The 143,428-nt window shown below is 48.4% G+C and overlaps 1 protein-coding gene and 1 pseudogene across 1 annotated transcript; one reads left to right on the top strand and one right to left on the bottom strand.

The window, feature by feature from the left end:
- Positions 1-33,119: 33,119 nt before the first annotated feature.
- On the bottom strand, positions 33,120-98,812 carry LOC131094995 (uncharacterized). The gene is made up of 22 exons (XM_058042588.1): positions 98,743-98,812; positions 84,648-84,851; positions 61,874-61,912; positions 60,208-60,516; positions 58,909-59,205; positions 57,558-57,875; positions 55,591-55,899; positions 54,491-54,787; positions 53,155-53,472; positions 51,187-51,495; positions 50,087-50,383; positions 48,751-49,068; positions 46,786-47,094; positions 45,686-45,982; positions 44,335-44,652; positions 42,372-42,680; positions 41,272-41,568; positions 39,920-40,237; positions 37,955-38,263; positions 36,656-36,952; positions 35,320-35,637; positions 33,120-33,325 (listed from the first exon to the last, which is right to left on the bottom strand). The coding sequence occupies exons 1-22, from the start codon at positions 98,810-98,812 to the stop codon at positions 33,165-33,167; spliced, it is 6,018 nt and encodes a 2,005-aa protein (XP_057898571.1). The 3' UTR covers positions 33,120-33,164.
- Positions 98,813-112,932: 14,120 nt separating this feature from the next.
- LOC131094994 (zinc finger protein 239-like) lies at positions 112,933-125,292 on the top strand (annotated as a pseudogene).
- The last annotated feature ends 18,136 nt before the right edge of the window (positions 125,293-143,428 follow it).

Here is a 143,428-nt window from a genome sequence, read left to right as displayed (position 1 = left end):
AGCATGTGCAAGGACCTCCTGGGGTTCTGAAAATGCCCATAGTGCATCCCACCTGGGACCACAATAGCACTGGGGAGAGGCAAGACATGGAGGAATATAGAACATTGATTATAAGAATCACAGAATCACAGAATCACAGAATTTCAAGACTGGAAGAGACCTATAAGATCATCTAGTCCAGCCGATGTTCTAACTGTTCAACTAGATCATGGCAGCAAGTGCCACATCCAGTCTTTTTTTGAATTCTTCAAGGGATGATGCCTCCACCACCTCACTGGGTAAATGATTCCAGTTTCTGACCACTCTTTCTGTGAAGTATTTCCTTCTTACTTCTAACTTACATCTACCTTGACGCAACTTGAGACTGTGTCCTCTTGTTCTATCCGTTGTCGCCCGGAGAAAGAGGCCGACCCCCAGCTCACTACAGCCACCCTTCAGGAAGTTGTAGAGAGTGATGAGGTCACCCCTTAGTCTCCTTTTCTCCAGGCTGAACAACCTCAGCTCCCTCAGTCGCTCTTCATATGGCTTGTGTTCCAAGCCCTTTATTAGTTTCGTTGCTCTCCTCTGGACACGCTCAAGTAACTCGACGTCCCTCCTAAAGTGAGGGGCCCAGAACTGGATGCAATACTCCAAGTGAGGCCTCACCAGTGCCGAGTACAGGGGAAGAATGACCTCTCTGTTCCTGCTGGCCACTCAATTTCTGATACTGGCCAGGATGGCATTGGCCCTCTTGGCTACCTGGGCACACTGCTGGCTCATATTCAATCGACTGTCAACCAGCACCCCCAGGTCCCTTTCCACCTGGGCACTATCCAGCCACTCCATCTCCAGCTTGTATCGGTACAGGGGATTATTATGGCCGAAGTGCAATCCTCGGCACTTGGACTTATTGAAGCTCATCCCGTTTGATTCTGTCCATATGTCCAGCCTTTCCAAGTCTCTCTGAAGAACCCTACACCCCTCTAGTTGATCTACACTCATTCCCAATTTGGTATCATCAGCAAAACTACTAATAAAAGACTAAGCCCTCATTCATATCGTCAATAAAAATATTGAACAAAGCTGGTCCCAACACAGACCCCTGAGGGACACCACTGGTGACTGGTTGCCAGCTAGATGTGACACCATTCACCAGCACTCTCTGGGCCCGGCCATCCAGCCAGTTCTGAACCCAGCAAACGGTATTCCTATCCAGACCATGGCCAGCTAGCTTGTGTAGGAGTATGCTATGGGATACAGTGTCGAAGGCCTTGCTGAAATCCAGAAAAACAACATCTACAGCCTTCCCTGCATCCACTAGCCGGGTTACCTGGTCATAAAAGGTGATCAGGTTAGTTAGACATGATCTACCCCTCCTAAATCCATGCTGGCTGGGTCTGATACCCTGGCCATCCTGCAAATTTTGCATGATGGCACGTAATATGAACTGTTCCATTATTTTGCCAGGTATAGATGTTAGACTGACTGGTCTATAATTGCCAGGATCATCCTTTGCGCCCTTTTTGTGAATGGGTATCACACTGGCCAGCTTCCAGTCATCCGGAACCTCACGATACCTCAAGAGGTATCAAAGAGGCAGTTCCATGTAATTAAAATGCTCATAAAGCTTTTGATGAGCAGCAAAGGAAGGAAGAAACCCCAACAGAGAGGCTAGAAAAATTGAGAAGGAATATGAGGCAATATTCAGGAGTTGACCCTGATGAAGTTGCTGAACAGATCTTACTAAAGATAAATTTCATCACTCATGCTTGGCCAGATATACGGAGAAAGTTAGAAAAGTTAGATGGTTGGCAAGAAAGGAGGTTTAGAGAATCTTTTAAGGAAAGCAAAGAAGGTGTATGTAAGGAGGGACAAAGAGAAGGCCAGGGCAAAAGCCAAGGTAATGGCAACTGCCATTAGGGAAGGAAACCAACATGTAAAGAACAACCCATGTAAGGGAGGGGGATCCCAAATCAGAGAAGATAGATGGAGGGGGGGATGCCAGAGCCTTGGGACAGGACACAGAAAGGAGTTTGGGAAACGGGGGAACCTAGGACAAGTTTGCTTTTACTGTAAAGTGAGTGGGCATATCAGAAAGAATTGCCCACAGTAGAAAAAGGAGCTGAGGGTCTGTGAGACTGAGCAAAAAGGAGAAGTGGAAGACTAGGGGTGTCAGGAGCTCAACCTCCAGGAGACAGAATACCATTGGGAGCCCTTGATAACTTTAAAAATAGACCTCCAGGAGGAAGAATTTGAATTCTTAGTAGGCACAGGGGCCTGTGGTGGTGTTCGCAGGGGTCTCAGGATGAGGGAAGAGACGAGAATGTTGAATCCATGTTTCAGAATGCTTGATTTATTATTTTATGATATATATTATATTAAAACTATACTAAAAGAATAGAAGAAAGGATTTCATCAGAAAGCTAGCTAAGAATAGAAAAGGAATGATAACAAAGGCTTATGACTGATCGAAACAGTCCAGACAGCTGGCCTATGATTGGCCATTAATTAGAAACAACCACATGAGACCAATTACAGATCCACCACACCAGCAGATAACCATTGTTTACATTTTGTTCCTGAAGCCTCTCGGCTTCTCAGGAGAAAAAATCCTAAGGAAAGGATTTTTATAAAACATGTCTGTGACAGGAGCTGAAAGAACCTGTTTGTAGAATCCCTAAGGGATGCAAAAAGGGTCAAGATACTGTGCAAGTAGTGGGTGCTAAAGAGGAAGGGTTCAAAGCCTTGGTTATAAAGCAAATAAAGTTTGAAGGAATAAATGAAATAGGAATTGGGGATATTGTATTAGTTCCAGAAGCAGGGTGAAATTTCTTGGGACAGGATTTAGAAGTGCAGTTTGACAATGGAGTGCTTACAGAGAAAGGGAAACTGGTAGTTAGGCTTCTCCAATTAAGGGAAGAAAATGAGGAGAAAATTAATGAGATTAATTTAGGGCAAAACCAAAAAACTAAGGTAAATTGAACATGAAACTATAGTAATAAAAATAGTTAATGAGAGGCATCCAGTCTGGGTACGACAACATTCACTCTCCCTGGAAGGGAAACAAGGACTGCAGCATGATCCAGGACCTCCTTGAGGACTGGACCTTAGAACCATGTATGTCCCCCCACAATACACCCATATTACCAGTAAAGAAGTCAGATGGGACTTACAGCCTTGTCAAAGATTTGAGAGAAGTGAACAAAAGAACTGTGAATCGGTACCCAGTAGTGCCTAACCCCTATACACTACTGACTAATATCCCCCCAGCACAACAGCGGTTTAGCGTGATAGACCTAAAAGATGCTTTTTGGGTGTGTCCACTGGCAGAGGAAAGTGGGATATATTTACCTTTGAATGGGAGGACCCTGATTCTGGGAGGAAGTAGCAGCTTTGGTGGACTGGGTTACCCCAGGGGTTTTCTGAATCCCCAAACCTGTTTGGTCAAGCCCTAGGAGAAGTAACACAACTCTTCTCCATTAAATCTGAGATAAAGCTCATCCAATATGTAAATAATTTTCTTCTCTCAGGACAGGAAGAAAAAGAAGTTTGGGAATCCACCATAGTGTTGTTAAATTTTCTGGGGGACCAAGGACTTCAGGTATCAAAAGGGAAATTCGACTTTGTAGAGTAGGAAGTAAAATTCCCTAGGACATGTGATTTGTCAAGGGCGCTGGTGGTTGAACCCTGAGAGAATTACGGAGATAGTCTCACTCCCACACCAAGAGGGAAATCAGAAGGTTTTTAGACCTGTTGGGATATTGTAGGCTATGGATTGAAGGATACACACAGGCCATCCGGTTCTTGTATGAAAAGTTAGTTGAAGAAGAGATTAGATGGGAAAAAGACAATGAACAAAGTTTGAAGCTTTTAAAGCAAAAGTTAGTCAGTGCACCAGCACTGAGTCTTCCAGCCTTAGACAAACCCTTCTATCTGTTTGTGGATATAGAAAAAGGGGTAGCACATGGAGTATTAGCCCAGGACTGGGGAGGAACCAGGCAAGCAGTGGCCTATTTATCAAAATTACTAGAGCCTGTCAGCCAGGGGTGGCCAACCTGCATTCAGGCTGTGGCAGTGACTGCCCTACTCATAGCAGAAAGCAAAAAATTAACCTTTGGGGGAAAACTGAAGAAATATATCCCTATCTCAGTAAAGAGCATCCTGAGCCAAAAGAGTGAGAAATGGCTGACTGATTCCTGAATGCTTAAGTATGAAGCCATCTTAAGTGATAATGGTTTAGAGCTGATCGTGAGTAACCAACTCAATCCTGCCCAGTTTTTGTATGGAGAACCAGATGAGGAACTAATACATAATTGCCTAGAGGTTATAAACTATCAAACTAAAGGAAGAAAGGACCTAACAGATCAACCACTCCAAGGTGGAAAATGATTGCGCATTGATGGATCTTCAGAGATAAAAAGGGGCACAGGGTATGGGGATACGCTATAGTGCATGAAGGGTTGGCAGCCATAGAAAAGAGAAAGTTACCTTCCAACTTGTCAGCCCAAGCATATGAGTTGTATGCCCTAAAACGAGCTCTGGAAGTATTAGCACAGAAAAGGGGAACAATAGATACAGACTAAAAATATGCTTTTGGAGTAGAGCATACCTTTGGAAAAATTTGGGAAGAGAGGGGGCTATTAAATTCAAAGGGAAAGGGACTGATTCATGAAAAAACTTATTTTAGAAGAGTTATAAACCTTACAATTACCAGAGGATGTAGTGCTGGTAGGATGTTGATGTTGATGTTTGAAGGACATCAAAAAGGGGCAGAAGGGAACAATTTAGCTGATTTAGAAGCTAAAAATACAACTGAATCAGAGACAGAAAATCTAATAATAGTATTAACATCCATGAGAGAAATGCAAAAAGTCCCTGTATTCAGAGGGAAAGAAAAGAAAGAACTCTTTAAAATAGGAGCCAAGCACTCCTTAAAATAGGAGCCAAGAACAATGGGAAATGGAGATTAGCAGATGGGAGGCCATTGTTTAATAAACCCCTGGCCAAGAAAATGCTAGAAGGCATACATGGAACAACAAACTGGGGTACACAAGTGCTAAGTGATCAATTTCTAAGGGATTGGGGATGCATAGGAATTTTCGGAATAGCTAAGCAAGTAACTGAATGTTATATGATATGTCAACAAGTGAACAAGAAAATCATGAGGAAAACACCCAGAGGAGGGTGAGAACTAGCCTTAAAGCCCTTTCAAAACATCCAAGCAAACTTTACTGAGCTTCCCCAGGTACAATGGTGGAAGTTTTTGCCAGTGATAGCAGATCACATAAATCATTGGTAGAGGTGGTACCCACAGTGAAAATCAATACCAGTGTTGTGAGGAAAACACTTCTAGAATCAATCACTCCCCGATATGGGATGGCAAAAAGGATTGATTTAGACCTGGGAACTCAGTTCACATTGAAAATATTGCAGAAAGTTGTTCCGGCCCTGGGAGTAAAATGGGAAATACACACTCCAAGGCATCCACAGAGTTCTGCTCGGGTTAAGAGAATGAATCAAACTCCCTAAAGAGCTCAAGTTAAGCTAATGATTGAAACCCAAATGTTATGGATAAAATGTCTCCCTGTGGCCTTATTAAGAATTAGAACCCAACCCCAGTCAGATCTGGGGGTGTCACCCTATGAAATTATGTTTGGGTTACCCTTCCTGACCTCACCCCAGAAAGTTACCACCTATGAGGAAGGGGAAACCAATGTTAAGAAATAAGTTATGTCAATAGCACAAACCTTAAAAGGGCTAAGACATAAAAGGGGCAGTTCCTCAAACTGCCACCCTGGATTTCAGAATCCATAATATTAATCCTGGGGATTGGGTGATGATCAAGCCATGGAGAGATCAGCCTCTAACTCCTCAGTGGGAAGGTCCCTTTCAGGTACTGCTCACCACCGAATCGGCCGTGTGAACTGCAGAGTGGGGATGGACTCATGCCAACAGAGTCGAAGGCCCAGTAGAAGAACCCAAAGAGTGGAGTACAACATCCAGGCTGGGTGAAACAAGATTGACTCTCAAGTAGAGACTGAGAAACAACCAGAAAAACACCAAGATACCCAAAAAGTAGAGTCAAGCTTCCACCAATCAGCTTGAGAACTGTCTTCCTGTTTCAATGGGTGAGAATTACTAGCATCTGTTGAGGGGAAGTACACAAGGGACTGTAAAAGGTAATAGGACAGCTTCTTTAAGAAAATAAGACAAAGGAAGGAGGGCAAGACTGGGTTGGCCCCTTTGTTTGCTACCAAGAAGGCTCCATAGCACTGCTGTTGGTAGCAACCCCGTAGGCATGGTAAGGTGGGGACAAAAGGCCATACTGGACCTCTATCATTCCTCAGCTGTCTTTAATACAACAGGGACTGGAGGGCAAGACTGAGTTGGCCTCTGTACTCATCCCTAAGATACACTGACTATGGGTAGCAGCCACATAGGCATGGTAGATGGGAGTCAAAGCCATACTGGACCTCTGTGATGTCATTTTGTCCATTCCAAATAAGTGTGTCCAAGGAAAACCTGAGATTTTTTTCTCCTGTTCCCACTGTCCTTGCCCACATCAACAGATGCTGGTATGACTCATTCAAAAGTGAGAGAAAATGTTTGAATAAATTGTTTGAAAAAAATGATTTCTAGAAAAAGAAAAGGGAGGTTTATTATAGATGAGTAATCCTGTGGTTGACACTCACAATTAAGGAGGGAACAATAAATATATGTTAAGAGAAATTTTTTAGGTGTATAGTTATCCTTGCCCTCCCCCTTGCATTGTTATCACAGAATGGCCTCAGTAGTTGGGGCATTTGGGAGGGTCGGCTTGTTACTATGGCAGCACCTGACCTCCAATCAAGGTGTAAGACAGCGATCTCCACCGCTGGACAGTGAAGAAGGAGTCGGTTGAATAGACTTTGGGAGGGTCTAGAGGTATAAAAGACAGAACATCCATTTTGTAGATAAGCACACAGTGACTGAATCCTTTGCTCCCGGCGCTGTGTTATTTTCTTTATTCAGTCTTCTGTTGTATTTTGATAAGATCTTAATAATTTACATTTTTGAAAGTGAAAATCATTTCTCACATAAGGTTGGGGCATGTGGGGCAAGCTGTCCTCACTTGGTCAGCTCTAAGCTAGAACTTCCCTGACCTGATCAGAGTTCCTTAGGAGTGGCCCGACATCAATATAAATCACTGAATGCTGCAATCAGCTGTTCTCTAAAGAGAACATTAATAAAATACACTCTTCAGAATAGGATTACATATTACTTAAAAGGTCTTTGAAATATTTTTCCACAACTTTAAAAGGAAATCTGCCTAATGAACGGCTCTAGAGCCAAGAGAAATCAAGGCAGAGCCATGGTTTGTCAGGACTTGCTTGATCCTAATGAGCCCTGTGGTGCATTTGGAGCTGAGCCCTGGAACTTCAGGGCCTGAGAGGAGATTGCACAAACCTTTCCAGGTGGCAAAGTCAGAAGAAAACCCCAAAGTGTCTCAAAGCATGAATGGGTTTCACTGAGGTCCATCTCAAACACAGGCTCCTCATGGACTCCTTGGTGGGCAGAATTGGAGGCCAGAATTGGAAAAAACACCTCTCAGAAGTTCAGAGTGGAAAGGAACATCCAAAGTACCTTCAACACCTTGAGTATCTCAAAGCATTAATAAGCCCCACTGAGTGTCAGTAGAAAGTTCTCAAGGGACTCGTTAAAGCAGATAATTGGGGCCATGATTCCACAAACCTCTCACAGAGTCTCTACAAAAGGGAAACAACCAAGTACCTTAAAATGACTGAAGTAGCTTGAAGCATTAATGAGCCCACTGAGTGCTGTTACTGACAAAGCCTCTCCAGGGACAGCAGATAATTGGAGACCGTGATTGCACAAACCTCTAAGACTCCAAGGCAAAAGCCAAAACCAAAGTCCTTTGAAAAACCTGCAGTCCCTGCAGGGAGCATGAAGGAGTCCCCAGGGCCATTGCTGAGCAAGGCTCCCCAGGGACTCCTTCCAGCAGAACCTTGAGGCCACTGGGATGTGGGCTGAGGGAGGTGCTGAGGGCAGGACAAGGGCAGGACAGCGTCCAGCCTGGCTGGGGCTGTGCCAGGAGGCCCCAGTGCCTCAGGGCAAGGTGTCTCCTCACAGCCCTTGGTGGCACAGCCCTGCTGTTGCCCAGGGCACCAAGACTTGGCTTCTCTTTGTGCCCACCTGTCATCCCTGCCTCCAGTTCTCTGCTCTGCCTGGGGCCTGGGGACACTTTCTCAGTCGTGTTCCTCAATGGGACCCAATAAAAGTCCAAGAAACTTTGGGGTTGGATTCTGACTTGCAGTTCTGGAGAGGTTTCTTCAGCTCCCTCTCAGGGAGTGATGTTCAGGGCCTGAGCACAAAGCCCCAGAGGCTCATTAAATTTCTTGTGCTGTGTCTGTGCTGCTGAGCTGGGCTGGGCTCCTGGCACAGAGGCAGCTCCTGGTAACCAGAAGAGCATCAAAAGCACATTTCTCTTGAGAAGCTCATCTGCCAGCCCAGCAGAGCTGGGGCACTGCCTGCAGCCACCCCGAGCACAGCCCAGAGGCACAGTGAGCTTCAATCAGTCAGGGCTGGGAAGGTGCTGAGAAGTGCCTGGGGCAGAATCACTGCCAGCCCTTGGCACAGGAACCTCTGGCTACAGGACAATGCAGCTGCAGCTCCTAGAACCATTTCCTAAAGCTGGAACATCCCAATGCCTACAGACCCTGTGAGTACATTCTTTGACTGTCTCTTGTGCAGAGCAGCCAGGGGTGCCAAGGGCTGTCCTGCAGAGCAGGGTCCTGCAGCCCAGGGTGCTGTGCTGGGGCAGGGACGCTTCTGCCTGCCAGGGACAGCTCTCAGCCATCCCTGGCAGCTGCTGCCAGCCCTGGGGGACAAGATCTGGGTGGGAGGGGACAGCTGGTAAGGCTTGGAAGTGTTCTTCTTGTGTGGTGAAGATGCTGCATCATTGTTCAGGTCTGCCCCCAGCATGGCCTTTAACTGCAGAACATTTCCAAGTAGATTATACACAGAGCACAGCAAGGCAGGGGCTGCATGAAAGGGAAAATTTTGCTTTAACAATCTACTTGTCTCTGATACTTGGATCTGAAATTGCACATAGATATTATTCTCTCAGTTCAGGTTTAGAATAAAAAATAAAAATACCACAGATCGAATAAACCAGGCAGTGACAGAGATCAACACAGGGCCTCTTACAGTCAGCATTACTGTCACTTTTCCAGCCTCCTCAGGGTTGTGCTGATGTTTCCATAACAGCCTGCAGAGCCAGAGCTGCCCCTGGGCAGTGCCAGAGCTGGGAGGTGTCTGCCGGGCAGAGCTGAGCCCCCACGGCTGGACTGGGCTCTGGCAGCACTGGCAGGGCCTAGGCCTGGGCACAGGGAAGCAGCCGCTGGCAGGGACAGCTCCAGGCAGCAGAGCCCTGGGCAGGCAGTGGGGGGAAAGTGCCCCCAGGCTGTGCTGGGATATTTAAAGTCCTCTCCAAACCAAACTATTCCGTGATAACCTTTTTTACTGATCCCCATGCCAAGGCACCTCAAATGTCCAACAGCAGCTCCATCAGGCTCTTCCTCCTGCTGGCATTGGCAGACACGTGGCAGCTGCATCTCCTGCACTTCTGCCTCTTGCTGGGCATCTCCCTGGCTGCCCTCCTGGGCAACAGCCTCATCATCAGTGCCGTAGCCTGCGACCACCATCTGCACACGCCCATGTTCTTCTTCCTGCTCAATCTGGCTCTCAGCGACCTGGGCTCCATCTGCACCACTGTCCCCAAAGCCGTGCACAATTCCCTCTGGGACACAAGGGACATCTCCTACACAGGATGTGCTGTACAGGCCTTTTTCTTTTTGTTCTTCATCTCAGCAGAGTTTTATCTGCTGACCATCATGTGCTATGACCGCTATGTGTCCATCTGCAAACCCCTGCACTATGGGACCCTCCTGGGCGGCAGAGCTTGTGCCCACATGGCAGCAGCTGCCTCGGCCAGTGGCATTCTCACTGCTCTCGTGCACACAGCCAATACATTTTCCCTGCCTCTGTGCCATGGCAATGCCCTGGGCCAGCTCTTCTGTGAAATTCCACACATCCTCAAGCTCTCCTGCTCCAACCTTTGTTAGGGATTTTGGGCTCATTGTGTTTTCCATATGTATAGCATTAGGCTGTTTTTTGTTCATTGTTTTCTCCTATGTGCAGATCTTCAGGGCTGTGCTGAGGATCCCCTCTGAGCAGGGACAACACAAAGCCTTTTCCACCTGCCTCCCTCACCTGGCTGTGCTCTCCCTTTTTATCAGCAATGCAGTGTTTGCATACCTGAACTCCCTCTCCAGCTCCTCCCCATCCCTGGATCTGTCACTATAAGTTCTGTACTCTGTGGTGACTCCAGCCCTGAACCTCCTCATGTACAGCCTCAGGAACTAGGAGCTCCAAGCTGCCCTGAGGAAAGCGAGGACTGCATGCTTTTCAGAAGTTAAAATCTTTCTAGTCTATGCTGCAGTGTTCACTGTGTAATAGATTTCATGCCCAGCCTGTCTTCTAAAGCTTTTAAAAGTGCTGGGAGTGGGGGTACAGGCTTTTCTACTTTTTCCTTGTAAGCATTTTCCCACTGAAAATTTAGTCGTCTTCCTATATTGAGTTCACTGTCTACCTCTTGAACTTGACTCACAGAATGTGTATATTAGAAATCATGCTCTGTGTGTGTTTAAAGTAAATGTTAAATATAGTAAATGTTCCTGCTGAGTCTTATTTGTCAAAAATCCTCCCTCTGTTACATCTCCTTCTGCAGGGGTAGCTCCTGTGTGCAGCTGTAGAGAGGAAAACAGTCCCAGCCCAGCAGCACTGCCAGGGAGCAGCAGCACCTGCTCTTTTGAGTGCTGCTCTTTTTCCACTTCCAGCCTCTCCTTTATTGTCCTTGTCCAAAGCTGAGTGCTCTGGCAGATCAGTCCCTGTCCTGCTGTGTGTCCATGCTGTGCCCGCAGGTAGGGTCAGGCCATGGGCACTGGGCATGAAATCTATTACACAGTGAACACTGCAGCATAGACTAGAAAGATTTTAACTTCTGAAAAACATGCAGTCCTCGCTTTCCTCAGGGCAGCTTTGAGCTCCTAGTTCCTGAGGCTGTACATGAGGAGGTTCAGGGCTGGAGTCACCACAGAGTACAGAACTTATAGTGAAATAATAATAATAATAATAATAATAATAATAATAGTATATAACTTGCACAAATGAACCTGAGCTCAAGATTTAAACCTTTTGTCACCTTTTGTGACAACTCTGTGTGGGAGTATTTCAACAACAGTTTTTTCTTCTGTTGGTGCTGTTTCCAATGTGCTGTTAATAAAATTTACCCTTGCCTTCCCAAATCCACAAGTTCTTTTCCTTTTCCATGTGCAATTTTTGGATGCATTTTAAGCCATCCAGGGGTTCAGCCTCTTTTACCCGACTGCCCACTGCTCCCACGGGGCTCCGACCTCAGCCCACTCCAGAGCCAGGGAACTCCAGAGAAGGGCTTCCCAGCTGGGAATTTCTGATGGGACTGATTCCTCCCATTGACATTGAACAAGTGACATTTTGTTGTCACCTGGCCAGACTGTGCCAATTTTGTTTTACCAGTGGGCATGGTCAGCACCAAAGACACAGACACCAACTGAAGGAATCAGTGTCATTTACTGCAGTTCGGAGCAGCAAAGAATCACAAAAGGAGCAGCTCAGCAATGCACCCAACCATCACCACCAAAGATTGCCTGCAGTGATTAAGAAAGATCCAGCCCCAGTTACCCTCAGGCTTTACCATCCCCTAGATCCACACAGCAGCTGGGGAAGCTGTCACAGCCAAGGGCTGCAGAGCCACTCCTGGGCACTGGGAATTCCTGCAGGTGCCTCCAGCCCCAGGTGAGGCTCCAACCCTGCTGGGAGAGGGCCAAGCTCTAACAGTGCTGAATGAACAAACTGTCAGCACTGCTAGTGTAGCAACATCTGGTTTCATGCTCCTCTTGGGTCCCTCCCAAAGCCTGGCCAGGGCTCAAGGAGGAACCAAGGGAGCTGACTTTGATCCTTTAGCCCCAAACAAAGCCAGATGTCAGATTACATGGCCTTGTCTGGCTTCTAAATACAGAAAGGTCAATACATGTTTCAGTAATGAGTGGCTACATCTATCACAGTGCTAATGACCATGCATATTTCATTAGGGAGCAGATACAAAGATAACCTTTGCTTGGAAGGTTCATCCAGAGGCCACCTTTGGCTCAGGGCCTGCTGTTCAGGCCTCACTCAGGGCTCTTGTCCAGGCCTTGGCACTTCAGAGACGTGGTTTAGTGCTGGGCTTGGCACTGCTGGGTGACCGGCTGCATTGGGTGAGCTCAGAGGTCTTTTCCAACAGAAAGGATTCTGTGATTCCATGATTATATCCACTGCATTCAGCTGGGTCTATTTTAGCAGCATTACTTTGCTCAGAAGGTGTCCTCTTGCCCAGCTCCAGTGGCCTGAGGCTTCAGCTCCTTCAGCTCCTGGTGCTGAGCTGCTCATGCTGAACGAGATGTCTCGGAGGGAAGAACACAGTCCATGCAATTCCTTCTGGGACACAGAGAGGGGAGGCTGTGCAAACAGGAGCATTGTTGGGGGGGCGCTCCTCTCTGCTCTTCATGCCTTTCAGAACTTTGAACCAGCCAAGAGCTTTCTCCAAGAGTGCAATGGAGCAGCTGTTCCTGCTCCTGGCTCTGGCTCTCTGACCTTGCCTGGTTCTGTCCCTCTTGCTGTGCCCTCTGTTCCGCCAGGGCTCACTGGCTGCTGCCCAGGACTGTGGCCCTGGCACAGATCCAGTGCTCCAGAGCCTCCTTTCTGTGCCCTTGGAGCTGCCTGGGCACAGCAGCCTTTTCCATCTGGAAGCTCCCCATAGACAGGGAGTGACCAGCTCTGTTCCTTGCCCAGCCTCCAGTAGCCCAGGGCTGCCATCTCCAGTCCCTGCTGGCACTGGGGGTTCCCAGGTGCCTCAGGCTGCTGTGACACCGCTGCAAACGGGAGGGAAGAGGGGCAGGGGCTGTGCTGAAAGTCAGCTCCATGTGCTGCTGTGCTGCTGCAGCTGCTGCTGCAGCTGCTGCTGTGGGGTCATTTGTGCAGCCCTGGCCCAGAGTCAGGGATCAGATCCTGCCAGTCTCTTCCAGCCCTGGCTGCTCAGAGTTTGGGCCTTGGAGCCTCAGGTGGCCAAAGGCAGCTGCTCCTGGTCCCTCTGTGTGCTCGTGTTCAGCAGTGCTGCTCCATCAGTCTGTGCCCAGCAACGGGGAAGAGCTTCAGCCCTGCAGGGCCAGGAGCTGCCAGGCTCTGCCTGAGCAGCTCAGCCAGCAGGAAGGGAGCTGCTCCACACGGGAACCAGGAGCAAAGAACATTCCTTTTATAGGACACGTTTTCTATTTAAAGGAAAAAAAAGGAAAAAGGAAAAAAATAGGTAAATTGTAGAAGATAAGAATAAAATCCAAGTGTTGGTGAAAAAACATAACATAATGTTAGTGAAAAAAACAAAACATGAAGGCAAAATTAAGTTCTTTGCATTAAGAGGTAAATGATCTTTTAAAAAAGAGAACTCAGTTAATTACATTGTAAATGTGCTGATGGCATGGATCCATCTTACTAACCTCAGCAGCCTTTTAAAAGATTTTGGGCTTTGTTTCCAACATTGGTATTTGAAATTGTGGTTGAAGCAAGAGGAAATTGCTTTGTGCCCTTCCAGCTCCAAGCAGGACTGGGAATGGAAACTCTGTCAAAGCCCAAATCCTTTAGAAGATGACCTTCCTTCTCAGCCTGGAAATGAGCTGCACATTCCCTTTGAAACTGTCAGGGATTTCTTAGAGACACAAAGTCCCACTTACAGCTTTTTGCTCTTGTTTGGCAGTGCAGTAAGGCAATTCTCCATCCATCCACTCCAGACTGCACTGCCTCAGGAGCACGGCCCACTCGCCAGCTTTGGCCCACTCGTGGCACTTCTAGAGGCAGAAGAAAGTGCAATTGCACAATTCCAGCCAATCAAGAAGGAATAATGGGACAGACAAAACACCCTGTACAGATCCAGGCGTTCAGCTGGGACTGTGGAGAGTTCAGGTCCTTGCCAATTGGATGTGTGTCCCCAGCTGCAATCTCTGGGCCTGCAGCAGAGTCTCACTCACCTGCCAAAGCAGAAAGCTCAGGCGCTGTGCTCGCAACGGGCTCGTCTGATGCAAAGCTGTCAGAGCAATGTGAGGGCAGAGCCAGCCCAGCCGGGCCCAGGGCTGAGCCCAGCAGAGCCCTGGCAGAGCCCAGAGCAACCTCAGCACCCACAGAGCCCGCCTGCAAGGAGAGAAAGCAGAAACTGCCCGTCAGCTGAGGGCTCCTGTGCCCTTGTGCCAAGGCCTGCGGTGCCCAGGCCATGCTGGCTGTGCCCAGAGCTGTGCCCAGAGCTGCCCATCCCTGCTGCCTTTGGGAGCAGAGCAGGAGGGCAGCACATGTGCCCAGCCTGCAGCCAGCCACGGCACATCCAGCCCTCAGCAGCTGCCCAGAGCAGGATGCTCCTGTGCTCGCTGCCATCTCCCAGAAGCTCTGATCCCACCCTGCCAAGCACACAGGGACCCACCTCACTCCATCCACAGCTGGAAGAAAAGCTGCTCCCAAACCATGGCCTCAGCCTTCTCCAAGGGCATGGCCCATCCACACCACAGCTGCTCCCAAGCACTTCCCCATCCAGACTGGACCACCTAGAACATTTCCTCTGGAAAAGAAGCAACATATTCTGGAAAAGAGATTAGATGCAAAAAGGGAAAACAAGAAAAATGGTAAAAACTCTTATTTCTGTCAGGGCCTTGAGGAAGGCCCAACTCCTACATGGTAGGGAAAAACCCAGCCATGGGTGAGGAAAGCCCACACTTTCTCTCTTCCCCCCTGCACTGCCCCCAAAATCACGGTGATCCCAAAGCAAACAAGGGCAGTGGAGCAGCCCAAGCCCTTCCTTGCCTGCACAGCAAAGCAGCTCTGCACAGGTTCTGCAGTCCCACCTCTGCTCCCACCATGGGGCTTTGTTTGTGTCGGGCTGGCTGCCCCAGCCCCAGCTGCAGCCCGGGGCACGGTGGGTGCTGGGGGCTGTTGTCAGGGCCAGGAGCCCACTCCCATTTCGTACCCACCCCAGCCCATCCCCCAGCCCAGCCAAAAAGCAGCTGGGCAGCCACTGAAGAATGAGTTGCATCTGCCCCAGCAAAGGGGGAGCCTTTGGTTCCCAGCCAGGCTGGGCCATGCCCAAATCTGGCAGAATTTCCCCAGGTGGGGACTCATCTGCAAATTCCCTGTGGAGTTTGGCTTTGAAGAAGGTGCCAGAATCAAAGTCCATCACCTTCAGCCTCCAGTGGCCAGGCTAAGGAAGAGCTTGTCATCCTTGATGACATCCTCGCTGTCTCCAGCAGCAGCAGCAGAAGCAGCAGCAGCAGCATCCCCACCCAGAACAGCTTCTCCAGGGGCTCCTTCTCCTTCCCTGGGGGGAGACCAGGCTCTCAGATCTCTGCCCAGGGCACCAGCTGTCAGGGAACCAGGACAAGCAAAACCAGATGGGATGGATACTCCGGGGACCTGGAGAACCATTCCCAGCAATTGGCAAAATCCTAGGTGGTCCATCCACCCATAGATGAGGTCTCCAAATTTGCCCCAAAACTTGGTCCAGCTTTTAGAGGCCAAAAAGAGCAAATCCAAGTGACTTGATGACATTATTTTTTAGCACAGAAAGCCCTGCAGCTGATGGCACATTTCACAATCAGCAGGGGACACAGCTAGGCCAAAGCCCAGACCTCTGCTGGGAGGCTTTCCATTCAAACACCCTTCAAACAAACCTCCATGCAAGTCAGTTGGGAAAGTTTCTTCAAATGATCCATTTCTGGAACCTAACTACACAGAGTTATGTGAAAGATTCTAAAGCAGCTGCTCTGGAGTCAAAGAGGCAGCACTAAGGGTCTTTGTCATCTATTTGTAGCTAAATCACACTTTGGGGGAGTTGAAGGAGTTTGGAACGAGCTAGAGAGTGGACCTCTGAGTTTTTTACATGATGCCATTGCTTTTTCTCCTCTTCTACATAGACAGGAAGGTTGAGTTTGGCTCACATCTCCACCGCATGGCTCACAGGGCCGCAAGACTTGTAGTTACAAGAGCTCTGAAGGATTTCCTGGCCAAGAAGACACTGTAAACAAGGATATTTGTGGTTTGGAGCCAACCCTTCAATCTTTCGTCTTATGGACTCATGCTACAGTGTAAGCTTCCTTAGCCAATCATGCTATGACACACAAACCTACAGCACTGCATCCTAAACTTCTTGTTTAGCATTGTAACTACTGTTATGTTTTCTAGATCTTGGACTCTAAAACTCTAAACTTTCCTCCACTTCAAATTTCCTCCCCGTGTCGCTGCTATAGACTAGAAATCCGCATTCTCGCTTCTAGCACCTAAGTCTGGGAGCCCTTTCCTAGGTCTCAGATCAAATCCTGTGTTTAATTCTAAGCTTTGCTGACAAGACCAAAGGTCTGAGATTTCTCTGCATTTGGGTTTCCAACAACACTGATGCTGTTAGTTGCAGAGTGCCCAGGATGCGTCTTGCAAGTCAACTCTGGCAGGAACAAGGCGGCTACTTGTGGCCTCTGACAGCCCATTGCCCGGGGCTTGCCAGCGCCCCAGGCCCTCAGGGGCTGCCCCAGCCCGGCCAAGCCGCCCGGCAGCAGCGCCGCAGCCCCACAGCAGCTCCAGAGCAGCCCCATCCAGAGGCACCTGGGAGCCCTCAGCAAGGCAGCCAGCAGCACACGGGCAGAAGGACACGGCTGGCGCTTCCTGCCTGGCACAGGGCTTGTGGCCATCTCCCGGCACCGCTCTGGCAGGGATCCCCGCAGCTCCGGCCCCTGCCCAGCCGATCTGTGGGCAGTACAAAGGCTTCAGCAGAACCACCAAAGGCCAAGGGGCTTCTGGCCATTTCCCCTTGCCTGCTGTACACCTGGGCAGCTGGCTGAGCACAAGCACCCTTTTCCCCCTGCAGGGCCTCAGGACCCTTCAGCCAGCTGTGCTGCTGAGCACAAGCATCCTTTTCCCCCTTTCCTGCCTCTTGCCCTGCAGACCCTGGGCAGCAAAGAAAAGCTCCTGGCAGTCTGTGTATCATAATACATTCTATTATTATTTACAGTAATCTATAATCTATAATAATATATATAATGATATATACTCTATAATTTATTTATTTTCAATATAGATAAAACAATGAAAAGAAGAAAAGAAAAATCTTGAAGAAAAGGAAAATTACCCCTGGCTCAGGTTGCCCCAGCAAAGACAGCCTCCAGGATCAGCTCTCCTTGTAAGTCATCTGGCAGCGCAGCCAGCCGAGCCCCGACAGACGAGGCCGTGTCCTCCATGCCCTGGACAGCTGATCTTGCAGCCTCTGGATGGTGGAATATCGCCCCTGCTGTATTGCCCGCAAGACATGCAGTGTTTCAATGCCAGCTGTGACACGACACTGCTCATGTCCACCCTCAGGCGTTCCAGGGCTGCGAAAGAGAGGAACAGAGCCACGGTCAGAGCCAGATCTGCGGGGAGCCAAGGAGACCCCCCTGCAAGGCCCATCCCAGCCCGCTCTTGCCATGGCCAGGAGGGAGCAAAGGGAGCAAGGGGATCAGCCCGAAGCTGCTGGCCACGAATGGCCCGCGTGGCCCTGAAAGCTCCGCGTGCTCTGCCCACGGGAGCGGAGCCCTCGGCAGCTGGGGCAGGGCTTGCAGCTCCCCCCGGCAGCCCCCGCTGTCAGCCCGCTGCCCTCACTCACCGGTGCAGATCCGCTGCAGCTCTTGCTGCTGCCCCGTCAGGTGCCGCCCGGCCATGCCTGTGAACACAGAGCCTGTCACGGCCCCAGCCGCACAGCTCCCTGCCAGCAGCGCTGCCGGCGCTGTGGCCACACGGGCTGCTGGCCCGGCAGGGCTCAGCCCGGGCCCTTGCTGCTCGCTGCCGCACCAGGGCAAGGCTGCCAGAAGGCGGCAGCAGCAATGCCCAGGCCAGGCGGAGCTCCACAGCGCTGGGCCTGGCTGGCGCTGCTGGGGCAGCAGGCGGGGCTGGGGCCGAGCTGTGGCGGACTGGGGAGGGGAAGGGCAGCCCGGGCTTGTGACTCACCCGTGAACCTGATGGCCGCCTCTCGCAGGGGCTCCTGTGGGCTCTCCAGGTAGCGCAGGGCCCGGCGCAGGTGCTTGGCTGCTCTGCTCCTGTCCTCTGCCAGCTGCAGAGAGCGGCAGGAGGGAAAGGTTAGCTCGGGCTCAGCCCCTGGGCTGGGCGCTGCCTGTGTCCAGCCCCGGCCTCCCCTGCCCGCACAGCCCTGAGGCGCGGCCAGCAGCCGCTGGCGCCGGGCTCCCAAGGGGAGGGGGCCGGCTGCTGCCCGGGGAGCCGCGGTGCCGGCCCTGCCCCGCAGCCCCGCTGGGCCGGGGTTCCATGGGCACCCGGCTCGGGCCCACGGGAGCCTGGAGAAGAGCCCGCGCGGCCTCTGGCTGCAGCAGCGGGCAGGGACACAGCTGCCCGCCTCGCACACTGAGCACCGCCCTCAGGGCGCTTCTCCAGGGTGAGGCTGGGGCATGCAGGCCCTCCTTACCAGGAACTCAGTGAACTTTAAGTGTTTCTCTTTCTTCACAGTTTTTTCAAGATCTTTCCTTTTCAGGAACTTGACTGCACAAAGCAGCATTTGCCGAGAAGTCTGGAGAGCAGCAGAGACATGGAGATGGCCCCACAGCCCAGGGCACAGGAGCCGCAGCCTGGAGGAGGCTGTGGTCCAGCAAGTGCAGGGCAGGAGGCAGCTGAGCCCCTGCCAGGGGGACAGCAGCAGCCCACGAGTCCTCACCTGGGGCACACACCGATTCTCATCATTACAGTGGAAGAAGAGTGGGAGCAGGCTCTGCCACACTTGTGTCATCAGGGACTTTTTCCCTTCTTCTTCTACAGCAGACATCAAGGTGTGAAAGACAATCATGGAGAGCTGCTGCACCTGGCTCTCACCCTGTAGAACAGGAAGGCAGCAAGAGCTCAGCATCAGCTGATTCTGTCTCACATTGGCGCAGGCCTGCATCTGCACAGGGCACCAAGTGTCCGGGCAGGAGCCAGTGGCCGTGGCTGGGGGCACAGAGCCTTACGTAGTCAAAGAGTGGCAGGAACACATTAGCCAAATGCAGGGCAATGGGGCTGGGTATGCGGGCACCATTATCCAGGAACAGATAGCCCAGCAGCATGATGGTCATCCTGAGCCACAGGAGCTCCACGAGCCTTTCAGTCAGGCTTCGTATTCTTTTGGCCTGTGCGGAAGGCAAGTTTGTGAAAGGCCACCCTGCTGCCACAGGGCCCAGAGGCCAAAGGCCTGTCCTGAAGCACTGGGGCAGCTGAAGCGGGAGGCAGGAGAGCTGGGAGCAGCTGCCCCAGCGCCTGAACCCCAGGCAAGGCCAAGCGACTGCGTTGCCCAGCCCCATGCTGCCTGCAGGGCTTCAGCCACTGCCCCCTTCTCACCAGCAGGCAATGGTCCCTGAGCAGGAGGAGGGCCCTGAGCAGCTGGCTGCCAATGTCTGCGCGGTCCCTCTGCAGGTGCCATGACAAGACCAGATCCATGATGCTGTCCCTGCATTCCCTCAAGTCCAGGCACTCGAGGACCTGGAAGGCACAGGGCAGTGACGGGGGAGCCGACCGGCAGGAGCCCACAGCCGCACAGGGCTGGGCCCAGGCAGCAGCACAGGGCATGGGCACCGTCCCAGGCGGCTGGGGCGACGAGAGGGCAGAGAGCTGGGAAGAAGCACAGCCAGGTCATGCTGGCCTTCAGGCTCACCTCTGCAAGGAATGCCAGGGCAGGGAAATCCCAGTATGGCATCTCTGTGCTGAGCATCTCAAGGAGGCAGCATAAGATCCTTTTACACAAGGGCCTGAATGCACGGCACATCTCCCTGGAAGGTGGAAAATGTCACTAAGACCTTGAGCCGGGGGGTGAAGCCTCTCCCAGCACTGACTCACACAGTTCTTGTATTTCCCCACCAGCCCCTGCCAGGGGACCTGGTCCCTTTGAGACGTGGCCGGTCCTGGGAACCCTCCTTTCCCAGCCTTTTCCAGTCTGCTTGGCTGTCCCTCGTCTCTTTGGCCCACAGCCACGGGGACTGTGTGGGACAGCCTAGGCACAGGGCACAAATGCCGGGAGCAATGGGGAGAAAGAGAGTCTCACCTGGCCAGCAGAGCCACGGCAGAGTGGTGGGTATCAATGCAGAGCAGCGTGTCCCAGCCACGCTTGCCTTCCATTGACACCACCACATGTGCACACTGGACAAGGCAGAGCAGGGACTTCACAGTCTGCACTGCAAGCCTGTGTGCACAGCAAACCCCAGGTCACACTGGCAGCACTGGCTCCTTTGCAGGCCACGTGGCAGGGACAGGAGGAGTGGGATGGAGCACCTGTTGGGGCTGGTGGCAAGGCCATGCTCTTCCTGGCATTGCTTCCAGAAGGTATCGACCTCCTCTGGCATCTCTTCTGTGCTGAAGAACACTTGGAAGAGCAAATGCAAAAATAGGTGAGGGAAATAAGGCCTCACTACATGTGGGACAGAGGACTCCTGAAGAATCTTCCACATCACCATGGTTGCCTGCAAAGGACAAAGCCCCCCGAGACAGCGCTCCGTGCCGAGGTGTCCATGTGGCAGGGCCCGAGCGTGGCAGGGAGAGGCCCGGAGAGAGGCAGGGGGAGCGTGGGGCCTGGTGGGCCTGATGCTGCCTCTGGGCCAGGTTTCTGTCCAGCGCCTGAGGCAGGCAGATGCAGTGGGGGAAGGAGGATGGAGAGCTGCTGGAGAGGCGGCCTTGGGGCCAGCAAAGGCCAGTTGCGGAAACTCACAGCCAGGGCAAAGACAGCCGTTTTGTCCCCATCCGAGGTGCACGTGCTGTACTCTGGCCAGCTCTCCAGCACATCCAGGAGGATCAGCTGCACTGGCTTGGCCGTCCTGGACGAGCACATGATGGTCTTCCACATGGAGATGGCAGCTCTGCGGGGTTAGAGCTCTGTCTCATGGGGGGTCTCAGACACAGCATCGTGGCCTGGGCATCCCTAGGGGCCCGGGCTGACCACCGGCTCTTCCTCTGCCCACTGGCCCTTGCTGGCAGCAGCCAGGCAGCCCAGTTCTGTGAGGACAGGCCCTGAGGGGCAGCAAAGCAGCATGGCAGCAGGCTCAGGGGCTGATGTGCCAGGGCTGGGAAAGGCAGCAGCCAGAGGGTTCTGGAACTCTCTGTTGCTCAGACAGCTGGGCCAGGCGGTACAGGGTGATGGGCTGGGGAGGCCTGAGCCCTCTGGGCAGGTGGGCCCCATACCTGTCACAGGACGGGGCCACAGGCAGGAGCGTCACGAATGCGTCAGCTGGGTGTGCTTTTGTGAGATTCAGCAGGGCCTTGTCCAGCCTGTGCTCGGCAGAATCATTGGCCATGAGCCATCGGTGAATGTACCTCACCATGGCAGGCACCCGGAGAAGGCATGGGGAGACTTGGAAAGCTGCCAGAGGGAGCAATGTCCCCAGGCTCCCCAGAGAAGTGCTTCCCTTGCCAGTGCACTGCCATGGCCTCAAATGCTCCCAGGGACCAGCAGGCGTGGCTGGGGAAGGCACGGGACTCATGGGGGAATTGAAGCCTGGCCCCAGGCTGCTTACTTGTTCTGGCCTGGCAACTATCTTCTCCAGGAGCAAATCCAGCAGGGCGGCACGGGTCTCATGCTTGAGGAGCTCGGAGTGAGCTCTGAGCCCAGTGGCCATGGTGCGGGTCTCTTCCTGCTGAATGCTCCTGATGAAGTCGCAAACAAGCTGTAGGAGAAGGGCAAGAAGCCGGGGATGTTGCATGGAGTGCTGCACACACGGTGCTGGGCTGAGCAGGGACAGCAGGCCCAGGCCAGGTGGGAGTCGCTGCAGGTATCTGCACTGTTCTGTGGAAGCAGCCACAGCTGGATTCCTGCTCTTGTGTGCGCTCCAGGGCTGCATCTGGCAAAGAGGGAGCGCAGCCAGAGCTGAGGGGCTGCGGGAGAGGCCAGAGAACACAGCCCAGCCCTGTGCTCCCGGGATGCTCTAGGGGATGGAGCATGGCCACTGTGGGATGTCTGCCCTCCCCCTCTTTCGTTCTGTCCATGGGCATTTCCCCAGGGGAGGGCTGGGATGGGACGGGACGGGACAGGACGGGACGGGACGAGACAGGACAGGACGGGACGAGATGGGATGGGATGGCATGGCATGGCATGGGGCCAAGTTGGCTGCAGGCTCCAGCCCTGCAGCCCAGCTCTGCCACTCACCCTCCTGCGGTGGATGGAACGGCACCGCCTCTTCATTCTCCTGTGCTAGAGCAGTTCCAAGGCCTTCTTCCTCCTCCTCCTCCACAGTGTCCAGCTTGGGCACTCTCGAGGCTCTCTGGTGCCCCAGCAGTGAACGCACCCGGTGCGGCTGCTGCAGGGCCTTCTGCACCTTCCCTGCGGGCGGGACGCGGCTGTCAGCGCTTGGCCCGGGGCCAGCAACGGCCCCCGAACGCCCCTCACCCGCCCCAGGCTGGCCATGCCCAGGCGTTCGCTCCCAGGAACGTGACACGGGAGGCTCGGGGCCGGCAGCCGCGCTGCCGAGCGGCGGAGCTCGGGCCGGGGAAGCCGCAGCGGAGGCGTAGGGAGCAGCTGCGGCACGTGTGTCCTCCGCGGGCCCCGGGAGGAGCCGGGGCCAGGGCAGGGGCCGGGGCCGGGGTCGGGACTGGACCCTGCGTCGGGGCCGCGACCAGGCTCAGGCCAGGCGCAGCCGAAGGGCGGCGATGCCGCTCTCGCACCAGGCACTGATGCCCGCCCAGCAGCGCCACCGCCAGTACGGCCAGAGCCGGGCAGAGGCGAGACCGCAGCGGGACGGCCGGGGCCGGGCACGGGGCAGCCCCGCCCGGGGCCGGGGGCGGGCCGTGTGCATGGCATGGCCCGGCAGGGGAGAGGGAGGCGGGTAGAGGAGAGGGACGCCGGGCAAGGGACCCCGAGAGAAGGGTGCCCGACAGCGGGAAAGGGAGAGAAAGAGAAATAAAGGTACAAAGAGAAAGAAAAAGAGAACAAAAAATAGAAGGAGAAAGCGTGTTTTAGACTATCTGTTTTGCTGCTCCTGCTGCTGCCGCCGCTGCCGCTGCTGCAGCTGAGGCACCGGGGCCGTTCCTACCTGTGTCCGTTCCCCGCTCGCCCCACCAGCCGCCCCCCGCATCCTGGGGACAGCCCTTCCTCTGCCCAAACACAGGAACTTTGCAGCCTTGAGCCCAGATGCAGAGCCCTGACTCCTGCACACTGGCACAGCAATCCCCTCTCCTGCTGCTGTGCATTGTCCTTGCTGAGGGTCAAACACTGTCGGGGAGCCTTCCTTTGGGGTAGGATTCCTACCTGACCCAAGCACTGTAGTTATATCTCCAGTGTTGCCTTCCAGTAAAAATATGGGAACGAAAACTGTGTGTGGCTCATGGTATTTAAGAGTGTCTAAAAATCACTAAGTCACCGATCTTAGAGGGGAGGTGCATCTGGAATTAATGGGATGGAGAAGTAGTGTAACATGGAACAGGGAAGCATAAAAATAAATAGAGGAAAATGTTATAGATTGCGGTAGGGAATCAATCACCGACTAGTGAGTCCAAATGAAATGTAATTTGTTAATTGATAGAGCAAGTGATTATAAGCAAAGTCAGCGTTGGGTGAAACCAACAAAAGGCTTGCACCCACCCAGGAGCGCTGGGTGTGGCCAGGGAGTCACCGCTCCACCAACGGCCCACGCCCTTCTGGTGTTTCTGTGGGGTTTATATACAGTCCTATTTTTGGTTGACGTGGCTTCAGGGTAGTACTCTGCGTATGCTCCTCCTGTTGCTAGGTGGTCGTAGTCCGCCTCCTGGTGGTCTGAAGATGAAAGCCGGTAGTTTTCCTTATTTGGTATGGTTTGTCTGATTCCTGGAACTTTAAGCTTAATCTACTGAGTTCCTGGAATTTTAAGTTTACTGAGCAGATAAGCTAATACTGTTCTATCAATCATAGCAGGCCCACCACCCATGTCAACAGTTCACTAAGCAGATAAACAAATGTTGTGAAACCCATTGTCTTTGGTTTCACCTTCCTTATTAGGTCTGGAGATTTACTAGGCAAACAAATGGATGTGGTGCAACAGTCTTAGTGGAATAACTTTGTCAGCTTTGATGAACAAACTTAAGGTTTTAACCCATTACAGAAAAGATCTTGGATTGTTTCTTTCATTTTCATTTCACTTCTGGAAAGCTGTTTCAGTTTTCCAGGAATCTTGTCCTGTCTACTCTTCACAATAATCTCTCATGGAGAACAAGGTCAAGCTTCTATCACAAGATTTGCCACCAGGAAATTGTGCCACTGGTGAAATTTTCATGATGACTGTTTGTGCTGGCTTAGGGTAAATTTTGGGAGGAAACCTCCTCAATGGGTCCATCTAGAAAGCAAGTTCAAGCAGCCCCTCCCCCTACTAGTTCAGGAAAAGACTTCCCTTGAGAAAAGTGAAAAAAACCCCCAGTTTATTTAACAAGTAAAGTATTCACAAGCATTAGAAATTAGTAATATTAAATAAAACCTCTGACAGTGCTGAAGAGATGGCAAATTCAGAAAGTCCTTTTTGTGGGTTGTAGTTGTCTCACTCGGTCTCTTCTAAGTCCCTCTGGTGCTGGAATGCAGCGTCCCAGAGCTCGGTGGGCCATAGGTGAGCTGCCGGTGTTTGTCTGGGTTTTCAGTCCAGAGCAGGTTTAAACAGTTCCAAGAAAAGGAAAGTCACAGTCCGAGGAACTTATCTTCCTAAGCTAGCTAAAACCAAATTGCTAGACCTGGGCTGTGAAGGCATCAGGAAATTTCCAAATCTGGGCACTGGCAGTCCCAGCGAACACCAGATCTGGATGGTGCTGGACCTAGAACCTACAGATTTCCAAATTTTGGCTTTCTGTGCCAGCATATCCCTGGACTTGGGCTGTGCCAGTACCAGGAAGTTTTCAGATCTGGGCGCTAGCACTGCCAGCAAACACCAGATCTGGGTGGTGTCCTTGCCAGCAACAAAAATCTGCCGGATTTGGGCTCTGCTGGCATGGGGAAATTTCCAAATCTGGGTACCGGTGCAGCAAACACAAGATGTGGGCAGTGCCAGACCCAGTAGCAGAAAGTTGCCAGGTTTTGGATTTCTGTGCCAGTAAATTGCTGCACTTGGACTGTGCCAGAATAGGGAAATTTCCAGATCTGGGCACTGGCAGTGCCAGGAAACACCAGTAAAACCTTCTGGCCCTTGTCTGGATCATTGACCAGTGGTTTCCCTGAGAGCGGTCTCTGGCCACTTTACAGACAGAGACTGCTTTCATCTGGTTGTGTGGAAACAGAACTTTATTGAAGGCAAACACAACAAAGAGGACAGCGTGCACAGTACAGAGTGCAAAGCAGAAAAAAGCCAGGGTCTAGCAGGGATATTTATACATTTATTTATGGGGAGGGGTTAAGGTGGGATCTGAGGGAAGGATCCAAGAGGAAGGAAGGATTAAGAATATTACATTTTTTTCAGTATAAAGTAACCAATGGAAGCAAAGAGAACTCAGAACTTTCTAATAACAATCTGCATAAATGAACAAGAGGATTATGGGCAGGAGCTCCTTCTGACCCCAACTAAAGAGGGTTTTCCCATGGCCTTAAGCCAAGGTCTCCCTCTTCTTTTAAACCAATCCCAACACATCAGATCTGGATGGTGCCGGGTTTTGGCTTTCTTTGCCAGACAATTGCTGCATTTGTGTTGTGCTGGCACAGGGAAATTGCCAGATCTGGGCACTGGTGGTGCCAGATAACCGCAGATCTGGGTGGTATCGGTGCTATCACCAGAAAATTGCTGGGTTTTGTCTTTCTCTGCCAGTAAACTGCTGGACTTAGGCTGTGTTGCCACTTGGAAACTGCTGGATCTGAGCACTGGCAGTGCCAGCAAACACCAGATCTGGGTGGGGCCAGCACCAGGTATTTGCAAGGTCTTGGCTTTCTTTGCCAGAAAATTACTAGACTTGGGCTGTGCTGGCACTGGGAAATTCCCACATCTGGGCACTGGTGGTGCCAGCAAACATTGGATCTTGGCATTGCCAATGACGGTAGCAGGGAATTGCCAGATTTTGGCTTTCTTTGCCAGAAGATTGCTGGACTTGGCTCTGCCAGAACAGGGAAATATCCAGATCTGAGCACTGGCAGTGGCAGCAAACACCAGGTCTGGGCGCCTGTATTGGCATCAGGAAATTGCTGGATTTTGGCTTTCTGTGCCAGCAAATTGCTGGGCTTGGGCTGTGCCAGCCCCGGGAAATTTCTGGATCTGGGCACTTGCACAGCAAACACCAGATCTGGGTGGTGCTGGTGGCAGCACGGGGAAGCTGCCAAGTTCTGGCTTTCTTTGCCAGAAAATTGCGGCATTTGGGTTGTGCTGGCACTGAGAAATTACCAGATGTTAATTTTCTGTGCCAGCAGATTGCTAGAATTATGCTGTGGAGGCGTCTGAAAAATTCCAGATCTGGGCATTTGTGGTGTCAGCAAACACAAGATCAGGTTACTTTAGGTACGAGGTATTTGCCTGGTTTTGGCTTTCTTTGCCAGCAAATTGCTGGAATTGGGCTGTGTCAGCACCAGGAAATTGCCAGGTCTGGACACTGGCAGTGCTGGAAAACATCAGATCTGGGTGGTGCTGGCCCCAGGTATTTGCCAGGTTTTAGATTTCTGTGCCAGTAAATTGCTGCATTTGGGCTTTGCCAGCACTGGGAAATTTCTGCATCTGGGCAATGGCAGTGCAGGGAAACTCCAGATCAGGCCACGACAGAGCCGCCAATGGAAAATTGCCAGATTTTGGGGTTTTTTGCCTGCAAATTGCTGCACTTGGGCTGCACCAGCACCAGGAAATTTCTGGATCTGGGCACTGACAGTTCTGGGAAACACCAGTCTGTGAGAGCCGAAATGAGGGATGTGGGACTCCAGGCGGCTCTTCAAAATGCAGTTTATTCCATCCAAGATTTTACTGCAGTCCAGGGTCATGGACAACAGAGCCTGTGCCTACATCTCTCAGCTCCAGCTTCAGACAAGCCTGGTGATGCAAATCCCTCATTCAGGCTCTTACTGATGGTGCATCACGTTGGGTGCCACTGTAAGTGCCAAAATGAGGGATGCAGGACTCCAGGTGGTTCTCCAAAATTCAGTTTATTAAATCCAAGATGTTACAGCAGTCCAGGGTCATGGAACACAGAGCCTGTGCCTGCAGCTGTCAGCTCCAGCTTCAGACAAGCCTGGAGACCCTTTAGTTTAAGTTACAAATGCATTATATATACTTTTCTTTTGGTTACAATGCATTATATACTTTTCTTTGCTGAGCATCTTAATACAGAAGAACCAATCTATACTTTAACTTTTACTTATAGATTATCATAACTACTATAATTACCATATTCATGTTACTATTCTCCAATCACTAAAAGTTAGTACATTAAAATTTAAGCTAGAAGTTGTTTTTCAGTTTTCTTGCAGTGGAAAATTCTGAGACCTTTTTTCTACTTGCCACATCTGCTGATTTGTTTTCCTGTGCTGTCTTTCTGCTTGGTAAAAACATCTTCTTGTTTGAGGTGAGTTTATCCTTTGCTCTAAGTCATAAAACCCCCTTCTAACATACACTTTGTTTTCTTAGTTATCCAGTAAAACTGGCTCAGAAATTCTTTTCTTTTATATCAAAACTTGCTTTCATTTATATTCCTTCTTCAGATTCCACATTTAAAAGCCTTTCTGCCAAGCATACAAATCTGTGAGACTTCCCTGTCAAAATTTCACCCTTTCCACAGGATCCGTGCTCCAGCAGAACCTCACCTGCCACTCCAGGAGTTCTGCAGCCAAAATTCCAGGTGGAATGAAACAATTCCAACAGCCCAAGCAATGGGGTGTCAGGTTGTGTTCTGGCTCTGTCAGTGGTTTTTATTTTGGAATGTTAAATATATTTTGGTTTTATTTTCCCTTTTACTAATAAATTTCTGACTTGGAGTCTCTCACTGGTTTTGCATTCAAACCACATCGATCTGCCTGTGGAGAAAAAATTGGAGTTTTGTAGTTGGCTGTGAAAATTTGGAGTTTTTGGAAGGGGTTGATGGGGTGTCTTTAAAAATTTCAGGGTTTTGTGAGAGGTCGATAGGGTGGTTGCAAAAATTCAGAGGTTTTGTGATTGGCTGGGAAAATTTTGGGGTTTTGTGATTGGCTGGGAAAATTTGGGAGTTTTGTGAGGGATGGATGGGGTGTCTGGGAAAATTTTGGGATTTTGTGATTGGCTCTGAAAATTTGGGGGTTTCGTGATGAATTGATTGGGTGGCTGTGAAAATTTGGGGGTTTTGTGATTGACTGACAAAATGTGGGAGTTTGGTCAATGGTGTCACTGCAAAAATTTTGGGCTTTTGTGATTTGTTGTGAAAATGTGGAGGTTTTGTGAGGGATTGATGGGGCCCTGTGAAAATCTGGGGTTTTTCTGAAGGGTCAATGGGGTGGCTGGGACATTTTTGATTTTTTATGATTGACTGGCAAAAATTTGTGGATTTTGTGAGGGGTCAGTGGTGTTGCTGTGAAAATTTTGGGATTTTGTGATTGGCTGCGGAAATTTGGGTGCTTTGCAAGGGGTTGATGGGGGCCCTGTGAAAATTTGGGGTTTTTCTGAAGGGTCAATGGGGTGGCAGGGAAAATGTAGAGTTTTTGTGATTGTGAAAATGCTGGAATTTTGTAATTGGCTGAGAAAATTTGAGGGTTTGGTGAGGGGTTGCTGGCAGTGGGTGAGAAAATTTTGGGAGTTTGTGACTGACTGAAAATTTGGAGTTTTGATGAGGGGTTGATGAGATCTCTCCAAAAATTTGGGGTTTTTCTGAAAGGCCAGTGGGGTGGCTGTGAAATTTTTAATTTTTTATGATTGACTGGCAAAAATTTGGGGGTTTTGAGAGGGATTGATGGGATGACTTTGAAAATTTGGGGTTTTTGTGATTGGCTGTGAAAATTTGTGGTTTTGTGAGGGGTCAATGGTGTCACTGCAAAAATGTTGAGGTTTTTATGATTGGTTGTGAAAATTTGGAGTTTTTGCGAGGGGTTGATGTGGTCTCTGTGAAAATTCAGGGTTTTTCTGAAGGGCCAATGGGGTGGCTGGAAAATTTTTGACTTTTTATGATTGGCAAAAATTTGGGGGTTTTGTGACGGATCAGTGGTGTTGCTGTGAAAATTTTGGGATTTTGTGATTGGCTGTGAAAATTTGGGTGTTTTGTGTGGGTCTTTGGGATGGCAGCAAAGATTTGGGGGTTTTGTGAGGGGTTGATGGGATGTCTGGAAAAATGTGGAGTTTTTGTGATTGCCTGCAAAATTTGGAGTTTTTGCGAGGAGTTGATGGGGTCTCTGTGAAAAGTTGGGCTTTTTCTGAAGGGTCAATGGGGTGACTGAGAAAATTTAGAGTTTTTGTGATTGTGAAAATTTGGGTGTTTTGTGATTGGCTGAGAATATTTGGGAGTTTGGTGAGGGGTTGATGGGGTAGCTGCAAGCATTTGCGGGTTTTGTCTGGGGTCAGTGGTGCCGCTGCTTAAATTTGGGGGTTTTGTGATTGACTATGAAAATTTGGGGTTTTTGTGAGGGGTTGATGGAGTGACTGCAAAGATTTGGAGTTTTTCAGAAGGGTCAATGGGGTGCCAGCAAAAATTTTGATTTTTTTATGATTGACTGGCAAAAACTTGCGGTTTTGTGATTGGCTGCCAAAAATTTGGGATTTTTGAGATTGGTTGTCAAAACTTTGGAGTTTTTGTGTGGGGTTGATGGGGTGGCTGGGAAAATTTTGGGGTTTTTGTGATTGGTTACTAAAACTCTGGGGTTTTTGTGAGGGGTCAACAGTGTCACTATGAAAATTTTGGGATTTTTTTAAATGGTTGTGAAAATTTTGGGTTTTCGTGATGGGTTATCAAAAGTTTGGGGTTTTTGTAAGAGGTCAGTTGTGTCACTGTGAAAATTTTAGGGTTTTTGTGATTGTCTGCAACAATTTGGGGGTTTTGTGAGGGGTTGATGGAGTGGCTGGGAAAATTTGGGGGGGTTGTGTTTGGCTGTAAAAATCTGGGGTTTTTGTAATTGGTTGTCAAAACTTTGTGAGGGGTCAATGGTTTCACTGTGAAAATTAGGGGGTTTTGGGATTGGCTGTCAAAAATTTGGGGTTTTGGTGAGGGGTTGATGTGGTGGCTGTGAAGATTCATCTTCCAGCAAATCCCAGCACCTGTGGATCCCAGGGCCAGCAGATCTCAGATCCGGTGGGACCCAGAAGATCCCAGCCTCAGCCCATCCCAGTCCCACCTGTCCCAACCTCAGCAGATCCTAGATCCAGTGGATCTCAGTCCCAGCAGATCCCAGCAGATCCCAGATCCCAGTAGGTTCCAACCCCGGTGGCCCCCAGCCCCAGTGGAACCCAGCCTGGCACTTCCCGGCCGCAGGAGATACCAGATCAAAACAAGATCCTGATCCCGGAAGATCCCAGAGATCCCAGTTTGGAATCATCCCTGCAGCCACTGAGCCTGGATCCAGCATATCCCAGTCCCAGTGGATCCCATTGGATCCCACTGGATCCCATTGATGTCATTGGTCGATGTCATCCCCTCAGTCCTGGTCCAAGCCTCACTCCGACCAATCCCCTCATTAGCATCTCATTTGCATAAGAACACCTTGATTTCCTCCCCCAAACACACACAAACACATCTCCCCCCCAACCCTGCCTGCGCCCCTGATATGAATCTCATTTGCATAAATACAGCCAAAAATACCTCCAGGACCTCTCAAGTAACTGTTGTGTGGCCCTGATTAGCATCTCATTGGCATAAGAACATAATAATGTCCTCCCCCCAAACAACCCCACAGGGATCCTGCCTGCAGCCCAAATTTGCATCTCATTTGCATAAACAGCTCCCAAATCCAAACCGACTGATCAGGACACAGCACCATCGGATCCACCAATCCCCATTGCCTGCCTCGGCCTGGCCCCACCCACTGTCGCCATTTTAGGGGTGGGGCCTCAACATCTGCAGCCATCTTGGAGGTGTGGCCTGTGAGCTGTTTGCCATCTTGAGGGTGTGGTCTGGAAGCCATTTTAGGCCCGTGACCCACACATTGTCGGCCATCTTGGGGGCGTGGTCTCAGAATCTTTTGGGGCAGGCCCTTGCGAGTTGTTGGCCATCTTGGGGGCGTGGTCTCAGCATCAATTATGGGGCAGGCTGCACATTGTCAGATATCTTTGAGGCTTGGTCTCAGAAGCATTTTGGGGGTGTGGTCTCCATGTTGTCAGCCATCTTGTGGGCATGATCTGAGCGCACTGGCAGCCATACTGGTAGGCGTGGCCCAGGTCAGGCGCCAGCCTCGAGGTACCCCATGCAGAGGGTCCTGGTGTCATCACCAGGGCCCAGCCCCCGGCAGCAGTAACCCCCTAGATAGGGGTGAAAATCCAACATATTGGGAAAAAGAAGCCATTTTGGGAGTAAAAAGGGCATTTTGGGGAAAACCAACATTTTGGGGCAGTAAAGTGGATTTGGAGAGAATTGAGGATTTTTTTGGGATGATAAAGGAGATTTAATGAGATAAATTAGGAATTTTTGAGGTGGTTTGGAGACAAAATTGGATAATTTATGGAAAAATGAGGAATTTGGAAGAGAAATGGTGATTTTGGGGGTAAAATCTGAAGTTTTGGGGTAAAATGAGAATTTTTGTAGCAAAACTCAAAGTTTTGGGTTTAAAATTAAAAATTTGGGGTGAAAATGGGGTATTTGAGGGGTAAAATGTGGAATTTTGGGGTTAAAATGGGAATTTGGGGGGAATATGGGGAAATTTTTGGTGAAATGTGGGAATTTTGGGGAAAATGGGGATTTGGGGGGAAATGGGGAATTTTGAGGTCAAAATGTGGGGATTTTAGGGGAATATGTGAAAATTTGGGCTGAAATGTGGGAATTATGGGGGAAAATGGGTATTGGCGGGAAAATGTAGGAATTTGGGGGGGAAATGGGGATTTTGGGATTAAAATGAGCAATTTTAGGGCAGAAATGCCAAGTTTGGGGGGAAACCTGGGAATTTGAGTCAAAAATGGGAAATCTGGGGTGAGAAGAGTCTGATTTTGGGGTTCAAAAGGGTTTTTGGTGAGAAATTTGGTGATTTTGGGGAATTTGGGGAGAAATTCAAAGTTTTGGGAGAGAATGGGAAATCTGGAGTCAAATTGGGGCAAAATTTTTGGAGCAAAGAGGAAAATTGGAAGGGGAAAATGGGCAATTTTGGGGAGAAATATATTACATTTTAAACTAAAATGGAAAATTGTGGGTCAAAACAGGAAAATTTGGTCAAAATGGGCAATTTGGAGGAGAAAAATGTTAATTTTTGGACTTAAGTGGGGAATCAGGGTCAAAATGGGGAAATTTTAGGGGAAAATATTAAATTTTGGATGCAAATAGGGAAGTTTAAGCCTAAATGAGGCCAACATGGCCAACTTGGGCTGAAAATGGCAGATTTTGGGGTAAAGTTGAAACATTTGGGTTAAAAATAGAGATTTCAGGGAAATTTGGGCATCAAAATGGGCAATTTTGAGGCAAAATGTTAATTTTTTTATAAAAATGGGAAAATTTTTGGTCAGATGCAGCCAAAATGGCCAAGTTGGGCTCAAAATGGCTGATTTTGGGGTAAAAAGGTCAATTTTTGGTTAAAAAGGGACAATTTTGGTGTCAAAACGAGGATTTTGGCAGTCAAAATGGGTCATTCTGAGGTAAAATGGAGGAATTGGGTTTAGATGAAAGATTTGGGGATGATTTGGGATCAAAATGGGCAATTTGAGGGCAGAAGGGTCAATTTTTGCCCAAAACTGAAGAAATTTTGGTCCAACTGGGCAATTTGGGAACAGTTTGGAGGTCAAAATGAGGATTTTTGGGGCAAAAGAGTCACTTTTCTAGTAAAATGTGGGAATTTGAGTCAAAATTACCTCTTTGGGGACAAAAAGGTCTTTTTTTTACTCTAATGGGGAAATTTGGGGTAATTTTGGGATACGAGTGAGGAATTTGGGGTCAAAATGGCCAAATTTGGGACTAAAATAGAGAAATTTGGGGTGAAATGTTCCCTTTTTGGCCTGACAAGGGAAATTTTGGGATTAAAATAGGCGATCTGGGGACATTTTGGGGTCCAAATCCTCCCCTCCCGCCCACTGACTCCTCCTCCTCCGGCCTAGCCAAGCAGCCAATAGGATCACCAGAAGCGTCAAGGCTACGCCCACCACGCCGCCGATGACCAATGGGGGGAACTCGAACTCGGCTGGGGACGAGAAACCCCCTCAAAAAAAAAAAAAAGCTGGGTCAGCAAATATCCCAAACCCCCCAACACTGACCCAAAATAAACCCTGGGTCAGCAAATACCCCGAAAACCCCCAAAACACCCCCAAAAAAATCTCAGGGTTATGAAATACCCCAAAATTCCAAAAATTACCCCAACATAAACCACCCCAAGGTCAGTGAATAACAAAAATCCCCAAAATCACCCCAAAAAACCCTGAGTCAACAAATACCCCCAAATCCAAAACCCACCCTCAAAAAGAGCCCTAGGGTCAGCAAATGCTGCAAAAAAACCCCAAAACTGCCCCAAAATATCCCCATTGTCAGCAAATATCCAAAAAACCTGCTGTGGACATCAAATGCCCCAAAAACCCCAAAACTCACCCCAAAAAAACAAACCCACAGTCATGAAATACTCCAAAAACCACCCCAAAAGAACCCAGGGGTCAGCAAATATCCCAAAAACCCAAAAAATCACCCAAAAAAAAGGACCCTGTGCTCAACTGGGTGTGATCAGTTGGTGGGTGTGGTAATTGGAGTGGGCATGATCACTTTGTGCGTGTGGTCAATTGAGGATGGGTGTGGTAAGTAGGGAGGGTGGGTGTGGTCAGTGGGATGGGCGTGGTCATTGGGGTGTGTGTGGAAATTTTTGGAAGTGGTCATTGGGGTGTTGGAAGCCATTTTGATGGGTGTGGTCATTGCTTGTGGTCATCGGAGTGGGTGTGCCCGTTTGGGGATGTGGTCAACCCTGTGGGTGTGGCCTTTTTTGGATGTGATCATAGGAGTGGGTGCGGCCAATTTGATACGCGCGGTCAATTGGGAGCAGTAAATAAGTGGGTGTGGCCAATTGGCAGGGTGTGGACATTGCACTGGGTGGGACCATTTTGGGGTAAGGTCATCGAGGTGGGTGTCGCCATTTAAGGTTGTGGTCATTTGGGCGGGTGTGGCCATTGTGATACGCATGGCAATTTTGGGGATGTGGTCATTGGTGCGAGTGTAGCAATTTTGATAGGTATTGTAAACTTTAGTGAGGAAGATGACTGGGCCTGGCCATTTAGGGGTGTAGGCATTGGGGGAGTGTGGCCATCCTTGGGTGTGGTTAACCCAGGGGGTGCAGCCATTTTTGGGTCTGGTCATGGGAGAGGCAGTGGACACGTTAATGACTGTGGTCAATTTGAGAGTGGCCGTTGGGGTGGGTGTGGCCATTTTGCGGTATGGTAAATGGGGTGAGTGGAGCCATTTAACTGTGGGGCCATCGGGGTGGGTGTGGTCTATTGCGGTGTGGTCTTGGGGTAGGTGTGGTCATTGGGGGTGTGGTCATTACGGTGTGGTCGTTGGGGTAGGTTTGGGTATTTTTCAGAGTGGTCATTGGGGTGGTGAGACCCATTTTGATGGGTGTGGCCATTACTTGTGATCATTGGAGTGGGTTTGGCCGATGGGGGAGTGGTCAAAACAATGGGTGTGGCTTTTTGGGCATCATTATTGAAGTGGGTATGGCCAATTGGATGGGCAACTTCATTGGGTGTGGTCAATAGGTAGGTGTGGCCAATGGTTGGGTGTGGCAATTTTGGGGATGTGGTCATAGAGATGGGTGTGGCTATTTTGATAGGTGTGGTCAATTTCAGTGAGGCAACTGAGTGGGTGAGGCCATTTGGGGGTGTGGTCATTGGTGTGGTCATGGCCGTTTTAGGAGTGGTCATTGGTGTGGCCAGTTAGAGTTAAGCCATTTTGATGGCCGTGGTCAACTGGGGTGTGGTAATTGGGTGGGCGTGGTCACTGATGAGTGGTCACAGGCATGTGGTCACACAGCTGGGTGTGGACAACTGATTAGGTGTGATCATTGTAGTCAGCATGGCCAATCAGCCAGGACTGACCATTCCTGTGGGGGTTGCCAACCCCAATAAATCCCAATATGCCTCCTCCCCCTCCACTTTTTCCCCAAATGCCCCATTTTCCCCCCAAAACCCCCTCACCTACCCATGACCACCACGGCCACGCCTTCACTGGGCGGAGCCTCCACCCAGGCCCCGCCCACCTCCTCCTCCAGCAGGCAGCTGAAATTCCCAGAAAATTCTGGCGAAATCCGCAGGAACACCAGCTGGGACCCATCACCAGTGACGTCACTGATGACGTCATCGATGAGGTCACCCAGAGTCAGCTCGACGCCATTGCGGAAGAAGCGGAAGCGGCGCCGGAAGTGACGTCGGCTCGCGGAACAGGTCAGGCGCAGCCGCTGACCAGCGGTGACCACGCCAGACGGAGGCTCCACTAAAAGCACGGGGGGCGGACACGGGTCTGGGAAAAAATTAGGAGAAAATCAGTCTTATCGGTGATTTTAAAGTTCGGATTGGAAAAGGGTGAAAAAGGCTCAAAATTCGATTTTTGGGAGGGAAAAAAAGCCTAAAGTTCAATTTTTTGGGTGGGAATGGAGAAGATGGAGAAGAACCACCCAGTTTTTCCCAAAATCCTGATTTTTATTGGTTATAGGAAGTCCCACCATGACCCTGTTTGGATAGGGCTTGGATTCGGTCAAAAAGCCCAAAAATGGCCCCAAATTCAGTATTTTGGAGGTGGGAATGGAGAACGTGGAGACAATGGAGAAGATGGAGAAGAACCACCCAATTTTTCCCCAAGTCCTGATTTTACCCAAAACTCTGACTTTTCTTTGATGGAAGAGGTCCCACCATGGCCCTGGTTGGGTTGGGCTTAGACTGGGTGAAAAAAGGCTAAAAATGGTCCAAAATTTTGATGTTTTGGAGGTGGGAATGGAGAAGATGAAGAAGAAGCTCCCAAATTTTCCCAGAATTCTGATTTTTGATGACTTTAGGAATTTGGGGACCCCCTGGATGGTCCTGGAGGTGCCACCAAACAGGGGGAGATCCTGGGGTTGGGATTGGGTCAAAAAGCCTAAAGGTGGCTCCTGATAATTTCAGTATTTTGGAAAAAATGGGGGAAAAAAAGGAAATTGTCAATTTTGGATCTTCAGGTGGAGATTTGGGATCATGATGTGACCAAACTCAACCACACCAAACCAAACCCAGCCAAACCCAACCACGAACCAACAATGACTAAACCACACACAACCAAGGTCCAACCAAACCCAACCAAACCAAACCCAACCCAACCTTGACCCAACCCAATCAAACCCAATTCAACCTTGACCCAACCAAACCAAATCCAACCCAAACAAACCAAACCCAACCTTGACCTAACCAAACTCAACCAACCTTCCCTCTCCTCACCTTGCTATCTCCTCACCTTTCCCCACACCCCTCCCCATACCCAAACCCTGCCGCTTGCCCCTCAAAATCACCTTCCACCACCACTGCCACGGCCTCGCTGGGGTAGGAGGCAATCCAGCGCCCCTCGGTCATCTCCTCATAGCTGCAGCTGAAGTTCCCGGTCTGGTTCTGGCCGCTCCTCTCCACCCTCAGCCGGGCGCTTCCAGAACCTTCCACGATGCCCTCGGAGACCTCGAGCTCATCCCGGAGGAAGCGGAAGTGGCGCTGAGGGGCTTTGCTGGGCGGGGCCATGCAGAGGAAGAGGAGGGGCTGCCCTTGCACCGTGAGGCCCGAGGGTGTCACCGTCAGGTTGGGTTGGGTCGGGCGGTCTGGTGGGAGGAAAAGCGTCAGAGGTCAAGGTTGGAGGTCAAAAGGGGAGGGATTTTGGGGTAAAAATGGTGCTGTTGGGTCAAAAGGGGATTTTTGGTGAATGGGGGTGGATTTTGGGGTGAAAATGGTCAAATTTGGTGGAAAAGTCAAGGTTTGACCTCACTGGGGATGAATTTTGGGATGAAATTTCACCGTTGCATCTAAAGGCAATGTTTTGGTCAATGGGATGGATTTGGAGGTAAAAATGGCCCAAATTGGCTGGAAAAGTCAATGTCGGGTGGAAAACTCACGGTTGGACCGCAATGAAGACAAATTTTGCGATAAAAATTCCAAATTGGGTGGAAAAGTCAAGGTTGGACCTCAACATGGACAGATTATGGGATCAAAATGCCCCTGATGGACCAAAATCCAAGATTTTGGTCAATGGGGATAAATTTTAGGATAAAAATGCCCAATTGGGTGGAAAAGTCAACACTTAGCCTCAATGATATGAACTTGGGACAAAATGATGGAGTTGGGTAGAAAACGCAACATTGGGTGGAAAAGTCAAGGTTGGACCTCAATGGGGACGGATTTTGGGATAAAAATGCCCAATTGGACACAAAAGTCAAGGTTGGATCTCAATGGGGATAGATTTTGGGATTAAAACCCCCAACTGAGTAGAAAAGTAGTAGAAAAGTCAACATTGAGTGGAAAATCCAACCCTGAACCTCAGCAGGACCAAATTTTGGCCTTAAATCCCCAATTGGACACAGAAGTCAAGGTTCGACATCAACGAGAATGAATTTTGGGATAAAAATGCCCAGTTGGGTGGAAAAGTCAAGGTTTAGTGGAAAAGTCAAGGTTGGACCCCAATGGGTATGAATTTTGGGATTAAAACCCCCAGTTGAGTAGAAAAGTCAACATTCGGTGGAAAACCCAACCCTGAACCTCAGTGGGACCAAATTTTGACCCCACAACCCCCCCAAAACCCCCCACTCCAGGAGTTTCCACCACAAAACCTCGGACATTGATGACCACAGCCCGGCTGGGTGGCGAGTGGAGGACGCGGCCACCGCGCCGGACGACGCTGTAGGAGCAGGTGTGGAAGCCGCCGTCGTGGGGCCCGGTGACTGTGAAGGTGTGGACAGACGTCCGGCGGGACGTACGGACGTCGCTGGCCCAGCCTGAGGTGCCGTTGAAGCGGAAGACCTGGATGCGGTCGGTGCTGGGCGGCGCCGGCGCGGCGCAGGAGATGGACACGGCATCGCCCACCAGGAAACGCGCCTTGGCCGGCATCACCGAGATGCTGGGGGCGGGAGGGGAGAGGTCTGGGGAGAAAAAAGGGGGAAATGAGAAAAAAGTCAATATTTTGGAAGTGGGAATGGAGAAGATGGAGAAGAACCTCCCATTTTTTCCCCAAAATCCTGACTCTTCCCAAAATTCTGATTTTGTTTTGGGTGGAGGAGGTTCCTCCATGACCCGCTTGGGTTGGGCTCAGATTGAGTTGAAAAAGCCCAAAAATGTCCCAAAAATTCCATTTTCTGGAGGTGAAAATGGGGAAGATGGAGAAGATAGAGAACCTCCTAATTTTTACCCAAAATTCTGATTTTTTTCCTAAATATCCGATTTTGTTTTGTGGAGGAGGTGTCACCATGTCCTTGGTTGGGTTGGACTTGGATTAGGTCCAAAAGGCCTAAAAATGACCCAAAAATTCAGAGTTTTTGAGGTGAAAATGGAGAAGATTTTGGAGATGGAGAACCACCAGCAGGTTTTTCTCAAAATCTTGATTTTTGTTGGTCATGGGAGGTACCACCATGACCCTGCTGGGGTTGGGCTTGGATTTGTCCAAAAAAGCCCAAAATAGGCCCAAAAATCAATTTTTGAAGGTGAAAACGGAGAAGAGGAGAAGATTGAAAAGAACCTCACAATTTTCCCCAAAACTCCTGAGTTTTTGTTGTTGTAAGAGGTTCCACCATGACCCACTTGGGTTGGGCTTGGACTGGGTCAAAGAAGGCCAAAAACAGTACCAAAATTGGAATGTTTTGGCATGGGAATGAAGAAGATGGAGAAGGTAGAGAAGAACATCCCAATTTTCCAAAAACCCTGATTTTTTTCCTCAAACTCTGATTTGTTTTTTTTTTTTTTGGATGAAGGAGGTCCCACCTTGACTCTTCTTGGGTTGGGCTAAGTTTGGGTCCAAAAAAGCCCAAAAGTGACCCAAAAATTCAAGTTTTGGAGGTGAGAATGGGGAAGATGGGGAAGATGGAGAAAAGGGGGAAGAAATACGTAGTTTTTCACAAAATCCTGACTTTTTTTCCTAAATTTTTGAAATTTTTTTGGATGGAGGAGGTGCCACCATGACCCTGCTTCAGTTGGGCTCAGACTGGGTCAAAAAAGTAAAAAAAAAAAAAAAACCAAAAAATCTAAAACCACCCCAAAAGAAACCCCAGGGTCAGCAAATACCCTAAAACCACCGCAGAAAACCCCCATGGCTATCATAAACCCCCTAAACACCCAAAAGTTACCCCATAACCCCCCTGGGTGATCAAATACGCAAAAAAACCCCAAAACCATGCCCAAAATAAACTCCAGGGGCAGCAAATACCCCCAAAAACACAAAACCATCCCCAAAATATCCCCAGGGTTAGGAAATACCACAAAAAAATCCCAAACCATGCCAAAAAACCCCCATGTGTCGGCAAATAACCCAAAACCTCAAAACTCACCCCAAAATAAACCCCAGGGCCAGAAAATACCCCCAAAACAACCCAAAAAACTCCCGTGGACATGAAAAAACCCAAAAATGCTAAAAAACAGCCCTAAAGAAACATGGTTCAGCAAATACCCCAAAAACCCCCAAAACTCACCCCAAAACCAATCCCACGGTCATCAAATACTCCAAAACCAATAAATCCCAATATGTCTCCTCCCCCTCCACTTTTTCCCCAAATGCCCCATTTTCCCCCCAAAACCCCCTCACCTACCCATGACCACCACGGCCACGCCTTCACTGGGCGGAGCCTCCACCCAGGCCCCGCCCACCTCCTCCTCCAGCAGGCAGCTGAAATTCCCAGAAAATTCTGGCGAAATCCGCAGGAACACCAGCTGGGACCCATCACCAGTGACGTCACTGATGACGTCATCGATGAGGTCACCCAGAGTCAGCTCGACGCCATCGTGGAAGAAGCGGAAGCGGCGCCGGAAGTGACGTCGGCTCGCGGAACAGGTCAGGCGCAGCCGCTGACCCGCAGTGACCACGCCAGACGGAGGCTCCACCCAAAGCACGGGGGGCGGACACGGGTCTGGGAAAAAATTGGGGGAAAATCAGTCTTATCGGTGATTTTAAAATTCGGATTGGAAAAGGGTGAAAGTGGCTCAAAATTCGATTTTTGGGAGGAAAAAAAGCCTAAAGTTCAATTTTTTGGGTGGGAATGGAGAAGATGGAGAAGAACCACCCAGTTTTTCCCAAAATCCTGATTTTTATTGGTTACAGGAAGTCCCACCATGACCCTGTTTGGATAGGGCTTGGATTTGGTCAAAAAGCCCAAAAATGGCCCCAAATTCAGTATTTTGGAGGTGGGAATGGAGAACGTGGAGACAATGGAGAAGATGGAGAAGAACCACCCAATTTTTCCCCAAGTCCTGATTTTACCCAAAACTCTGACTTTTCTTTGATGGAAGAGGTCCCACCATGGCCCTGGTTGGGTTGGGCTTAGACTGGGTGAAAAAAGGCTAAAAATGGTCCAAAATTTTGATGTTTTGGAGGTGGGAATGGAGAAGATGAAGAAGAAGCTCCCAAATTTTCCCAGAATTCTGATTTTTGATGACTTTAGGAATTTGGGGACCCCCTGGATGGTCCTGGAGGTGCCACCAAACAGGGGGAGATCCTGGGGTTGGGATTGGGTCAAAAAGCCTAAAGGTGGCTCCTGATAATTTCAGTATTTTGGAAAAAATGGGGGAAAAAAAGGAAATTGTCAATTTTGGATCTTCAGGTGGAGATTTGGGATCACGATGTGACCAAACTCAACCACACCAAACCAAACCCAGCCAAACCCAACCACGAACCAACAATGACTAAACCACACACAACCAAGGTCCAACCAAACCCAACCCAACCTTGACCCAACCCAACCTTGACCCAACCCAACCTTGACCCAACCCAACCAAACCCAATTCAACCTTGACCCAACCAAACCAAATCCAACCCAACCAAACCAAACCCAACCTTGACCTAACCAAACTCAACCAACCTTCCCTCTCCTCACCTTGCTATCTCCTCACCTTTCCCCACACCCCTCCCCATACCCAAACCCTGCCGATTGCCCCTCAAAATCACCTTCCACCACCACTGCCACGGCCTCGCTGGGGTAGGAGGCAATCCAGCGCCCCTCAGTCATCTCCTCATAGCTGCAGCTGAAGTTCCCGGTCTGGTTCTGGCCGCTCCTCTCCACCCTCAGCCGGGCGCTTCCAGAACCTTCCACGATGCCCTCGGAGACCTCGAGCTCATCCCGGAGGAAGCGGAAGTGGCGCCGAGGGGCTTTGCTGGGCGGGGCCATGCAGAGGAAGAGGAGGGGCTGCCCTTGCACCGTGAGGCCCGAGGGTGTCACCGTCAGGTTGGGTTGGGTCGGGCGGTCTGGTGGGAGGAAAAGCGTCAGAGGTCAAGGTTGGAGGTCAAAAGGGGAGGGATTTTGGGGTAAAAATGGTGCTGTTGGGTCAAAAGGGGATTTTTGGTGAATGGGGGTGGATTTTGGGGTGAAAATGGTCAAATTTGGTGGAAAAGTCAAGGTTTGACCTCACTGGGGATGAATTTTGGGATGAAATTTCACCGTTGCATCTAAAGGCAATGTTTTGGTCAATGGGATGGATTTGGAGGTAAAAATGGCCCAAATTGGCTGGAAAAGTCAATGTCGGGTGGAAAACTCACGGTTGGACCGCAATGAAGACAAATTTTGCGATAAAAATTCCAAATTGGGTGGAAAAGTCAAGGTTGGACCTCAATGGGGACGGATTTTGGGATAAAAATGCCCAATTGGACACAAAAGTCAAGGTTGGATCTCAATGGGGATAGATTTTGGGATTAAAACCCCCAACTGAGTAGAAAAGTAGTAGAAAAGTCAACATTGAGTGGAAAACCCAACCCTGAACCTCAGCAGGACCAAATTTTGGCCTTAAATCCCCAATTGGACACAGAAGTCAAGGTTCGACATCAACGAGAATGAATTTTGGGATAAAAATGCCCAGTTGGGTGGAAAAGTCAAGGTTTAGTGGAAAAGTCAAGGTTGGACCCCAATGGGTATGAATTTTGGGATTAAAACCCCCAGTTGAGTAGAAAAGTCAACATTCGGTGGAAAACCCAACCCTGAACCTCAGTGGGACCAAATTTTGACCCCACAACCCCCCCAAAACCCCCCACTCCAGGAGTTTCCACCACAAAACCTCGGACATTGATGACCACAGCCCGGCTGGGTGGCGAGTGGAGGACGCGGCCACCGCGCCGGACGACGCTGTAGGAGCAGGTGTGGAAGCCGCCGTCGTGGGGCCCGGTGACTGTGAAGGTGTGGACAGACGTCCGGCGGGACGTACGGACGTCGCTGGCCCAGCCTGAGGTGCCGTTGAAGCGGAAGGCCTGGATGCGGTCGGTGCTGGGCGGCGCCGGCGCGGCGCAGGAGATGGACACGGCATCGCCCACCAGGAAACGCGCCTTGGCCGGCATCACCGAGATGCTGGGGGCGGGAGGGGAGAGGTCTGGGGAGAAAAAAGGGGGAAATGAGAAAAAAGTCAATATTTTGGAAGTGGGAATGGAGAAGATGGAGAAGAACCTCCCATTTTTTCCCCAAAATCCTGACTCTTCCCAAAATTCTGATTTTGTTTTGGGTGGAGGAGGTTCCTCCATGACCCGCTTGGGTTGGGCTCAGATTGAGTTGAAAAAGCCCAAAAATGTCCCAAAAATTCCATTTTCTGGAGGTGAAAATGGGGAAGATGGAGAAGATAGAGAACCTCCTAATTTTTACCCAAAATTCTGATTTTTTTCCTAAATATCCGATTTTGTTTTGTGGAGGAGGTGTCACCATGTCCTTGGTTGGGTTGGACTTGGATTAGGTCCAAAAGGCCTAAAAATGACCCAAAAATTCAGAGTTTTTGAGGTGAAAATGGAGAAGATTTTGGAGATGGAGAACCACCAGCAGGTTTTTCTCAAAATCTTGATTTTTGTTGGTCATGGGAGGTACCACCATGACCCTGCTGGGGTTGGGCTTGGATTTGTCCAAAAAAGCCCAAAATAGGCCCAAAAATCAATTTTTGAAGGTGAAAACGGAGAAGAGGAGAAGATTGAAAAGAACCTCACAATTTTCCCCAAAACTCCTGAGTTTTTGTTGTTGTAAGAGGTTCCACCATGACCCACTTGGGTTGGGCTTGGACTGGGTCAAAGAAGGCCAAAAACAGTACCAAAATTGGAATGTTTTGGCATGGGAATGAAGAAGATGGAGAAGGTGGAGAAGAACATCCCAATTTTCCCAAAACCCTGATTTTTTTCCTCAAACTCTGATTTGTTTTTTTTTTTTTTGGATGAAGGAGGTCCCACCTTGACTCTTCTTGGGTTGGGCTAAGTTTGGGTCCAAAAAAGCCCAAAAGTGACCCAAAAATTCAAGTTTTGGAGGTGAGAATGGGGAAGATGGGGAAGATGGAGAAAAGGGGGAAGAAATACGTAGTTTTTCACAAAATCCTGACTTTTTTTCCTAAATTTTTGAAATTTTTTTGGATGGAGGAGGTGCCACCATGACCCTGCTTCAGTTGGGCTCAGACTGGGTCAAAAAAGTCAAAAAAAAAAAAACCAAAAAATCTAAAACCACCCCAAAAGAAACCCCAGGGTCAGCAAATACCCTAAAACCACCGCAGAAAACCCCCATGGCTATCATAAACCCCCCAAACACCCAAAAGTTACCCCATAATCCCCCTGGGTGATCAAATACGCAAAAAAACCCCAAAACCATGCCCAAAATAAACTCCAGGGGCAGCAAATACCCCCAAAAACACAAAACCATCCCCAAAATATTCCCAGGGTTAGGAAATACCACAAAAAAACCCCAAACCATGCCGAAAAATCCCCATGTGTCGGCAAATAACCCAAAACCTCAAAACTCACCCCAAAATAAACCCCAGGGCCAGAAAATACCCCCAAAACAACCCAAAAAACTCCCGTGGACATGAAAAAACCCAAAAATGCTAAAAAACAGCCCTAAAGAAACATGGTTCAGCAAATACCCCAAAAACCCCCAAAACTCACCCCAAAACCAATCCCACGGTCATCAAATACTCCAAAACCAATAAATCCCCATATGTCTCCTCCCCCTCCACTTTTTCCCCAAATGCCCCATTTTCCCCCCAAAACCCCCTCACCTACCCATGACCACCACGGCCACGCCTTCACTGGGCGGAGCCTCCACCCAGGCCCCGCCCACCTCCTCCTCCAGCAGGCAGCTGAAATTCCCAGAAAATTCTGGCGAAATCCGCAGGAACACCAGCTGGGACCTATCACCAGTGACGTCACTGATGACGTCATCGATGAGGTCACCCGGAGTCAGCTCGACGCCATCGCGGAAGAAGCGGAAGCGGCGCCGGAAGTGACGTCGGCTCGCGGAACAGGTCAGGCGCAGCCGCTGACCCGCAGTGACCACGCCAGACGGAGGCTCCACCCAAAGCACAGGGGGCGGACACGGGTCTGGGAAAAAATTGGGGGAAAATCAGTCTTATCGGTGATTTTAAAATTCGGATTGGAAAAGGGTGAAAGTGGCTCAAAATTCGATTTTTGGGAGGAAAAAAAGCCTAAAGTTCAATTTTTTGGGTGGGAATGGAGAAGATGGAGAAGAACCACCCAGTTTTTCCCAAAATTCTGATTTTTATTGGTTACAGGAAGTCCCACCATGACCCTGTTTGGATAGGGCTTGGATTTGGTCAAAAAGCCCAAAAATGGCCCCAAATTCAGTATTTTGGAGGTGGGAATGGAGAACGTGGAGACAATGGAGAAGATGGAGAAGAACCACCCAATTTTTCCCCAAGTCCTGATTTTACCCAAAACTCTGACTTTTCTTTGATGGAAGAGGTCCCACCATGGCCCTGGTTGGGTTGGGCTTAGACTGGGTGAAAAAAGGCTAAAAATGGTCCAAAATTTTGATGTTTTGGAGGTGGGAATGGAGAAGATGAAGAAGAAGCTCCCAAATTTTCCCAGAATTCTGATTTTTGATGACTTTAGGAATTTGGGGACCCCCTGGATGGTCCTGGAGGTGCCACCAAACAGGGGGAGATCCTGGGGTTGGGATTGGGTCAAAAAGCCTAAAGGTGGCTCCTGATAATTTCAGTATTTTGGAAAAAATGGGGGAAAAAAAGGAAATTGTCAATTTTGGATCTTCAGGTGGAGATTTGGGATCATGATGTGACCAAACTCAACCACACCAAACCAAACCCAGCCAAACCCAACCACGAACCAACAATGACTAAACCACACACAACCAAGGTCCAACCAAACCCAACCAAACCAAACCCAACCCAACCTTGACCCAACCCAACCTTGACCCAACCCAACCAAACCCAATTCAACCTTGACCCAACCAAACCAAATCCAACCCAACCAAACCAAACCCAACCTTGACCTAACCAAACTCAACCAACCTTCCCTCTCCTCACCTTGCTATCTCCTCACCTTTCCCCACACCCCTCCCCATACCCAAACCCTGCCGATTGCCCCTCAAAATCACCTTCCACCACCACTGCCACGGCCTCGCTGGGGTAGGAGGCAATCCAGCGCCCCTCGGTCATCTCCTCATAGCTGCAGCTGAAGTTCCCGGTCTGGTTCTGGCCGCTCCTCTCCACCCTCAGCCGGGCGCTTCCAGAACCTTCCACGATGCCCTCGGAGACCTCGAGCTCATCCCGGAGGAAGCGGAAGTGGCGCCGAGGGGCTTTGCTGGGCGGGGCCATGCAGAGGAAGAGGAGGGGCTGCCCTTGCACCGTGAGGCCCGAGGGTGTCACCGTCAGGTTGGGTTGGGTCGGGCGGTCTGGTGGGAGGAAAAGCGTCAGAGGTCAAGGTTGGAGGTCAAAAGGGGAGGGATTTTGGGGTAAAAATGGTGCTGTTGGGTCAAAAGGGGATTTTTGGTGAATGGGGGTGGATTTTGGGGTGAAAATGGTCAAATTTGGTGGAAAAGTCAAGGTTTGACCTCACTGGGGATGAATTTTGGGATAAAATTTCACCGTTGCATCTAAAGGCAATGTTTTGGTCAATGGGATGGATTTGGAGGTAAAAATGGCCCAAATTGGCTGGAAAAGTCAATGTCGGGTGGAAAACTCACGGTTGGACCGCAATGAAGACAAATTTTGCGATAAAAATTCCAAATTGGGTGGAAAAGTCAAGGTTGGACCTCAATGGGGACGGATTTTGGGATAAAAATGCCCAATTGGACACAAAAGTCAAGGTTGGATCTCAATGGGGATAGATTTTGGGATTAAAACCCCCAACTGGGTAGAAAAGTAGTAGAAAAGTCAACATTGAGTGGAAAACCCAACCCTGAACCTCAGCAGGACCAAATTTTGGCCTTAAATCCCCAATTGGACACAGAAGTCAAGGTTCGACATCAACGAGAATGAATTTTGGGATAAAAATGCCCAGTTGGGTGGAAAAGTCAAGGTTTAGTGGAAAAGTCAAGGTTGGACCCCAATGGGTATGAATTTTGGGATTAAAACCCCCAGTTGAGTAGAAAAGTCAACATTCGGTGGAAAACCCAACCCTGAACCTCAGTGGGACCAAATTTTGACCCCACAACCCCCCCAAAACCCCCCACTCCAGGAGTTTCCACCACAAAACCTCGGACATTGATGACCACAGCCCGGCTGGGTGGCGAGTGGAGGACGCGGCCACCGCGCCGGACGACGCTGTAGGAGCAGGTGTGGAAGCCGCCGTCGTGGGGCCCGGTGACTGTGAAGGTGTGGACAGACGTCCGGCGGGACGTACGGACGTCGCTGGCCCAGCCTGAGGTGCCGTTGAAGCGGAAGGCCTGGATGCGGTCGGTGCTGGGCGGCGCCGGTGCGGCGCAGGAGATGGACACGGCATCGCCCACCAGGAAACGCGCCTTGGCCGGCATCACCGAGATGCTGGGGGCGGGAGGGGAGAGGTCTGGGGAGAAAAAAGGGGGAAATGAGAAAAAAGTCAATATTTTGGAAGTGGGAATGGAGAAGATGGAGAAGAACCTCCCATTTTTTCCCCAAAATCCTGACTCTTCCCAAAATTCTGATTTTGTTTTGGGTGGAGGAGGTTCCTCCATGACCCGCTTGGGTTGGGCTCAGATTGAGTTGAAAAAGCCCAAAAATGTCCCAAAAATTCCATTTTCTGGAGGTGAAAATGGGGAAGATGGAGAAGATAGAGAACCTCCTAATTTTTACCCAAAATTCTGATTTTTTTCCTAAATATCCGATTTTGTTTTGTGGAGGAGGTGTCACCATGTCCTTGGTTGGGTTGGACTTGGATTAGGTCCAAAAGGCCTAAAAATGACCCAAAAATTCAGAGTTTTTGAGGTGAAAATGGAGAAGATTTTGGAGATGGAGAACCACCAGCAGGTTTTTCTCAAAATCTTGATTTTTGTTGGTCATGGGAGGTACCACCATGACCCTGCTGGGGTTGGGCTTGGATTTGTCCAAAAAAGCCCAAAATAGGCCCAAAAATCAATTTTTGAAGGTGAAAACGGAGAAGAGGAGAAGATTGAAAAGAACCTCACAATTTTCCCCAAAACTCCTGAGTTTTTGTTGTTGTAAGAGGTTCCACCATGACCCACTTGGGTTGGGCTTGGACTGGGTCAAAGAAGGCCAAAAACAGTACCAAAATTGGAATGTTTTGGCATGGGAATGAAGAAGATGGAGAAGGTGGAGAAGAACATCCCAATTTTCCCAAAACCCTGATTTTTTTCCTCAAACTCTGATTTGTTTTTTTTTTTTTTTTGGATGAAGGAGGTCCCACCTTGACTCTTCTTGGGTTGGGCTAAGTTTGGGTCCAAAAAAGCCCAAAAGTGACCCAAAAATTCAAGTTTTGGAGGTGAGAATGGGGAAGATGGGGAAGATGGAGAAAAGGGGGAAGAAATACGTAGTTTTTCACAAAATCCTGACTTTTTTTCCTAAATTTTTGAAATTTTTTTGGATGGAGGAGGTGCCACCATGACCCTGCTTCAGTTGGGCTCAGACTGGGTCAAAAAAGTAAAAAAAAAAAAAACCAAAAAATCTAAAACCACCCCAAAAGAAACCCCAGGGTCAGCAAATACCCTAAAACCACCGCAGAAAACCCCCATGGCTATCATAAACCCCCCAAACACCCAAAAGTTACCCCATAATCCCCCTGGGTGATCAAATACGCAAAAAAACCCCAAAACCATGCCCAAAATAAACTCCAGGGGCAGCAAATACCCCCAAAAACACAAAACCATCCCCAAAATATTCCCAGGGTTAGGAAATACCACAAAAAAACCCCAAACCATGCCGAAAAATCCCCATGTGTCGGCAAATAACCCAAAACCTCAAAACTCACCCCAAAATAAACCCCAGGGCCAGAAAATACCCCCAAAACAACCCAAAAAACTCCCGTGGACATGAAAAAACCCAAAAATGCTAAAAAACAGCTCTAAAGAAACATGGTTCAGCAAATACCCCAAAAACCCCCAAAACTCACCCCAAAACCAATCCCACGGTCATCAAATACTCCAAAACCAATAAATCCCCATATGTCTCCTCCCCCTCCACTTTTTCCCCAAATGCCCCATTTTCCCCCCAAAACCCCCTCACCTACCCATGACCACCACGGCCACGCCTTCACTGGGCGGAGCCTCCACCCAGGCCCCGCCCACCTCCTCCTCCAGCAGGCAGCTGAAATTCCCAGAAAATTCTGGCGAAATCCGCAGGAACACCAGCTGGGACCCATCACCAGTGACGTCACTGATGACGTCATCGATGAGGTCACCCGGAGTCAGCTCGACGCCATCGCGGAAGAAGCGGAAGCGGCGCCGGAAGTGACGTCGGCTCGCGGAACAGGTCAGGCGCAGCCGCTGACCCGCAGTGACCACGCCAGACGGAGGCTCCACCCAAAGCACGGGGGGCGGACACGGGTCTGGGAAAAAATTGGGGGAAAATCAGTCTTATCGGTGATTTTAAAATTCGGATTGGAAAAGGGTGAAAGTGGCTCAAAATTCGATTTTTGGGAGGAAAAAAAGCCTAAAGTTCAATTTTTTGGGTGGGAATGGAGAAGATGGAGAAGAACCACCCAGTTTTTCCCAAAATCCTGATTTTTATTGGTTATAGAAAGTCCCACCATGACCCTGTTTGGATAGGGCTTGGATTCGGTCAAAAAGCCCAAAAATGGCCCCAAATTCAGTATTTTGGAGGTGGGAATGGAGAACGTGGAGACAATGGAGAAGATGGAGAAGAACCACCCAATTTTTCCCCAAGTCCTGATTTTACCCAAAACTCTGACTTTTCTTTGATGGAAGAGGTCCCACCATGGCCCTGGTTGGGTTGGGCTTAGACTGGGTGAAAAAAGGCTAAAAATGGTCCAAAATTTTGATGTTTTGGAGGTGGGAATGGAGAAGATGAAGAAGAAGCTCCCAAATTTTCCCAGAATTCTGATTTTTGATGACTTTAGGAATTTGGGGACCCCCTGGATGGTCCTGGAGGTGCCACCAAACAGGGGGAGATCCTGGGGTTGGGATTGGGTCAAAAAGCCTAAAGGTGGCTCCTGATAATTTCAGTATTTTGGAAAAAATGGGGGAAAAAAAGGAAATTGTCAATTTTGGATCTTCAGGTGGAGATTTGGGATCACGATGTGACCAAACTCAACCACACCAAACCAAACCCAGCCAAACCCAACCACGAACCAACAATGACTAAACCACACACAACCAAGGTCCAACCAAACCCAACCCAACCTTGACCCAACCCAACCTTGACCCAACCCAACCAAACCCAATTCAACCTTGACCCAACCAAACCAAATCCAACCCAACCAAACCAAACCCAACCTTGACCTAACCAAACTCAACCAACCTTCCCTCTCCTCACCTTGCTATCTCCTCACCTTTCCCCACACCCCTCCCCATACCCAAACCCTGCCGATTGCCCCTCAAAATCACCTTCCACCACCACTGCCACGGCCTCGCTGGGGTAGGAGGCAATCCAGCGCCCCTCGGTCATCTCCTCATAGCTGCAGCTGAAGTTCCCGGTCTGGTTCTGGCCGCTCCTCTCCACCCTCAGCCGGGCGCTTCCAGAACCTTCCACGATGCCCTCGGAGACCTCGAGCTCATCCCGGAGGAAGCGGAAGTGGCGCCGAGGGGCTTTGCTGGGCGGGGCCATGCAGAGGAAGAGGAGGGGCTGCCCTTGCACCGTGAGGCCCGAGGGTGTCACCGTCAGGTTGGGTTGGGTCGGGCGGTCTGGTGGGAGGAAAAGCGTCAGAGGTCAAGGTTGGAGGTCAAAAGGGGAGGGATTTTGGGGTAAAAATGGTGCTGTTGGGTCAAAAGGGGATTTTTGGTGAATGGGGGTGGATTTTGGGGTGAAAATGGTCAAATTTGGTGGAAAAGTCAAGGTTTGACCTCACTGGGGATGAATTTTGGGATGAAATTTCACCGTTGCATCTAAAGGCAATGTTTTGGTCAATGGGATGGATTTGGAGGTAAAAATGGCCCAAATTGGCTGGAAAAGTCAATGTCGGGTGGAAAACTCACGGTTGGACCGCAATGAAGACAAATTTTGCGATAAAAATTCCAAATTGGGTGGAAAAGTCAAGGTTGGACCTCAATGGGGACGGATTTTGGGATAAAAATGCCCAATTGGACACAAAAGTCAAGGTTGGATCTCAATGGGGATAGATTTTGGGATTAAAACCCCCAACTGAGTAGAAAAGTAGTAGAAAAGTCAACATTGAGTGGAAAACCCAACCCTGAACCTCAGCAGGACCAAATTTTGGCCTTAAATCCCCAATTGGACACAGAAGTCAAGGTTCGACATCAACGAGAATGAATTTTGGGATAAAAATGCCCAGTTGGGTGGAAAAGTCAAGGTTTAGTGGAAAAGTCAAGGTTGGACCCCAATGGGTATGAATTTTGGGATTAAAACCCCCAGTTGAGTAGAAAAGTCAACATTCGGTGGAAAACCCAACCCTGAACCTCAGTGGGACCAAATTTTGACCCCACAACCCCCCCAAAACCCCCCACTCCAGGAGTTTCCACCACAAAACCTCGGACATTGATGACCACAGCCCGGCTGGGTGGCGAGTGGAGGACGCGGCCACCGCGCCGGACGACACTGTAGGAGCAGGTGTGGAAGCCGCCGTCGTGGGGCCCGGTGACTGTGAAGGTGTGGACAGACGTCCGGCGGGACGTACGGACGTCGCTGGCCCAGCCTGAGGTGCCGTTGAAGCGGAAGGCCTGGATGCGGTCGGTGCTGGGCGGCGCCGGCGCGGCGCAGGAGATGGACACGGCATCGCCCACCAGGAAACGCGCCTTGGTCGGCATCACCGAGATGCTGGGGGCGGGAGGGGAGAGGTCTGGGGAGAAAAAAGGGGGAAATGAGAAAAAAGTCAATATTTTGGAAGTGGGAATGGAGAAGATGGAGAAGAACCTCCCATTTTTTCCCCAAAATCCTGACTCTTCCCAAAATTCTGATTTTGTTTTGGGTGGAGGAGGTTCCTCCATGACCCGCTTGGGTTGGGCTCAGATTGAGTTGAAAAAGCCCAAAAATGTCCCAAAAATTCCATTTTCTGGAGGTGAAAATGGGGAAGATGGAGAAGATAGAGAACCTCCTAATTTTTACCCAAAATTCTGATTTTTTTCCTAAATATCCGATTTTGTTTTGTGGAGGAGGTGTCACCATGTCCTTGGTTGAGTTGGACTTGGATTAGGTCCAAAAGGCCTAAAAATGACCCAAAAATTCAGAGTTTTTGAGGTGAAAATGGAGAAGATTTTGGAGATGGAGAACCACCAGCAGGTTTTTCTCAAAATCTTGATTTTTGTTGGTCATGGGAGGTACCACCATGACCCTGCTGGGGTTGGGCTTGGATTTGTCCAAAAAAGCCCAAAATAGGCCCAAAAATCAATTTTTGAAGGTGAAAACGGAGAAGAGGAGAAGATTGAAAAGAACCTCACAATTTTCCCCAAAACTCCTGAGTTTTTGTTGTTGTAAGAGGTTCCACCATGACCCACTTGGGTTGGGCTTGGACTGGGTCAAAGAAGGCCAAAAACAGTACCAAAATTGGAATGTTTTGGCATGGGAATGAAGAAGATGGAGAAGGTGGAGAAGAACATCCCAATTTTCCCAAAACCCTGATTTTTTTCCTCAAACTCTGATTTGTTTTTTTTTTTTTTTTGGATGAAGGAGGTCCCACCTTGACTCTTCTTGGGTTGGGCTAAGTTTGGGTCCAAAAAAGCCCAAAAGTGACCCAAAAATTCAAGTTTTGGAGGTGAGAATGGGGAAGATGGGGAAGATGGAGAAAAGGGGGAAGAAATACGTAGTTTTTCACAAAATCCTGACTTTTTTTCCTAAATTTTTGAAATTTTTTTGGATGGAGGAGGTGCCACCATGACCCTGCTTCAGTTGGGCTCAGACTGGGTCAAAAAAGTCAAAAAAAAAAAAAAAACCAAAAAATCTAAAACCACCCCAAAAGAAACCCCAGGGTCAGCAAATACCCTAAAACCACCGCAGAAAACCCCCATGGCTATCATAAACCCCCCAAACACCCAAAAGTTACCCCATAACCCCCCTGGGTGATCAAATACGCAAAAAAACCCCAAAACCATGCCCAAAATAAACTCCAGGGGCAGCAAATACCCCCCAAAACACAAAACCATCCCCAAAATATTCCCAGGGTTAGGAAATACCACAAAAAAACCCCAAACCATGCCAAAAAACCCCCATGTGTCGGCAAATAACCCAAAACCTCAAAACTCACCCCAAAATAAACCCCAGGGCCAGAAAATACCCCCAAAACAACCCAAAAAACTCCCGTGGACATGAAAAAACCCAAAAATGCTAAAAAACAGCCCTAAAGAAACATGGTTCAGCAAATACCCCAAAAACCCCCAAAACTCACCCCAAAACCAATCCCACGGTCATCAAATACTCCAAAACCAATAAATCCCCATATGTCTCCTCCCCCTCCACTTTTTCCCCAAATGCCCCATTTTCCCCCCAAAACCCCCTCACCTACCCATGACCACCACGGCCACGCCTTCACTGGGCGGAGCCTCCACCCAGGCCCCGCCCACCTCCTCCTCCAGCAGGCAGCTGAAATTCCCAGAAAATTCTGGCGAAATCCGCAGGAACACCAGCTGGGACCCATCACCAGTGACGTCACTGATGACGTCATCGATGAGGTCACCCGGAGTCAGCTCGACGCCATCGCGGAAGAAGCGGAAGCGGCGCCGGAAGTGACGTCGGCTCGCGGAACAGGTCAGGCGCAGCCGCTGACCCGCAGTGACCACGCCAGACGGAGGCTCCACCCAAAGCACAGGGGGCGGACACGGGTCTGGGAAAAAATTGGGGGAAAATCAGTCTTATCGGTGATTTTAAAATTCGGATTGGAAAAGAGTGAAAGTGGCTCAAAATTCGATTTTTGGGAGGAAAAAAAGCCTAAAGTTCAATTTTTTGGGTGGGAATGGAGAAGATGGAGAAGAACCACCCAGTTTTTCCCAAAATCCTGATTTTTATTGGTTACAGGAAGTCCCACCAGGACCCTGTTTGGATAGGGCTTGGATTCGGTCAAAAAGCCCAAAAATGGCCCCAAATTCAGTATTTTGGAGGTGGGAATGGAGAACGTGGAGACAATGGAGAAGATGGAGAAGAACCACCCAATTTTTCCCCAAGTCCTGATTTTACCCAAAACTCTGACTTTTCTTTGATGGAAGAGGTCCCACCATGGCCCTGGTTGGGTTGGGCTTAGACTGGGTGAAAAAAGGCTAAAAATGGTCCAAAATTTTGATGTTTTGGAGGTGGGAATGGAGAAGATGAAGAAGAAGCTCCCAAATTTTCCCAGAATTCTGATTTTTGATGACTTTAGGAATTTGGGGACCCCCTGGATGGTCCTGGAGGTGCCACCAAACAGGGGGAGATCCTGGGGTTGGGATTGGGTCAAAAAGCCTAAAGGTGGCTCCTGATAATTTCAGTATTTTGGAAAAAATGGGGGAAAAAAAGGAAATTGTCAATTTTGGATCTTCAGGTGGAGATTTGGGATCACGATGTGACCAAACTCAACCACACCAAACCAAACCCAGCCAAACCCAACCACGAACCAACAATGACTAAACCACACACAACCAAGGTCCAACCAAACCCAACCCAACCTTGACCCAACCCAACCTTGACCCAACCCAACCAAACCCAATTCAACCTTGACCCAACCAAACCAAATCCAACCCAACCAAACCAAACCCAACCTTGACCTAACCAAACTCAACCAACCTTCCCTCTCCTCACCTTGCTATCTCCTCACCTTTCCCCACACCCCTCCCCATACCCAAACCCTGCCGATTGCCCCTCAAAATCACCTTCCACCACCACTGCCACGGCCTCGCTGGGGTAGGAGGCAATCCAGCGCCCCTCGGTCATCTCCTCATAGCTGCAGCTGAAGTTCCCGGTCTGGTTCTGGCCGCTCCTCTCCACCCTCAGCCGGGCGCTTCCAGAACCTTCCACGATGCCCTCGGAGACCTCGAGCTCATCCCGGAGGAAGCGGAAGTGGCGCCGAGGGGCTTTGCTGGGCGGGGCCATGCAGAGGAAGAGGAGGGGCTGCCCTTGCACCGTGAGGCCCGAGGGTGTCACCGTCAGGTTGGGTTGGGTCGGGCGGTCTGGTGGGAGGAAAAGCGTCAGAGGTCAAGGTTGGAGGTCAAAAGGGGAGGGATTTTGGGGTAAAAATGGTGCTGTTGGGTCAAAAGGGGATTTTTGGTGAATGGGGGTGGATTTTGGGGTGAAAATGGTCAAATTTGGTGGAAAAGTCAAGGTTTGACCTCACTGGGGATGAATTTTGGGATAAAATTTCACCGTTGCATCTAAAGGCAATGTTTTGGTCAATGGGATGGATTTGGAGGTAAAAATGGCCCAAATTGGCTGGAAAAGTCAATGTCGGGTGGAAAACTCACGGTTGGACCGCAATGAAGACAAATTTTGCGATAAAAATTCCAAATTGGGTGGAAAAGTCAAGGTTGGACCTCAATGGGGACGGATTTTGGGATAAAAATGCCCAATTGGACACAAAAGTCAAGGTTGGATCTCAATGGGGATAGATTTTGGGATTAAAACCCCCAACTGAGTAGAAAAGTAGTAGAAAAGTCAACATTGAGTGGAAAACCCAACCCTGAACCTCAGCAGGACCAAATTTTGGCCTTAAATCCCCAATTGGACACAGAAGTCAAGGTTCGACATCAACGAGAATGAATTTTGGGATAAAAATGCCCAGTTGGGTGGAAAAGTCAAGGTTTAGTGGAAAAGTCAAGGTTGGACCCCAATGGGTATGAATTTTGGGATTAAAACCCCCAGTTGAGTAGAAAAGTCAACATTCGGTGGAAAACCCAACCCTGAACCTCAGTGGGACCAAATTTTGACCCCACAACCCCCCCAAAACCCCCCACTCCAGGAGTTTCCACCACAAAACCTCGGACATTGATGACCACAGCCCGGCTGGGTGGCGAGTGGAGGACGCGGCCACCGCGCCGGACGACACTGTAGGAGCAGGTGTGGAAGCCGCCGTCGTGGGGCCCGGTGACTGTGAAGGTGTGGACAGACGTCCGGCGGGACGTACGGACGTCGCTGGCCCAGCCTGAGGTGCCGTTGAAGCGGAAGGCCTGGATGCGGTCGGTGCTGGGCGGCGCCGGCGCGGCGCAGGAGATGGACACGGCATCGCCCACCAGGAAACGCGCCTTGGTCGGCATCACCGAGATGCTGGGGGCGGGAGGGGAGAGGTCTGGGGAGAAAAAAGGGGGAAATGAGAAAAAAGTCAATATTTTGGAAGTGGGAATGGAGAAGATGGAGAAGAACCTCCCATTTTTTCCCCAAAATCCTGACTCTTCCCAAAATTCTGATTTTGTTTTGGGTGGAGGAGGTTCCTCCATGACCCGCTTGGGTTGGGCTCAGATTGAGTTGAAAAAGCCCAAAAATGTCCCAAAAATTCCATTTTCTGGAGGTGAAAATGGGGAAGATGGAGAAGATAGAGAACCTCCTAATTTTTACCCAAAATTCTGATTTTTTTCCTAAATATCCGATTTTGTTTTGTGGAGGAGGTGTCACCATGTCCTTGGTTGAGTTGGACTTGGATTAGGTCCAAAAGGCCTAAAAATGACCCAAAAATTCAGAGTTTTTGAGGTGAAAATGGAGAAGATTTTGGAGATGGAGAACCACCAGCAGGTTTTTCTCAAAATCTTGATTTTTGTTGGTCATGGGAGGTACCACCATGACCCTGCTGGGGTTGGGCTTGGATTTGTCCAAAAAAGCCCAAAATAGGCCCAAAAATCAATTTTTGAAGGTGAAAACGGAGAAGAGGAGAAGATTGAAAAGAACCTCACAATTTTCCCCAAAACTCCTGAGTTTTTGTTGTTGTAAGAGGTTCCACCATGACCCACTTGGGTTGGGCTTGGACTGGGTCAAAGAAGGCCAAAAACAGTACCAAAATTGGAATGTTTTGGCATGGGAATGAAGAAGATGGAGAAGGTGGAGAAGAACATCCCAATTTTCCCAAAACCCTGATTTTTTTCCTCAAACTCTGATTTGTTTTTTTTTTTTTTTTGGATGAAGGAGGTCCCACCTTGACTCTTCTTGGGTTGGGCTAAGTTTGGGTCCAAAAAAGCCCAAAAGTGACCCAAAAATTCAAGTTTTGGAGGTGAGAATGGGGAAGATGGGGAAGATGGAGAAAAGGGGGAAGAAATACGTAGTTTTTCACAAAATCCTGACTTTTTTTCCTAAATTTTTGAAATTTTTTTGGATGGAGGAGGTGCCACCATGACCCTGCTTCAGTTGGGCTCAGACTGGGTCAAAAAAGTCAAAAAAAAAAAAAAACCAAAAAATCTAAAACCACCCCAAAAGAAACCCCAGGGTCAGCAAATACCCTAAAACCACCGCAGAAAACCCCCATGGCTATCATAAACCCCCCAAACACCCAAAAGTTACCCCATAACCCCCCTGGGTGATCAAATACGCAAAAAAACCCCAAAACCATGCCCAAAATAAACTCCAGGGGCAGCAAATACCCCCCAAAACACAAAACCATCCCCAAAATATTCCCAGGGTTAGGAAATACCACAAAAAAACCCCAAACCATGCCAAAAAACCCCCATGTGTCGGCAAATAACCCAAAACCTCAAAACTCACCCCAAAATAAACCCCAGGGCCAGAAAATACCCCCAAAACAACCCAAAAAACTCCCGTGGACATGAAAAAACCCAAAAATGCTAAAAAACAGCCCTAAAGAAACATGGTTCAGCAAATACCCCAAAAACCCCCAAAACTCACCCCAAAACCAATCCCACGGTCATCAAATACTCCAAAACCAATAAATCCCCATATGTCTCCTCCCCCTCCACTTTTTCCCCAAATGCCCCATTTTCCCCCCAAAACCCCCTCACCTACCCATGACCACCACGGCCACGCCTTCACTGGGCGGAGCCTCCACCCAGGCCCCGCCCACCTCCTCCTCCAGCAGGCAGCTGAAATTCCCAGAAAATTCTGGCGAAATCCGCAGGAACACCAGCTGGGACCCATCACCAGTGACGTCACTGATGACGTCATCGATGAGGTCACCCGGAGTCAGCTCGACGCCATCGCGGAAGAAGCGGAAGCGGCGCCGGAAGTGACGTCGGCTCGCGGAACAGGTCAGGCGCAGCCGCTGACCCGCAGTGACCACGCCAGACGGAGGCTCCACCCAAAGCACAGGGGGCGGACACGGGTCTGGGAAAAAATTGGGGGAAAATCAGTCTTATCGGTGATTTTAAAATTCGGATTGGAAAAGAGTGAAAGTGGCTCAAAATTCGATTTTTGGGAGGAAAAAAAGCCTAAAGTTCAATTTTTTGGGTGGGAATGGAGAAGATGGAGAAGAACCACCCAGTTTTTCCCAAAATCCTGATTTTTATTGGTTACAGGAAGTCCCACCAGGACCCTGTTTGGATAGGGCTTGGATTCGGTCAAAAAGCCCAAAAATGGCCCCAAATTCAGTATTTTGGAGGTGGGAATGGAGAACGTGGAGACAATGGAGAAGATGGAGAAGAACCACCCAATTTTTCCCCAAGTCCTGATTTTACCCAAAACTCTGACTTTTCTTTGATGGAAGAGGTCCCACCATGGCCCTGGTTGGGTTGGGCTTAGACTGGGTGAAAAAAGGCTAAAAATGGTCCAAAATTTTGATGTTTTGGAGGTGGGAATGGAGAAGATGAAGAAGAAGCTCCCAAATTTTCCCAGAATTCTGATTTTTGATGACTTTAGGAATTTGGGGACCCCCTGGATGGTCCTGGAGGTGCCACCAAACAGGGGGAGATCCTGGGGTTGGGATTGGGTCAAAAAGCCTAAAGGTGGCTCCTGATAATTTCAGTATTTTGGAAAAAATGGGGGAAAAAAAGGAAATTGTCAATTTTGGATCTTCAGGTGGAGATTTGGGATCACGATGTGACCAAACTCAACCACACCAAACCAAACCCAGCCAAACCCAACCACGAACCAACAATGACTAAACCACACACAACCAAGGTCCAACCAAACCCAACCAAACCAAACCCAACCCAACCTTGACCCAACCCAACCTTGACCCAACCCAACCAAACCCAATTCAACCTTGACCCAACCAAACCAAATCCAACCCAACCAAACCAAACCCAACCTTGACCTAACCAAACTCAACCAACCTTCCCTCTCCTCACCTTGCTATCTCCTCACCTTTCCCCACACCCCTCCCCATACCCAAACCCTGCCGATTGCCCCTCAAAATCACCTTCCACCACCACTGCCACGGCCTCGCTGGGGTAGGAGGCAATCCAGCGCCCCTCGGTCATCTCCTCATAGCTGCAGCTGAAGTTCCCGGTCTGGTTCTGGCCGCTCCTCTCCACCCTCAGCCGGGCGCTTCCAGAACCTTCCACGATGCCCTCGGAGACCTCGAGCTCATCCCGGAGGAAGCGGAAGTGGCGCCGAGGGGCTTTGCTGGGCGGGGCCATGCAGAGGAAGAGGAGGGGCTGCCCTTGCACCGTGAGGCCCGAGGGTGTCACCGTCAGGTTGGGTTGGGTCGGGCGGTCTGGTGGGAGGAAAAGCGTCAGAGGTCAAGGTTGGAGGTCAAAAGGGGAGGGATTTTGGGGTAAAAATGGTGCTGTTGGGTCAAAAGGGGATTTTTGGTGAATGGGGGTGGATTTTGGGGTGAAAATGGTCAAATTTGGTGGAAAAGTCAAGGTTTGACCTCACTGGGGATGAATTTTGGGATAAAATTTCACTGTTGCATCTAAAGGCAATGTTTTGGTCAATGGGATGGATTTGGAGGTAAAAATGGCCCAAATTGGCTGGAAAAGTCAATGTCGGGTGGAAAACTCACGGTTGGACCGCAATGAAGACAAATTTTGCGATAAAAATTCCAAATTGGGTGGAAAAGTCAATGTTGGACCTCAACATGGACAGATTATGGGATCAAAATGCCCCTGTTGGACCAAAATCCAACATTTTGGTCAATGGGGATAAATTTTGGGATAAAAATGCCCAATTGGGTGGAAAAGTCAACATTATGCCTCAATGATATGAACTTGGGACAAAATGATGGAGTTGGGTAGAAAACGCCACATTGGGTGGAAAAGTCAAGGTTGGACCTCAATGGGGACGGATTTTGGGATAAAAATGCCCAATTGGACACAAAAGTCAAGGTTGGATCTCAATGGGGATAGATTTTGGGATTAAAACCCCCAACTGAGTAGAAAAGTAGTAGAAAAGTCAACATTGGGTGGAAAACCCAACCCTGAACCTCAGCAGGACCAGATTTTGGCCTTAAATCCCCAATTGGACACAGAAGTCAAGGTTCGACATCAACGAGAATGAATTTTGGGATAAAAACGCCCAGTTGGGTGGAAAAGTCAAGGTTTAGTGGAAAAGTCAAGGTTGGACCCCAATGGGTATGAATTTTGGGATTAAAACCCCCAGTTGAGTAGAAAAGTCAACATTCGGTGGAAAACCCAACCCTGAACCTCAGTGGGACCAAATTTTGACCCCACAACCCCCCCAAAACCCCCCACTCCAGGAGTTTCCACCGCAAAACCTCGGACATTGATGACCACAGCCCGGCTGGGTGGCGAGTGGAGGACGCGGCCACCGCGCCGGACGACGCTGTAGGAGCAGGTGTGGAAGCCGCCGTCGTGGGGCCCGGTGACTGTGAAGGTGTGGACAGACGTCCGGCGGGACGTACGGACGTCGCTGGCCCAGCCTGAGGTGCCGTTGAAGCGGAAGGCCTGGATGCGGTCGGTGCTGGGCGGCGCCGGCGCGGCGCAGGAGATGGACACGGCATCGCCTACCAGGAAACGCGCCTTGGCCGGCATCACCGAGATGTTGGGGGCGGGAGGGGAGAGGTCTGGGGAGAAAATAGGGGGAAATGAGAAAAAAGTCAATGTTTTGGAAGTGGGAATGGGGAAGATGGAGAAGAACCTCCCAATTTTTCCCCAAAATTCTGATTTTTTTCATAAATATCTGATTTTGTTTTGTGGAGGAGGTGTCACCATGTCCTTGGTTGGGTTGGACTTGGATTTGGTGCAAAAGGCCTAAAATTGACCCAAAAATTCAGAGTTTTTGAGGTGAAAATGGGGAAGATTGAGGAGATGGAGAAGAACCACCTGGTTTATCCAACATGGTTTTTCCCAAAATTCTGATTTTTTTTGGTCATGGGAGGTACCACCATGACCCTGCTTGGGTTGGGCATGGATTTGTCCAAAAACGCCCATAATAGGCCTATAAATTCCATTTTTTGAAGGTGAAAATGGAGAAGATGGAGAAGAACCTTTAAATTTTTCCCCCAAATTGTGATTTTTTTTCCTGAAATTGTGGGTTTTTTTCGGGTGGAGGAGGTGCCACATTATCCTTGGTTGGGTTGGATTTTGATTAGTTTCAAAAGGTCTAAAAATGACCAAAATATTCAACATTTTGGAGGTGGGAATGGAGAAGAACCTCCCAGTTTTCCGCAAAATCCTGTTTTTTAGCAAATTCTGATTTTTTTTTTTTTTTTTTTTTGTTGGTTGGACGACGTGTCACTATGACGGTGGTTGGGTTTGGCTCAGATTGAGTAAAAAAAAATCACTAAAATGACCCAAAATTTCAATGTTTTTTGGAGGTGGGGATGGAGAAGATGCAGAAGAACCACTGAAATTTTCCCCAAATCCCAATTTTTTGGCCATGGGAGGTGTCATCATGATTCTGGTTGGGTTGGGCTCAGATTGGGTCCAAAAAGATCAAAAATGACTTAAAAATTCAGAGTTTTCAAGGCGGGACTTGAGAAGATGGTGAGGATAGAGAGAATGGAGAGAATCTACTCCATTTTCCCCAAAAATTCTGATTTTTTTCTCCTAAAACTCTAATTTTTTTTGGATGGAGGAGGTTACTCCATGACCCTTCCTGGATTTGGCTCAGGTTGGGTCAAAAAACCCCAAAATGGCCCAAAAAATGAATTTTATGGAGGTGGGAATGTAGAAGATGGAGAAGGTGGAGAGGATCCTCCAAATTTTCCCCAAAATTCTGATTTTTTTTTCCTAAATATATGATTTTTTTTGGGGTGGAGGAAGTGCCACCATGACCCTGCTTGTGTTGGGCTCAGATTGGGTCAAAAAACGCCCCAAAATGAACCAAAAATTCAAATTTTGGAGGTAGGAATGGAGAAGATGCAGATGAAGGTCCCAATTTTGTCCAAAATTATGATTTTTTTTGGAATTTTTTGTTACCTGAGGGCTTCACCGGCGGGAAAAGGATCAGGAGAGAGGCTGGAAAAAAGGAAAAATGGGAAATATTAAAAAATTGGGAAAATTGAGAAAAATGTTGAGGGAAAAATGAAAAAATTTGGAATGGAATCGAAATGAAAAATTACTTGTTAATTAATAATGAAAGGAATAAAAAATTAAAATAATTTAAAATAAAAAGGGAATTAAAATACTATTAAGAAAAAGAAAAATTTGGAATAAAAAATTAATTTATTTATTAATTAATACTTAGGGGAAAATTAATTAAAAGGAAAAATTAAAGGAAATTAAAAATGATTTTGAAATAAAAAGGAAATGAAACCGAATTTTCAGAAGGGAAAAATAATTAAAGAAAAAAATTTAAAAATTAATAGACAAAAAATGGGATAGAAAGGAAATAAAAATTATTTATTAACTATTAATAAGGAAGAAATTAGGGAAATTAAATGTAAAATAATTTCAAAATAAGAAGGATATTAATTATTGTTTTTAAAAGTAAATTAAAAATAAAAGACTAAAATTAAAAAAAATTAATAAAGAAAGAGAAATTAAAAATTATTTGTTAATTATTTTTTGGGTGAATGAATGGAAATTAAAAATAAAAATAATTTAAATAAAAGATAATTTTTAAAAGTAAATTAAAAATTCAAATAAAAGGAAAATGGAAATTGGGATCAAAAGGAAATTATAAATATTTATTAATTGATAATTAGGGGAAAATGAAATAAATGAAAATTAAAACAAAGCAAAAAATAAATTTTAAAATATTAAAATTTCCTTTTAAAAGAAAATAGAAAATAAAAGGAAATTTAAAAATGAAAATTAAAAATTATTTGTAATTATTAATTAGGGGAACTGAAATTAATAAAATAATTAAAATTATTTAAATTTCAAAGAAATGAAAAGAAATTAAAAGAGTATTTTAAAAATTAAATTAAAAATGAAAAATTAAAATAAAAAGGAAAAATTGAGATATAAAAGAACATTAAAAATTATTTTTCAATTAGTAATTAAAGGAAAATTTAAAAAGGGGAAATTGAAAAAAAAATTTAAATGAAAATTTCATTTTAAAAAGGAAATAGAAAATAGAAGGAAATTAAAAATAAAAATTAAAAAGTGAAAGAAAAAGGAAAAATTTGGAATTAAAAGGAAATTAAAAAAATTTCCTAATTATTAAATAGGGGTAAAGGAATTTAAAATTTAAAAGAATATAAAAGTAAAAAGGTAATTAAAAGTTAATTTTTAAAGAAAATAAGAATAGACATAAAAAATAAAAGGAAATAAATATTTATTAATTAGTAATTAGGGAAAATGAAATAAAAGAAAATTTGAAAAGGAACTAAAATGAAAACTAAAGAAAAATTAGAATAAATGGAAATAAAATAGAATTTTTGAAAGGAAATTTTAAAAATAAAAGGAAATTTTAAAATAAAACCTAATTTAAAGATAAAAAGAAATTTTTTAAAATTGGGAAATTGGGAAAATAGGGAGAGAGGAGGAGGAAGAGGAGGAAGAGCAGATGGGAAAATGGGCACGGAAATTAGAGAAAAAAAGGAAAAATTGGGGAAAAAGGGAGTAGAGAGGAAGAGGAGTTGGGATGAAGGGCAGGAAATAGGAAAAAAGGGAAAAATTGGAAAAATTGAGATGGAGGAAGAGGAGGAGGAAGAGTTGGGAAAATGACAATGGAAATTGGGGAAAAATGGGGAAAATGGGAGAGGGGAGGAGGAGGAGTCCAGAAGGGGGGGGGGTGGAAGGGAAATTGGGGAAATTGACTGGGGAGGAAGAGGAAGAGGAGCTGGGATGAGGGGCAGGAAAATGGTGGGAAAAAGGGAAAATTGAGGGGAAAAAAGGGATGGATGAGGAAGAGGAGGAGGAAGAGTTGGGAAAATGGGGATGGAAATTGGGGGAAAATGGGGAAAAATGGGAGAGAGGAGGAAGAGGAGGAAGAGGAACCCAGAAATGGGGAAAGGGGAATTTGGGGAAAATGGGGTGGGGAGGAAGAGAAGGAAGAGGAGGAAATGGGATGAAGGGCAGGAAATGGGGAGGAAAGGGAAAATTGAGGGAAAAGGGAGAGAGGAGGAGGAGGGGAAGAGGAGGCTCACCGAGCAGCAGGAGGAAGCTCAGCTGTGCCATGGCCCTCTCCCTTCCCTGGCACTGGCACTGGCCCTGGAACTGTCACTGTCCCCTCTCTGGCACTGTCTCCTCCCTGTCTCCCCTCCCTGTCCCCCCCCCATCCCCAAAGTGGCACCATCCTCGTCCTGTCCCTGTCCCCTCCCTGTCCCCCCCCTCTTCCTGGCACTGTCACTGTCCCCTCCCTGTCCCTATCACTGTCCCCCTTCTGTCTCTGTCACTGTCCCCGCCTTTCCCTCCCTGTCCCTATCACTGTCCCCCTTCTGTCCCTGTCCCTGTCCCCTCCTGTCCCTCCTTGTCCCTATCACTGTCTCCCTTCTGTCCCTGTCCCTGTCCCCTCCTGTCCCTCCTGTCCCTATCACTGTCTCCCTTCTGTCCCTGTCCCTGTCCCCTCCTGTCCCCCCTGTCCCTATCGCTGTCCCCCTTCTGTCTCTGTCCCTGTCCCCTCCTGTCCCCCCTGTCCCTATCACTGTCCCCCTCCTGTCACTGTCCCTGTCAAACCCCCGTCCCCTCTCTGTCCCCCCCCCCGTCGCCCCCATCGCCCCCCTGTCCTTGTCCCCGTCCCCATCCCTGTCCCTGTCCCTCCTTGTCCCACCCTGTCCCTGTCTTTGTCCCTGTCCCTGTCCCCATCCCCTCCCTGTCCCCTCCCCATCCCTGTCCCATCCCTGTCCCCTCGCTGTCCCTATCACTGTCTCCCTTCTGTCCCTGTCCCCTCCTGTCCCCCCTGTCCCTATCACTGTCCCCTTCCTGTCCCTATCACTGTCCCCTTCCTGTCCCTGTCACTGTCCCCTCCTGTCCCCCCGTCCCTATCACTGTCCCTTCCTGTCCCTGTCACTGTCCCCTCCTGTCCCCCCTGTCCCTATCACTGTCCCCTCCTCTCTCTGTCCCCTCCTGTCCCTGTCCCTGTCCCTACCTGTCCCCATCCCTGTCCCCAAAATGACACCATCCCCTTCCCATCCCTGTCCCCTCCCCATCTCTGTCCCTGTCCCCTCCCTCTCTCTGTCCCCCTGTGCCCAAAGTGGAGCCATCCCCTTCCTGTCCCTGTCACCCCCGTCCCGACCTCCTCCCTGTCACCTCCCTGTCCCCCCCATCCCTGTCCCCCCCATCCCTGTCCCCCACCGTCACTGTCCCTCCCTTTCCCCTCGCTGTCACCTCCCTGTCCCTGTCCCTGTCCCTGTCCCTGTCCCTGTCCCTGTCCCCTGTCCCCTCCCCCGTGTCCCCAATTTGGGGGGAAAAGTGGAAGCGGGAGTTGCGACACTGTGATGACGTCATGGGGACGCGGGGGTGGCTCTTGCGACACTTGGGGACATTCCAGGCTGGGGAGGGGGGGAGGGACACGGGGTGGGGAGGGAGGGGACATTGGGGGGGCACCAAGAGGGTGACAGCAAGGGGGTGACAATGAGAAGGTGACACTGAGGAGGTGACACCAAGGTGAGGGTGGCATCAGTGAAGGTGACACCAGGGTTAGTGACGCTGAGGTGAGGGTGACACCAACGTAGGAGTGGCACCCAGATTGGTGGCACCAGGGTTGTGGTGACACCAAAGTGACATCAAGGTGAGGGTGACACTGAGGTGAGGGTGGCACCGAGGTCAGTGACACTGAGAAGAAGGTGACACCAAGGTGAGGTGGCACCAGGGTGAGGGTTGGTGACACTGATGTGAGGGTGGCACCAAGGAGGAGGTGACATCGGTGAGGATGACATCAAGGCAAGGTGGCACTGAGGAAGGGGTGACACCAATGAAGGTGACACTCAGGGGAGGGTTGCACCAAGGAGGGGGTGGCAACACAGAGGTGGTACCAAGGAGGTGACATTGAGGTGAGGGTGGCACCAAAGTTGGTGACAATGAGGGGAAGGTGGCATCAATGAAGGTGGCACCAAGGAGGAGGTCACACTGAGGTTGGTGGTGACACTGAGGAAGTGACACCGAGGTGAGGGTGACACCAGGGTTGGTGACACTGAGGACAAAATGGCATGGAGGAAAAGGTGGCACTAAGGTGAAGGGGACACCAGGGTTGGTGACACCAAGGTGACATCAAGGTCAGGGTGACATCAAAGCTGGTGACACCAAAGTGAGGGTGACACCAAGGTGAAGGTGACACCAAGGTGAAGGTGACACTGAGAAGGAGGTGACACTGAAATGAGGGTGGCACCAAGGTTGGTGGCACAGAGAACAAGGTGACACTGAGGAGAAGGTGGCACCAAGGTGAGGGTGACACCAGGGTTGGTGACACTAAGGACGTGACACCAAGATCAAGGTGATGTTTTGCGGAGAAAAGAAGAAACCTCACAACTTTATAGAAGTTGTAAAGCCCGGTATGTTTATTTACGGTGCCAGACGCATATGGAGAAAATTCTCCTCAAAAGGCATGCATACCCCTGAAGATCTCAGGTCTCCTCTTATCCCCCCTTCCAAATGCATATGCATACAGTTTCACAATAGGTTCATACATATTCATTCCGCATGACATTTATCGCCAGTTCTTCTTTATCAAAGGAATTCCTAGGTTGGGGGCAAATTGACCTCGTGGTCTTTTCTGTTTTTCTTTCTCTGTCTCCTTGCTGTCTCGGCATGTGAGTTTTTCCTTCAGCTTTGGCCTCACAGACTTTTCACCGCTGCTAGACACTTCACCTAATTCAGAATGGATCTCTACTCTGTCTCATTCCCCCTTTTCCTAGGAAATAAGTAAATTCTTTTACTTAATGAAAACCTTCATGACAATAAGTGTCTTTTAATGCTTCACTATGTACGTTTGATAAAGAAGTTAGTACAGCTATTCGTTGTAGTATTCTCCAGTTCCAAATTAACAATATAATAGATAATCTTAAGCTTAGATAATCTCAACTAATATTAGTAAAACTACAATGGGGTGGCACAACTTATTAAAGATTCCATTTGCAGTTGGTGACCACCCAAAGATCACATCTCACCAGTGATGATCCATATTTTGTTTTATTCTTTGTAGAACTCTGATTATTTCCTTTATATCATGTTGGACAGTAATTAAGCTTTTCTTTCCACTTTCTTGGATTTCTTTCAAGACTTCCAATAGGTCTTGGTGCTTAATTAATTGTTTTACCAATGTAAGGTTCATCCTAATAGGGGTAGGTGGTAGTCTGTGATACATTGTGTAATTGGCTTTAATCAGCTGGTGGGATGTTACTGGTACTAAATACGAAAAATCACACCCAATAATCTTAACAAAATTACAAATACAGAGATTAGAATGGTTTCTACTAGACAGAATATCATCATTGCTATCAATTTGTACAGCAGCACAAGCAGTTCTCAAGCATACACCTTTTTCTAGTATATACGAGCACAGTTTTCTGGTCAGTGACTGGATGAATTTCAAAGTGGCAAATACTCTGTTCAGTGTCCAAACACAAATCTTGGGCATTACGTATGGTAAGCACAAAGGCAGTGGCCATATTAGAAACAGGATCATAGGTGAAATTCACCATAGTCTACCAGGATTGAAACTTCCTTTCAATATCAATTGCATTATCTCACACAATTTCTTGAATTTCAGCTGGAAAATTACTTTCACTCCTTTCCCATATAATCAGAGCTGCTGTTGCTTGTATCCATAACTGTGCTTGTATACAACTGAAAGCTAAAGACACATTATCTTGAATTATGCTAAGTGCTTCTAGTATCAGCTTGTGGTCTTGGTCCCCGGCCTTTTCATACTTCCTTACTTTGGCAGTACTTTTGAAATCTGTCACTGGCTAGTTCCTAATGCCAATAGAGATTACTGTAAAGGCTGCTTCAATTTTGTTAGGCTACCTGCTGCAGTGGCCAGTTTATTCATCAGTATTTCTGAATCAATTCAATTTAAAACTCCTAATCTTGTCCTTAATATGCCAGTTAGATGTTTGTTATGGGGAACAGGAACTGCTTTCTGTCCATGACCATCCCTCCCTGCCAGAGGGATGTGCTGGGCTCACATTGCAAATTCAGACACACTTCACAAGTGTATCTGACAGAGGTTTAGGTCATACTTGAGGCAGATGTTTGTTCTGAAATGTAGAGACCTCAGGGAATCTAACTTCTCTTTCCTCCTCTAAAGCACCTGATTTCTCAGATATGTGGCAAGCAGGAATGTTTCTCTTGGTTTACAAAACCTCATCCACCTTGCCCCTAGCTTCAGGTCTAAGCCTCAAGTAAATAATGAAGGGGAAATCTGAGAGAAGAGCTAAATTCATTGCAGTACTTCAGAAGAAACTGGGATCAGGTTTCTGCTACTTGAAACACTCAGCACAAAAGTGATGCTCAAAATCCTACAGCCTGCTGCTGAGCTCTGAGGGGCGGGTCTCTCTCTCTACCTCTTTTAAGCAGAATCTAACCGCCTCAGACTGGGACAATTACTGATCTAAATCTCAATAGGAATAGGGATAGCTATAAATAAAGAAAATCACCTTCCTTGCTTGGGTTAATTCACCACCTGCAGTTCAGCACCCTTTACCAGCCATTGCCTGAGTGTTCGGCCAACTAGCTTGGAAAATGACTTAAGGAAACTGATTTCTTGGTGTTCCTGGTTTTAGGCACCAGGAGAGCTGGCTCTTTCCTTTCATGTTCTGCTCTTGAGATATGCCTGTTTTTGTAACTATGTTTTCTAGCTCTCAAAGGAAGTTTTTAGGAAGGAGGAGCAGGCTGGTTGATTTTTGAGATGTTAATTTGTATTATCAACTCCACACATTTGAGAGACCATTCTGGATTGAATAATAGCTGTTGTTCAGTCATATTCTTTACTACGTTAGGTTCAAGTTTGGAGTTTGGGTAGAGTATGAACTAGTATGGGGTGTATAAGGCCCTGCTGTGGTAAGAAGTGCAGTGTCTACTTTCAATTCAAATGAAAGTTTGATAGCAATTTGAGCTCAAAGGCAGGTCACTTCTACAGGCTGTATCAAGGTGAAATTACACTAACAGTCTGATTCACTTAGGTTATCACAGACTTCCTGGTGTTCATATACACCAGGGGAGGTTCAGACACTAATTACATCTGGTCTCTCATAAGTCATCCTATTGATGACCCAGCACTTTACTTTGATTTCTTCTCCTCAGATTCTTTGAAGTGTTCACAGTTCCTGCTATTCTTGCTCCTCACATACCTGATTCTCATGGATTACTACAGTAGATATGTTTAAATCTTTTATCTCAGAAGGTTTTCTCATGGATCTAGTATACTGATTAAATGCCAGGGACCAAGGCCATTCAGCATTGCTTTGGGTAGAGGTACTCTCTAGTCCTAAAACTTCAGTTATAATTCCATACAAAACAATCTTGTAAACTAAAGTATGAACTACTCCCGACTGCAATATACTCATTTTGCCCGAGTAAGTTTTAGTCTCAGTTCATTGTCTCCTGGTGTCACTCTTGAAGGGGCTTCTGGGCCTTCTTCACACGAGAGTGATGGATCCAGGCATTCTGCTCCTTGATTTTGATTGCAGTGAAGGTGGTGAGAAGTACTTGCAGTGGTCTCTCCCACTGTGATTCTGAAGTCTTTTCTGTAAGAGACTTAACATATACATCATCCCCAGGCTATTTAACTTTCTGCTCCAGATGGCTACTAATTTGTTGCACTATTTTGGAAATGAAATGTGATTCTTTATCTGAGGATATTGTGGCTGGAACTCTGAAGCATGGTATTATTTCTTGTAAAAATAATCTGGTCACCTCTTGAGCTTTGACAGTTCTGGTGGGGAATGTTTCTGGCCACTCTGAAAATGTATCTATTAATACTAGTAAATACTGATACCCCCCTTTCCTTGGGAGTTCTGAAAAGTTGATTTGCTACTGCTGTACAGGCCCATGGCCTCTCTCAGTCTGACCGAGTTTTGCCCTGGGGGGTTATTTTGGGGTTAGTCTGGAGGCAAGGATCACATTGTCGGCTTACCTGAGTGATAGTGGCATATAAATTCCTGACAACGATACAACGATTCTTTCAATCAGATGTGTGTTCTAGAAAGCCTGTGGAAATTACTACTTCAAAGTCAACACTTCATTTCAATGCACTCTGTATCACTTGCAGCCTTGGTCATTTCGAGAAAGGAGCCACACTCTATAAAAGGCTTCTAAGTAGTTAGGCCTTAGTGTGTTTTCTAGTGCCCTTCTTTCACTAGTAACTACGAAAATGGTAAGGGATTACTAGCTCTCTTTCAATGGTAGCTCACCCCTTGCAGTTGTACGTCTCTTTTGATTAGTATTATTGTATTATGGCTTACTTTCGAGGAGAATCTGTACCTCACCCTTTGCTGCTTTCTTTGCCTCTCCATCCGCCAGCTCATTTCTTTCCTCCAATTTTAAGCTCACTGTCTAGTGTGCCTTAATATGCTCTTAATATGTCTTTTTAGGTAGCTGAAGTGCTTCTAGCAGCTGGATTGTCTCTTCTTTTCCTGTGAGGTCAGCAGTCCCTTCTCCTTCCAGATGGCTCCATGTGCATGCACAACTCTGAATGCCTTTTGCTGTTTCTAAGGCATGGGTCAATGCATTTATCTCAGCATTCTGTGCAGAGGTACCTGTTGGTAAGGGTCCAGACTCTATTACCTCTCTGCAGGTAGTCACTGTGAACTTTGCAATGTTGCTTTCCACTGGCAATGTAGCTGCTCCTGTCAGTGAACCAGGTCTCTGCATCATCCGGAGGAGTGTCCTTTAAGTCTGGGTGGCTGGAGTAGGTAGCTTCAATGGTCTCTAGGCAACTATGGTGTACTGCTTCTCCTTGATTCCACTGAGAAAAGAAGCTGGGTTGACAATATTAGTCACCACTATCTCTACATCATCTTGCTCTACCATGATGGCCTGGTATTTCAAAAACCTCTGTGGTGAAATCCAGTGGCCACCCTTTTCTTCCAGTACTGTGGACACTGTGTGGGACACTAGCACAGTCATTTTTGTCCCAGGGTAAACTTGCGTGCCTCTTGAATATTCAGCACAACTGCTGCTACAGCTCTGAGGCAACCTGGCCATCCTTTGGCTGTGGCATCTAGTTGCTTAGAGAAGCAAGCAACTACCCTCTGGTATGGACCCAAGTCTTGAGCCAATATTCCCAGGGCAATTCCTTGCGTAGAAAAATAGAAAGAATGCTTTACTTACATCTGGAAGTTTCAAAGCTGGAGCCGACATGAGGGCACTCTCTAGCTGGTGAAAGGCCCGTGTGGCATCTCTTGTCCACTGGAGATCTCTGTTTCCGTTGGCAAAAAGAGCATAGAGGGGTCTGGCGAACAGTCCATAATTATAAACCCACAGCTGGCACTCCCCTGCCATGCCTAAGAAGGTTTGGAGTTCTTTCATTGTCAGGGGTTTCAGGGTTTGGCATAGGGCTTCCCTGCCTTAAAGTCTGCTGCTCAGCACTCACTTTTTACCCCAGGTAGATTACCTTCTGTTTCACTACCTGTGCCTTTTTCTTTGAGACTCTGTGTCCTTGGAGTCCTAGGAAATTCAAAAGGCTTACCATCCAGGCTTCTCTTGCTTCCCTCATCTGAGTGGCTACTAGAAGATCATCCATGTACTGCAACAGCCTCCTTTCCTCTTGTGGAGCTTCCCAGGACTCTGGGTCTTTGCAAGCTGTTCTCCAGTCGGAGTGGGGAATCTTGAAGCCTTCAGGCACATGGACTATGTGAGCTTGTGTTTGAATGAAAAAATTTTCTGGCTTGCTTCGTGGATAGGGAGGCAAAAGGAGGCATCTCTTAGGCCTAAAACAGTGAACCAGGTTAGCTCAGGTGTTAAAAAAGTTAGTAAAGTATATGGATTTGCTACCACAGGGTATAAATTCTGTGTTATCTTATTGACAGCCCTTAATCCAGTACTATCAGTTATTGGGCTGATTCCTTCCTTATCTTCCTTTTGAGGGTACTACTCAGTTCTCACTAGTTGTGTTCTTTCCTGAAGCTTGATGCTCATGGGGGAGCATCTTTCAGTCTTCCTGGTACAGCAGAGGCCCATACCCTTGAAAACACTTATTTACTTATTCTAATATCTCCTTAATAATGTCTTTCTTAATTTCAGTGTCTGTTAATGTTAAGCCTAACATCTTTACATTATTTGCCTCCAGAGTAACCTTTCTCATTTGAGAATGTTTAGCAAATTGAGCGAATTGTACTAAAGCTTTTAGGTACACATAGTACATATGTTACTTTAAAGGTTCGCACAAGTATGCCTTCTCAGACTGGCTAGTTGTTCATTCCCCACACTACAATATAAACATTCTCCACAGGTACTAAAGCTTTATTTAAAACTGAATATATGACCCTTGTGTTGACAAATTTCTTCCCTTTTGGGGAGGTCATCTTTACCCTTCCTCCCTTACCTTAGGAGGAGCCTTTAGCAAATCATATGTACTCATTTTGTGAACTGTGATTGCTTTGCATTTCAGCATGATAATCCTTGCCGGATTTCATACGTTGCTATCTTATGCTGCATGCTGAACAACATGTTTGATTTGCTTTCTCTTTGCCTTGTTTTCCTTTTCAAGGGCCAAGACCAGAGGGCGGTCTGATCTCACAGTCTCTTTGCCATTCTGGGTGATTTCTTAAAACAAAAAGACATTTCAGCATACAAAAACTCTTCCCATTTATCTTCCTACTATAAAACAGTACTAACAGCAATGAAGTTTTTATTTTCTGAGCTGCTCTTACTGGCAACCTCCTCCCAGTGTGCCCCTCCCAAAAGGGGCGAATTTAGGAACCTGTTTGCTCTGGTCAGTTCTCATTATTTATTTCTCCTTGCCCTATCTTGCTTTCAATCAAACCTTTTTACAGACACCTTCACAGTAGTTTCTCAGTTTTCCTCCTATACACACAGCTCCAGGTGGCAGGTATCAGATGTGATTCCCACACACAAGCTCTAAGACCTTAGGTTCTGAATCTGCTTGACCAGAAACCTCTAATTTACACTCGGGGCATGTGCCCTGACACTTATTAGAACAGCAAAACAGCAATACCAGTGTTTCTCATAAACACCGCACTGCAATAATATCTGCACATCCAGCTTTTGCCCACAAGCCATTTCCATGTTCCCTGGGGAGACGGAGCAGCCAGAGCTGTCCCTGTGCCCACGGGACAGCCACTGTCACCTCACACAGCATGCTAGCCTCTTGATGCACCAAAGGCTCCCCGAAATTGCCCACAAAGGCAGGCTCTTCTGTTTGTTACAGAGAACTTTAAATCCCTACAGCAGATTGTTTCCAGTCCAGACTTACTGCAGTACCAACTGAAGTCTCATAAATCTCATAAGTCTCATTAACTAATTCATCTCATTCATCTCTTCTATATAAACTCTGTTTTACAAAATATCAGTCTTTTCTAGTTCTCTTCTTGGGCAATCTAATTAAGCACTGTGTCTACTTACACTTGTTTTTCTGCTTTGCAAAAAGGCTGTGCTAGTCACAGCCGAAAATCTGATACGCCCACAGACACACGCACCACCCCCCCCCCCTTTATCTCAAATTCACTAGAGCCAAGGCTGGAATTGCTGTGAGGGGGAGAATTCTTGGAATTCCTTTAACTTGCTTTATCGTAGTTAAGCATAAATCACCGTACTATAGTTCTCCTGTGTAAAATGCTACTCTCGTTGCAACGAAATCTTAAAATCTCCACAAACACCACTATAAAATCTGAGAATCAAATTACCACAATGCAGCGGAAGAAAATCACCACACAAAACCACTGGGAAAGGGCATATTTCTCAAAGTGCTCACTTTTCTCAACACAACATAGCATACCATAATTCAGCATTTACTCACATCAATTTTTCCTGGACACAATCAAAATAACAGCACACAGTCTAGAGATCAAGTCCAAACATCCAAGGCAAAGGAACTCTCTGAGCTCATACTCATGGTTAAAATGTACCAAATCTACACAAATCACTACATTTAAACACAATAAATACCATCACTGACATTCCTCCACTTGCTTCTCCGCAGGGCACTTCTCTCCCTGCCCCCGCAGCCTGCTGCAGCCGGTGCCTCAGGCCTCACTCAGCTGCTTCAAACACGGGTAGTGCTGACCCCCCCCGCACTGTAGGGCACTGCAGATTTACTCTCTTTTATACACCATACACTTATCACTTGCACGATTACAAACACAGTGCACTGACCACACAATGCACACATTAACCATGCAGCAATACAGTGTCCGGACATCACACACACACACAAACAAAACACACATGGATTCAGCAGTTCTGCTCTATCAGAATGATGAACCCCGAATAAACACATACACGGGTTCACCCGGCTCACCCCCAGAGCCACTAGTGGTTCCGCTCTATCAAGACGATGAACCCCGTCTCTAGTACAGCTGCTCCATCAGCTGAACCCAGATGTCTCTCGGTGGTTTACTCCCTTGCTCTCCTTTCCCTCCCCTGGGGGCCCCACAGTACATACCGTATCTTCCTCCGCAGGCCAGCGGGTCGTTGTCTGTCCTTGCAGGTGGCAAGTTGAGACAAGCGGAGCCCCACCAAGAAAAATATCCTAGGGCGCACCTTGGAGGTCCGTCTATCCCCCCTGCCCCTGCAGGGACAGAGAACTCCTACCTGGCTCGCCATAATGTTTTGCAGAGAAAAGAAGAAACCTCACAACTTTATAAAAGTTGTAAAGCCTGGTATGTTTATTTACGGTGCCAGACGCATATGGAGAAAATGCTCCTCAAAAGGCATGCGTACCCCTGAAGATCTCAGGTCTCCTTTTATCCCCCCTTCCAAATGCATATGCATACAGTTTCACAATAGGTTCATACATATTCATTCCGCGTGACATTTATCGCCAGTTCTTCTTTATCAAAGGAATTCCTATGTCGGGGGCAAATTGACCTCGTGGTCTCTTCTGTTTTTCTTTCTCTGTTTCCTTGCTGTCTCAGCATGTGAGTTTTCCTTCAGCTTTGGCCTCACAGACTTTTCACCGCTGCTAGACACGTCACCTAATTCAGAATGGATCTCTACTCTGTCTCAGTGACACCAACGTGAAGGTGACACCAACATTGGTGACACCAAGATCAAGGTGACACTGAGGTGAGGTGAGGTGAGGTGAAGGTGACACAAAGCTGAAGGTGACACCAGTCAAGGTGACACCAGGGTTGGTGATGCTGAGGACAAGGTGGCATGGAGGACAAGGTGGCACCAAGGTGAGGGTGACACCAGTCAGGGTAGTCAAGGTAACATCAGGGTTGGTGACACTGAGGAGGTGGCACAGACATGAAGGTGGCACCAAGATCAAGGTGACACCGAGGTGAGGGTGGCACCAAGGAGGAGGTGGCACCAAGGAGGGGGTGGCAGCAAGGTGAGGATGACACCAGGGTAGGTGACACTGAGGTCAAGGTGGCACTGAGGTGAGGGTGACACCAATGACGGTGACACAGAGGTGAGGGTGGCACCAGTCAAGTTGACACCAGGGTTGGTGACACTGAGGAAGTAGCACAGAGGTGAAGGTGACACCAAGATCAAGGCTCCGTACTTTCCTTCCTATGGAAAAGAACTCTCCTTCTCGTCCAGAGGCCTGTAGACAAAAGTGGGGTTTGGCCTCCCAAATTCCATCAATCCAAGGATTCATCCCTTGTTGTGGTTTTCCAGCCATTTGTCTGGTGCAGGGAAAACTCAGGGCTCAATATGAGTCATCAGCAAGTTACGTTTATTGAAGAGAGCATCAGACACTTATACAGGAAGTAATAAGCTCATGAATATTCTGTAATTTACACCGTCAATTGGCCACACCACAACATCAGCTCTTCCCCATTCCTTAGGTGTTACATCTCTCTTTTCTCATGTCTCTTTCTCTATTTGTTATCATACCCAGCTAGGACCAAGGATATGCTTTCTTGCAGGTGCAATACCTCAAATTAGGCTGAGTCCAGTACTTTTCCAGTCTCTAGTCAGCTAAAATCCCAACAATCCCTGACAAAGGTCTGGCTGGCCTTGGCCTCCTTGAGGCTGCCTCTCATCAGCCTTTGAAACACTGGGCCTCTGCCCTTTCCTTCCTATAGAGAACTGTCATTCCAGTCCAGGATCCCATGGCTGAAATGAAATTCCACACCAAAAACTCCCCATATATCCAAAGGCTGCTTTCAGACAAAAGCTGAAAGGACAGACAGGTCTGGCTTGCCTTGGCCTCTGGTGACTGCTTCTCATCTGCCTTCAAACCCTGGGGCTCTGTGGTTTCCTTCCTGTAGAAAAGAACTGTCCCTCTTTTCCAGGTGTGCTTGGCCTCAAGCATTTGACCACTATATAGGGACAAAGGAGCTCTGTGCTCAGTGGGGGGGAGACTGAGGACAGCAGAGGAGAGCCCTGGGAGGGACTGAAGGGTGGTTTCAGAGATGGTGGATCTTTCTGACATAGTGGAGGAGAGATGGAGAAAGAAAGAATTAATGCCAAGGGAATGTGGGGAGGCCCAGAGTGGACACCAGGAGAAAGGAATTTCCCTGCCAGGGCAGGGCTCTGGTGCAGCACATTCCCCAGAAGGAGCCTGGAGCAGCCCAAGGCTTTGTGTGGGCAGGCAGAGGCAGGCAGGAAGCAAAGCTGTCAGCAAAGGAAGGGGCCAGCCAGGTGGGGCAGCCGGGGGATGACGACAGCCTGTAGATACAGAGACACAGGTTTGCTCAGCATCAGAGACACCTTTCCCTTGCTTGTCCCCATCTGTCATCACTGCCTCCAGTGTTCTGCTCTGCCTGGAACCTGGGGGCACTTTGTCAGTCCTGTCCCTCAGATGGGTCTATTTAAAGTATGAGAAACTTCAGTGTTTCACTCTCTTTTTGAGTCTCTGAAAAGTTTTTTGAGCACATTGTGAGGCACTGAGTCTGATGCAAAGAGCAGCAAAGCCCCAGAGGGTCATTAAAGTCCCTGTGTCCTGTCTGTGCTGCTGAGTTGGGCCGGGCTCCTGGCCCAGAGGCAGCTCCTGGCAAGGGCAGCACTGCAGAGAGACAGCTCTGCACAGGAGCAGCTCCTGTGCACAGCCCAGGGCTGGGGCACTGCCAGGGCCCCTCAGGAACACGAGCAGGGCACAGACAGAGCTCACAGGGGCTCAGCACTGGCAGGGGCTGTGGGATGTCCCAGAGAGGGCTGTGTCACAGCAGCACCTCTGTGGCTGTGCCATAGAGGCACAGAGCAGCTGTGATGTCAGCAAGGGGCTGTGTGACAGCACAGAGTGGGCTGTGTGGGGTCACAGATTGGGCTATGACATCACAGAGTTTGTTGTGAGAGGTCATTGAGCAGCTACACCATCATAGAGGGGATTCTGTGACATCAAAGAGCAGGCTGTGACATCATGTCATTGCTGCATGACATCATAGAGCGGGATGTGAGGTCAAAGTGTGTTCTGTGACATTACAGAGTGGCAGTATGACATAACAGAGGGTTTTGTGACATCACTGAGAGGGTTTTGACATCACACAGTTGACTGTGACATAATAGAGTAGGGTGTGAGGCCATAGAGCAGATCCTGCCAACATAAAGGGTGGCTCTGTGACATCAGAGAGTGAGTTGTGACATGACTGGGTGGCTGTGTAACATCATAGAGCAAGCTGTGACATCACAGAACAGACAGTGACACCACATGGTGACTTTGTGATATCTCAGCATCTTCTGTGACATCACAGAGCAGGTGTATGACATCACAGGGCTCTGTGACATCACAGGGGCCTGTGTGACACCACAAAAAGGCTGTGTGACATCATGGGGGCTGTGTGAGATCAGTGGGGAAGTCACTCTGCCCCAGCCCCCCTCACAGGTCCCCCAGAGCAGTCCAACCCTGCTCGTGCACAGCGGGGTCCCCTGTCCCCCCGGGTCCCCTCACCCCCGGCCCCACAGCCTCCCCCAGAGGATGTTCCACGAGATCGACCCCAGAGCCTGACATGGGGACGGGGGGCTGGGACTGGGACAGGGGGACAGGGATCCCCCGGCAGAGTCCCCATGTCCCCCAGGGCCAGAGCCTGGACCAGGGCTCCTTCACCCTGTTATGAACGAGGGCTTGAGAGCATTGAAAAAATCCCCAGAAAGGGATCAGCAAATACCAGATTTAATATTAAGGGACAGTAGCACAAAGTTCCTTGGCAAGAGTCACTCTGCTCCTGAGTGGACACTTCAGGCACATCAAGGAAACAAATCAGCAGCAAAGTCAAACAAAATCCAGGTAATCAAAGCAGAAATGAACTGAGAACTGGGTTTTCTTTCCTATGGAAAAGAAATGTCATTCTTGGCCAGGTGTCCAAGGCCAGAATTGGGATTTCACCTCCAACATTCCCTATTGTGACAGACTGGAGGAGATTGTTGTCTCAAAACATTTCATATGGGGGGGAGGAAGGGGCAGGTCCAGCCTTGCCCTGCCCTGTAAGCCCAGCACTGCCCTGCCCTGGAACCCCAGTTTCCCCAGAGCCTCTATCCCAGCCCAGCAATGGCTGCCAGTCCCTGGCACAGCACAGGCAATGCTCCACAGCCACCTCTGCAGCCCCCAGCCCAGCTCCTGAGGGACAAAATAAGCCCAAGTCCCACCTGGGGGAAGGGCCCAGCAAGACCCAGGGGTATTGAAGGCTGACCACAAGGCAAGCACACATCTTGACCCTACCTCCTCTTGGGATTTCCATCTGAACACCACTGGAATCCAGGAGCTGGTAGCTCTGTGTGTACTTCTCTGTGTCTTTTTGTCTTTCCCTCTTTCTGTGTCTTCTTCTTATTCCCTCCTCTTCCAAATTTTGAGTAAATTAAAATTAAACGAGCTAAGAGTTTGTGAAGTTGAATGGGCCGAGTTAATGAAAAATGAATTTTTGACTGATTGCATGTTGTATTAAACCATTTGCCAAGCTTCTCTGATTTTCTAAAGTTCCCAGTAAAGGCTGTTTTGTTCTTTTGAGCTCCTGAGAATCTCTTGTTGGTATTTCTCCAGTACATTCAACTCAGAGAACACAAACAACTGTAATTCCTTTTAAATGTCTCCTCAAGAGAGTTTTTTAGTGGATGGGGGTCAGGGCTTGTCTGTCCTGCTTGGCACAGCACAGGCAGGGCTTTCCCAGCCACATTCCACAGTCCATTTCCCAGCTGGAGCCGCTGGTGCCTCTGAATTGTGCTGCCCCAGGGATGCTCTCCTTGTCTGCCCATTCCCCCATGGTCTCTGGGCAGGCATGGCCTCCGTGGGGACTGCAGACATCCTCAGCAACTTGGCGGCTGCTGCTGAATTTTCCTGCTCCAGAGGCTTGTTCAGCCTTCAGCTCTTCAGTGCAGGAATTCAGTACCCCAGGGCTCATAAACATTTAGGACATCTTAACAAGCCCAGCCTTTGGGAATAATTTGATTTTAATTTTCAAATCTTTTTTGGTTAATTAGACAGATCTCAGTAGTATATCCGCAGTGAATGCAATATATTTAAAAAGACTGAGAAAAGATTTTTTAGTTCATGTTTAGCTTTTTTTTCCCTGTTAATTTATTGATAAGTGCAATCTCCAATTGACATTGAATCCAAGTACCTCCTCATGCAGTTGGAATAGATGCTCAAATCAAGTCCTCTCATGGCTGACAATCAATCAGACTCTGTCCCTACCCCCACCCCACCATTTCCCCATCCAAGCCCTGGCACTCAGAGCAACCTTGTGCAAATCTGAGCTCCATCCTGGCCAGGCTGCACCTGCAGCTTTCAGCTCCTTGGCTCCAACTCCCACCTGCTTTCCTTGGAGAAGGAGCTGCCTGAGACACAGAGGGATGTTCATTTATGGTCAGCCAACAAACCCAAGGGGAGGCACAGCTCCATCAAATGCAAAAGTCATTCTTCTCCCTGGCTCTGCCCTGCCCCTGATCCCCACAGCCTATCCTTTTTCCTTCATCCCTGCATTGCCAGGGACTTTCTGGCACAAGGGAGCTCTGCTCTGGCTACAGAGGGAGGTCCAAGTGCAGCCAATGCAGTGGGAACCACAACTCATCAGGTTTGTGTCCTTTGAGGGACCAGGAACTGGTAAGACTCCGAGGCACAGAAAGGTCTCTCTTCATGGCACACATAAAACTGTGAGATGATAAAATTTAATAAACATCAAACTGCTTCCCTGAGCTCCTTGTGACATCCCATCAATATCTGACATATCCACCATCCACAAGAGATTGCCATACAGGAAGGATTTTAGACAAACACATAAGAAAAGGTGATAGAAAATATAAAATTACAACTAAGATGATGACTAAGGAGCTATTTAAACTTCTGAAAGATTGGGCAACCCCCTGAAGCTCACAGCATGAAACCAGTCAAAGGAGATGCATTGGAATGACCAGAGAACAGCTGCAGTAGGAAATCTGGGAACAACAGGAAGGGCATAAATCCAGCTGCTCTAAATGAAGAGATGTCTTTAGACAGGCTCAATTAAACAGGAGAGCTGGAAACACCTGAAGGGAGAGGGTCATGAAATATTAGAATGAATGTTGGTGGCTAAGCTGGAGGGGAAGATCAATATTTCTTCTCCTGCCATCTGAAGAAGAATCCAGTACATCCAGGAAATTCCTGTTCCTGATGGGAAAATTTTGGCATTTCTTAAAAGTACTCAAATGACCCAGATAATAAAGATTTGCTGACGTATTATGAAAGTAACAAGTATTAACACCTGTGCCCCTTTCCAGACAGATATCAATTGTGTGTCCATGAAGAGGCAGTGCCGCTTGTGTCCTGAGGTGCCCAGCTGGGATTGAATCTCTCCAAGAGCACCTGAGGGAGAGCAGAGCACCTTGCCAGCTGCAGGTCTCTGACAGCCTCGCAGGGCTGCTGTCCCATCAACATCTGCTCTGCTCCAGTCTGAAACAGGGTCCAGCATGGTGCCAGGATCATCAGAGAGCTGAGGTGTGTGCTAGAATTCAGTGCCCTCCTCATCCCACAGCAGCCCTGCATTTCCCTGCTGGAACCTTGGTCCCCAGCACAGCCATGGAGGCTCTTTGGGCTCTGGACGGTTCCTGCAGCCCCCAAGGGCAGCTGAGCTCTGCCTTTGGCACAGTCAGGCCTGGCCAGCGCAGGCCATGCTCAGCAATTGCTTGTGTGTGCCTGGCCTTGCTGTCAGCCCCAGCAGCAGCTGCGTGGCCCCTTTGTGGCCCTGTGCTGGCCCAGCCATGGTGGCCCAGCCCCTGTGCATGCCCAGCCCAGGCCAGGAGCATTGCGGCTGGGAATGGCCCCTGTGCCGTGGTGCCCACAGCAGCCTTGGGGGCTCTGTGCCCCATGGCCTCCCTGCTGGGCAGCCTCTGCCAGCTCCTGCAGAGCCCATGGCACCTGTGGGCCTGCACAGACAGCCCTGCACCAGGCTCTGCCGGCCTCTGGGCCAGCAGAGAGGCCGGCCAGGGCTAGCTATGGCCGGGAACAGACCCTGAGCCCCGCAGGAGGATGGAGCTGGGCCACAGCCAAACTCAGCCTAGGCCAAAGCTGGGCTCAGCAGCCAGGGCTGCCAACACATGGGGACAGAGGCTGGCACTGACAAATGTCCTGGGCCCCCTCCCTGCTCTGTCCATGCCACCAAGGGCACAGAGCAGCCTCCTCTCTGGGGCACTTGCCTGTTTGCAATGCCTTGCACAGGCGCTGGCCCTGCCCCACAAGGCCTGGCCTGAGTCCTGCCCCTGCACGCTCAGCCAGGCTGAGATGGACACTGATGGTTTCTGGGCCAGACTCTCTGAGCCCAGCCCAGCTCCCTGCAAGCTCTGCCAGCTGCCCTGAGCTCTGGGCAGCACCAAGGGCCTCTCCCCAGCCCAGCCCAGCCCAGCCGGCTCTGGCCCCACAGCTCTGCTCCGGCCAGGCTCCTCTGGGTACTGGCCCCATGGCCTCAGCCCCTGGCAAGGGTACAGCAGCAGCTGCAGCTGCCACAGAGGTCAGCCCCAGCCATGGGGGAAGGTTCTTGGCCAAGGCCAAAGGAGGCTCCCTGGCTGCCCTACTCCCTCAGGCTGAGGTGCTGAGAGCTCTGCAGCCCCTGCTGCCATCCCATCTGCCCAGGGCAGCACAAGATCCCCAACCTTGGGGCCCTCAAGAGCTGCTCCTGCTCCAGGCTCAGGGCCCATGCCAAAGCTGGGGCAGACACAAAGCTATGCCCATTTCTGTTAATTGCTGCTCTGATGAGGACGGATCCTCAGCCACTTGGAGGTTGCTGCTGAATTGTACTACTCCAGAAGGATCTTCTTTCATGTGATTTTCACTTCATGAATTCAGTGAGAAAGGCTCATAAGCATTTGCTCCAAACACCTCAACAATAACAGCTCCTGGGAATCATTTAGATTCTGAATTCTTCTGCGATTAATTCGACTTCAGAAGTATATTCCAAGTGAATATACTATGTTGAAAACAAGGCAGATATTATTCCACAGTCCTGTTAAGTTTTCATTTCCTGTTTATAGTTTGGTATCTGCAATGTCCAATTGATATTGACCCTCAGGACCTTCTAACGCAGTCTAAATAGACATGAAAACCAAGATCCTTCATGTCTGACAATCAATCACACTTTGTCCCCACCCCCACCTCACCATTTCCTTTATCCAACCCTTTGCACTCCTATGGATCAGGAATGGTGTGGCCAGCTGGAGCAGGGCAGTGATTCTTCCCCCAGGAGCCTGCAGACAATTCCTGCAACACTTGTAGGATGATCCTGCTCCCCAAGGGATGTTCCCATGGGGCCAAGTCAGGAACTGCAATGGGGAGCGGGGCCAGAGAGGAAAGGGCAAACAGGGATGGGCTGTTTGCAGGGGAGGGAACAGGGTTGGGCAATAGGAATAAATTTCAACTAGGAATGAGAAAAGAAAGCAAAGGTGAAGCCAAGGAAATGCTCAGGGCAGTTTGGGGGTAGCTGCCAGGCAGCCCTGGCTCTGAGCAACAGCGTCTGCAGTGGGACAGGAAACTCCCAGCTGATGGGAACAAACTCTCTGGCTGACAGCAGAGGCCAGGACAAAGCTGAGTGGTTTCCCTGGTGTCCCCAAGCCCTTGCTGGCCCCAGGGGCTGATGACATTTGTGCTCCCTCAGGTTCATGTCCCCACAGCAACAGCATGGGGGTGCTCCCGCCTGCTGTGTGCAATGCAAACAGGGGCTGCTGAGGCAGTGCTGCTGTGTCTGTGCCTGCAAGGATGGGGCACCTGTGTGAGCTGGGGGAGACGCCAGGCCTGCAGAGGGGGGATGTTGTTGGCAGCTCCATCAGGATGCTCTGGGACGCTGCCCTGGGCTGTGCAGCACACTGGGGATGGATCAGCCCCTGCTCTGTTGCTCCTTCCTGTCTCTCCCAGGGCCCTTGTAGAGCCCCAGCCATGCTGTTTGCCCCGAGCCTGCCCACGGCCAGCCTGGGGCTGCTCGCGGGGGGTTTTCTGAGCTGAGCATTGGCCTGGGTGTGTTCTTGAGAGAGCCTGGGCAAGGAGCCTGGAGACCCCAGGCCCTGGCCTGAGGCATCAGGGCTGCCCCAGCAGTGCCCATGGCCTGTCCCTGCTGCAGCCCCGGCACTGCCACCCCCAGGGCTGTGCCCAGCCCCGAGAGCACTCAGGCCCTACAGCAACACCAGGGCCACCAGGGCAGCAGGGCAGGGCCACGGCAGCAGCACTGGCAACACCAAGTGCTGCTGCTGCTGGGCACAGCTGCTGGGCCAGCACTGATCTGCCTCCAGCTCTGCACACAGACATTGCTGCTGCAGCTCCAGAGAAGGCAACAAAAGGGCATCTCTGCCAAAAACTTTGCTGGGAGATCCTTTAGTTCTTTTAAAGCCCCCAAGAGTGCAGCCCCTCATTGATAAAGTGTGTGGCCACAGGTTAGTTGGAGAGAAACAAAATGACGAATGGCACAAACAACGACATTTCTCTGTGGACAAGATTTAAAAAATAAAAAAAAAAAGGAAAAAATAACAACTAAACCAACAAGAAGTATCAAAAATTATTTTTATTGCTAGTGATTGGCAGAAATTATCCAGCAGTTTAATTTTTCTGAAAGCATCCAGTCATCAGCGTCCACACTGCAGCCTTGAGCTCCTGGTTTCTCAGGCTATAGGTGAGGAGGTTCAGGGCTGGAGGCACCACTGTATACAGAACTGACAGGGCCAGATCCAGGCATGGGGAGGACATGGAGGGAGGCTTCAGGTGAGCAAACACTGCAGTGCTGAGGAACAGGGAGACTTCAGCCAGGTGAGAGAAGCAGGTGGAAAAGGCTTTGTGCCGTCCGTTCTCCAAGAGGATTCTCAGCACGACCCTGAAAATCTGCACGTAGAAGAAAACAATAAACACAAAACAGCCAAATATCAAACAGGCACTAACTGCAATGGGCCCAAATTCCCTCAGGTAGGATTTGGAGCAGGAGAGCTTGCGGATCTGTGGGATTTCACAGAAGAACTGGCCCAGGGCATTGCCATGGCAAGAGGCAGGAAAATGTATTGGCTGTGTGAATGAGAGCATTGAGAAAGGCACCGGCCCAGGCAGCTGCTGCCATGTGGGCACAAGCTCTGCTGCCCAGGAGGGTCCCATAGTGCAGGGGTTTGCAGATGAACACAAAGCGGTCGGAGCACATGATGGTCAGGAGGGAAAGCTCTGTTGTTCCACAGAAAACAAAAAAAAAAGAGCTGTGCAGCACATCCTTTGTAGGAAATGTTCCTGGTGTCCCAGAGGGAATTGTGCATGGCTTTGGGGACAGTGGTGCAGATGGAGCCCAGGTTGCTGAGGGCCGGGTTGAGCCGGAAGAAGACATGGGCGTGTGCAGGTGGTGGCCACAGGCTACAGCGCTGATGATGAGGCCGTTGCCCAGGAGGGCAGCCAGGGAGATGTCCAGCAAGAGGCGGAAGTACAGGAGCTGCAGCTGCCATGTGTCTGCCGATGCCAGTAGGAGGAAATGCCTGATGGAGCTGCTGTTGGACATTTGCTGGGGCTGCACATGGGGATCTGTTCATGGAGAAAGGACAGTGAAGAGTTAGTGGAGATACCTGTAACCAAAATCAAAGACATTTCCCATACACCCTCCCTTGGGATACTCACAGAAACATGTCTGTATTTAAGAGTTCTGTGCTTTTCTTTTTAAGCTTCGCCATGTCTCTCCTGGTATTCTTGGATATCAAACCCTCAGCATTTCTGCTGCCCTCTGGTAGAACAGAGTGAGTTCCCTGAGGCAAGATGATGAGTGGAGAGTAAGGGGAGATGGTCTGTCATGTAATTTTTTTTGGAGTTTCTCTGGGCTTTAACCATCCTCAGGTGGAGGATGATCACTTTCCCATGCTTCCTCTAAAATGTTAACAGGTAGAGCTGAAAGCAGATGTATCCACCACAGCCCAGCTCCACATTTGTAGCCAGGGACTCACGTTGCTCATTTCACCAACCTAGCAGCATTTTCAGTATCACAACACCTCTGCCTTTCCCCATCAATCTTACAACTCAGAGATGCTCTAGGACAGGTTTGCACCCTGCATTGAAGCTCCCAGCTTGGACTGAAATCTCAGAGAGACTTCCAAGTGTCCTTATGATGGCATTGGATGAAGGGAGATGCAGCTCCTTCCCTGGCTTCACTGACAGCATTGCCCAGAGCTGGGCACTGGGGACAGTGTCACCCTGAGCCAGCTGTGCCCCCTCCAGAGCCCCCAGTGCTGGGCAGCTGGTCCCAGCCCTGTGCTCTGCAGAGGGAACTGGGCACAGGGCTGCAGAGCTGCCCCACGGCTCTGCTGCAGCTCTGCCTGCACAGGAGGGGCTGCACGCCTTGGAGCCCAGGCCCTGAGAGCAGAGGCTTGGCTGGGGGCACAGGAGGGAGGGGGCTTGTTGAGAGGGAGGGGTTGCAGTGTAGGGGATCCTGTGGACATCTCTCAACTCTCCCTGCCACAGCATTGCTGGGTTTTGTTTTCTCCCCTTGCCTGATCTTCTCTCTGCTTCCTGGAGATTTTCCTCCTGCAGGCGTTTCCCTGTGCCTGATCTCCCTGCCAGCACTCACAGATCTCAAATGTCTGTGCACTCTCCTTGGCCTGACAGAACCCTGCCTGTTTGCAGGGCGCTGGCTGGGGGCAGGTTCTGTTTGCAGCTTGGAGAAAGGACAGCTCAGCCTGAGGCTGAGGGCTCCAGCAAAGGTGATGCTGCTGCTGTCCGTTAGCACAGTGGCTGAAAGCACATTAGGGATGTCCTGTGAACCTACTGGTCACTTAAATTAACAGTTCAGATGTCTCAGGCACTTGACTAAATTAATAACTAATAATTCATACTATGAATATTTAACCCTCTCTTCCTAATGATCACTAAAAGTAACAGTTTGAATGTCTCAGGTACTTGTCAAAATTCATAATAAATATTTCATATTCAGCCTTTAATATTTATCTCCCCTCCCTGCCATTCTCCAATAGTAGGAAACTGAATACAAAGTCTTAAGAAATTTCCTCATCGTAATCAAAATCCTTGTCTTGGAAATATTCCATGACTGATCAGAAATCCTCAGCATGTCAGAGCTTCATGAGCTTTCACCTCCCCTGCACCAGAAATACTCAGAGTTATACTCACAGACTCTGTAGGCATTGGGATGTTCCAAATTTAGGCGATCACTCCAAGAGCTGCAGCTGCACTGTCCTGCAGCCAGAGGTTCCTGTGCCAAGGGCTGGCAGTGATTCTGCCTCAGGCACTTCTCAGCACCTTCCCAGCCCTGACTGATTGAAGCTCACTGTGCATCTGTGCTGTGCCCAGGGTGGCTGCAGGCAGTGCCCCAGGCCTGCTGGGCTGGCAGAAGAGCTGCTCATCAAGAGAAATGTGCTTTTGAAGCTTTGCTTGGTTACCAGAAGCTGCCTCTGTGCCAGGAGCCCAGCCCAGCTCAGCAGCACAGACACAGCACAAGAAATTTAATGAGCCTCTGGGGCTTTGTGCTCAGGCCCTGAACACCAGTCCCTGAGAGGGAGCTGAAGAAGCCTCTCCAGAACTGCAAGTCAGAATCCAACCCCAAACTTTCTTGGACTTTTATTGGGTCCCATTGAGGAACACGACTGAGAAAGTGTCCCCAGGCCCCAGGCAGAGCAGAGAACTGGAGGTAGGGATGACAGGTGGGGACAAAGAGAAGCCAAATCTTGGTGCCCTGGGGCACAGCGGGCTCTGTGCCACCAAGGGCTGTGAGGAGACACCTTGCCCTGAGGCACTGAGGCCTCCTGGCACAGCCCCAGCCAGGCTGGGTGCTGTCAGTCCCTTGTCCTGCCCTCAGCATCCTCCCCTAGCCCACATCCCAGTGGCCTCAAGGTTCTGCTGGAAGGAGTCCCTGGGGAGCCTTGCTCAGCAATGGCCTTGGGGGCTCCTTCATGCTCCCTGCAGGGACTGCAGGCTTTTCAAAGGACTTTGGGTTTGGCTTTTGCCTTGTTGTCTCTGAGAGAATTGTGCAATCATGGCCTCCAATTATCTGCTTTAATGAGTCCCTGGAGAGGTTTTGTCAGTAACAACACTCAGTGGGGCTCATTAATACTTTAAGTATACTTCAGTTATTTTAAGGTACTTGGTGTTTCACTTTTCATGCAAACTCTATGAGAAGTTTGTGCAATCACAGCCCCAATTATCTGCTTTAATTAGTCCCTTGAGAGCTTTGTATTGACACTCAGTGGGGCTCATTAATGATTTGAGATACTCAAGGTTTTTAAGGTACTTTGGAATTTCCTTTTCACACTGAGTCTCTGAGAGCTTTTAGTGCCATCCTGGCCTCCAATTCTCTCTTCCAAGGAGTCCATGAGGGGTCTGTGTTGGGGATGGACCTCAGTGGGACCCATTCATGCTTTGAGATTCTTTGGGTGTGTCCTCTGACTTTGACTCCTGGAAAGGTTTGTGCAATCTCCTGTCAGGCCCTGAGGTTGCAGACTCAGCTCCAAATGCACCACGGGGCTCATTAGGATCCGTGTGGTGGTTGGACCGGAAATGGGATTTCTGGGATGCTCTGGTCACTACCATCGGGCCACCAACAGATGCTCAGATTTTAGGATTGGCATTTGGTTACGACCACTGAGAATTAGATCCTCTGAGAAAAACACAGGGGTTAAAAACCAGAGCTGCGCCCCCGGGAATTTTGAGAGCTGGAGCCCCAGTTTTGGCCATTTCTGTGTAGATATGAAGGATGGTTCTTTTCCATAGGAAGGAAAGCACAGAGCCCCAGTGTTTCAAAGGCAGATGAGGAGAGAGGTGGCTCCTGGGAAGTCAAGCCAGCCCAACCTGTTTGCCCAGGCAGCTTTTGTCATGGAGGAATCCTTGGGTATATGGAATTTGGGAGCAGGAATCTCAATTTCTCACCCAAGTGACATAGGAAGAAGGACAGTTCTTTTCCATTGGAAGGAAAGCACCAATCCCCAGTGTCTGGAAAGTAGGTGAGAGGTGAGGGTCAGCTCCCAAGAGGCCAAGGGCAGCCAGACCTGTCTGTCCTGGCTGCTTTAACTAGGGAGCAATCCTTGGATGTATGGAGCTTTGGAGGTGGAATCCCAGTTTTGGTCATAGGCACCTGGTGAAGATGGGTGTTTTTTTCCCACAGGAAAGAAAAGCGTGAAGTCCAAGTGCTCTGGAAGAAGATGAGAGGTGGCCAGTCTTAGGCCAAGCCAACCAGACCTGTCTCTCCTGGCGCCTTTTGTCTAGGGACTGTCCTTGGACATAGGGCATTTTGGAGGTGGAATCTCCATTTTAGCCATAGGCACCTGAACAGGAAGAGTTATTTTCATTAGGAAGGAAAGCACAGAGCCCCAGTGTTTCAGAGCAACATGAGTGCCAGCCCTCAGGAAGCCAAGGTCAGCCAGACTTGTCAGTCCGGGCAGCTTTTGTCTGGGAGCTATCCTTGGATGTAGGGAATTCTGGAGGCACATGCCCAATTTCGGCCATATGTGTCTGGTCAAGATGGATGTTTTTTCACCTAAGAAAGAAAAGCACGTGGTCCCAGTGTTTCAAGGGCAAATGAGAGGTGGCCTGTGGGTGGGCAAGGAAGCCAGATCTGTCTGTCCTGGCAGATTTTATCAGAAAAAAATCTTTGCATATAAGGAAATTTGGAGGAAGAATCCCAGTTTTAGCCCTGGGTCCCTGGAGGAGAAGAACAGTTCTCTCCCAAAGGAAGGAAAGCCCAGAGCCCCATGGCTTCAGGGCCCTCGACATGCCCAGGTCAGCCAGACCCATCAGGCGGTGCCCAGGAGGACCAGCCAGCCAGACCTGTTCCATGTTCCCCTAGTTCCATGGGACCCCACAGTGTCACAATGGTCTCCTTGGTTCCATGAGGGCCTGGAGTGTCACAATGTTCCCCTTGCTTCTGTAGTGTCACAATGGCCCCGTGTTTCCATGAGGCCTTGCAATGTCACAATGGATTTGTGGTTCCACAAAGCCCTGATGTGTCACCATGGCCCCTCAGCTCCATGTGCCCTCACTGTGTCACAGTGGCTTCTCCATGACACTATGGGCTGCACAAGGTCACCATGGACCATGGGTTTCTTGGGGCCCCCAAGTTTCACAACGGTCTCCTTGATTCCATGAGGTACCACAGTGTCACTATGGCCCCTTGGTTCCATGAGGTTCTGTACTGTCACCGTGGTGTCCTTGGACCTGCATTGTCACAACTGACTCATGGTTCCATGAGGTTCCGTAGTGTAACCATGGTTGCTGTTAGAGGCTGGATGAGATCGATGTCCTGAGAAACCTTGGAATGCTTGGAATGCCAATGTGGGGCCAGGGCCGGGCCAGGCCTTGCTTTGTGGTGGGACAGAGGCCCGCCCCCAGCCCTGACCTGGCAGAGCTGTCAATCACACAGCAGGGGTGGTGCTATCCCAGCTCTGATTGGCTCAGCTGTCAATCAATCACATACCAGCAGCTGGTGCTATCCTGGCTCTGATTGGACAAGCAACTGACAGTCCCACTCCAGGGGCGGGTCAATGAAGATCCAGGGGGTTAAAAGCCGGACAACGAGGCCAGCCTATGGTCTGCATCCTGCCTTCTCCTGGGGTTCCTCTGTTGGTGATGCTGGAACCTGGGCAGTTGCTACCTATGTGTGTGTCTTTCTATGTGCCTTCTGTCTTTCTGTTGTTCTTTATTTCTTCTCCTTCTTATCCTACTTACCTGGAACATTTTTGGGTAACTTCACATTTTAAGGGTTAAAGGTTTGTTAGGTTAAATGTGTGGGAATCCAGGCCACAGGGAAGATTTCTCTGTCTGCTCTAAAGGGGTCCTGACCCGCAGAGAAACACTGCCTTTAATCTTCACCCATGGAGAGGACTTCCAGGACTTTGAGATGGATTAGAATTAACCAAAGTGTGAAATAGATAATAGAGAGTAGTGTAGTATGTCAATTGGGTGGGAAATTTAGGTTTGGGGATTTTTAGTATGTTGTAGAGGGGAAGCAAGATGGAGGAATTAGGATGTAGTCACTGTCTTCTTCATCTACTCCATTTTCTGCAGTGTTGGTGGCACAGGGTGATTGGTCAAGGAAAGCACAGTGCAGAGGTTATGTAGACAGCCAAGGGATGAGCTATTAGTCAATAAGTAGAAATAATGTACATTTTAAGGGTTAATTGGAAGAGAAACCTTTAAAATACTATGGAACCATACATTTTAGAGCCATTTTTAGGTGCTTTTCCCAGCATGCTAAGCCTGGTGTGCACAGCATGCAAAACATTAGATAAGATAAAAATAAATAAGAAGCTGAAGACTGAAAAAGTCCGGTGCATCTCCTTTTACCTGGCACAGAACTACTACTGGAGGGTTTCCCCCATCCAGGGAGCCCCCAGAAAGGCCCAACATAAAACAAACATCAATAACTGGTGCCTGACAATGTTTGTAATAAGTTGTTATTTTTCCTAAAGTTGTTCACAGAAGGGTGTTCTCTTAATTGGCCAGTCATGTGAAATATGTTGATTAAATGACCAGTGAGGACCACCTGTAGCAAACCAAGATGTAAAAGCAGAGTACTGAAAAAACAGTTGGCTTTTTGCCCTTAGCCTTCTGATCTGAGTTTGTGTCATCTCTGATTGAACGGGGACATTTGGGGATCTGTGGGGGCTCTTAGGGATCCTTTCTGCACCTTGCGACCCAACAGGAGCTTCTCTAATAAACGTTGCCTGAAGCTTCCAGTGTGCCCATGACAGAAACCCCTGTGAGTGTCTGGGACAGCCCGGCTCTTTGGCAGCCTGGGGATGCCTGGGATGTCACCGTGGAGCCCCCGTGAGTGCCTATGACAGATTGGTGCCTTTGCAGCCCAAGGTCCCCTGGGATGTCACCATGGAATGGCTGTGACTGCCTCTGACCACAGGGCTCTTTACCATCCCCAGAAAGCCCTGGGAGGTCTCCGTGGAGCCCCTGTCTCTGCCTGTGATATTCCAACTCTGGAACAGCCTGGAGAATCTTGGAAAGTCCCCATGGAACCTCTCTGAGAGCCTGTGACAAATCTGATCCTTAGCAGGCAACCATCAGCAATCCCTGTTGCTATGGTCAGTTTCCATGGCAACCATCACCAGCTCAGGCCTGCAGCCACAGCCCGTTGCCATGGCAACCATTTGCAGCCCCATCCCCAGGCTCATGGGATCCCAGAACCACAGAATTGGCTGAGCTGGGAGGGACCCATCAGGATCCTCCATTCCAACAGCTGCCCTGCACAGGACACCCCAACAATGCCAGCCTGGGCCTGGCAGCACTGTCCGAACGCTGCGGCAGCTCAGAGAGCCCTGGAGCTGGGACCCTTCCCTGGGGAGCCTGAGGAGGGCCCCAGTAGCTTCTGGGCAAAAACCTTTTCCTGACATCCAACCTGAGTCTGCCCCAACTCAGCTGCAGCCGTTCCCTCCACTCCTGTCCCTGGGCACCAGAGGGAAGAGGTTCCCACAGCCCCAGCCAGGGACCCGCTCCCAAGGCTGTTGCCATGGCCACCAGGGCTGGGACCAGCTGGGATGCTCGGTTTCCATGGGCCAGGGTTCAGGAATGGGATTCCCCAATTTCCTGATCCCACTAAAACCGCGCTACGCTCGCTGTCCTCCCGCCTCCCGTGGAAAGAGCAAAAGGCAAAGATGCTGGGATAAGAACAATTTACTGGGAACAGCAACAAGATAAGGAACAAAAAGGAACAGAAACAATATTGATAACAGAAGGAATTAGAAAAAGCATTTACAGGGAAAACTACAATAAAACTGCTTGGCTCTTTTCAGCAATGTATTTCCTCCTGCTTGGAAAGGTCACCCTTCTCATTAGGGAGAGGGAGAGAGAGAGATTCCCTTTCCTGCCCCTGGCAATGTTCTGAGTTGGGAGTGAATGTAAGGACATAGGCATGGCCAGACCCTCATGTTCTTTCATCCTACATCAGCTCATAGGCAGGGGCAGAAAAATGTACAAGTGTCTTCCCCACATGAATCACAGGGAACATGGATTACCAGGGCTCTTCGCAATGTGTGTTCTCCCATGGGGGACGAAGCTGGAGTGGTGCACGAAGCTGTTCCTGCAATCAGGGCATTTTCAGGGCTTCCCTTACTGGTAGGTCCGTTGGTATCATGTCAAGTGAGAGCTGCTGGTGAAGCTTTTCCCACACTGGGGACACTTGTAGGGCCACTCCCCTGTGTAGATGTGCCAGTGGGTGATGAGGGTGTTGGAAAAGAAATGAAATTTAGCAAAATGTTTAATTATAGTTTTGTTATGAGTTGTGTGTGAATTGGTTTGTTAAAAGCAGTTTTGTAGCCGTTGATAGTGTGTGTTGGGTTTTGTGTGTAACCTAGAAGGTAGTCTTAGGGATTTAATAAATATTTAAACTAGTGTAGGAAAGTAAGAATGCTAACCTGTCTGGAGGCAGCATACAATGCTCTGAGAATAAGATAAGCAGAAGATTTATGATTTTGTTTGTGAACTAAGGAATGTATCACAAGGGGTCTGTGGCTAGGCAAGGGGAACTGTTTCTTGGAGACCTTGTTATGAATTGCATGTATAAAAAGGGAAGCACCCATACGTGAAATTGGGGGCTCGGACTTGGGACGTTAGTCCACCGGCTCCCCAGACCCTGAATAAAGCACCCACAAAACTTATCTGAGTTTTGTGTCATTTATCAATCGGGCAACAGTTTTCTGGCGACCGCGGCAGGACTCCGAGGGTTGCCGGGGCGGTTCGCGTCTCGATCCACTCCAAGCCGGCACCGAGCACTTCTCGGGGAGTCATCGGCTGTGCCCGACCCCCGCGCCTGTCGGACAACTACATTAAGGTAAGCCCGAAGGTGCTTTATGTTGGAAAAAGGTGATAATTGGATTTGGATTTGGTGGTTGGTGGAAAAGCCTAGGCTCTGGCCATAAGACGTCTAAGGACGCAGGACTGGAACTCACCTCCTGTTATTTGGGAAGCACGGCGAGAAGGTATATCGGTTTATTGGGACTAAAGGTGGAATTAAAGGCTGTAATATGATGTCTTTTAAAACTTTTAAAACCTTAGTGCAAGCCAATGGTAAAATACCTGGAAATACGCCGTTAGGTTGTGTATTGAAACGATGGAAAAGTGAGGGGTATTATCAAGAATTGGATAAAAGTAAAATGATAGATTATTGTAATCATTGGTGGCCTGAATATGAGATTGGGGAAGCAGGATGGCCGGTGAATGGTACACTGGAATTGGGGATAATGGAATCTTTGATGCAATTTTTAAGGAGAAATGAGAAATGGGATGAAATACCATATTTAGATTTGTTTTTCGTTTTATACCGGAAAGAGGAATGGCAAAAGGAGTGCAGTATCTTGGTTTTAGAAGTGAATGATGAGAGGGAGTGTGTTGGATGTAAAGAAAGAAAGGAGCGTAATTTGTATCCTCCAATCGAGGAAGATTTGTGCTATTGTATAGCACCCTCGAGGGTTCAGGTTGCTCCTAATGTGCCCCCTGCTCCCCCTGCGGATATATCTATAAAAATGGGATCTGGTGAGAGTGATAGTGATGGTGATGATGGTGAAAAGAATGAGAGTGTTAAAAGAACTCCGTTAGCAGGGCGGACTCGCCAGGGAAGGAAGGGGCAGAAGGGGCCACAGTTAATTGCGCCCTTAAGGGAAGCTGTGGGACCACAGGGAGAAAGGATATTTATAAAGGTGCCTTTCTCCCCCGGGGATTTGGTAATATGGAAGCAATCAGCGGGGAGTTATCGGGAGGATCCTGAAAGGGTGGCAAGGGTGGTTAAAATGGTAATAAAGACTCAGAATCCGGACTGGAATGATTTACAGGTATTATTAGATACTATAACGGATTCCACGGAAAAGGAAATGGTTATTAGAGCCACTAGAGAAAAGGCTCGTGAGGAGATTCAGTTGCGACAACTAAATGAAACAGTTGATGAATTAGTACCGAGTGAGGAACCCAGGTTGGATCCTAACTCTACGGGACGAATAAGGGCTGTAAAACGATATCAGGAATTGTTGGTGGAAGGAATTAGGACAGGAATACCTAAGACTATGAATTGGTCTAAGTTGTATTCGGTCAAGCAGGACAAGAATGAGTCTCTGTCTGCCTTTTTGGAACGATTAAAAGACATGGCTCGGAAATTTACTTATTTAGATGTAGAGGATCAATCAGGAAAACTTCAATTGGCATTGTTGTTTATGGGGCAATCGCAAGAGGATATTAGGAAAAAGTTACAAAAGCTGGAAGGGGAGGATACTAGGAGTTTGGATAAAATGTTGGAGGTAGCGTGGAAGGTATACAACAACAGGGAAAAAGAAACTGCAAAAAGACAACAAGCTAGTATTCTGGCTGTAATGCAACAGACAGGGGCAGGAGGAAGACCCATTAGGGGTCAAGGTCGGGGAGGAGCTAATCGCGGACAGAGGGGGATGGCGAGAGGTCGGGGAGGATTTGGGTTCGCACCTAACATGGGGAGGTTGGATCCAAACCAGTGTGCGTTTTGCCAACAATTGGGACACTGGAAAAATGAATGCCTGGTTAGAGGAGGTATGGGCATGGGAAACATAGGATTAAGGACAGGTCCAATGGGGAATGCTCCTGTAGGAGGATTCACGGGAGGACCAGCAGAGGTCGCTCAAGCACTAGTTTTGGGAAACTATCAGAATCAAAGCTGATTAGACCAGGATTTGAGGGTAGTTTTAGAAATAGATGGAAAGGATCAAGAATTTATGGTAGATACTGGAGCCACATATTCTGTACTCAATAGACGATTGGGACCTTTGAGTGACACAACTGTACAGGTGGTGGGGGCAACAGGGAAGCTAGAGGAACAACCATTTTTACAACCTTTAAATCTTAGGTTTGGGGGGAAGGAATTAGATCACCAATTTTTGTATATGCCAAACTGCCCCACACCCCTTCTTGGCAGAGACCTGTTGTCCCAAATAATGTGAAAATAATATTTGAGGGGGCAAGGGTGAAATTGGAAATACCTGAGGAACAAATAGCAGGCATTTTTGTGATCCAGGAAATGGATGCCTCTCCTATTCCAGAAGAAATTGAGCAGGCTGTATTGCCCTGGGTATGGGAGTCAGGGGTCCCCGGAAGATCTAAAGCTGCGCAGCCAGTAAAGGTGGAACTAAAGGAAGGGGCCCGACCAGTGAGGATAAAGCAATACCCCTTGAAGCTTGAGGCAAGGAGGGGAGTAGCCCCGTTAATTAAACAATTTTTGGCTCAAGGAATATTATAGGAATGTGAATCGGAGTATAATACTCCAATTTTTCCAGTAAAGAAACCTAATGGTAAGTACTGTTTGGTACAGGACTTAAGGGCTATTAATGAAATAGTGAAAGACATACATCCAGTTGTTGCTAATCCTTACACCTTGTTAACATCTGTAGCGGAGGAGTTTAAATGGTTCTCAGTGATTGACCTTAAAGATGCCTTCTTCTGCATCCCACTGGCAGTAGAGAGTAGGAAATATTTTGCCTTCGAGTGGAAGAGTCCTGATTTTGGGAGAAAGAAGCAGCTTACGTGGACGAGACTCCCACAGGGGTTTAAATGCTTCCCTACTATTTTTGGAAACCAACTGGCCAAGGAGCTGGAGGAATGGGTAACAATATCGGTAACAATATCCCCATCCTTGTATGTAGTCCTGCAGTATGTGGACGACATTTTTCTGGCTACTAAGGAAAGGGAAATGTGTGTGGAATTAACAATTAAATTACTCAACATGCTTGGCCAAGCAGGGTATCGAGTTTCTAAGGAAAAAGCTCAATTGGTCAAAAATAGCGTTATTTACCTCGGTTGTGAGATCACACAAGGGCAGAGACGTTTGGGAGTAAACCGAATAGAGGCAATATGTGCTATTCCTTTGCCTCGTAACCATCAGGAATTGAGATCTTTTCTAGGAATGGTGGGATGGTGTCGACTGTGGATCATGAATTTCGGTCTCCTAGCCAAGCCACTATATGAGGCTTTGAAGCATCATCGGTTGGAGTGGACGACACAGCAAAAGAAGGCCTTCCAGGAATTGAAGCAGGCACTAAAGGAGGCCCCAGCCCTAGGACTCCCTGACCTTACCAAGGAATTCCAGTTGTACGTGAATGAGAGGCAAAAACTGGCATTGGGGGTCCTCACCCAGAAGGTGGGATCCTGGAAGAGGCCAGTGGGATACTTCTCTAAACAACTGGATTCGGTAAGTTCCGGGTGGCCCTCGTGTTTACGAGCCGTGGCGGCAACAATAATTCTTATTCAAGAGGCCCAGAAATTGACTTTGGGGGCAAAAATGAAAGTGTTTGTTCCCCATATGGTCATGGCCGTTTTGGAGCAAAAGGGGGGTCACTGGCTATCATCCAGTCGAATGTTGCAATACCAGGCCATCCTGAGAGAACAGGATGATATTGAAATAAGGACTACTAATCATGTTAATCCAGCAGAGTTTTTACGCAGTGACCAGGAGGCTGGGGGACTGGTGCACGATTGCGTAGAGGTAATTGAACAAGTATATGCCAGCAGACCCGACCTAAAGGATGAACCATTGGAAGAACCTGAATGGGAACTATACACTGATGGATCCAGTTTTGTCGAGAATGGGACTCGCTATGCTGGGTATGCAGTGGTAACATTGGATCAGGCAATAGAGGCAAAGGCTTTGTTACCTGGAACTTCGGCCCAGAAGGCAGAGGTGATTGGCCTCACCAGAGCCCTGTATTTGAGCAAGGATAAAAGGGTTAATATCTGGACAGATTCTAAATATGCCTTTGGTGTGGTTCATGTACATGGGGCGTTATGGAAGGAAAGGGGGCTTTTGAATTCACAGGGAACCAACATCAAGCACCGGGAAGAAGTGCTACAGCTACTGGATGCGGTACACAGTCCCAAAGCAGTTGCAGTAATGCATGTTAGAGGACATCAGACTGCGGAAGGAGACGTTTACAGAGGAAATCGATTTGCTGATGTTACAGCACGGCAAGTGGCACGGGAAGTATGGACTCAAATGGCATTGGTACCGGTAAGAACAAATCCGGCTACCCCATACCTGAATCAGGAGCCCAAATATTCAATAGAAGATGGAAAACTAATAAACTTGCTAGGGGCACAGAAGAATCAACTTGGGTGGTACGTTACACCAATAGGACAAATAGTGGTACCTACCCGCATAATGAAATTTATTTTGGAATCAGAACATAATAAATGTCATTGGGGGGCAGAAGTATTGGTAAAATTTTTGAAGAATGAGATAATCTCTAATCAGATGTTAACATCGGCAAAAAGAATTAATGCAATGTGTCCGATATGTTTGAAAAATAATCCAGTAGTTAGGAGACAAATACAAATGGGAAAGTCGCAAGTCGGGCCACAACCAGGAGATTACTGGCAAGTTGATTTTTCTGAATTGCCTAGGGCACAGAGATACAGATACTTCTTAGTGTACGTATGTACGTTCTCAGGGTGGCCAGAAGCTTTTCCATGTAGAACTAATCAGGCTAAGGAGGTGGTAAAAAGCTTGTTAAAAGAAATAATACCAAGATTTGGAGTACCTTTAGGATTGTCATCAGATAGGGGTCCGCATTTGATAGCTGGGGTAGTGCAGGAGTGTGAAGGTCCGCCCGAAATGAACGGGTGATGAATGATTTTTGGGTGCAAAAATAACCAACAAGAGGCACAGGGGTTTTGCAGTAACAAATCAACAAGGTGCAATTTATTGATTATAACCACAGCTAAATATGCATTTGGTTAAGGGATCCAGGGAAGAGAAGGGTAAGACAAGGAAAAAGGGAGGAAAGAAGGTCAGGGAATGGGGTATAGCTACCAAAACGTGATGTCTTCGGGGTCCCGCCGCCGAAACTCGCTGGTGCACGTCTTGGGGAGTACTCAAAGGACAGTCGGGCCGAACCCCAATATATGTACTGTTCTTGGTTGGGGGAAGGTAACTGAAATTAGGTTTCCATGGAGGGGAGAAGTCCATTGTTTTCATGGCCGAATGCTCACATGTACGTTAAGTTTTCCCCCTCCCTGAGTTGGGAGGGAGTGCAGTCCCAGTCTCTGGAAGGAGGTTGCCAGGGGGGTGCCATGGGGGTGCCATGGGGGTGACAATAGGGTGCCAGAGGGGTTCTGGGTTCCTTGACGAGGGGATTCGCATCTCAGTTGGTCTGTCACGGTGGTTGAAGACAGACAAGAGGGGTCTCCTCATGGAGCGGGGGGGAGCCACCCCAGAGCTCAGTCCAGCCAGCTCAGGAGTTTGGAAGAAAGTCCAGTTCAATTGTCCAGAAAAGGACAGCATGCCCCCTTCGAGTACAGCATGGCGTGTTCTGCAAACATCACTTGTGAACACACTAGATAAGCAGGAGACTTTCTTTCCCAACTGTCCCAGCAGCTTTAACCCTTCGGTAGTCTTTTCTCATGACAATTGTGAGGCAAAAATGAAGGATTTTCAGATGGACTTCTACACGACCCCATGACTCACGATTGTCTTGAGGAATCTTCATCAGCAGAGCTCTAGAGTGTCTTCGAAACTCGTTGCACGTCGGTAGCATAACCCCGGAAAAGTAGGGATGACAGGGGAGAGGGGATAAAAGGGGAAGAGAAGGAAAAGAAAAAGGGAAAAGGGGAACCAATAAACATAAACATAATTAATATTGATCATCATAACAACTTCACACGTGGTAATTTGTTACAACAATTTCAAAAAATTATGATTAATTTTAACAATTTCAAAAAATATTAATCAATTAAAGCAATATCATTTGTTTAACAATTTCAAAATGATTAAAACAAATCACAAATAATCAAAACAACAAACAAATCATAATATAATCATCGTCTTTTAAAATCATTTACTAAAAATTAAAGTAACTTTCTGTAAGTCATACTTGATATTTGAGAAGTTGTTCTAAGGCACATATGCTTGATTCATAGCTGTTTCGTATCAAGTGTTTTGGGGACATCTATTGTATCGAGTACATCAGCTAAGTGGTGTGCATTGACTACAGTTGACAATCTCTTAAGCTTTTTCATCATTCTCCAATTCAAAATGAATAGGGCTGCTGACAAGATAAAGCCAAGCATAACTAGGATCAAAAGAACAACAATTGGATGGCACACACTGTTCAGAACACCTGTGGCAGTAGGAGACCACCCAAAAAGAGTATCCCACCACCTATGCTCAGCATCCTGTTTTACCCTCTCCATAACCCGGTGTATTTGTCTCACGTTGTGATGAACAGTCACCAGGGTCTTCTGTCCGCTCTCTTTGATTTTCTCGAGGATGTCAATCAGGTCTTGATGGAGCAATAGTTGTCTTACGAGGGTGAGGTTCAATTCCAATAGGAGTGGGCATCAGCTTCTGGATCAGCGTGTAGTTGGATTGCAGTAGGTGGTGAGAAGTAACTGGAGCTTCATAAGAGAAATCGCATCCTACTATCTTAGTAAAGTTACAAGCACAAAAATTTGAATGATTCTTTGTATCTACTACAACATCTTCTACAAAGACAGAATCACATGTGGTTCTAAAGTATGCACAGCCATTGCCTATGTATATAAGAACTGTCTGGGTATCCTCATGTGGACAAATCTTGAAATGACAGATATTCTGCTCTGTGTCCAAACAGATATCCTGAGCTACAATTGCATTGCTTTCACAGATAAACCCTTGCTGTTCTCGGACAACACAAGTTTCCAGGTTAACAGTTTGCCATTTGTCATCAACCTGACGGGCCCATCCCCTATGTTCAGTAGGATAGAGAACAGCTCCATCATGGTTTAATCCTAATGCAATAACAGGGAAGACCAAATGTACAGAGGCATTGCGTATGGTTAGGACAAAAGCAGTGGCTGTGTTTGAAATGGGATCATAGGTAAAGTTCACCAGGTTCCACCAGGATTGGAATTCTCTTTCAAATTCAGTGGCACTGTCCCAGATTATTTTCCGAATTTCTGTGGGGAAGGTGCCTTCCTCGCCCTCTCTTATTATTGCAGCAGAGACAGATTGCATCCACAATTGTGCCTGGATACAGCTGAGGGCTAAGGAAACATTGTTCTGTGTAGCACTAAGTGCATCAATTACCAGTTTGTGATCATCCACATTCACTCTTTCCCAATTTGGCAAAATGTTTGACAGCAGCCACTGGTGTGTCCCTAAGGCTGACAGAGATGACCTCAGTGGTTGCTGCAGTCCGGCCAGATCTCTAGTTGTAGCAGCCAATTTGTTCATTAGTACTTCAGAGTCAATGCTATTCAGAATTCCCAATCCTGTACCCACAACACCAGTCACATCCCTTGGTGTCCTCTTAAAGGAGCTTCGTTTCTGAAGCCAAGTGGTCCAGCCTTCAAAAGAGGTTTGCAGGAACGGAGAACAGGCTGGTTCAATATCTGAAACATTGTTCTGCGTTAGCAATTTGACCTGTTTGAGAGACCATGCCGGATTGAACAATATTTGTTGTTGGCCAGTTTTCCTGATCACATAAGGTCCAATCTCGAAAATTATTGGGATGAGTATGACCGGTGGTATGGGTGTAGTGGTAACAGTGGTGACAGTGGGAGCAGTGGTTTCAACATTAATTATAAATTTAAAAGAAAGGCCTTGAGTATCTTTGGCCCAGAGACAAATTACCTCTGTAGTGCCGGTTAATGTGAAACTGTACCAGCAATCCCATATGCTTGGGTGTGTGCAGATTTGCTGCTGTTCGTTTTCCCGATCTGTGGAAACACTGATTGACCTTGCTTTGCTGTAAGTAGACCCATTAACCATTCGGCATCCAACACTAATTTTTTCACCCACTACTCCATGAACCTGCCAGGTTTTGCGTCTTTCCCATTCTTGTCTGGTATACAACATATCCTCATGTGTAACTACTGTTAGCAAGTTCAGACCTGTGACATCTCCCATAGATCCAGTGGATTGCAGGAAGGCATGAGACCAGGGCCACTCGAAGGAGTTCCCTGCTGCTCCTGCCATTCGGGATGTGAAGTTAGAGAAAAGGCTCTCACTTAGGGTCTGAGAAAGTGTGATTACAGCACTCGGTGTGGGTTTTGGTACAGTGTTTATCTTAAATGTGTAAACCAAGCCTCTCAGTCCTAATGGACTGGCTGTGTCATTCTCCCAGTGACATGTCACGTAAGTGGGTTTCGCCAAAGTAAAACTGTACCAGCAATCAAGTGATTCATCATTACAATCTTTTGTAATTGCAACATTAGTGGTTTTGGCACTAGAAACATAACTACCAACATGTTCCTGGCGACAACACAGAGTAAGGGGACTTTCTATTTTGGAACACCCCCATTTCTTTGTGGGACACAATCTTGCTGAGGGGATGTTCAGATAATTCTTTCCGCCTGCTTCCATAAAATTTCCAGCAATTATGATGGAGGTGGCCTTTTCATGGAGGGTTCCTTCCACTTTTCTGCATGTTACCACAATTGACTCACCAACCGTTCCCGTCAGGGTACTAGGGTTGCCAGGCTCGGATAACGGCCCTTAGGATCGGTTCTAAGGGCATTGGTGTGCTGAACAATGGCTTCAGGCCACAGCTGCTCACCAGGGGGTTGTCCATGAAATTGCGGTAAAATGCAGAAAAGTATTAGCAAGGTTATCATGTTTTCAGACGACTCTCATGTCCCTCGGGGTTCACCTGAAAAAGTAAACACAACAGACTCTGCCACAAAGAGGCAGAAAAGGTTAGAACAATGGAATTGTCAGAGAGGTTTTGAACAGCAGTGGTACATCCCCTACAGCAGCATGGGGTCCGCCAAAAACAGATTGTCCAGGGTAATGCCCTGGGTTCTTGAAATCATCTGATCTCTGTAGTGAAGGAATTGTGCTTGGAGCTGTCTGGCAAAAAGCAGTGATTTTGGAACACTCATTTAGCCCCCATCTATAGTAAGAGGTATGAGAAGTCCATTTAATCTTTTCACCTTCTGCCCTATCCTGCACACTTTTGACAGTAAAGTGAGAAACATTACCAGATTGAATTTCCTGTGGGTTTAGGAAAATCCCAAACCATCCTTGCATTGCTTTAACAGTATTATCCCCTGTAGGTCTTTTAAAAGCATCAGCCTGGAGCAACCCAAATATAAACATAGCATAGGACTTGGTGTTAATACAGACAAGAAAGTAATTCTGTCCCTCACTTTGGAAAATACTCCAAACAGTTAACAGTTCCCCAACCTGGGCATTGTCCTGTTCCTCTCTGTTAGCAGAAGCGGGGGAGAGAGGAGGGGTTGCTTTAGTCACAGAGGCAGGTTTATTTTGGCTGCTACCCAAGCTCCCAGTTTCTTGGATTGCCCAGTTCTCCTTCACCTCCCTGGGAGCCAAGCCAACCACAAACACCCCTTCCCAGATAGTGTACCTATTCTCAGCATCTTTGAAACCATAGGAATAAAACCCAACAGGCTTTGTCAGACCCTCGGGACCCTGCTGCCAAATGTTTACTGAAAGTTGTGAGGAGGCAAATCCCCACTCCACCTGAAAGGGGTCTGTAGGATGGATAGGGTCCAGTGCTTGGTGAGGTGTCACTTCAAGAATCAGCAATTGCAATGTTTCCTTCTGAGAAGAAGTCCAATCCCATTTTATTCTTTTTCTCAGCAAGTCATAAAGGGGAACAAAAGGGTCATTCTGGTTACTAAGAAGTTTATCTGGTCTTTCTATAGGAGACAGAGCTACTATGGTTTTCTGAAGGAGAATTGCTGTAGGTTTAAGTGTTCCCGGAAGCCTTTGAGTTAAAGAGGTCATAATTTCAGGCTTTTCAGGTGATTGGATTGGAGATTCAAAACCAGGAATTAATTTCTTTTCATGAATCAATTGCAGGCAGCCGGATTTGTGAATGTTTTCCAGGAGTTGGTCAAGGGTACCAACCAAAGGGTCTCTCCTTTCCAAGGGGTTAAGCCCCTCAGCCCAATGAGCAGTGTGCTGAGTTAGGGACCATGGGATGCGTCTGTCTGCTGTTGTTAGGAACACCCCATGTCTCCAGCACCCGCTGGCTCCTTGTTCTGACAAAAGAATCTGATCTCCCCCAGTGAGAGACACTTGACAAATGTGTTCTGTTTCAGATTTTTAGGGGAGAAGCCCGTACTGCTTTGCAAGTTTTGTTAATTCAGTAGCAGTGTACGGGATTTCTTTAGTGGTTTTGTGCGGGCTAAAATCTTCATTATTGATATAGTTGCATTCTGTTTTAATTAGAGGTTTTATGTTGTTACAGCAGTGTTTCCCGCAATTTTTCATCAGGGTTAATTCTGTTTGAGAACAATTTTGACTAGTGTGAGGAGTTTCTTTCTCCTCTGTTTCTTTTGAGGAATCAGAGTTCTGTGAATTTTTAACATGTTCCTCTCTCAGGGCAGTCCGTAACAAGTTATTTACATTTCTTTCTTCATCCAATTGTTTTTGCAAAACTTCAACTAGGTTTTGGAGGGAGTCTATGATAGCATTTTCCTCACTTTTTCGCTTAAAGCGAGTTTCTATGACTGCTGTGAGACAGGCACCCAAGACTGAGCAGAGGATGGTTTTATTTTTGCCCAGTTTAAATTTTGTTTCATGTTGCAAAGAAGATATTCTATCAATAACATTTTCTAAGTTAAACCAATTGCAGTTTGCCCATTCTTCTCCCCCCGGAGAAGGTGTGGCATTGTATTTAGCAAGCAGAGCATAAAATTCAGCTTTACCTTTTGCACTGAAGTTTTTAGTCATTTTGTGAGGGGACCAAAGCTACACCAGGGAGTTAACTGAAGTTACACAAATCACACAGCCTTTCCACTGTCCCCTTGCTTCCCTGGGTAGTTGAAGAGACAGAATCAGTCTGGGAGGCCCTGTGAGGTTGCTTCAAATTTGTCTCTTCCTTCCCAGACAGTACAGATACGCACTCACATGAACACATACACACAGAAATGTTTTCTTTGTGAGGGGACCAGAACCTAGAACAGGGAAAAAGCCACTCAGCCTTCGCTGGGCCACCCTCGCTCCCTGTGTAGGTGAAGGGACAATATCTGTCTAAAAGGCACTGCTTAATTACTTCAAGTCTGCCCCTTCCCTTTTAGACAGTCCAGGTACACAAAATACAGCAGTAAAAAACAGTAACAGGTTCAAATTCACCTCAAAAACAACGGTAACAGGTTCAGATTCAATTCAAATACAACAACAACAACAACAGTATCAATATCAGTATCAATATCAGTAACAGCATCAATATCAGTATCAGGAGAAGTATCAGTGTCAGTGTCCGTGCTGGTAAAATCAGTAACAGAAGTGACAGTAACAATTTCCCCTGCTTTTGCACCGAAAAATCTTTTGTGTCAATTCCGGAGCCTGTGTGCTCAATCGAGCGTGAGGTTTGGCTTTGGCATGTGTAGTCTGCGAGAGGTTACAAACTACACAAAACCTGCAAAATCTCACTGGCTGCTGGAATCCTTGTCCGTGACGCCAATTATGTGAAGGTCCGCCCGAAATGAACGGGTGATGAATGATTTTTGGGTGCAAAAATAACCAACAAGAGGCACAGGGGTTTTGCAGTAACAAATCAACAAGGTGCAATTTATTGATTATAACCACAGCTAAATATGCATTTGGTTAAGGGATCCAGGGAAGAGAAGGGTAAGACAAGGAAAAAGGGAGGAAAGAAGGTCAGGGAATGGGGTATAGCTACCAAAACGTGATGTCTTCGGGGTCCCGCCGCCGAAACTCGCTGGTGCACGTCTTGGGGAGTACTCAAAGGACAGTCGGGCCGAACCCCAATATATGTACTGTTCTTGGTTGGGGGAAGGTAACTGAAATTAGGTTTCCATGGAGGGGAGAAGTCCATTGTTTTCATGGCCGAATGCTCACATGTACGTTAAGTTTTCCCCCTCCCTGAGTTGGGAGGGAGTGCAGTCCCAGTCTCTGGAAGGAGGTTGCCAGGGGGGTGCCATGGGGGTGCCATGGGGGTGACAATAGGGTGCCAGAGGGGTTCTGGGTTCCTTGACGAGGGGATTCGCATCTCAGTTGGTCTGTCACGGTGGTTGAAGACAGACAAGAGGGGTCTCCTCATGGAGCGGGGGGGAGCCACCCCAGAGCTCAGTCCAGCCAGCTCAGGAGTTTGGAAGAAAGTCCAGTTCAATTGTCCAGAAAAGGACAGCATGCCCCCTTCGAGTACAGCCAGAAAGTTGAGGCCAGTGAAGTTATTGCAATATGGCAACGGGGGGCTGAAAGAAGCCGAGGCAAGATAGGAGTCGGTTGGGATCAGGATAAACAACAAGGAAACATGGTCAAGGTAACCACAAACGATACGGGAGAATATACATGTTTGGTCAAAATACGGGATAGTTTTGATGACAAAAGAGTGAGTATGAGTGTTTTGCCATGGACAAGGAATCGTGCTGAAAACATAAAGGTTAATCCAGTATCAATGGCAGTGGACATGTGGCATGGGCCACCTCTCAGAATAAATTGTTCCTTCCTAGTAAGATCAAGATATCAAAGGAACCTTTGGGTCAAATGGTAGAAGCAAAACAGGGAACCGACCTGGGACAGAATAGAGGACGGGACCAGTTGGTGGGAGAAGGAAGGCAAAGGTTGTGGGTGGTCGAGTGTCACTAATCCTAGAATAGGAAATGCATGGTGGAGGCATGACAGAATGATGTTATCCTTACAGAGACACGGTAGAAGGAGTAGACGGGAGGTTAATGATACAATAGAACGAAATACTGAGCAGGAAAACTTAGTGGTAGGATTAATCAGAGATTTTGGGATCCTGCAGAATGTGACTAAAATAACAGCTTGCCTGCCATTACCACAGGCTGCAGGTGAACCAATTCCCTGGGGAATAATACCGGTAACCAAAATGCCTGAAATATTCAAGAATGTTTCATGGTCCTGCCAGTCAGTTCCCAAACCAGTAGATGTATGGAGGGATTCGGGCTATGACTAGAGAGGAATGTGAAAAGAAATCCAATCATTATGGTTGGATTCAAAATACCAGGAGGTGTTTAATTGCAACCCCAATAGATGAGCCATGCAATATAGTACGAATAAGAACGAAATCCCAGCAAAATGAGATGAGTTGTCAGAATGTCACACAGAATTTTGACACCTGGAATAGTTGGAAGACATTATGGGGACCCAGTGTTTTGGAACACTATAATTACCTTGGGGAAGTACAATGGTGCATCCAATGGTCAGGAGTAAAGAATCAGTCACATTATAGGGCCCTTATCACGTCTACATCTTCCCGAGAGTTCAGACCGCAGAAAGAGGATTGGAATTGTACTGAGGTTTTTACATGTGATACCCCGGAAGACCGTATTGGATTGGTACCGGTGAAAATGGCATTAAAGTGGGGATGCGAGTGTAGGGGGTATGATCACACGGTTAGCAGAGAGTCCATGGATGGACCTATAGATTGCAGATATACTACTGTGCACAGTCCTGGAAATTTAGTCTGGGTGTTGGGACACGGACAGTGGACCACACATTTACCTCTAGATGGATCAGTAACACAAATCACCCTAGGGGTTCCCACATTGTGTCCATACTGGAAACAGAATAGATTAATCCAAAGGAAAGGACTCAGAAAGAGAGAAGAATCCCTAGAGGAGCAGTGGCATGAACCTGGCTCAGGAGTACAATTTGGATGGATATTGGAGTCATTATTCCCTCCGGTAGTGACATATCGAAACAGGGAAATGCTCAACAATTTGTTAGGACAGACAGAAAGGTTGGCAGCAGCTACTAAGAAGGGATTTAAAGATCTAAATTTGCAATTGCAAGCTACATCAAGAATGACCCTACAAAATAGAATGGCATTGGATTTGCTACTGTTAAAAGAGCATGGAGTTTGTGGTTACCTGAGTAGGAGAATAGATCATTGCTGTGTACACATTCCAAATGTTACACTTGAAGTTGAGAAAGATATTTCTCAACTGGCAGAAGTGGAAACAAAAACCAAGGAAATTGAAAAGGAAGCACAGCATAATTGGATAGGAGCAGTATTTGATTCTTTGGGGCTTCACCTGTCTGGCTGGATTACGTCTGCTATACAATATGTACTAATGTTTTTTAGTATTTCTAGTGACTATATGGATTGTATATAGATGCCTCTTAGGTGTGATCGAAAAGGAAAAGAGGCGATCTCTCCGGTTGCTGAAGGTGATGACCCGCGGGTGGCAGAATGAAGAACACTCCCCACCTCGTTATGAAGATGTTACTGTCAATACTGTTGATTGAGCATCCTTGCAGCAGGACTGAAGGATGCTCAAAAGGGGGGAAATGTTGGAAAAGAAATGAAATTTAGCAAAATATTTAATTATAGTGAGTTGTGTGTGAACTGGTTTGTTAAAAAGTAGTTTTGTAGCCGTTGAAAGTGTGTTGGGTTTTGTGTGTAACCTAGCAGGTAGTCTTAGGGATTTAATAAATAATTAAACTAGTGCAGGAAAGTAAGAATGCTAACCTGTCTGGAGGCAGCATACAATGCTCTTAGAATAAGATAAGCAGAAGATTAATGATCTTGTTTGTGAACCAAGGAATGTATCACAAGGGGTCTGTGACCAGGCAAGGGGAATGGGGAACTGTTTCTTGGAGACTTTGTTGTGAATCGCATGTATAAGAGGGAAGCATCCATACGTGAATTTGGGGGCTCGGACTTTGGGACGTGAGTCCCCCAGTTCCCCGGGCCCTTAATAAAGCACCCACAAAACTTATCTGAGTTTTGTGTCATTTATCAATCGGGCAACACCTCATCTACAGCCTGAGGAACCAGGAGCTCAAGGCTGCAGTGTGGAGACTGATGACTGGATGCTTTCAGGAACATTGAACTTTTGGCCAATTTCTGCAAATCACTTGTAATAAAAGTCATCTTTGATACTTCTTGTTGGCTTCATTTTGGAGGTTCTTTTTCTTTGTTTTACCTTACTAATCTTGTCCACAAAGAAATGTCATGGTTTATGCTATTTCTCATTTTGTTTCCCTCCACCTTCCCTGTGGCCACAGACTGTGTCAATGAGGGGCTGCACTCTTGGTGGCTTTAAAGGAACTAAAGGATCCCCCAGCAATTTTTTTTTTTTTTCAGAGATCCCCTAGTGTTCCCTTCTCTGGAGCTGCAGCAGCAATATCTGTTGTGCATAGCTGGGGGCAGATCAGTGCTGGCACAGCAACTCTGGTCCTGCTGGCCACACCATTCCTGATAGAGGCCAGGAGCCATTGGCCTTCTTGCCCACCTGGGCACACTGCTGGCTCATGTCCAGCCTGCTGTCCATCAGTCTCTGAAGGTCCCTTTCTGCCTCGCTGTCGTCCAGCCACTCTGTCCCCAGCCTGTAGTGCTGCAGGGGTTGTTGTGGCCAAAGCGAAGGACTCGGCACATGGACTTGTTAAACCTCACCTTGTTGGATCTGGGCCCTGGATCCAGCCTGTCCAGGTTCCTCTGCAGAGCCCCCCTACCCTATCACAGAACCATGTTTGTCTAAACAATTTTAGTATGAAAATAACCTGTGTATGATGGACTCATGAGATGCTGCTGGGACGTTGCACATGGCTCAGGTAAGAGTGAGATTGTTATTAAATTGTTTCCTATTTAACTATGGTATGTTGGCCATGAAGAGAAACTTTCTGTGCCTCTGAGTCTCACCAGTTCCTGACCCCCAAAGGACACAAACCTGATGAGTTCTGGTTCCCACTCCAGTGGCTGCACTTGCACCTCCCTCCATAGCCAGAGCAGAGCTCCCTTGTCCCAGGAAGACCTTGGCAATGCAGGGATGAAGGAAACAGGACACGCTGTGGGGACCAGGGACAGTGACAGAGATTTGGGGTGGTTGTGAGCCCAGGATAGGACCCGGCCTTTGGCTTTGGTGAACCTCATCCCATTGTCCTGGGCCCATGGCTCCAGCCTGTCCAGATCCCTCTGCAGAGCTTCCTGCCCTCCAGCACAGCCACACTCCCACCCAGCTTGGGCTCACCTGGGAACTGAATGAGGGTGCCCTTGATGGCCTCATCCACATCAGCAATAAAGAGATTAAACTGACCTGGCCCCAGTCCTGAGCCCTGGAGACACCCCTGGATGTGACTCCATTCCTCAGCTGCTCTGAGGGCCAGGGGGTGGATGATGTAAATGGTGGGAGGGTGTGGGGACAAAGTGTGATTGATTGTCAGCCATGAAGGGTCTTGATTTTCATATCTGTTCAGACTGCACGAGGAGGTGCTGGGGGTCAATGTCAATAGGACATTGCTGATATCAATCTCTAATGAGGAGAAGAAAACCTAACTGGATCAAACAATTCTCTCTTCATTGTTTTCAATATAGTATATTGACTTTATTTCACTTCTGAAATTTGTCTAATTAACCACAGAAGAATTCAAAGTCTGAATGTTTCCCAAGGGCTTGTCTTGTTAAAGTGTTTTGAACAAATCTTTTTGAGCCTTTGTCACTGAATTCCTGAACTGAAGAGCTCAAGAGAGAAGAGGTCTCTGGAGTAGCAAAATTAATCAGACACCTTCAAGTGGCTGAGGATGCATGCCCATCAGAGCAGCAATTAACAGAAATGGGCACAGCTTTGTGTCTGCCCCAGCTTTGGCATGGGCCCTGAGCCTGGAGCAGGAGCAGCTCTTGAGGGCCCCAAGACCGGGGCTCTTGTGCTCCCTGGGCAGATGGGATGGCAGCAGGGGCTGCAGAGCTCTCAGCACCTCAGCCCGAGGGAGCAGGGCAGCCAGGGAGCCTCCTTTGGCCTTGGCCAAGAACCTTCCTACATGGCTGGGGCTGACCTCTGTGGCAGCTGCAGCTGCTGCTGTGCCCTTGCCAGGGGCTGAGGCCATGGGACCAGTACCCAGAGGAGCCTGGCCGGAGCAGAGCTGTGGGGCCAGGGCCAGGGCCAGCTGGGCTGGGCTGGGGAGAGGCCCTTGGTGCTGCCCAGAGCTCAGGGCAGCTGGCAGAGCTTGCAGGGAGCTGGGCTGGGCTCAGAGAGTCTGGCCCAGAAACCATCAGTGTCCATCTCAGCCTGGCTGAGCGTGCAGGGGCAGGACTCAGGCCAGGCCTTGTGGGGCAGGGCCAGCGCCTGTGCAAGGCATTGCAAACAGGCAAGTGCCCCAGAGAGGAGGCTGCTCTGTGCCCTTGGTGGCATGGACAGAGCAGGGAGGGAGCCCAGGACATTTGTCAGTGCCAGCCTCTGTCCCCATGTGTTGGCAGCCCTGGCTGCTGAGCCCAGCTTTGGCCTAGGCTGAGTTTGGCTGTGGCCCAGCTCCATCCTCCTGCGGGGCTCAGGGTCTGTTCCCGGCCATAGCCAGCCCTGGCCGGCCTCTCTGCTGGCCCAGAGGCCGGCAGAGCCTGGTGCAGGGCTGTCTGTGCAGGCCCACAGGTGCCATGGGCTCTGCAGGAGCTGGCAGAGGCTGCCCAGCAGGGAGGCCATGGGGCACAGAGCCCCAGGGCTGCTGTGGGCACCACGGCACAGGGGCCATTCCCAGCCACAATGCTCCTGGCCTGGGCTGGGCCTGCACAGGGGCTGGGTCACCATGGCTGGGCCAGCACAGGGCCGCAAAGGGGCCACGCAGCCACTGCTGGGACTGACAGCAAGGCCAGGCACACAAGCAATTGCTGAGCATGGCCTGCGCTGGCCAGGCCTGACTGTGCCAAAGGCAGAGCTCAGCCGCCCTTGGGGGCTGCAGGAACAGTCCAGAGCCCAAAGAGCCTCCATGGTTATGCTGGAGACCAAGGCTCCAGCACGGAAATGCAAGACTGGGATGAGGAGGGCACTGAATTCTAGCACACACCTCAGCTCTCTGATGATCCCGGCACCATGCTGGGCCCTGTTTCACGCTGGAGCAGAGCAGATTTTGATGGGACAAGAGCCCTGTGGGGCTGTCAGGGACCTGCAGCTGGCAAGGTGCTCTGCTCTCCCTCAGGTGCTCTTGGAGAGATCCAGTCCCAGCTGGGCACCTCAGGGCACAAGTGGCACTGCCTGTTCATAGGCACACAGCTGATGTCTGCCTGGAAAGGGGCACAGGTGTATATACTTGTACATTTCATATTATACGAGCACATTTTTGTTTCCTGTGGGACGAGAGTACTTTTGAGAACAGGCAGAGTTTTTCCACCAGGAGTGGGAATTTGCTGGATATACTGGATTCTTCTACTGATAGCAAGATAAGAAATATTGATCTCCCCTCCATCTGCACCACCAACATTCAGTCTAATATGTCATGATCCTCTTCGTTCAGGTGTTTCCAGCTCTCCTGTTTAAATGGCCGTGTCTAAGGACATCTCTTCATTTAGAGCAGCTGGATCTATGACCTTTCCATCACTCCCAGATTTCCTCCTCCAGATGCTCTCTGGTCATTCAAGTGCCTCTCACCAGACTGGCTTCATGCTTTGATCTCCAGAATGTTGCCCAATCTTTCTGAAGTTCAAATAAATATCGCATGAATGAACATCTTAATTGTGTTTATATCTATCACAGAATTATCTTTTCTTATGTCTTGGTCTAAAACTTCTCAGATACAGAAATGCCTTGGGAATGGGGGACATTTCAGATGCTGCTGGGATGTCACATAGAGCTGAGGGATGAGCTGTGATGGTTGTTAAACTGTTCAAATGTTCAACTTGTGTTTGTTGGCAAGAAACCTTTCTGTGCCTCTGAGTGTCACTAGGCTCTGAGCCCAAATTACACAAACCTGATGAGTTGTGGTTCCCACTGCAGGGGCTGCACTTGGACCTTGGCTCTGCACAGGAGAGCTCTTCATCCCCTTTCCCTCTTTTTCTCCCTCTGGGCATGGAGGGAGCTCCTGACTTCAGCGTGTGACTTGTGTGTGCAAAGACCAAATCTGGGCAGAATCAGGGCAGGGAGGGTTTGGGAGGACCCTGGCTTCTGTGCTGGGCACAGAAGGTGTTTTCCATTGCTCTGAGACTGTCTGCTGTGTAAAGTGGATTTTGTATCCAGCAGAGGAATGACTTTTGCATTTGATGGAGCTGTGCCAAGTACCACTTCAGAATAGGTATGAGATCCTGGATAGAGCGACCCAACTAGATGATTTAGGAGAGAATTGCCTGCCCAGTGAACCCCCCAATTATGATTCATCTGCAAGACGGATCACTACCTCTATCATCAAGAAGAAAAGAAGGGTAATTGTAGTAGGTGATTCCCTCCTGAAGGGAACTGAGGGCCCCATATGTCAACCAGACCCATCCCACAGGGAAGTCTGTTGCCTCCCTGGGGCCCGGGTACAAAATATCACTGAAAGACTACCTGGGCTGATTCAGCCCTCTGATTATTACCCACTGCTGATACTCCAGGCTGGCAGTGATGACATTGAGAAGAGGAGTGTCAAGGCAATTAGAAAGGACTTCAGGGTACTGGGTCAGGTCGTTGATAGGGCAGGAGCACAGGTGGTGTTCTGCTCAGTCCCTTTGGTGGCAGAGGAAAATGATGAAAGAAACAGAAGAATCCGCATCATCAACAAGTGGCTTAAGGGTTGGTGTCATCGTCAAAATTTTGGATTCTTTGATCATGGGGAAACTTTTACAGCATCTTCTCTGCTGGAACCAGATGGGGTACACCTCTCTGTTAAGGGCAAAAGGTTTTTAGCTCATGAACTGGCAGACCTCATTGAGAGAGCTTTAAACTAGGTTTGAAGGGGGAAGGGGAACCAGCTGAGCTATCTGGAAACAGGCCCAAGAATTGCAAGGCTGAGTTAGGGGTGAAGTCAGTAGCCCAGATGAGGTGCATGTATACCAATGCATGCAGCTTGGGCAACAAACAAGAAGAGCTGGAGGCCATGGTGCAACTGCAGAGCTATGATGTAGTTGCCATCATGGAAACATGGTGGGACGACTCACATAACTGGAATACTGCACTGGATGGATACAAGCTCTTCAGGACCGACAGGAAAGGAAGAAGAGGTGGAGGGGTGGCCCTTTATATTAAGCAAACTTTTGATGCCATCGAAATTGAAACTAAGGAAGATGAAGTTGAATATCTATGGGTAAGAATAAAGGGGAAGGCCAACAAGGCTGACACCATACTGGGAGTCTGTTATCGTCCACCCGACCAGGAAGAAGAGGTAGACCACTTATTCTATAAGCAGCTAGGTAATGTTTCACAAGATCATCAGCCCTTGTTCTTGTGGGTGACTCCAACCTACCAGACATCTGCTGGGAACTTAATACAGCAATAAAGAGGCAGTCCAGGAAATTCTTAGAATGTATGGAGAACAACTTTTTGTTGCAGCTGGGGAGGGACTATGTTAGATCTGCTATTTGCAAATAGAGATGGGCTGGTGGGAGATGTGGTGGTTGGAGGTCGCTTGGGGCAGAGTGATCATGAAATAATAGAGTTCTCAATATTTGGTGAAGTCAGGAAGAGCACCAGTAAAACTCTTGCTTTGGACTTCCGGAGGGCAGACTTTGGCCTGTTTAGGAGACTTATTCAGAGCGTCCCTTGGGAAGCAGTCCTAAAAAACAAAGGAGTTCAGGAAGGGTGGGCATACCTCAAAACAGAGATCTTGAGGGCACAGGAACAGACCATCCCTGTGTGCCGAAAGATCAGTCAACGGGGTAAACGTCCAGCCTGGCTGGGCAAGGAGGTTTTGGAGGAACTTAAGAATAAAAAGAGGATGTATCAGCGTTGGAAGAAGGGTCAGGTCTCTAAGGAAGTATTCAAGAGAGCTGCTAGAGCATGCAGAAAAAAAAATGGGGAGGCCAAAGCTCAGTTTGAACTTAGAATGGCAACTTCTGTAAAGGATAATAAAAAATGTTTTTACAAATACATTAATGGTAGAAGGAAAGGTAAGACCAGCCTTTGTTCTTTATTGGACAAAGGAGGGAACTTAGTATCTGAAGATGAGGAAAAGGCAGAAGTGCTTAATGCCTATTTTGCCTCAGATTTTAGTGGGAAGATGACTTGCCCTCAAGACACCTGCCCGCCTGGGCTGGTTGATGGTGACAGGGAGCAGAATGGTCCCCCCATTATCCAAGAGGAGGCAGTCATAGAACTACTGAAATGCTTGGATATTCATAAATCTATGGGACCAGACGGCATCCACCCCAGGGTAATGAGAGAGCTGGCAAACGAGCTTGCAAAGCCACTCTCCATCATTTACCAATAGTCATGGCTCACTGGTGAGGTTCTGGATGACTGGAAGCTGGCCAATGTGATATCCATTCATAAAAAAGATGCAAAGGAAGATCCTGGTAATTATAGACCAGTAAACCTGACCTCAGTACCTGGCAAAATAATGGAACAGTTTATATTATGCGCCATCACGCAAAATTTACAAGATGGCCAGGGTATCAGACCCAGCCAGCATGGATTTAGGAGGGGTAGGTCATGTTTGACCAACCTGGTCACCTTTTATGACCAGATAACCTGCCTAGTGGATGCAGGGAAGGCTGTAGATGTTGTTTACTTGGATTTCAGCAAGGCCTTTGACACTGTCTCCCACAGCATTCTCCTAGACAAACTGGCAGGCCGTGGCTTGGACAGGAGCACTCTTTGCTGGGTTCAGAACTGGCTGCATGGCCGGGCCCAGAGAGTGGTGGTGAATGGTGCTGCATCCAGCTGGCGACCAGTCACCAGTGGTGTCCCTCAGGGGTCTGTGCTGAGGCCAGTTCTGTTTAATATTTTTATTGATGACATGGATGAGGGTTTAGAGTCCTTTATTAGCAAATTTGCAGATGACACTAAGCTGGGAATGTGTGTTGATCTGTTAGAGGGACAGAGGGCTTTGCAGAGGGACTTGGAATGGTTGGATGTATGGGCAGAATCAAATGGAATGAAGTTCAATAAGTCCAAGTGCCGAGTCCTGCACTTTGGCCACAATAACCCCCTGCAACGATATAAGCTAGGAACGGTGTGTCTGGACAGTGTTCAGGTGGAAAGGGACCTGGGGGTGCTGGTTGACAGTCGGCTGAACATGAGCCAGCAGTGTGCCCAGATGGCCAAGAAGGCAAATGGCATCCTGGCCAGTATCAGGAAGGGTGTGGCCAGCAGGAGCAGGGAGGTCATTCTTCCCCTGTACTCAGCACTGGTGAGGCCTCACCTGGAGTATTGCGTCCAGTTCTGGGCCCCTCACTTTAGGAGGGACGTTGAGATGCTTGAGTGTGTCCAAAGGAGAGCAACGAGGCTGGTGAGGGGCTTGGAACACAAGCCATATGAAGAACGACTGAGGGAGCTGGGGTTGTTCAGCCTGGAGAAAAGGAGACTTAGGGGTGACCTTATTACTCTCTTCAACTTCTTGAAGGGTGGCTGTGGTGAGCTGGGGGTCGGTCTCTTTCTCCGGGCAACAACAGACAGAACAAGAGGACACAGTCTCAAGCTGCGCCAAGGGAGATACAGGCTAGAATTAAGGAGGAAGTATTTTACAGAAAGAGTGGTCAGATACTGGAATCATCTACCCAGGGAGGTGGTAGAGTCACCATCCCTCGAAGAGTTTAAAAAATGACTGGATGTGACACTTGGTGCCATGATCTAGTTGAGATGTTAGAACATGGGTTGGACTCAATGATCTTAAAGGTCTCTTCCAACCTAGAATTTCTGTGATTCTGTGATTCTGTGCCTTCCCTTGGCTTTGTTGGCTGACCATAAATGAATATCCCTCTGTGTCTCGGGCAGCTCCTTCTCCAAGGAAAGCAGGTGGGAGTGAGAGCCAAGGAGCTGAAAGCTGCAGGTGCAGCCTGGGCTGGAGGCAGCTCAGATTTGCACAAGGCTGCTCTGAGTGCCAGGGCTTGGAAGGGGGAAATGGTGGGGTGGGGGTAGGGACAGAGTCTGATTGAGTGTCAGCTAGGGAGTATCTTGATTTTCATATCTATTCAAACTGCATGAGAAGGTACTCGGATTCAATCTCAATTAGGGACTGCACATATTCATTTATGAACAGAAAAAAAAAACCTAAACAGGACCTAAAAAATATTTGCTCACTGTCTTTTTAAATATAATGCATTTACTTTGAACACACTACTGAAATGTGTCAAATTAACCACAAATGATTTGAACATTTAAATCAAATTATTCCCAGAGGCTTGGCTTGTAAAGGTGTTCTGAATGTTAATGATCCCTGGGACACTGAATTCCTGCACTGAAGAGCTGAAGGCTGAACAAGCCTCTGGAGCAGGAAAATTCAGCAGCCTTCAAGTTGCAGAGGATGTCAGCAGCCCTCACGGAGGCCATGCCTGCCCAGAGACCGTGGGGGAATGGGCAGACAAGGAGAGCGTCCCTGGGGCTGGGGCAGCACAATTCAGAGGCACCAGTGGCTCCAGCTGGGAAATGGACTGTGGAATGTGGCTGGGAAAGCCCTGCCTGGGCTGGGCCAAGCAGGACAGAGGAGCCCTGACCCCCAACCCCCAAACAATTCTCTTAAGGAGACATTTAAAAGGAATTACAATTGTTTGTGTCCTCTGAGTTGGATGCACTGGAGAAATATCAACAAGAGATTCTCAGGAGCTCAAAAGAGCAAACCAATCTTTACTGGTAATTTTAGAAAATCAGAGAAACTTTGAAAAAAGGAAAAAGGTTTTCTATGACATTCAGTCAACAAAAAACACTTATCAAAGTGACCCATTCAACTTCAGAAACTCTATGCCTGTTCAATTTTAAGTTAATAAAATTTGCAAGAGGACAAAAACAGAAGTAGACACAGAAAGAGAGAAAGACAAAATTATTCAGAGAAGGACACACACAGCTACCAACTCTGAGATTCCAGTTGCGTTCAGATAGAAATTTCAAGAGGAGGTAGGGCCAAGATTTGTGCTTACCTTGTGGTCAGCCTTCAATACCCCTTGGTCTTCCTGGGTCCTTCCCCCAGGTGGGACTTGGGCTCTTTTGGTCACTCAGGATCTGGGCTGGGGGCTGCAGAGGTGGCTGTGGAGCATTGCCCGTGCTGTGCCAGGGACTGGCAGACACTGCTGGGCTGGGATAGAGGCTCTGTGGGGATTGGGGTTCCAGGGCAGGGCAAGGCTGGACCTGCCCCTTCCTTCCCCACACATGAAATGTTTCCAGCCAAGAATCTCCTCCAGTCTGTCACAGCAGGGAATGTTGGAGGTGGATCCCAATTCTGGCCTTGGGCACCTGGTTGAGAAGGACAGTTCTTTTCCATAGGAAAGAAAACACAGAGCCCCGGTGTTTGGAAGGCAGGTGAGAGCCTCCCTGGGCCAAGGCCAGCCAGACTTGTCAGGAATGGCAGATTTTGTACGGGAGCACTCTTTGGATATAGGGTATTTTGGAGGTGGGAGCCCAGTCTCAGCCATGGGTGCCTGAAGCAACTGGCAGTGACTGAATCTACACTGGGGGCAACTGGGATTGACTGGGACCATGCTGGGGGGGACTGGGATCAGAGTGGATTCATACTGGGATCATACTTGGAGTGACTGGGTCAATGGTAGAGACCACTGAGAGCAACTGGGATCAGACTGGGAGGAACTGGAACGATGCTGGGACCAGGCTGGGATCATTATGGCATCAGAGTAGGATCATACTGGGAGGGACTGGGTCTGTGCTAGAGGCAATTGGGAGGAAATGGGACCATGCTGGGGAAAAATGGGATCATACTGGGAGCAACTGGCATCACACTGAGGGTGACTGGGGTCATTCTGGGATCACACTGGATGTGATGGGGAGCAGGCTGGGGGCAATTGGGACCATGTTGGGGCAACTGGGATATATAGGAAGTGACAGGAATTATGCTGGAGTAGCTATGAGTAACTGGAATCATACTGGAAGCTACTGGGAGCAACTGGGCGTGATTGGAAATACACGGGGGGTACTGGGATATACTGAGAGAGACCAGAAGTGACTGGGATCACAGAGGAACCATAAAGGATGTTACTGGGATTATACTGGGAGCATCTAGGAGTGACTGGAATCATACTGGGAGTGACTGGAATCGTACTGGGTTGGCTTGGAGTGACTGGGACCATCCTGGGGGCAAAGGGTACCGTACTGAGAGTGACTGGGTTCGTACTGGAATCATACTGGGAAGGATTGGAACCATACTGGGAGTGCCTGGGACTATAGTTGGGGTGAATGGAAACCCCTGGGACCCTGCTGGAATCATACCGGGATCATTTTGGGAGTGACCAGGATGATACTGGGATCATACTGAGTGTAACTGGAAGTGACTGGGACCACCTTGGGGATGACTGGGAGCCACAGGGCCCATGCTGGGAGTGACCTGGGGGGAACTGGGGGAACTGGCCCAGCTGGGGCTCAGGGTTGTTCTCCCCCAGGGCTGCCCCGGGTCCTGCTGCCACCCCTGGCCCTGCAGAACTGAGGGACAGGGGACAGCTGAGGGACGGGGTGGGGGTCTCAGTGCTGGGTAAAGGGGTAAAAGGACGTCTTGGTTCTTAGGAATGGGGGTGCAGGGGACTCTCAGGGTGATGGGAATGTGGGGGGGCAGGGATATGGAGTGGTACAAGGGAGTTCTAGAGGGTCCTTGAGTCCAGGAAAGGGGAGTCCAGGGTTTCCCACAAAGGGGCAACCAGGGTGGGGACACCCAGGATATTTGGAAAGGGGGAGTTCAGGGGGTCTCTGGTTTTGCACAAAGGTGGGGCTGGGGGCTGGAAAAGGCAGGAATGGGGGTCCAAGGTGTTCCAGGACATCCCAAGGTCAGGCCCACAGCAAGTCTGGAGGCTGGGAGCCATGGGATGACCGGGAAAAAGGGAGCAGGGAGCCCTGATGTCCGAGAATGGGAGATTCAGGGGGGGCCCTGTGCAGGATAAGGGGAGCAGGGGGGTCCCGGTGCCAGCAGGGGCGGTTCAGGGTCCCGGTGCCAGAGGTCCCACTCCCCCCTGACCCCCCAGGAGTGCCCCCAGCCCCAGCGTTGGAGCCATCGCGCTGCTCCTCCTCACTCCCAGTGTGATCCCAGTAGAACTCAGTAACCCCAGAGCTGCTCTCAGGATGATCCCAGTTGCTCCCAGTCCTTCTTTATTATGATGCACTTTGCCCCCAGCACAGTTCCAGTTGGTCCCAGTTGCTCCCACTTTGATCCTGTGTGATCCCAGTTCTCCCAGTTATCCCAAGCATAGCCCCAGTCACTCCCAGTATGATCCCAGTATGATACCAGTCTCTCCCAGCTGGGCCCCAGTCACTCACACCTGCCCCAGGTTGCCCCCAGCATGGTCCCAGTTCCCTCCAGCACATTCCCAGTGGCTCCCAGTGTGGTCCCAGTCCCCACCTGCATGGTCTCAGGCACTCCCAGTATATCCCAGTTGCCCTGAACATTCTCATAGTCATTGCTAAGCACTCCCAGTTACCTCAGCATGGTTCACTTGCCCCCAGTTTTATACCAGTCACTGCCAGGACATCCCAGTTGTCACCTGCATGACTCCTGACATTCCCAGTTGCTCCCAGTTCCTCCCAGTGTGTGCACAGGAAGCTCCCAGCATGGACCTGGTAGCTCCCAGTAACCCCAGTCAGGGTCCCTTGACATCCACTATAATCCCAGTATAATACCAGTGACCCCCAGTGTGATCCCAGTCACTCCCTGTCTATGCCAGCATGACCCCAGTAGCCTCCAGTATGATCCTCATGACTCCCAGTCTCTCCCAGTAATCCCTGTCACCCCCAGCATGCTACCAGTCACTGCCACTTCCTCCCAGTAGCTTTCAGCATGATTCCAGCTGCTCACAGCCACTCCCAGTCAATCCCAGCATGATTCCAGTTGCCCTCAGTGTGATCCCAGTCTCACCCAACATGGACCCAGCTGTTCCCACTATGATCCCAGTATAATCCCAGTTGTTGCCAAAATAGTTCCAGTTGTTCCCAGTTCCTGCCAATATAATCCCACTTATCCCTAGAATAGTCCCAGTCCCTCTCAACATGGTCCCACTCATTCCCAGTTGCCCCCAGCATGGTCCCAGCTGTTCCCAGTGTGCCTGCAGTCCCCTCAGTATGGTTACAGACACTCCCAGTATATCCCGGTGTGCCCAGTAATATTCTGGTTAGCTCAGAATGACCCCAGTCTTTCTCAGTTACTCCCAGTTGCCTCCAGCATGATCCCAGTTTCTGGCAGTTGCCCAAAGTGTAGTCCCAGTTGGTCCCAGTATGATCCCAGTTGCCCCAGTTGTGTCCTTAGTCCCCTCAGGATAGTTCCAGTACCTTCCAGTTGATCCCAGTTGCTCCCAACATGCCACATTTTCCTCCCAACTTGGGTCTAGTAGCTCCCAGTACCCTCCAGTCAGGATTTATTCTCATCTGCTGTAATCCCAGTGGCTCCCAGGATGATCCCAGTTGCACCCAGTCACTCCCAGTATGATTACAACTACCCCCAGTATGACCCCAGTCACTCCCAGTATGATTCCAGTCCTGCCCAGAGTGACTCCCTGCCACTCCCAGTGTGGGCCCAGTTCCTCCCAGTCACCTCCAGCATGGTTCCAGTCATAGCCAGCACCTTTCCAGTAACTCTCAGTCTGGTTCCAGTATGAATCCAGTCACTTTCAGATACAACCAGTATTATTTCATTCACTCCCAGTACAATCCCAGTTGGTTCCACTATGACCCCAGCATGGGCACAGCTGCTCCCATTATCATCCAGCATGGTTCCAGTTGTTCCCATTTACACCCACTGTGGTTTCAGTCTCTCCCAGTGTATCCCAGTTGCTCCCAGCATGTTCCCAGTCACTCCCAGTTGCCCTAAGTTGCTTCCAGCCTGATCCCAGTTGCTCCCAGCATGTTCCCAATCACCCTCAGTGCAGTCTCAGTTGCTCCAAGTAAGATCCAGTATGATCCCAGTCAATCCCAGCATGGGCCCAGCATCTCCCACTGTGATCCCAGTAGGATCCCAGTTGCCCCCAGCATGGGGAGGGGCAGCATGAGCAATCCCAGTTGCTCCCTGTTCCTCCCAGTGTGATTCCATTTGCCCCCAGTATCATCCCAGTCACTCCCCATATGATCCCAGTTTCTCCCAGCATGGTCCCAGTCATGCCCAGTTGCCCCTAGTGTAGAACCAGTCACTCCCACTCCCAGTTTCTCCCAGTTTGTGGTCCCAGTTCCCCCCAGCATGGTCTCTGTTGTTCCCAGTGTGTTCCCAGTCATCCTCAGTATGGTTACAGACACTCCCAGTATATCCCAGGTGCCCTCAGCATGTCCATGGTCATTCCCAGACACTCCCAGTAGTCCCAGTAACATGCTTGTTATTCCAGTATGATCTCAGTCATGGCCAGTATATCCCAGTTGCCTCCATCATTAATCCAGTAATTCCCAATTCCTCCAGTTTACTTGCAGCATAATCCTAGTTTCTCTCAGTTGCTCCCAGTAGCCCAAAGTGTGATCTCCGTTGATCCCTTTCAACACCAATATGAGCCCAGTAACCTTCAGTATGATCCTTGTCACATGTCAGCACTTGCAGTATGGTCCCAGTATAATCTGAGTTACTTCTAATCACTGCTAGTATGGTCCCAGTTGCCTCCAGCTAGATCAACACAGTCAGTCCCAGTATGATGCCATTTGCTCCCATCATGCTCACATTTGCTCCCACTCAGGCCCAGTATGGGGGATGATGTTCAGGGTGTGTTCCCAGTCACTCTCAGTCCCTCCCAGTATTAGTCCAGTCCCTCCCATTATGATCCAGAGATGATCCCAGTGTGCTCCCAGTCACTGCCAGTATGAACCAGTTGTGCCCCACATGGTTCCAGTTGCTCCCTTTCAGCCTCACTTTCCTTCCAGTCACTCCCAGTCTCTCCCAGTGTACCCCAGTTCCGTCGAGCATATTCTAGGTCACTTTCAGTTCCTCCCAGCATGATCTCAGTTGCTCACAGCTGCTCCTGGTCACCCTCAGAATGATCCCACCCCAATTTGCCCCTGACACGGTCTCAATTGCCCCCTGCCGGCTGCTACTCACTCCCAGTATGATCCCAGTATGATCCCAGTCTCTCTCAAGGTGATTGCAGTCTGCCCCAGCATGGGTCCAGCTGCTCCCAGTATGATCCCAGTATGTCCCATTACAGCCCAGTCCCTCCCAGTGATGCCACTCCGGAGATCCCCCTGCCCTATCTGTGTTCCTCCCTCCTGGATATCCCGAAAGGAGCCCCAAGGGCTGGCAGTGGCCAGGCAGGGTCCCCAGCAAGGCCCAGTTTGGATGTGCAGCTCCCAGTTTGCCAGTTTGCCTCTCCTTTGGCCCAGGCCGACTTCCCCCTGACCGCAGCGGCTGGGAGCAGCCGAGAGCACCGTGCTGCTCCATCCCCGCTCCTGCTGCGGGCTGCGAGGGTTGTGGGAACGGGGCACCGAGGGTGTGGCTGCTGCTGGGGGAGGAGGAGGAGGGACGGAAGAGGAGGAGTGGGATGAAGAGGAGGGACAAAGGAGAATCAAGGAAAGGAGAAGGAACCACGAGGTCGAGCATTCCCTGAATTTGCAGCCCCCACCGGTGGGATCATCACCCCCCATCTCACAGGTGGCCTGGGGCAGGGGAGCTCAGCCCAGATATCCTGGGAGGTCCTGGGTTGGGTTTTTGGGGCGATGTTTGGAGAATGAAGAGCTTCAAGGCTGAGCAGAAAAGGCCCCTTGTGGGAGACATCGGGGGTGGTGGTGGTGGCTGCCGGCAGAGGCAGCCTGGAGGAGCAGAGCCCTGTGTCCCCCAGGAGCCCAAAGTGGGGAGCCCAGAGAGGGGGGAGCGCCGCCATTGGCAGGAGCCTCAGGAGCCTGGAGAGGGGCAGGGGGGATTCCTTGGAGCCCCTGCAGCCCAGAGCAGAGAATGAGGGGAGAGGGGACCCTGGGAGCCCAAACACCCCCAGGTAAGGGATGGTCCCAAGTTTCCCTCATTTGCCTCACGACCCTAACAAGGACAGAGACTCAGACCCTGAAGACCCTGACTGCCGTTCTGGCCTGGCTGAGGTGCATGCCTGCCAAGTGATTGTTTGCAGCTGTGCTTGCTGTGCCCACGCTGTACTGCTTGGGTCAGGGCCTGGCAATGAGCGGTTTGCTCTGTGTACACTTTCAACTGCTTTATGGTCCCCGCTCACCACAACAGCCCATGAACTTCCTACCTCTGGGCGAGATGCCACTGTAACTTTGTCTGTAACTTTGGTGATCCCTACAGAAGATCCCTCATCTGCCTCACAACCACCATCAAGGATGGAGATTGAAGCCCCCTCCCAAGGACTGAGACTGAGACCCTTAAAATTCTATCCCAGGGGAGCTGGGCTGACTGGAGCAGGATGTCTGCTAAGTGCTGCCTGCAGGTGTGTTCGCTGGACCAAGACTGGTTTCCCATGGCAACCAGTTCTGAAACAATGGGCCCTGCTCACTGCTGGGACTGGTTTGTCCTGTTTGGAACTGGACTGTCTGGACTTGTTCCCATCTTACTCTCCACTGTCCTGTACCCGCTCCCTAAACTATAAAAGACCCCTGAGTTAACCAAAGATTTTGAGATTCACCCCGACGTGACAAGAGGGATCTATTGGCCGGACCATGAGGATTTCTTCTCTCTGTTGGTAGCTATTACCCCCCGCCTCTTTTTGTCTTTCTCTCCTTTAACTCCTTTCTAATCCTGCTATCGCATTTGCTGTGGGCACTCAATAAAAGGTGCATTTGCTTTCATTAGTACTGAAAGTCCCCCTGCTGTGTGTCTTTAGCACGCTGGGATGGTAAAATGAACCATCACAACCCTCACTTTTTCCAGTGGATCGTAACACCCTATTATCCCTAAATGGGGAGAGCAAAGCGGGGGGAACTTTTGGGATTGCTGGGACTGCCAGCAGCCTGGGGAAGGCAGGCACCCAGTAGAAGAGGACCCCCAATCCAAGCATGACCCCAGCAACTGGGACAGGGGGAAACCCTTGAACACCAAAGGGGAGGAACCAGGCACGGGGAACACCTGGGAGGCTTTTTCAGGGCTGAATCTTGGTGATTGGGAAGTTTTTATGGAGCCCAGATGGCCAGTGACTTGTAGAGATGGACTCGGGCAGAGGGACCTTCAAACACACCGTACTCATCCCTTGTTTTCCCCAAACTAGGATTTCCCATTCCCAACCCTTGGGAGGCTGTGAGGAAGAGGAAGATGCCCTGTGAAACTGAGGCAGGTGAGGAGGAAGTCAGTGCCCCTTTCCCCTCTGTGTTGCTCCATCTCCCAGCCCAGAATAGCCCCCAGCTGCCTCACAGCCCTGGGGGGATCTCCTTGCCCTTGCCTGTGGCACGGAGGCAAATCCCATCCTGTCCTTGTCCTTCCTCCCCCAGAGCACGAGCTGAGGATGGAGACCAGGGAAGACAAATCCCCATGGCAACAGAACTTCGTGGAAGAGGCTGTTTTGAGCAGCTCCACCGCACAGGAATCCAATGGGGAGGAAAAATCCCGGAGATCCCGCATGAGGAGGGGCTGCAAACACAGATCATGGGGATCTGAGGAGGTAAGACCCACCCAGGGCTGGGGAGGCGGCCAGAGCTCAAAGCTGGGAGTCCATGAGCAGCTCCAGGATGAGAAGAATGAACACCAGTGCTTGAACTGTGGGAAGAGCTTCAGGTGAAGATTGGAACTGATCCACCACATGAGAATCCACACAGGGGAACAGTCATACAAGTGTGGGGAGTGTGGAACGAGCTTCCGGATGAGCTCTGAAGTGAGCAGACACCATAGGAACCACACAGGAGAACAGCCCTACAAGTGTGCCATATGTGGGAAGAGCTTCTGTGACCGTGCCAACCTGATCAAACACCTGAGGAGCCACATGGGTGAACGGCCCTACATGTGTGAGGAGTGTGGGAAGAGCTTCATCCAGAGCTCCCACCTAACTGCCCACATGAGGACCCACAATGGGGAGAGGGGCCCTACAAGTGCAGGGAGTCTGGGAAGAGCTTCAGCCACAGCTCCAACCTGATTGTCCACCTGAGAAGCCACAGTGGGGAGAGGCCCTACGAGTGTGAGCAATGCAGGAAGAGGTTCCTGAGCTGTGCCTCTCTCCTCCACCACCAGCTCATTCACATAGAGGAGAGACTCTTCCACTGCCCTGACTGTGGGAAGTGCTTCAACCACAACTCCAACCAAATCAGGCATCGTCGCATCCACACCAGCGAGAGGCCCTACGAGTGTCCTGAGTGTGGGAAGAGCTTCTCACGGAGCTCTAACTTGACCAGACACCAACAGAGCCACCACTAAGGGAAGCCCTGTGTTGAAGATTGCAGTGCAACATGTTTTCCATTACTATCTGTATGGCAGATTACCTTTGTCAAGTGGGCAGTTTACCTTATCTCTCTTTTTGAGAGACCACATTCATAGCTCCCTTGGGAGGGGACATCTGCTGATAACAGACTATTGAATGTCACTGCATGACTGATAAGAACTATAACATCCCATTGTGAGATGCTCTGCCCAGAGGGAGCAGCCAAGCATTCCTACACAGATATAATCCAGAAGGTTTTGAAACACCAGCATGGCTTTCTCCATGGGATTCCCCAGAGGAACAGCAACTGCCTCTTACACTGGATCTTCACAGGAAGAATACATCCTGCTCTACAGATCCCCCTTGCTCCAACAGAACCACAACTGATACTTCAGGAGGACTGCAGCCGCATTTCCAATTGGACTGCCACCAACACCACAAAGGGTGTCAGGTTGGGTTCTGACTTTCAGTGTTGTTCTAATGTACTGCATTGTTTATTTTATCCTTTTATTTTTTCCTTTCCCTATTAAAGAACTGTTATTTCCTGCTCCCATATTTTTGGCTCAGAGCCCCTTAATTTAAAATTTATAGCAATTCGGAAGGGTGGGGAGGGTTTACATTCTCCATTTCTGGGGAGGCTCCTGCCTTCCTTAGCAGACTCCTATCTTTCCAAACCAAGACACTGGACTAGGGGCAGCAGGCTGGCTGCTCCCCCTGCCTCTCCCCTCGGGCCCTGCCTCATGGACACCTTGGCACTGAGCGCTGCCTCGGGCTGCTTTGTCTCTTGCAGGCAACTCTGGTGCTGTGGAGGATTGCAAGCATGCCCGAGTGGCACTACGCAATACTCCTTCATTCTCCCCACCTGCTTGTGGCTCTGCTCTTGCAAATTTTCATCAACACGGAGCAGAGGGCAGAGCATGTGGAGACCCAGAGCTTCTGGACAGCATGCCAGGAGGAACACAGCCTTCCCAGCGAGCCCAACAGGCACCAGTCTCCCTGTCCTTCCCAGGCCCTTGCAGCCAGGGCCAGTGCTCCCAGAATGACCTGGCCTTTAGCTCGGCATACAGGTCTGAAGTGGAGACCATGAAGGCTCTGCTCCTCCAACTGGGCTTTGCTCTTGAGCACAAGCAGCTCTGGGACACCCTGCTCTGTGCCGACACCCAGCATTATGCAGCGGCTCTGCTGGTCAGATGAGATCCCCTACTCCCCACTGCCACCACCAGCATTTGTGCCCCGTGCCTGGAGTGCCCCACGCAGTCCCTGGGCTTGTAAGCAAGCGGGCCTTGTCAGCGAGGGAGGGCCGAGCAGACTGCAAAGGACTGGGAGAGGAGGATGCCCAGCAGCAGCCGCCTCCCAAGGGGCCCATGTCCCCTTGCCAAGTGCTGGGCAAAGTTGGCATCTCTGTGAGTCACTGCTGGGAGAGGTTTGCCCACCCGGCTCAGCGCTTTGATGCCTGTTTTGCCTGCCAATGAGATGCGCTGTGCCTTGAGCCCCTTGTGTCCCCACATGGCCTCATACCTGCTCAGCTGGTCAGGAAGCAGCCCCGCTGGCATCTGCCTGCCCTGGCCTTCTTGGTAGAGGTGAGCCTGATGGCCAGTGCTGCCTGGCTGAGCTGCCTCCTAACTCTCTGGCCTTTTTCTCCCGCTCCCCCCTGGCCATGGCAAGACGGCCCTGGCAGGAGGCTTTCCTTGCATTCCCTCAATCTGGCCTCTGACCATGGTTTGGTTCCTCTCTCTTCCAGCCCTTCAAGCCCTCAGGGAAGATGAGAGCCCATCTTGCATGAGTATATGGATTCCGATGAAAGTTGAAAGAAGATCTGCAGAACTTCATTTGACTCCTGGATCACCTGTACTGGCATCCTTCAGGGATTTCCAGTTCCCATCAAAGATGGGACCACCTGCAGAGCAGAAGGGACCAGCTGCAACTCCAGGCACAGCTCTGGCTGCTCACAGCTGAGCCTGTGCCAAGCTCCAGCAGCTCCTGCCAGCTCTCTCCCTGTTCGCAGCTCCTTCCCTGCTGCCCTCAGGCCCTGCCCATTCCCTTTTTTACCTCCCAGCTCACCCCTTTGCTTCGCTTTTCCTTAATAAACTGTTTTCACTTGACCCACGTCTCCGTGGAGCTGAAGCGGTGCAAAACATGAGCCCAGGGACATGCAGGGCCCTGCTGCCCTTCTCTTCCCTGCTGTGTTCTGTGCACGGACAGAGAGGAACAAGGGCAGCTCAGGCTGCAAAGGTCCCTGTCCTGCTGCTCCAGTTGCACAGCAGCGGGGAGTTAAAGGGCATGCTGAGCACGCTGAAGGGGAAAAGGAGCCTGGGTTTTAGAAGAGCCAACTTGAGTGTGCTCTGAAGCCAGCCATGAGGGATTCCAGTGCAAACATCCAGCAAGGGCAAAGGAGCTTGCAATGCCGCAAGTTTCCACAAAGAGCCTCCTGAAAGCACAGCAATCCTGATGCCGGCAGTTTATTTATAATGGGACGGGGCTGCTGTGAAAAGCGTCTTGAGTTATTTATTTGTCAGCATCAGTATCATTACATGATTATGACAATAGAGTGATGCAAACAGCTTGCTGTCCAGGCAGCAGGCCAGAAAATTTACAACATAAAATATAGCTGTCTTAGCCAATTATACAAAGCAAAAGCATATTGACAGAAATTCTATCCAATCACCATAAGCACACGTAACTTTGGTTAAAACAATACTTGCTTATTCTCACATACAATGCCCATTTATAAGAGGCAACGAATAAAGCTCTATTCATAAGTGTAACCTTCTTAATATCCACTAGATAAACTTTTGCAACTTAGAAAGCCAAACTACACAGTTCTATTGTTCTATTTCTCATGTCTTCTCTACAGCTTAGATAATTATTTTTTCTTCTGCTTTAGCACTGTTCACAATTCCGCTGTATCTGAGGCCTGTCTCTTACAACCTTCCTAAAACCCTCTGATTTTATGAATTCCGACAATTCTCTATCTCTGCTGACCCAAAAAGAAACCTTCATAATTGTGTCATTTATTACTTGCATTTTATAGCCCTACTATAATATTTTTGTTTACTATCTGCTTAAGGCCTGTTCTTGCTGCCACTAAGCATTGCTATATTACAACTTAATGCTGTGAAGGCCCAGTCAGCAGAAAGGGTATAAATCACGTCTGACAATAGCTGCAAGTCATTGTTCAAAAAGCTCTTGTCGATTCTAGGGTCTTAATTCAAAACCCTCCTCCATTTCTATACCTTCATCTACCATCTCTGTGAGATTTCGAGCACTTTCTGTGATTCCACTTCCTAATTCTCTCTCTCGTATGACAAAAACTTCTTTGACCATTTTGTTCATCATTCATCACACACACTGAAGTATACAGGGGATTACTATTAATATCACTACCAAAACACCCAAATACATAGAGACCTGTCTTGCAAAGTTCTTTCAGCCAAGGTGCAAAGCTCCATCCTTGGAACAAATCATCTAAGTAGGAGCCACCATCTTCTTTAATTCGGGCTGTCAAATCTTTCAGGTTTTGTATGCTTTTGTGGATGAATTCAGAATGATCTGACAGATTCATACAGCACAATCTTGCAAATTCTTCACAACCATGTCCTTGTGCCAGTAAAAGAAAATCAATTGCTGTTCTATTTTGAAGGGTAGCATGTCTAACATTATCAACATTGGTCAACATGTCACTGATTGCAGTGGATGTGGCATTAGTTTGTTTACTCAGCCACATTCAACTCAATCTAATCGTTTCAATGCCGTTGCTGAAGCCAATTGGGGTAAAAAAAAAACTTGCTGAAACCCTTTCTGAAGCCTTCTAAGGCATGAAATCACTTTTACAATTCTCATGATAATGACGAGCAGATCTTGTTCCCCTTTGTTTCTTTTTCATAATTGCTTTGGCACGAAGCACAATTACAGCGAGCATCTCAATGCTACAAGGGCCACCTTTGAGGTGTGATGGAATGCCCTGCCAAGTTCTATCTCCACAAATGAACCAATATCCCTTTGACAACTGTCGTGGATATTGGTCAGCCTCAGAAAGCATATCCCAACTGTTTGAAAAATTACACTAAAAACTTAAGTTTCTGTATGCAAAATAATGGGGAGTAACATTGTATTTTGGAGGATCACACATTCTTGCCAACCATTAGCTGTAAAGGTAAAGAAAACCTCCCTTGTTAAAGAACCAAGGATTTCCAATTCTTGGGGTTCAGATACTGCTCTGGGAAGTTCTTTGGCTCAAACGTTCTAATTCAATGCAGGACTGTTCTCATTGTTAATTTCACCTGGCTTACCATTGGATTGCTTTTTGACCAAAGGCAACTCTTTTACTGGCACACCAACCAGACAGGTTGAGAAAGGTTTTTCTGGTTCCAAATTAGACAAACATATGGTATCTGAGCCTGCTGCCTTGGCTAAGGTCATCCAAACATTTGGTTTTGGTTGTTATACAGGCAAATTTGCATGACAAAAAAACAATTAAAAGCCACCAACACCAACATATAATTTTGCTCTATCTTGTTCATGAGCTAAGTTTTGGCAAAATCCTCACATATATACCAATTTTAAAATTTTGCTTTTGAATTTAAGGTAAGATTTCACCTTGAAGATCCAATAGAAGGGATCTATAACCTAACAAAAACAAAAGCCTACACTTTTGCCAAAAATCAGCTCTACGAAACAAACAATTGACACCCAATTGACACATTTATAAATAACATTAACACAAAATCAGAGTTTGCAGGTTCTACCAATGCACAAGGAATGTTCGGCATGACCCAGGATCCCTCTTTTTTGGCTCATGTCTGCGTACTTGCTTCTTTGGTTTTGGACTCGTCAACACGTTCTGGGGTGCGATATGGTTTGACGTTTTTGGCTGGGACCCACTTAATTCCTGCACCTGTAGAGACAGAAGCATACTCTTTGCCTCAGGTGATTAATAACAAAGGAGCTTTAATTTGTCCAGTCTCAGGGTTTCTAATTTAAACAGGAGGAATTTCTTTCAGTTTTGCCTGTGTGTTATTTGAAAAATGCCTAAAAATCGGTGGATCTGGTTCTGCAACTGAACTGTTTAAAAAATTAAAAACATACAAAGCTTTGTTCAACCTCATCTGTGGTGTTACCTCTACTCCCTCTCTCTGTTGATCTAGAATGTTCTTTAATGTCTGATGTGCCTTCTCAATAATTGCTTGGCTTGTGGGAGAGTGAGGAATACTGAAGATGTGATCAACACCCCATGCTTTTAGAAATGTGGCCAATTTTTGAGATATATATGTGGGACTATTGTCGGTTTTTACTTCTTGGGGCCCAATGAAGCAAAAGCTTGCAAAAAATAATGACAGGCATGATTACTACTTTCACCTGTGTGAAGACAAGCAAAAATTGCACTAGAAAACGTGTCCACTGAGACATGAATATTTTTAAATTTACCAATGGAAAGGTATTTAGTGATATCTGTTTCCCATAACTGCATGCTTTGCAAACTTTGTGGGTTGACCTCTCCTGCAGAAACAGGAGGCTGCACAAGCTGACAGTCAGGGCAAGTACTGATGATAGCCTTAGCCTGACTTTTGGAAATTTGAAACATTCACACAAGTGCTTGCGCATTTTGATGCTAAAAGGCATGACTCAGTTTTGCTTGTTCAAAAATGTTTGGCAAAGTGTTTGAAATAACCATTGTCAGTTTGTCCGCTCTTGCGTTTCCTTTCACTAAAAATCCAGGAAGCGAAGAATAAGCCCTGATGTGAGAAACAAAATATGGATTAGTTCTGTATTGCAAAGTTGTATAAAGACATGAAAGCCAACAGTATAAAGTGTCATTACTAGCATCCTTTAAAATTGACCCTTCTAATCTCTTAACTACATTAGCAACATAAGCAGAATCTGTGATTAAATTAAAAGATTGTGGAAAGAGCTGAAAAGCTCGAACTACAGCAGCAAGCTCAAGAATCTGAGGAGACTCTTCTACTATTTGAATGTCTGATTCCCAAGCATTAGTTTTTTGGTTCAACCAAGTTACGACTGATTTGTGACTTTTGCCAGAGCCATCAGTGAAGAGAGGCATTGCATTTAAAAGGTCTTCACTTAATTTAGGTTTCTCTTAAAATCTCAATTTTGCTTGCAATAATTTGGTAATGAAGAGAACAAAAACTTGGGAAGTCCAACAATGCATACTGCAAATCATCAGAATTTTGCATTGCCCAATTAAGATAATCTTTTTTCAATGGTAAAGAGATAACTGCAAATTCTTAATCTGCTAAAGTTAGCAATCTGATTTTTGCTTAATTTACAACTTGTGCTATCATCTCTAAAACTGTGAAAATAGTTTTTGGAAACCTGTAGGGAGAAAAATCCGCTCTATTATCAACAAAGAATCTCTCTCAGAAGGGTCCCACTGAAAAACGAGACCACAAAGTTGGATTTTTTCTTCTAAAATTGCCAAAAAGAAAGGCTTTTCTGGAAAACAGCAAGGAGCTTGCTGTCTTTGGAGAGCTTCCATGACCTTGTCAAGGGCTGGACGAGCTTCAGGTGTTAAGGTTCTTGGAGAGTTGATGTTGCAACTTCCTCTCAGTAAATCAAAAAGTGGACCCACTTCATCACTGATGATTCCCAAAACACGTCTGACCCAACTGATTTCTCCCAAAAGCTCTTGTAAGCCTTGCAGCTTGCTGACACTGGTCTGGAGCTGTATCTTCTGTGGTGTTATTGTTTTCTCAGTCATCTTCCATCCAAGATACTTCCAGGGTGGAACCTCTTGGATTTTTGTAGCAGATATTGCAAGTCCAGCATTTTGAATTTCAGTAACAACACTAGCACGGGTTCACTCCATCTCTGCCTGCATTGGAGCTGCCGTGAGTAAATCATCTATGGAGTGCAGAATCATGGATCTTGGATACTTCCGTCGAACTGGAGACAAAGCTTGGGTAACAGAATACTGACAAATTATAGGCAAGTTCTTCATTTTTTGGGGCAATGATTTCCAGTGATATCTCTGCATGGGTTCTCTTTGATTGATGATGGGAACTGAAAAGGCAAATCTTGGAGCATCTTCAGGATGAAGTGGATTGTGGAAAAAAAAGTCCTTTAAATCAATGACAACAACAGGCCAGTGTTTTGGGATCATTGATAAAGAAGGGAGTCCAGGTTGAAGAGGTCCCATGTCTTCAATCACTTAATTGATCTTCTTCAGGTCATGAAGCAACTTCCAGGAGTCCGATGTCTTCTTGTGAATGATGAACACCGGTGAGTTCCAGGGACTATTTGTGGGGGTGATGTTACCTTGTTGTAATTGCTCCTTTACCAATTTTTTAAGGATATTTAAATTTTTCCCTGTTAAAGGCCATTGATCAATCCATATAGGATGATCAGTTTTCCAGGTCAGCTTTCAAGTGGCAGGTTTTGACGTGGTTTCCATCACAGGCCCACTTCCCTCTTCCAGTTTGGCTCCCCATTGGGACAGGACGTCTCTCCCCCAGATGGTGAGAGGCTTCTGAACAACAAAAGGATGCACCATTACTGTCTTTCCTTCAGGACCTGTAATGTTAATCATGGATGCACTTTGCAAGCCCCAGCCCTGGTCTCCACTGCTGGCCTCAGGGGCTCCTGTGCATCCTCACCCTGAGTGCAAAGGCAGCCTCAGGAGCCGCCCAGGGCGCTCTGGATCCAGGCGGCAGACACACTAAAGCCAGCACTGAAAGGGACGCGGATGGGGACTGCAGCTGGATCTTCCAGTGCTCACCACCCCTGACTGCCCTGTAAGTGAGCCCAATCCTCGCCTGCAGCACCTTGAGCACATTTACCCTGCTTGCCCATCCTGGAACATGGTATTCTCGCATCACACACCAGCCCTTTGCAGTGAGTGACCAGCTCCCAGGTGCTCTGCTACCCTGGCCCTATTTTCTGTTTTCCAGTAATGAACTTAACGGATGCACTCATGAGAAACCTAGCACAACATTTGTTTCTCAGGAGCTCTTAGGCAAAAAAAACTCCACTGCTCACTAGTTTTTGCCCAGAAAAAGGAGGTCCTGACAAAGCATAATGCACAGGAAGGGCTCTGGCATACGAATTCCTGAGCCACAGGATACCATCCATTGTTGTTTCTATCTGCTTTGCTGATATTTTAGAACCAGTTCTGGACAGGGTAGGAAAATTTGGAGAACTAAAGGTGCAGGAGACAAACAAAAAAAAAAAACAAGAGGGAAAACACTTAAAAATACAGAGCACAACAGAAGTCCTTGGAGATGGTTCAATAGAAAATGGCAGCAGCAGTGAGCAGAGCCCGAGGCTCCTCTCTGCCACCAGAGGGGCTCCTCAGTTCCCTGCTGGTTTGTGTCTGATTCCTGCTAAGTTCCCTCTGCCCCTTCAGCAGATGCAGCCCTGCCTGGAAAGGGCTCCATGCTCTGGTGTTCCCAGCTTGCTCCAGGCTACATTCTTAGCAGCACTGAAAGAAGAGGTGAAACAAAGAGCCATTTTCTGTGCTGCCTGCAAACTCTTCTCCTTCAGTGCCACTGCCAGAGATCATCCCTCTGTAAGCTTGGCACTGTGCCTGCTGCATCCTCCTCCCTGTCCCTTGCATCAGGTCCTGCTCATCATCAGCACTCGCTGTCCCACATCATGAACAGAGAGAACTGTGTCATAAGAGCAAGGATTGCATTTTCTTGGCCTTTCTAGCAGAGACAAGAAGCATGAGTCCAAATAACTTTGTTGTTTGTTCCTGTCCTTCTTTTAGATAACTCTTTTTTGCTTTAATGCAAAAGCCTCTTTTCCCACATGGATGGAATGATCTGTAATTGGCAGTTGCTTCAGGCTGTCAGGCACCATGGGAGTTTTCTCTTGTTTCTGATAAGGATTTGGTGAATTTTCCATTGGTCACTTGGTGGTGTCACCATGGGCTGAGCTCAGTGGCCAACTCTGCTGTCCCCAGGGGATACATTGGGACACCAAGCCCCTCAGGGCTGGGATTCAGGGGAGGGTGGGCTCGGAGCGCCCGGAGCCTGGGCCCGTGAGGAGCTGCTGCTGGCGCTGGCTGTGCTCAGCCCGCTGTGCCGAGCAGCCATGGCCATGGAGACACAGGCGGGAGCTGTGGCCAAGGCCGGCAGGCGGCTCGGGCCGGCTCGCAGCTGCGAGGATGCCGGCAGCCTGTGGCCTGAGGCCGAGGCAGTGGTGGGCAGTTTGCGGGTAGGGCTTTTCCGAGCTGGCCGCAATGTGCTGCCTCCCATGTGGGCCCGGCTCCGGCAGAGGCAGGTGGGAGTGTGACGGGGCCAGCAGTGGAGGGCAGAGGCCGCAGAGAGCAGCAGCCCGGCCAGGCCTGCTGCGGAGTGGCAGGGAGCTGCCGGGCAGCCCTCAGCCGTGTCTGTGTGCACAGGGTGTTATAGGTTGCGGTGGGGAATCAATCACCGACTAATGAGTCCAAATGAAATGTAATTTATTAATTGATAGAGCAAGTGATATGTCGACGGAAGGGAACCAGGACATCAGTTTGATCATCACAGGCTCGATTTTATTGATCAGTACGGCGGGTTAAATACAGTTAATAATGAGCTTCATACATATTGCAAAAGTTGAGCTCAGGATTGGTCAGCTTACATATCAGCACCTACGCCTACTTCTACATTCCTATGGTTCTACTTTTGATACTTTCTACATATTCTTAGGATGTATTCAGGACTAATCTCAACTCCCTATCCTCATGTTGCAGCAAGGTCGCTGCTGACTCTTCCTTTTAGCTTGCTGACTGCTGACTTTTCTCCTTCAGTTTAACCAGTGGCATTATATCAGTGTGGCCTTTCTCAGCTAACCAATTATTAATAATGCTCTCCACATTTCCCCCGTTTTCTTCTTGTGCAAGGAGATTAGTTTGCCATGTTTTTGCTATTGTACGGCTGACCATGTTTTGGATACAGTTAAAGATACACTGCAAAATAAGCAAAAACAGTAAGATTACACCCAGCAGTCCTATAGCATAGATCACAAGGTTCCTCAGCCACGGTCCGAGTCCTAAGCCTTTAAGCCATTCGTCAATTCCTAAACCATCTTCTTCCTTACGTTTGTGAAGTCCCTGTTGTAACTCTTTTATCTTAGTGTGAATGGACACTGAATGATCAGACAGATTGATGCAACACATTCCCTCGAACTCTTCACATCCATGCCCTTGTGCTAAGAGCAAAAAATCTACAGCAGCTCTATTCTGCAAAACAGCATGGTTAACACTTTGCACATCTGCAGTTAACATGTCTAGAATTTGTGATGTCTTGTTCAGCTCATCCCTTGCCCAGCATCCTAATTGTTTTGCCAAATTCATGGCTTTATTGGCAGATCCTCCTGGTAAGATAGTTGAAACCACCACCTGTTTGAATGTGCCCCAAAACCGTGGATCTCCTATCTTGCTGCAGTCTAAGTCATGTATGCTACGTTTTCTCCTGTTTGAATTTTGACTCAGCTGCATTAGCAAGGACACATTAGGATGAAACAATGACAATTTTCCCAAAAAACAGGGTCCACCTCGTGGTTTAGCTGGTATACCATTCCATGCCCTGTCTCCACAAATCAAAAATATTCCTGTGGGTAATTTCATTGGTGCTGTGATATTTGTGCCGTTACATTGACTGTAATGCTGTGGAGAGAATTCACTCCCTTTCAGGGATGAATCTAGGGTGGCCCATGTTTCTTTAGGTTGGTTTAAATTCTGAGCACCCGAAAGTTTGAAGCTAAACCATCCACCAGCTGTAGTGTTAGATATGCTGGCATTTGTACTTCCAAAAAGATCCAATTCCTCAGGAGGAGAATGCAAAGAGGTGTTAAGTGATTGGATTAGTAGGCATTGACGATAGCCATCACTCTGACCTGCAGTATACCCTTGTTGCACCGGCAATGTGATGTTTGACATGTTAGACATACATAAGGTTTGATTGTTTATCAAACTACAAAATTCTCCAGGAGACCACACCGGAAGTCCCACCAGGCATGTTCGAAATGGGTTAGTGACTCCTCCAAGACTAAGACAAAGTGATGATTGGTTAGTTTGATTAGCAAGCGTTACCCATAAATTTTCCCTTGGTTGACTAAAGTGTGTTACTCCTACTGCTTCACTCGCTATAGCTTTGAGCAGTATAACAAAAACAAACCTCATTTTTCTTTCTGCTTACTTTGCTTCTCCTTTTCTTCCTTCTGCTTACGTTGTTTTTCTTTTCTTCGCTGTCTTTTTCCTGGTTTGCTAGATTGTCTATTGTAAGGCTGAGTCAATTCTTGAATATACTGATCTAATTCTAAATCAGCATCCTTGCTCACAAGTATAGCACGAGGTAAGTTTGAAGGCAAATCAGCTTTGCAGCGAGCTGCTATGATGCGTGAGGCTTTAGTAATTTCAAATATTCTAAGGTTTTCCTGTAACTTCCACCTAAGATATGCTATAACCACTTGTTCTGCGCTCTCAAAGAGCTTTAATCCTGTCTGTCCTGGCAGGCCAGTACTTTGTTCAAGAGCTCTAACCCAGATATGATTTCGAATCCACTTTCCAAAACAAGATGTACACCATAAATATCCCAATGACTTCTGTGAATACCAATAAACCTGATTACAATCTGCACAATGCAAAGCTACCCATGCATAGCATTTATCTTTATCCTTTTTGCAAACATAACAAGGAAGCGAATGTAAGTAAGGACCAGTATAAAATTGTGTATCTTCAACCCAAAGCAACCAATTCAATGGTGGTGATCGCAAAGCCTCTTCAGCCTTTTTACTATATGAGGCTAACAGCTCAAGGTCTTTCTTTAACACAAGGTGTATCTTATTTCGTAATCGTAGTTCTTGTTCGTTATCCTCCTCAACAACTATATCCTCCCGAGGGTCCCACAACAGTAAAATTGTTCTAATCATAGAAAATTAATTAGCAATCACTGATACCCCTATTCAAATGAGTTCCCTTTTTTGCCTTCTTTTTCTTATCTGTCTTCAATCTTGCTGCTCCTAATTTCACTGGTCCTGCCACTTTCAAACTTAATTTTTGCAACTTATCAATGCAGTAATCTAATGCTCTATCAGGATCCCCTTGGAAGGGTCCTACAACTGAATGCTGTGTTAAAGGCACTAATTTCCTACACCTTATAGAAACTATACGTGATTTACTTTGAACCTTAATTCTATTTACAATACATTGTATTTCCCATCGATAATAAGCAAGAACCTTCTGTTCAGGAGACTCATAAAGATTTAAAGCTATATATGCGTTTTGCCCTGTTTGTCTCCTTAATTCATCTTGCCAGCTTTTTCCCACGTATGCTCGTGTTCACAAGTATGACACCACAAATCCCGTAATAATGATTGTTCTATCCAAAAAGTTCTTTTACAACCCTCACAACGTAGAGCTATCCAGGCAGCACAATGTGAATTGTGACAGTCAAGGCAATGTAGTTTTGCTGGATCTGTTGAGTGAAAAGTTGATAATGAGTCAATGAAACTAATCAACTCCTGGGCCGTCCGGTAGTGACGTGTCAGTGCTCTGTCCACCGCTTCTGAGTACCCCTTCAATTGAAACAGTAGTGGTTGTAGGACTAGAAGCAGTTTCTTCCCCAGCCGCTCCTTGTCCTCCTCCGTAAGGCGATCCACCAGAGGCTGCATCAAAAACAGGTTTAGTCCACTTAGCAGGCACCCACAAAGGCCCTGTAGGTGAGGAAACACAAAGATACCCCCGACCCCAATATAATACTTTTGCAGGTTTTTCCCATAATCCTGTGCTTGGGTTCTTATACTTAACCCAGACCTCTGTTTCCTTAGTATTTTCCTGACCTGACCTTGGATGATGTTTCATTGCAGGAGGGGTATCATCTTCCCCAAAAATGCAGAAATGATTAATCACATACAAAACCTTAGCCAAACATGCTTGTGGATCTGTCAAATCTTGATGTTTTTCAATATACTGCTTAAGGGTACCGTTTGCTCTTTCCACTATTGCCTGTCCAGTAGAAGAGTGTGGAATACCTGTCACGTGCTTAACAGACCACTGATTCAAAAATTTCCGGACCCTAGCACTTACATAACCTCGACCATTATCTGTTTTGATACTCTTTGGAACTCCCATAACAGCGAAACAACTTAACAGATGTCTGATAACCTGTATAGCTTTCTGTCCTGCCTGAGCCGTAGCCCATATGTAATGACTGTATGTATCTATGGTGACGTGCACATGCTTGACTTTACCGAATCTAGCTACGTGTGTAACATCCATTTGCCATATCTCATTTATTTTTAAACCTCGAGGATTAACCCCGATGCCTAGACCTATCCCACCATTATGATAACTACATGTTGGACATGCTCTGACAATGGCCTTGGCTTCTGACAAACTCAGCTCAAAGTGTTTTGCTAAACCTCTTGCATTTTGATGATATCTACTATGTGCTTCTCTGGCCAATGTGTGCTTGTCAATAGGACAAGAATTATCAATGGGTAGGGTAACCAATTTATCTGCACGTTCGTTCCCTTCTCCTAAACCTTCAGACCACTTATGACTCCTAATATGAATCACAGAATATGCTGCCTTTCTTTCTCGTAAAGCCTTCCTTAACTGTATCAGTAACTCATACAATCGTTTATTATTCACTTCCTTAATTGCTGCTTCCTCTATTCGTTTGACTATTCCTGCAACATACATAGAGTCTGTGACCACATTTAAAGGCTCCTGTAAGTTGGACACCGCCCATACTACTGCTAACAATTCCAAAGTTTGTAAGCTATCTGCAGGGTCTGCTGTGAGGAGTTGATGCTTCCATTGTCCTTTTTCTTGCCAGGTAACAGCAGCACGCCTTGATTTCTTTCCTGCATCTGTAAAAACTGTAATAGCTCCTTCTATGGGGTTTTCTTCTCTTAAAGGTTGAGTAATCCAGTTCCATTCTGTCATCCATTGCAAAACTCTAGGCACTAATTTACTAGTCTCTACTTTAGCAGGTGACATCAATAATGCTTCTTGTAAATTCTTTGAATTTATCAAGTACCAGTCCAAGGTTTCTTTTTCCATAGGTAATCTAATAGTAGCAGGTTCTCTACCATCCACTTCAAGAATTCTGAGACGCCCCTTTTTGATTAATGCAGCCAATTGTTCAATTTTTGAAGATATTGTTTTCTTATGCTGTAGTGGTGGTGACAACCATTCCAACACCCGTATCTCCCCCGTTTTCTTTTGCAACTGAGAGAGAGCACCAAGCAAGTAGCAAGGGCTATTCCAAATAGTAAGGTCAATGGGGTGGTCGAGTTGTTGACGAGACACATACCCTTGCTGTACACAGTTACTAATTTGCTGCAAGGCAAGATGATGCTCCTTTGTCAGGTGTACAGGAGTAGTAGGGTCCACACCTTTTAACAAAGGCCGCAGGGCCTCTAATAAGTGATTTGGTATTCCCACAATAGGTTTCAGCCACTGTAAGTCTCCCAGCAACTTCTGTGCATCATGTAGAGTTTTAATGTCCAATTGTAATTCCAATTTTTGTGGTATCACTATTTGATCCGTCAAAGTCCATCCCAAATATTTCCAGGGCTTTGTAGTCTGAATTTTCTCTGCAGCAATAACAAGTGAATATGCAGCAAGAGTATTTATAATGGTGTTAATCTGTAAAGAGGAGAATGGCTGTTGCTGTGCAAACAAAATATCGTCCATGTAATGATATATTATAGTTGCTGGCCATTTACGACGTAGTGGCTGTAATGCAGCATCAACATAAAGCTGACATAAAGTGGGAGAGTTGCGCATGCCCTGCGGAAGAGATGTCCATTCAAATCTTTTATCTGGTTCCCCACGATTTATTGCTGGTAAAGTAAAAGCAAATCTCTTCATGTCATCAGGATGCAGGCCAATAGTGAAAAAACAATCCTTTAGGTCGATAATTAAAAGTGGCCAGTGTTCTGGAATCATAGCTGGATTTAGAAGACCAGGCTGTAAGGCCCCCATTGGTTCCATTTGGTCATTTACAGCCCTCAAATCATGTATCAAACGATATTTCCCTGATTTCTTTTTGATTACAAAAATAGGTGTATTCCAAGGGCTTGTGGACAGTGGCAGGTGTCCCTTTGTATATTGTTCCTGTACCAATTCATGGGCATGCATAAGACTCTCCCCTTTTAATGGCCATTGCTTAACCATCACTGGTGTATCCGTTTTCCAGGTGAGTGGAATGGGGAAAGTCCAAGCAATGGCAATTACCCCAAAGGGTGCTGATTAGTTAACACCACTCCCAATTGTGTTAAAATGTCCCTTCCAATTAAGCAGGAAACTGTAGGAGGCAGTTGAACAATTGAAAACACAGCAGATATTTGTTGATTCTCAATGCACACAGACAAAGACGGCGACCTGCTTGCCAATGTAAATCTTCCCACTCCTGTGAGCATGTTTGATGAAGGAAATAGAGGCCAATGTTGTGGCCAGGCTTCTGGAGAAATGATGCTAGTATCTGCTCCTGTATCCAATAATCCATAAAGGGTTATGCTTTGATGCCCATAGGTAATTTCAACCTTTTGTTTTGGTCTATTTTGTAAATCCACAGTTAAAAGTGTAACACCAGTAGAGCCAAAACCTTTTTCATCCTGTGCTTGCCCAGTAAATGATTGTATTCCTGATGTCATTTGTGACAGTGGTACCAATTGTGCAATGCGTTGTCCTTTTGTAATTTTAATCGGAGGATAAAGGGTGTAAGCCATGATTTGTATTTCTCCTGTAAAGTCCGCATCGATAACACCAGGCAAAACAAATAATCCCAACATAGTTATAGAGGAACGTCCCAGCAATAATGCTCCACATGTTTGTCCATTTAATATAAGAGGACCCTTTACTCCAGTGGGTATCCTCTCAGGCCGGTTCGTCATTAGTGTGACGTCTACTGCTGCTGATAAGTCCAAGCCGAGGCTCCGTGTTGTTGCTGGTTGCAGACAGGAGGTAGCAGCGATGTCACGGCAGCTGCTGGTGTCTCCGATGTCACGGCAGTAACTTGTGTCTGTCCCTCATTGCCGCATCGGTAACACTTGATGAATGGTCTCGAGCCTCTTTACGTGACTGCCAGTGAGCTGCTTTGGAGAGGAGCAAGAGCAGCTAACACCTGATTTTGAGTAGACTATGCTTTTGCAATCCTAATCCTAATTCCTTTAAGGCTTCTGCTATAAATGCCTGTGAAGCTGTTGGCATTAATGCCATTTGCTCTAATGCTTCCTCAATAGTCTAATTTGCCCCTAAAGTAGCTAACACTCTTTGGGTTGCTGGATTGCTATTTTGCAAGGCACACCTGCTTCAATAGCGCCCTGCAACACCAGCCCGATCTATAGCAGTAGCTGTTCTATCGATAAAATTTCCAAATTATTCTTCTCTACCTTGTTTAATGCCCATACAAGCCGGTAACCCTCCTGGGTCTTTAACCATGTCTATTGCAGCATGCACTAACCACATAGACTCTGTAAGTTTATCAGCTCCCGATATCATCTGTGCCTCTGTACGCAAATATGCCCCTAAGCCCATCAGCTCCTCTACTGTCACCCCATGTAATGGGTCTCCCTGGGCTCGTTGTACAGCAACCGATTCATTTACCAACGCGTGCCAATGGGCATTAAATAATAACTGCTGATGCTGAGTGAATATCAACCGAACTATTCCTCTTAAATCATTAGGACATAAAACCTGAGTATTAAAAAGATAATCTAACATTTGCTTAACAGGTTCACTTTTTACTCCAAACTGACTAACCGTAGAACGTAGCTGAGTTAACAGCTTCCAATCTAAGGGAGTATATTCTGCTATATTATGTGTAAGGTTCCCCTGTGCATCATACTGTGGTGTGTATGTAACTGGACATGCAAGACTAGAAGCTATTTCCACCGCCTCACCATCCCCCATTTGCATTACTTCTTTCGCCAAAGCAGCCCAAGCTTCCCTCCTCTGTTTAGCCATCTCCCCCCATGGATCACGGTGTGCCTCTGGGATGGGATCTGGCTCTTTAAGGGTGCTATGCTGCTGGCGCTTCGGTGCAGACACCGAAATTTCGCGCGGGGGGGGCAGTGAAGCAGAGGCTGGCTCGTGCGGGGGAAGCGGGAGCCCCCCCTCCCCCGCTGGAGCTGACAGTGAAACCGGAGCCGGCTCACTCGGAGCCAGCCTGCAGGGGGCAATCCGCCCCCCCGCTGGAGCCGGCTCTGGCGGGGAAATGAACCCTTCCCCCACCGAAGCTGTAACCTGAGCCGGCTCACTGAGGGGTAGCGGCGGAGGCAAGGCTGGCGGCGGAGGCGAAGCTGGCTTGCCCCTCCCCCCACCATCCGACCCGCCTGAAGCTGGTGGCGGAGGCAAAGCTGGCTTGCCCCTACCCCCACCATCCGACTCGCCCTCCCCCTCTGACAGGAAAGGTGCAGACGGTTCCACTGCGCCTATAGAAAAATCCTCCACACCACTTTGCTGGGGACTCTTAGGCATAAGTACCTTAGTTACAGAAGGTGCCAGGGGATCATCTTCACGACCATACCCTATATTCCTCTTATGAGCTTCTGTTGCCCTTTCTGCTGCCTTTCTCTCAGAGACCTGCTGAAGTAACGTGTTATACACCACCCGCCATAACTTCCCGAATTTCTTTGCTGACTTATCATCATCTAGTACTGTATCCCACAGTATTTCCCCAAACTTTCTCCACTCTGATAACTCATGAACTGTATGAGGATTAGAAAAGATACCCTTAGCATGGCCATAAGCTAATAACCCTGGTAACTCCTTTTTTAAATCTATCCCTTTTATCCCACGCCACTCTAAATAGGCGGTAAATAAATCATATGCCGCTTGCCTATCCATACCTATTAATCAGCGCGCGCTGTTGCAGCTCTCCAGGCTCCGGCGGACACGTATTGGCTTAAGTCACAGTTGTGAACCTTAAGGGTGCTTCAAATTCCGGCACCGTCCCGGCTGCTGGGACCCAAACCCAACTTCCGGACCGTGGCGTAATCCCTTTTTCTTTTAATCCGAGAAAAAGGGCAGAGATTCGGTTATGCCCGCATTCTCCACCATTTGTCGACGGAAGGGAACCAGGACATCAGTTTGATCATCACAGGCTCGATTTTATTGATCAGTACGGCGGGTTAAATACAGTTAATAATGAGCTTCATACATATTGCAAAAGTTGAGCT

This window comes from Melospiza georgiana, chromosome 32 (genome assembly GCF_028018845.1).
Source record: "Melospiza georgiana isolate bMelGeo1 chromosome 32, bMelGeo1.pri, whole genome shotgun sequence".
NCBI lineage: Eukaryota > Metazoa > Chordata > Aves > Passeriformes > Passerellidae > Melospiza > Melospiza georgiana.
The sequence above is the reverse complement of the archived record's forward strand: the minus strand, read 5'-3'. Positions and strand labels throughout refer to the sequence as shown.

Bases quoted from the DNA above. Each gene is read 5' to 3' on its own strand.
- LOC131094995 (XM_058042588.1), bottom strand. From the start codon at position 98,812: ATGCTACCGACGTGCAACGAGTTTCGAAGACACTCTAGAGCTCTGCTG. The intron at 54,788-55,590 runs GTTTTGTGGTGG...TCCTCCCACCAG, and splicing joins TGTGGTCATCAATGTCCGAG to ACCGCCCGACCCAACCCAAC. The intron at 42,681-44,334 runs GTAGGTGAGGGG...TTTTCTCCCCAG, and splicing joins CGTGGCCGTGGTGGTCATGG to ACCTCTCCCCTCCCGCCCCC.